Raw genomic sequence first — 144,179 nt, 5'->3', positions numbered from 1 at the left:
ATTCGGTCGGGTGGTACGAAATTCCATACAAATCAGTTGTTTCCGATACCAGGAGAGCATGTTTTTCAAGAGGTGACACCTAGTACCAGCTGAAAAAAAAATCATGAAACATTTCATGAAATATTTCTTGAAACATTTCATGACACATTTCTTGAAACATTTCATGAAAGATATCATAAAACATTTCATGAAAGATTTCATGAAACATTTCATGGCACATGAAAATTAATAAAGGGTTACCTCCACGCGTGTTCTTCGCTCCTGTTACTTTTTCGATTTTCGGGACAAAATTTCCGTCCGATCGAAGTGTCCGATCGCGGGTGATAAACATACTGAAGTTGGCTGGAAAACTAATGAAATGTTACCTCCACGCGTGTTCTTCGCTCCTGTTACTTTTTCGATTTCCGGGATAAAATTTCCGTCCGATCGAAGTGTCCGATCGCGGGTGATAAACATACTGAAGTTGGCTGGAAAACTAATGAAATGGTGTTACCTCCACGCGTGTTCTTCGCTCCTGTTACTTTTTCGATTTTCGGGACAAAATTTCCGTCCGATCGAAGTGTCCGATCGCGGGTGATAAACATACTGAAGTTGGCTGGAAAACTAATGAAATGTTACCTCCACGCGTGTTCTTCGCTCCTGTTAGGCGCTGTCAGTCCTCGAACAAGACAAAACAGACCACACGACATGAACAAACCTGTGTAATCATATGAAGGTGCACTGTCACCTTGTATCGAACATCCCACACAAACAACACACAAAACAAACCAGTTTGGTTTTGTCTGGGATGTTTTTGTCATACCCTGAGGCATGGAACAGGCACAGTGGGCGAAGCCTTTACAAGCTTTAATGGGATCGTTCGCAAAATGGTTTTATATCATAGAAAAACTAATATAAACGTTTATATAAACGTCATTGAGGAGGCTTTTGATTATTTTTCGTGTCGATCGAGACAGAAAACACGCCCAAACTGACCAGTTTTTCAAGCTCCTGATACCAGGAGAGCATCCAACGCAGGAGGATGCTTTTTCCGTGTCAATCGAGACCAGTAGAGGATCAATCCCCTTGGAGGCCCAGGGCGGAATTATAGTTGGAGCCTCTAATTTTAAAAACGATGCGGGAGTGAAGGGGGACAATGAGGGTACTTGAAATGAGACAAGGCCGAAAGTGCAGTAAGAAGGGGCCTACTCCGCCTACCGTTTGATCCGCCGCTGGGCCGCCCCTAATCATCTTCTTCAAATGGTCCGCCAGGGCCATCACCATCTTCGAATACAATATCGGAACCGGCTATATCAGCACCAACTCCAGTTACCACTGTATCTGAACTCTGACGTCATCAATGAGAATGATCCCCAGATGGAGCCGAATGCAGAGGAAAATTCATCCAATCAAATTACTCCACGTAAATATGCCGCGTATATATTGCATATCCTGGCGGGAGATCGCTCATTCTCTGATGCATTGTGAGGGGTAATCACCTGTCGTACATTTAGCAATACAGAATGAGCAAGTTACTAAGTTGTGAATTTCGATTTTTTGTTTATTTATTATTTAGTGGATTGTTTAACATTGTGTATCCCATTAAACAAACAACGCAAATTGTATATAATAATAATAATTTGTGTTATGCAAAGTCGGTTAGATTTGCATAGCTTTTAGCATTTGAAAACTTTTTTTTCAAGTCAAGTTTTTGTTTTGAAAGACTACCTCCATGATCATTCGCTCACGTCGATATTTTCCGTGGTGGGCTTCTACTTATTAAACTATTTCAACAATTGATTATGTTTTATAGCATTCTTTGATCCATTAGGTGCAGAGCCACGAGAGTTGACAAAATGCTGACAAATTTGTCCAATGACCAAATCAGTTGGTCAACTGTGAAAACCACTATACCATTGCCACGCACACAATTGTTTTCAGATTTACGATACCAGGAGCGCATGTTTTTCCAGAAGTGATATCTGCAGCTTGGGACAAATTTGCCCATCACAATTGCTATTGCATAATATCAAACACGTGAGCACGATCGCGAATAAGTAATATCAATAAAACGGAAAGCAACCTTCATCTCGCTCAAACTTTCCGTCGGTTGGTACGAAATTCCATTCTAAACCAGCTGTTTTCCGATTTCCGATACCAGGAAAGCATCCACGGAAGAGGTAGCACCTTGTACAGCAATTTTGTCGAAAACCGCCGAAAGGTATGCAATATTTAAACACTAACTTTCTCGTTGATCGACTAAAACTATGCAGCAATTTTGCTCGAAAACCGCCGAAAGGTATGCATTGTTTAAACACTAACTTTCCCGTTAGTCGTGAAAAATTTCTTCGAAAACTACCAGTTTCCGATTGTATAGTACCAGGAGAGCATGCACGGAAGAGGTAGCTCCTGGTACTGCGCCGTAAGGTATGCAATGTTTATACAGTAACTGTGCAACCAATTTTCCGCCTAAAGGTATGCAATGTTTATACACTAACTTTGCAACCAACTTGCAATGCAATGCGCCGTAAGGTATGCAATGTTTATACACTAACTTTTCATACAAACCAGCTGTTTTCAGATTTCCGATACCAGGAGAGCATGTTGTTCAAGAGGTAGCATCTTCCATCCCCCTCCCCCCTTCCCCCACCAAGATGGCGGACAAGATGGCGGCCAAGATGGCGGACCAAGATGGCGGACCAAGAAAGCGGACAAGATGGCAGCCAAGATGGCGGACCAAGATGGCGGCCAAGATGGCGGAAAGATGGCGGACAAGATGGCGGAAGAGATGGCGGACCAAGATGGCGGCCAAGATGGCGGACAAGATGGCGGGCCAAGATAGCGGACCAAGATGGCGGCCAAGATGGCGGACCAAGATGGCGGCCAAGATGGCGGCCAAGATGGCGGCCAAGATGGCGGCCAAGATGGCGGCCAAGATGGCGGACCAAAATGGCGGACCAAGATGGCGGACAAGATGGCGGCCAAGATGGCGGACCAAGATGGCGGACAAGATGGCGGTCAAGATGGCGGACAAGATGGCGGACAAGATGGCGGACAAGATGGCGGACAAGATGGCGGACAAGATGGCGGACCAAGATGGCGGCCAAGATGGTGGAACAAGATGGCGAACAAGATGGCGGCCAAGATGGCGGACCAAGACGGCGGACAAGATGGCGGCCAAGATGGCGGCCAAGATGGCGGACCAAGATGGCGGACCAAGATGGCGGACAAGATGGCGGCCAAGATGGCGGACCAAGATGGCGGACAAGATGGCGGTCAAGATGGCGGACAAGATGGCGGACAAGATGGCGGACAAGATGGCGGACAAGATGGCGGACCAAGATGGCGGCCAAGATGGCGGACCAAGATGGCGAACAAGATGGCGGCCAAGATGGCGGACCAAGACGGCGGACAAGATGGCGGCCAAGATGGCGGCCAAGATGGCGGACAAGATGGCGGACAAGATGGCGGCCAAGATGGCAGACCAAGATGGCGGCCAAGATGGCGGACAAGATGGCGGCCAGGATGGCGGGCAAGATGGCGGCCAATATGGCGGACAAGATGGCGGACAAGATGGCGGCCAAGATGGCGGCCTAGATGGCGGACAAGATGGCGGCCAGAATGACGTACAAGATGGCGGTCAAGATGGCGGACAAGATGGTGGCCAAGAAGGCGGACAAGATGGCGGACAAGATGGCGGACAAGATGGTGGCCACGATAGCGGACAAGATGGCGACCAAGATGGCGGACAAGATGGCGGACCAAGATGGCGGACCAGATGGCGGACCAAGATGGCGGAAAAGATGGCGGACCAAGATATCGGCCACGATGGCGGCCAAGATGGCGGCCAAGATGGCGGCCAAGATGGCGGACAAGATGGCGGCAAGATGGCGGACAAGATGGCGAACAAGATGGCGGACAAGATGGCGGACAAGATGGCGGACCAAGATGGCGGCCAAGATGGCGGACAAGATGGCGGACAAGATGGCGGCCAAGATGGCGGACAAGATGGCGGACCAAGATGGTGGACAAGATGGCGGCCAAGATGGCGGACAAGATGGCGAACCAAGATGGTGGACAAGATGGCGGACAAGATGGCGGACAAGATGGCGGACAAGATGGCGGACAAGATGGCGGACCACGATGGCGTACAAGATGGCGGCCAAGATGGCGGACAAGATGGCGGACCAAGATGGCGGACAAGTTGGCGGACCAAGATGGCGGCCAAGATGGCGGACAAGATGGCGGAAAAGATGGCGGACCAAAATGGCGAACAAGATGGCGGACAAGATGGCGGCCAAGATGGCAGCCAAGCTGGCGGACAAGATGGCGGACAAGATGGCGGCCAAGATGGCGGACAAGATGGCGGACCAAGATGGTGGACAAGATGGCGGACAAGATGGCGAACAAGATGGCGAACCAAGATGGTGGACAAGATGGCGGACAAGATGGCGGACCAAGATGGCGAACAAGATGGCGAACAAGATGGTGGACAAGATGGCGGACTAGATGGCGGCCAAGATGGCGGCCAAGATGGCGGACAAGATGGCGGCCAAGATGGCGGATAAGATGGCGGACAAGATGGCGGACAAGATGGCGGACAAGATGGCGGCCAAGATGGCGGACAAGATGGTGGACAAGATGGCGGCCAAGAAGGCGGACAAGATGGCGGCCAAGATGGCGGACAAGATGGCGGCCAAGATGGCGGCCAAGATGGCGGACAAGATGGCGGACAAGATGGCAGCTAAGATGGCGGCCAAGATGGCGGACAAGATGGCAGACAAGATGGCGGAAAAGATGGCGGACCAAGATGGCGGCCAAGATGGCGGACAAGATGGCGGCCAAGATGGCAGCCAAGATGGCGGACAAGTTGGCGGACCAAGATGGCGGCCAAGATGGCGGACAAGATGGCGGACAAGATGGCGGCCAAGATGGCGGCCAAGATGGCGGACAAGATGGCGGACAAGATGGCGGCCAAGATGGCAGCCAAGATGGCGGACAAGTTGGCGGACCAAGATGGCGGCCAAGATGGCGGACAAGATGGCGGAAAAGATGGCGGACCAAAATGGCGGACAAGATGGCGGACAAGATGGCGGCCAAGATGGCAGCCAAGCTGGCGGACAAGATGGCGGACAAGATGGCGGAAAAGATGGCGGACCAAAATGGCGGACAAGATGGCGGACAAGATGGCGGCCAAGATGGCGGCCAAGATGGCGGACAAGATGGCGGACCAAGACGGCGGACAAGATGGCAGCCAAGATGGCGGACAAGTTGGCGGACCAAGATGGCGGCCAAGATGGCGGACAAGATGGCGGAAAAGATGCCGGACCAAAATGGCGGACAAGATGGCGGACAAGATGGCGGCCAAGATGGCAGCCAAGCTGGCGGACAAGATGGCGGACAAGATGGCGTCCAAGATGGCGGACAAGATGGCGGACAAGATGGCGGACAAGATGGCAGCCAAGATGGCGGCCAAGATGGCGGATAAGATGGCGGACAAGATGGCGGCCAAGATGGCGGATCAAGATGGCGGCAAAGATGTTGGACAAGATGGTGGACAAGATGGCGGCAAAGATGGCGGCCAAGATGGCGGCCAAGATGGCGGACAAGATGGCGGCAAAGATGGCGGCCAAGATGGCGGCCAAGATGGCGGACAAGATGGCGGACCAAGATGGCAGCAAAGATGGCGGCCAAGATGGCGGACAAGATGGCGGACAAGTTGGCGGACAAGATGGCGGACAAGTTGGCGGACAAGATGGCGGAAAAGATGGCGGACCAAAATGGCGGACAAGATGGCGGACAAGATGGTGGACAAGATGACGGACAAGATGGCGGACCAAGATGGCGGACCAAGATGGCGGACAAGATGGCGGACAAGATGGCGGACCAAGATGGCAGCCAAGATGGCGGCCAAGATGGCGGACAAGATGGCGGACAAGATGGCAGCCAAGATGGCGGCCAAGATGGCGGACAAGATGGCGGACCAAGATGGCGGCCAAGATGGCAGCCAAGATGGCGGATCACGATGGCGGACAAGATGGCAGCCAAGATGGCGGCCAAGATGGCGGACAAGATGGCGGCCAAGATGGCGGCCAAGATGGCGGCCAAGATAGCGGATCAAGATGGCGGACAAGATGGCGGTCAAGATGGCGGACAAGATGGCGGACCAAGATGGCGGACAAGATGGCGGCCAAGATGGCGGACAAGATGGCGGACAAGATGGCGGACAAGATGGCGGATAAGATGGCGGACAAGCTGGCAGCCAAGATGGCGGACAAGATGGCGGCCAAGATGGCGGACAAGATGGCGGACTTGTCCGCCAGCTTTTCCGCAAAATTGGCCGCCATCTTGGCCGCCATCTTATCCGCCATTGACGTAAATTAGAAATAGAAACTATTTTAGGTTGTAACTTGATTTATTTGCATCAAAATTAAGCAACCCTTCTATTGCGGAACCACCAAATAATGGCACGATTAATTTCCCTTATACCTATATATAGCTTTCTTGGCCCTGCGATCCGCCATCCCTGCATATCGCTCGTTGACCTTACGGAGTATTTTCGAGTATTTAATCGGCTACGTTAACGACGCATTGTTTACTTTCTTCCCTTATTCGGATTATTTGTGCGCGATCAGTGCTGTCACTTTTGTTTGTAACAGCCATCTTGACCGCCATCTAGTCCGCCATCTTGGCCGCCATCTTGGTCCGCCATCTTGTCCGCCATCTTGTCCGCCATCTTGTTCGCCATCTTGTCCGCCATCTTGCCGCCATCTTGTCCGCCATCTTGGCCGCCATCTTGGCCGCCATCTTGGCCGCCATCGTGGCCGATATCTTGGTCCGCCATCTTTTCCGCCATCTTGGTCCGCCATCTGGTCCGCCATCTTGGTCCGCCATCTTGGCCGCCATCTTGGTCGCCATCTTGTCCGCTATCGTGGCCACCATCTTGTCCGCCATCTTGTCCGCCATCTTGTCCGCCTTCTTGGCCACCATCTTGTCCGCCATCTTGACCGCCATCTTGTACGTCATTCTGGCCGCCATCTTGTCCGCCATCTAGGCCGCCATCTTGGCCGCCATCTTGTCCGCCATCTTGTCCGCCATCTTGGCCGCCATCTTGCCCGCCATCCTGGCCGCCATCTTGTCCGCCATCTTGGCCGCCATCTTGGTCTGCCATCTTGGCCGCCATCTTGTCCGCCATCTTGTCCGCCATCTTGTACGCCATCTTAGTCAGCCATCTTGGCCGCCAGCTTGTCCGCCATCTTGGCCGCCATCTTGTCCACTATCTTGTCCGCCATCTTGTCCGCCATCTTGGCCGCCATCTTGTTCGCCATCTTGTCCGCTATCTTGTCCGCCATCTTGGCCGCCATCTTGGCCGCCATCTTGTTTGCCATCTTTTCCGCCATCTTGTTCACCATCGTGGCCGCCATTTTGTCCGCCATCTTGGCCGCCATCTTGTCCGCCATCTTGGCCGTCATCTTGTCCGCCATCTTGTCCGCCATCTTACCCGCCACCTTAGTCCGCCATCTTGTCCGCCAGCTTGTCCGCCATCTTGGCTGCCATCCTGGTCAGCCATCTTGTCCGCCATCTTGTCCGCCATCATGGCCGCCATTTTGGCCGCCATCTTGGTCCGCCATCTTGGCCGCCATCTTGTCCGCCATCTTGGCCGCTATATTGTCCGCCATCATGGCCGCCATCTTGTCCGCCATCTTGGTCCGCCATCTTGGTCCGCCATCTTGTCCGCCATCTTTTCCGCCATCTTGTTCACCATCGTGGCCGCCATCTTGTCCGCCATCTTGTCCGCCTTCTTGTCCGCCATCTTGAACGTCATCTTGTCCGCCATCTTGTCCGCCATCTTGTCCGCCATCTTGCCCGCCACCTTAGTCCGCCATCTTGTCCGCCAGCTTGTCCGCCATCTTGTCCGCCAACTTGTCAACTATCTTGTCCGTCATCTTGTCCGCCATCTTGGCCGTCATCTTGGTCCGCCATCTTGGCCGCCATCTGGGCCGCCATCTTGTCCGCCATCTTGTCCGCCATCTTGGCCGCCATCTTGGCCGCAATTTTGGCCGCCATCTTGTTTGCCATCTTTTCCGCCATCTTGTCCGCCATCTTGGTCCGCCATCTTGTCCGCCATATTGGCCGCCATCTTGTCCGCCATCTTGGCTGCCATCTTGGTCCGCCATCTTGGCTGCCATCTTGGTCCGCCATCTTGTCCGCCATCTTGGTCCGCCATCTTGTCCGTCATCTTGGTCCGCCATCTTGTCCGCCATTTTGGCCGCCATCTTGGCCGCCATCTGGGCCGCCATCTTGTCCGCCATCTTGGCCGCCATCTTGGCCGCCCTCTTGGCCGCAATTTTGGCCGCCATCTTGTTTGCCATCTTTTCCGCCATCTTGTCCGCCATCTTGTCCACCATCTTGGCCGCCATCTTGGTCCGCCATCTTGGCTGCCATCTTGGTCCGCCATTTTGGCCGCCATTTTGGTCCGCCATCTTGGCCGCCATCTTGTCCGCCATCTTGGCCGCTATGTTGTCCGCCATCTTGTCCGCCATCTTGTCCGCCATCTTGGCCGCCATCTTGGCCGCCATCTTGGTCCGCCATCTTGTCCGCCATCTTGGCCGCCATCTTGGCTGCCATCTTTTCCGCCATCTTGTCCGCCATCTTGGCCGCCATCTTGTCCGCCATCTTGTCCGCCATCTTGGTCCACCATCTTTTCCGCCATCTTGGCCGCCATCTTGGCCGCCATATTGGTTGCCACCTTGGTCCGCCATCTTTTCCGCCATCTTGTCCGCCATCTTGGCCGCCATGTTGTCTGCCATCTTTTCAGCCATCTTGTCCGCCATCTTGTCCGCCATCTTGGCTGCCATCTTGGCCGCCATCTTGTCCGCCATCTTGTCCGCCATCTTGTCCGCCATCTTGACCGCCATCTTGTCCGCCATCTTGGTCCGCCATCTTTTCCACCATCTTGTCCGCCATCTTGGTCCGCCATCTTGGTCCGCCATCTTGTCCGCCATCTTGGCCGCCATCTTGGCCGCCATCTTGTCCGCCATCTTGTCCGCCATCTTGTCCGCCATCTTGTCCGCCATCTTGACCGCCATCTTGTCCGCCATCTTGGTCCGCCATCTTGGCCGCCATCTTGTCCGCCATCTTGTCCGCTATCTTGGCCGCCATCTTGTCCGCCATCTTGGTCCGCCATCTTGGCCGCCATCTTGGTCCGCCATCTTGTCCGCCATCTTGGCCGCCATCTTGGTCTGCCATCTTGGCCGCCATCTTGTCCGCCATCTTGTCCGCCATCTTGTACGCCATCTTAGTCAGCCATCTTGGCCGCCAGCTTGTCCGCCATCTTGGCCGCCATCTTGTCCACTATCTTGTCCGCCATCTTGTCCGCCATCTTGGCCGCCATCTTGTTCGCCATCTTGTCCGCTATCTTGTCCGCCATCTTGGCCGCCATCTTGGCCGCCATCTTGTTTGCCATCTTTTCCGCCATCTTGTCCGCCATCTTGTCCGCCATCTTGGCCGCCATCTTGGCCGCAATTTTGGCCGCCATCTTGTTTGCCAGCTTTTCCGCCATCTTGTCCGCCATCTTACCCGCCACCTTAGTCCGCCATCTTGTCCGCCAGCTTGTCCGCCATCTTGTCCGCCAACTTGTCAACTATCTTGTCCGTCATCTTGTCCGCCATCTTGTCCGTCATCTTGGTCCGCCATCTTGTCCGCCATTTTGGCCGCCATCTTGGCCGAAATCTGGGCCGCCATCTTGTCCGCCATCTTGGCCGCCATCTTGGCCGCCCTCTTGGCCGCAATTTTGGCCGCCATCTTGTTTGCCATCTTTTCCGCCATCTTGTCCGCCATCTTGTCCGCCATCTTGGCCGCCATCTTGTCCGCCATCTTGGCTGCCATCTTGGTCCGCCATCTTGGCTGCCATCCTGGTCAGCCATCTTGTCCGCCATCTTGTCCGCCATCATGGCCGCCATTTTGGCCGCCATCTTGGTCCGCCATCTTGGCCGCCATCTTGTCCGCCATCTTGGCCGCTATATTGTCCGCCATCATGGCCGCCATCTTGTCCGCCATCTTGGTCCGCCATCTTGGTCCGCCATCTTGTCCGCCATCTTTTCCGCCATCTTGTTCACCATCGTGGCCGCCATCTTGTCCGCCATCTTGTCCGCCTTCTTGTCCGCCATCTTGAACGTCATCTTGTCCGCCATCTTGTCCGCCATCTTGTCCGCCATCTTGCCCGCCACCTTAGTCCGCCATCTTGCCCGCCAGCTTGTCCGCCATCTTGTCCGCCAACTTGTCAACTATCTTGTCCGTCATCTTGTCCGCCATCTTGGCCGTCATCTTGGTCCGCCATCTTGGCCGCCATCTGGGCCGCCATCTTGTCCGCCATCTTGTCCGCCATCTTGGCCGCCATCTTGGCCGCAATTTTGGCCGCCATCTTGTTTGCCAGCTTTTCCGCCATCTTGTCCGCCATCTTGGTCCGCCATCTTGTCCGCCATATTGGCCGCCATCTTGTCCGCCATCTTGGCTGCCATCTTGGTCCGCCATCTTGGCTGCCATCTTGGTCCGCCATCTTGTCCGCCATCTTGGTCCGCCATCTTGTCCGTCATCTTGGTCCGCCATCTTGTCCGCCATTTTGGCCGCCATCTTGGCCGCCATCTGGGCCGCCATCTTGTCCGCCATCTTGGCCGCCCTCTTGGCCGCAATTTTGGCCGCCATCTTGTTTGCCATCTTTTCCGCCATCTTGTCCGCCATCTTGTCCGCCATCTTGTCCGCCATCTTGGCCGCCATCTTGTCCGCCATCTTGGCTGCCATCTTGGTCCGCCATTTTGGTCCGCCATCTTGGCCGCCATCTTGTCCGCCATCTTGGCCGCTATGTTGTCCGCCATCTTGTCCGCCATCTTGTCCGCCATCTTGGCCGCCATCTTGGCCGCCATCTTGGTCCGCCATCTTGTCCGCCATCTTGGCCGCCATCTTGGCTGCCATCTTTTCCGCCATCTTGTCCGCCATCTTGGCCGCCATCTTGTCCGCCATCTTGTCCGCCATCTTGTCCGCCATCTTGGTCCACCATCTTTTCCGCCATCTTGGCCGCCATCTTGGCCGCCATATTGGTTGCCACCTTGGTCCGCCATCTTTTCCGCCATCTTGTCCGCCATCTTGGCCGCCATGTTGTCTGCCATCTTTTCAGCCATCTTGTCCGCCATCTTGTCTGCCATCTTTTCAGCCATCTTGTCCGCCATCTTGGCTGCCATCTTGGCCGCCATCTTGTCCGCCATCTTGTCCGCCATCTTGTCCGCCATCTTGTCCGCCATCTTGGTCCGCCATCTTTTCCACCATCTTGTCCGCCATCTTGGTCCGCCATCTTGGTCCGCCATCTTGTCCGCCATCTTGGCCGCCATCTTGGCCGCCATCTTGTCCGCCATCTTGTCCGCCATCTTGTCCGCCATCTTGTCCGCCATCTTGACCGCCATCTTGTCCGCCATCTTGGTCCGCCATCTTGGCCGCCATCTTGTCCGCCATCTTGTCCGCTATCTTGGCCGCCATCTTGTCCGCCATCTTGGTCCGCCATCTTGGCCGCCATCTTGGTCCGCCATCTTGGCCGCCATCTTTGCCGCCATCTTGTCCGCCATCTTGGCCGCCATCTTGTCCGCCATCTTGGCCGCCTTCTTGTACGCCATCTTGGCCGCCATCTTGGCTGCCATCTTGGTCCGCCATCTTGGCTGCCATCTTGGTCCGCCATCTTGGTCCGCCATCTTTTCCGCCATCTTGGTCCGCCATCTTGTCCGCCATCTTGGCCGCCATCTTGGTCCGCCATCTTGTCCACCATCTTCTCCGCCATCTTGGCCGCCATGTTGTCCGCCATCTTGGCCGCCATCTTGTCCGCCATCTTGGCCGCCATCTTGGCCGCCATCTTGGCCGCCATCTTGGCCGCCATCTTGGCCGCCATCTTGTCCGCCATCTTGGTCCGCCATCTTGGCCGCCATCTTGGCCGCCATTTTGGCCGCCATCTTGACTGCCATCTTGTCCGCCATCTTGTCCGCCATCTTGGCCGCCATCTTGTCCGCCATCTTGGCCGCCATCTTGTCCGCCATCTTGTCCGCCATCTTGGTCCGCCATCTTGTCCGCCATCTTGGTCCGCCATCTGGTCCGCCATCTTGGTCCGCCATCTTGGCCGCCATCTTTTCCGCCATCTGGTCCGCCATCTTGGTCCGCCATCTTGGCCGCCATCTTTTCCGCCATCTTGTCCGCCATCTTGTCCACCATCTTGGCCGCCATCTTGTCCGCCATCTTGTCCGCCATCTTGTCCGCCATCTTGTCCGCCATCTTGGCCGCCATCTTGGTCGCCATCTTGGCCGCCATCTTGTCTGCCATTTTGGCCGCCATCTTGACTGCCATCTTGTCCGCCATCTTGGCCGCCATCTTGTCCGCCATCTTGTCCGCCATCTTGGCCGCCATCTTGCCCGCCATCTTGGTCCGCCATCTTGTCCGCCATCTTCTCCGCCATCTTGGCCGCCATGTTGTCCGCCATCTTGTCCGCCATCTTGGCCGCCATCTTGGTCCGCCATCTTTTCCGCCATCTTGTCCGCCATCTTGTCCGCCATCTTGGTCCGCCATCTTTTCCGCCATCTTGGCCGCCATCTTGGCCGCCATCTTGTCCGCCATCTTGTCCGCCATCTTGTCCGCCATCTTGTCCGCCATCTTGGTCCGCCATCTTTTCCGCCATCTTGTCCGCCATCTTGTCCGCCATCTTGTCCGCCATCTTGTCCGCCATCTTGTCCGCCATCTTGGTCCGCCATCTTTTCCGCCATCTTGTCCGCCATCTTGTCCGCCATCTTGGCCGCCATCTTGGCCGCCATCTTGTCCGCCATCTTGGTCCGCCATCTTTTCCGCCATCTTGGCCGCCATCTTGTCCGCCATCTTGTCCGCCATCTTGTCCGCCATCTTGTCCGCCATGTTGTCCGCCATCTTGGCCGCCATGTTGTCCGCCATCTTGTCAGCCATCTTGTCCGCCATCTTGGCCGCCATCTTGGCCGCCATATTGGCCGCCATCTTGGCCGCCATCTTGTCCGCCATCTTTTCCGCCATCTTGTCCGCCATCTTGGTCCGCCATCTTTTCCGCCATCTTGTCCGCCATCTTTTCCGCCATCTTGGTCCGCCATCTTTTCCGCCATCTTGTCTGCCATTTTGTCCGCCATCTTGGCTGCCATCTTGGCCGCCATGTTGTCCGCCATCTTGGCGGCCATCTTGGCCGCCATCTTGTCCGCCATCTTGTCCGCCATTTTGGTCTGCCATCTGTTCCGCCATCTTGTCCGCCATCTTGGCCGCCATCTTGTCCGCCATCTTGTCCGCCATCTTGGTCCACCATCTTTTCCGCCATCTTGGCCGCCATCTTGGCCGCCATATTGGTTGCCACCTTGGTCCGCCATCTTGTCCGCCATCTTGTCCGCCATCTTGTCCGCCATCTTGGCCGCCATGTTGTCCGCCATCTTGTCAGCCATCTTGTCCGCCATCTTGGCTGCCATCTTGGCCGCCATCTTGTCCGCCATCTTGTCCGCCATCTTGTCCGCCATCTTGTCCGCCATCTTGGTCCGCCATCTTTTCCGCCATCTTGTCCGCCATCTTGGTCCGCCATCTTGGTCCGCCATCTTTTCCGCCATCTTGGCCGCCATCTTGGCCGCCATCTTGGTCCGCCATCTTTTCCGCCATCTTGGCCGCCATCTTTTCCGCCATCTTGTCCGCCATCTTGTCCGCCATCTTGGCTGCAATCTTGTCCGCCATCTTGTCCGCCATCTTGGCCGCCATGTTGTCCGCCATCTTGGTCCGCCATCTTTTCCGCCATCTTGGCCGCCATCTTTTCCGCCATCTTGTCCGCCATCTTGTCCGCCATCTTGTCCGCCATCTTGGTCCGCCATCTTGTCCGCCATCTTGTCCGCCATCTTGTCCGCCATCTTGTCCGCCATCTTGTCCGCCATCTTGGTCCGCCATCTTGGCCGCCATCTTTTCCGCCATCTTGTCCGCCATGTTGGCCGCCATCTTGTCCGCCATCTTGTCCGCCATCTTGTCTGCCATCTTGGTCCACCATCTTGGTCGGCCATCTTGTCCGCCATCTTGTCCACCATCTTGTCCGCCATCTTGTCCGCCATTTTGGTCCGCCATATTTTCCGCCATCTTGTCCGCCATCTTGGTCCGCCATCTTTTCCGCCATCTTTTCCGCCATCTTGGTCCGCCATCTTGGTCCGCCATCTTTTCCGCCATCTTGGCCGCCATCTTGTCCGCCATCTTGGCCGCTATATTGTCCGCCATCATGGCCGCCATCTTGTCCGCCATCTTGGTCCGCCATCTTGGTCCGCCATCTTGTCCGCCATCTTTTCCGCCATCTTGTTCACCATCGTGGCCGCCATCTTGTCCGCCATCTTGTCCGCCTTCTTGTCCGCCATCTTGAACGTCATCTTGTCCGCCATCTTGTCCGCCATCTTGTCCGCCATCTTGCCCGCCACCTTAGTCCGCCATCTTGCCCGCCAGCTTGTCCGCCATCTTGTCCGCCAACTTGTCAACTATCTTGTCCGTCATCTTGTCCGCCATCTTGGCCGTCATCTTGGTCCGCCATCTTGGCCGCCATCTGGGCCGCCATCTTGTCCGCCATCTTGTCCGCCATCTTGGCCGCCATCTTGGCCGCAATTTTGGCCGCCATCTTGTTTGCCAGCTTTTCCGCCATCTTGTCCGCCATCTTGGTCCGCCATCTTGTCCGCCATATTGGCCGCCATCTTGTCCGCCATCTTGGCTGCCATCTTGGTCCGCCATCTTGGCTGCCATCTTGGTCCGCCATCTTGTCCGCCATCTTGGTCCGCCATCTTGTCCGTCATCTTGGTCCGCCATCTTGTCCGCCATTTTGGCCGCCATCTTGGCCGCCATCTGGGCCGCCATCTTGTCCGCCATCTTGGCCGCCCTCTTGGCCGCAATTTTGGCCGCCATCTTGTTTGCCATCTTTTCCGCCATCTTGTCCGCCATCTTGTCCGCCATCTTGTCCGCCATCTTGGCCGCCATCTTGTCCGCCATCTTGGCTGCCATCTTGGTCCGCCATTTTGGTCCGCCATCTTGGCCGCCATCTTGTCCGCCATCTTGGCCGCTATGTTGTCCGCCATCTTGTCCGCCATCTTGTCCGCCATCTTGGCCGCCATCTTGGCCGCCATCTTGGTCCGCCATCTTGTCCGCCATCTTGGCCGCCATCTTGGCTGCCATCTTTTCCGCCATCTTGTCCGCCATCTTGGCCGCCATCTTGTCCGCCATCTTGTCCGCCATCTTGTCCGCCATCTTGTCCGCCATCTTGGTCCACCATCTTTTCCGCCATCTTGGCCGCCATCTTGGCCGCCATATTGGTTGCCACCTTGGTCCGCCATCTTTTCCGCCATCTTGTCCGCCATCTTGGCCGCCATGTTGTCTGCCATCTTTTCAGCCATCTTGTCCGCCATCTTGTCTGCCATCTTTTCAGCCATCTTGTCCGCCATCTTGTCCGCCATCTTGGCTGCCATCTTGGCCGCCATCTTGTCCGCCATCTTGTCCGCCATCTTGTCCGCCATCTTGTCCGCCATCTTGGTCCGCCATCTTTTCCACCATCTTGTCCGCCATCTTGGTCTGCCATCTTGGTCCGCCATCTTGTCCGCCATCTTGGCCGCCATCTTGGCCGCCATCTTGTCCGCCATCTTGTCCGCCATCTTGTCCGCCATCTTGTCCGCCATCTTGACCGCCATCTTGTCCGCCATCTTGGTCCGCCATCTTGGCCGCCATCTTGTCCGCCATCTTGTCCGCTATCTTGGCCGCCATCTTGTCCGCCATCTTGGTCCGCCATCTTGGCCGCCATCTTGGTCCGCCATCTTGGCCGCCATCTTTGCCGCCATCTTGTCCGCCATCTTGGCCGCCATCTTGTCCGCCATCTTGGCCGCCTTCTTGTACGCCATCTTGGCCGCCATCTTGGCTGCCATCTTGGTCCGCCATCTTGGCTGCCATCTTGGTCCGCCATCTTGGTCCGCCATCTTTTCCGCCATCTTGGTCCGCCATCTTGTCCGCCATCTTGGCCGCCATCTTGGTCCGCCATCTTGTCCACCATCTTCTCCGCCATCTTGGCCGCCATGTTGTCCGCCATCTTGGCCGCCATCTTGTCCGCCATCTTGGCCGCCATCTTGGCCGCCATCTTGGCCGCCATCTTGGCCGCCATCTTGGCCGCCATCTTGTCCGCCATCTTGGTCCGCCATCTTGGCCGCCATCTTGGCCGCCATTTTGGCCGCCATCTTGACTGCCATCTTGTCCGCCATCTTGTCCGCCATCTTGGCCGCCATCTTGTCCGCCATCTTGGCCGCCATCTTGTCCGCCATCTTGTCCGCCATCTTGGTCCGCCATCTTGTCCGCCATCTTGGTCCGCCATCTGGTCCGCCATCTTGGTCCGCCATCTTGGCCGCCATCTTTTCCGCCATCTGGTCCGCCATCTTGGTCCGCCATCTTGGCCGCCATCTTTTCCGCCATCTTGTCCGCCATCTTGTCCACCATCTTGGCCGCCATCTTGTCCGCCATCTTGTCCGCCATCTTGTCCGCCATCTTGTCCGCCATCTTGGCCGCCATCTTGGTCGCCATCTTGGCCGCCATCTTGTCTGCCATTTTGGCCGCCATCTTGACTGCCATCTTGTCCGCCATCTTGGCCGCCATCTTGTCCGCCATCTTGTCCGCCATCTTGGCCGCCATCTTGCCCGCCATCTTGGTCCGCCATCTTTTCCGCCATCTTCTCCGCCATCTTGGCCGCCATGTTGTCCGCCATCTTGTCCGCCATCTTGGCCGCCATCTTGGTCCGCCATCTTTTCCGCCATCTTGTCCGCCATCTTGTCCGCCATCTTGGTCCGCCATCTTTTCCGCCATCTTGGCCGCCATCTTGGCCGCCATCTTGTCCGCCATCTTGTCCGCCATCTTGTCCGCCATCTTGGTCCGCCATCTTTTCCGCCATCTTGTCCGCCATCTTGTCCGCCATCTTGTCCGCCATCTTGTCCGCCATCTTGTCCGCCATCTTGGTCCGCCATCTTTTCCGCCATCTTGTCCGCCATCTTGTCCGCCATCTTGGCCGCCATCTTGGCCGCCATCTTGTCCGCCATCTTGGTCCGCCATCTTTTCCGCCATCTTGGCCGCCATCTTGTCCGCCATCTTGTCCGCCATCTTGTCCGCCATCTTGGTCCGCCATCTTGTCCGCCATCTTGTCCGCCATCTTGTCCGCCATCTTGTCCACCATCTTGTCCGCCATCTTGGCCGCCATCTTGGCCGCCATATTGGCCGCCATCTTGGCCGCCATCTTGTCCGCCATCTTTTCCGCCATCTTGTCCGCCATCTTGGTCCGCCATCTTTTCCGCCATCTTGTCCGCCATCTTTTCCGCCATCTTGGTCCGCCATCTTTTCCGCCATCTTGTCTGCCATTTTGTCCGCCATCTTGGCTGCCATCTTGGCCGCCATGTTGTCCGCCATCTTGGCGGCCATCTTGGCCGCCATCTTGTCCGCCATCTTGTCCGCCATTTTGGTCTGCCATCTGTTCCGCCATCTTGTCCGCCATCTTGGCCGCCATCTTGTCCGCCATCTTGTCCGCCATCTTGGTCCACCATCTTTTCCGCCATCTTGGCCGCCATCTTGGCCGCCATATTGGTTGCCACCTTGGTCCGCCATCTTGTCCGCCATCTTGTCCGCCATCTTGTCCGCCATCTTGGCCGCCATGTTGTCCGCCATCTTGTCAGCCATCTTGTCCGCCATCTTGGCTGCCATCTTGGCCGCCATCTTGTCCGCCATCTTGTCCGCCATCTTGTCCGCCATCTTGTCCGCCATCTTGGTCCGCCATCTTTTCCGCCATCTTGTCCGCCATCTTGGTCCGCCATCTTGGTCCGCCATCTTTTCCGCCATCTTGGCCGCCATCTTGGCCGCCATCTTGGTCCGCCATCTTTTCCGCCATCTTGGCCGCCATCTTTTCCGCCATCTTGTCCGCCATCTTGTCCGCCATCTTGGCTGCAATCTTGTCCGCCATCTTGTCCGCCATCTTGGCCGCCATGTTGTCCGCCATCTTGGTCCGCCATCTTTTCCGCCATCTTGGCCGCCATCTTTTCCGCCATCTTGTCCGCCATCTTGTCCGCCATCTTGTCCGCCATCTTGGTCCGCCATCTTGTCCGCCATCTTGTCCGCCATCTTGTCCGCCATCTTGTCCGCCATCTTGTCCGCCATCTTGTCCGCCATCTTGGTCCGCCATCTTGGCCGCCATCTTTTCCGCCATCTTGTCCGCCATGTTGGCCGCCATCTTGTCCGCCATCTTGTCCGCCATCTTGTCTGCCATCTTGGTCCACCATCTTGGTCGGCCATCTTGTCCGCCATCTTGTCCACCATCTTGTCCGCCATCTTGTCCGCCATTTTGGTCCGCCATCTTTTCCGCCATCTTGTCCGCCATCTTGGTCCGCCATCTTTTCCGCCATCTTTTCCGCCATCTTTTCCGCCATCTTGTCCGCCATCTTGGTCCGCCATCTTTTCCGCCATCTTGTCCGCCATCTTGTCCGCCATCTTGGTCCGCCATCTTGTCCGCCATCTTGGCCGCCATCTTGTCCGCCATCTTGGTCTGCCATCTTGTCCGCCATCTTGTCCGCCATCTTGGCCGCCATCTTGTCCGCCATCTTGTCCGCCATCTTGGTCCGCCAACTTGTCCGCCATCTTGTCCGCCATTTTGGTCCGCCATCTTTTCCGCCATCTTTTCCGCCATCTTGGCCGCCATCTTGGCCGCCATCTTGTCCGCCATCTTGTCCGCCATCTTGGTCCGCCATCTTGTCCGCCATCTTGTCCGCCATCTTGTCCGCCATCTTGGCTGCCATCTTGGCCGCCATCTTGTCCGCCATCTTGTCCGCCATCTTGTCCGCCATCTTGGTCCGCCATCTTGTCCGCCATCTTGGCCGCCATCTTGTCCGCCATCTTGTCCGCCATCTTGTCCGCCATCTTGGTCCGCCATCTTGTCCGCCATCTTGGTCCGCCATCTTGGCTGCCATCTTGTCCGCCATCTTGTCCGCCATCTTGGCCGCCATCTTGGCCGCCATCTTGTCCGCCATCTTGTCCGCCATCTTGGTCTGCCATCTTGTCCGCCATCTTGTCCGCCATCTTGGCCGCCATCTTGTCCGCCATCTTGTCCGCCATCTTGGTCCGCCATCTTTTCCGCCATCTTGTCCGCCATCTTGGCCGCCATCTTGTCCGCCATCTTGATCCGCCATCTTGTCCGCCATCTTGTCCGCCAGCTTGGCTGCCATCTTGGCCGCCATCTTGTCCGCCATCTTGTCCGCCATTTTGGTCCGCCATCTTTTCCGCCATCTTGGCCGCCATCTTGTCCGCCATCTTGTCCGCCATCTTGTCCGCCATCTTGTCCGCCATCTTGGCCGCCATCTTGGCCGCCATCTTGGCCGCCATCTTGGCCGCCATCTTGGCCGCCATCTTGGCCGCCATCTTGTCCGCCATCTTGGCCGCCATCTTGGCCGCCATCTTGTGTCCGCCATCTTGTCCGCCATCTTGTCCGCCATCTTGACCGCCATCTTGTCCGCCATCTTGTCCGCCATCTTGTCCGCCATCTTGGACGCCATTTTGGTGGGGGAAGGGGGGAGGGGGATGGAAGATGTTACCTCTTGAGCAACATGCTCTCCTGGTATCGGAAATATGAAAACAGCTGGTTTGTATGAAAAGTTAGTGTATAAACATTGCATACCTTACGGCGCATTGCATTGCAAGTTGGTTGCAAAGTTAGTGTATAAACATTGCATACCTTTAGGCGGGCAAAATTACCAGGTGCTACCTCTTCCGTGGATGCTGTCCTGGTACAATAAATTCGAAAACTGGTAGTTTTCGAAGAAAGTTTTCACGACCAACGGAAAAGTTAGTGTTTAAACATTGCATAACTTTCGGCTGTTTTTGAGCAAAATTGCTGCAAAATTATACTCGACCAACGGGAAAGTTAGTGTTTAAATATTGCATACCTTTCGGCGGTTTTCGACCAAAATTGCTGTACAAGGTGCTACCTCTTCCGTTGATGCTTTCCTGGTATCGGAAATCGGAAAACAGCTGGTTTAGAATGGAATTTCGTACCAACCGACGGAAAGTTTGAGCGAGATGGAGGATGCTTTCCGTTTTATTGATCTTACTTATTAGCGATCGTTCTCACGTGTTTGATAGTATGCAATAGCAATTGTGATGGGCAAATTTGTCCCAAGCTGCAGATGTCACCTCTGGAAAAACATGCTCTCCTGGTATCGGAAATCTGAAAACAATTGTGTGTGCGGCGACGGTATAGTGGTTTTCACAGTTGACCAACTGATTTGGTCATTGGACAAATTTGTCAGCATTTTGTCAACTCTCGTGGCCCTACACATATTAATGTGAATTTCGATCGTTTGCTTGATTTTCGCGTATTAAGTTTGATGGTCCAACTTTAGGTCGGTTGTCCGTGCGTCAAGAAATCCAAGACTTTCTGGGCCGCTCTCTTCGGTCATTGTGAAGACAATTGCGATCATTTCGTTACATTTACATCAGTATGAAATACACTACGTGCTCCTCAGGCACAATTTGATAGTCAGTAGCGAATTATAGGGATACAACACCACAAAGCACTTACTAATTTTTCTCAAACAAACTGAGTTTTCAATGCAAAAAACGAGACCGCTTTCAGCACGCACGATATCGCCATCAATATTTTAGCAAGACTACTATGATAGGTTCTTCACTGAATAAATTGTTTTTACATCAATGCATACTTGATTTCTTCAAGTATCTTTTTTCGTGTTCTTTTTTTAATTTAGATCAACGATTTCGCGGTGATGATCTTTAACCGATGGATTTAGAATTGGAAATTTTAGAACAATTCCATTCTAACGACGATGCAAATGTTACCGAGATTACAACAATGTAGTTTGAACAGTATTCTACAAGGGGATATGATGAAGTGTTTGGACAGTTTGGGATGGGTGGACATAAGCTGAACCTACAATCCAGCTTCGAATAAGTAATAATCAAGAAAGACAGAAATGGTATTCCAAGAACCATGAGGTATGAAATATCAAACGGAAAAGAGAGTTCTAATGAATGCAATATGATTTTGTTCATATTCTATGACAATGCTAGCTATTTCGTAGTACACTGACAGACACGGTTCAATCGGTGAGAGAAAACAATACCACACCACGAGTATCGCAATGGCAATAGCTGGCAAATATTACGTAAGTGAAAATAAGCATGGTTTCTATTATAGCATCTAACGGTAGGATCATTTACGAACAGATGAAAAAATCCCGTTCAAGAAATAGAATACATGAATAGGTTGAAGTAAAAGGGCATATAAGGGTTCACGGGGCGGCCACATGGTGTATTGGTAGCGCAGTCGGTCTGTACAAGACAGGACCACGGAAAAATTTCATTTGGACCACCAAACCTCCGTACGCAGCACTGACTATCCTACGGGTAAATAAATTTGAAAAAATAAGAAGTGGTAGGCTTAAGCATCCTAAAGATGTCGTACCGATAAAGAAGAAGGAGTTTGAATACACTGCATACTTCTCTTGCGTAGCCGTGTAACCGGGCCGATATAGCAAGTCACATAAAAAAAATTATCTAACCTATCTAACCTAATATTAATTATCTAAGGATATATAAAATATAAGGATATTTTCGATCAATTACCTACCTTTTTAATTGAATTTTGTGCAGTAAATTAAGTCTGCTGCTAAATTTCTAAAAATCGCACAATCGGCACAAGTTGTTTGGGGCCCCCAATACGGCGAGGCCCTAGGCAACCGTCTACTCCGCGTAACGTTTGGTCCGCCGCTGATAGAGACAGAAAACACGCCAAAACTGACCAGTTTTTAAGCTCCTGATACCAGGAGAGCATCCAACGCAGGAGGATGCTTTTTCCGTGTCAATCGAGACAGAAATCACGCCAATAATGGCCAGTTTTTCAAGCTCCTGATACCAGGAGAGCATCCAACGCAGGAGGATGCTTTTTCCGTGTCAATCGAGACAGAAAACACGCCAAAAATGACCAGTTTTTCAAGCTCCTGATACCAGGAGAGCATCCAACGCAGGAGGATGCTTTTTCCGTGTCAATCGAGACAGAAAACACGCCAAAAATGACCAGTTTTTCAAGCTCCTGATACCAGGAGAGCATCCAACGCAGGAGGATGCTTTTTCCGTGTCAATCGAGACAGAAAACACGCCAAAACTGACCAGTTTTTCAAGCTGCTGATACCAGGAGAGCATCCAACGCAGGAGGATGCTTTTTCCGTGTCAATCGAGACAGAAAACACGCCAAAAATGACCAGTTTTTCAAGCTCCTGATACCAGGAGAGCATCCAACGCAGGAGGATGCTTTTTCCGTGTCAATCGAGACAGAAAACACGCCAAAAATGACCAGTTTTTCAAGCTGCTGATACCAGGAGAGCATCCAACGCAGGTGGATGCTTTTTCCGTGTCAATCGACTCACGGAACTCATCCAATCGACTCATCCAACTCAGGAGGATGCTTTTTCCGTGTCAATCAAGACAGAAAACACGCCAAAAATGACCAGGTTTTCAAGCTCCTGATACCAGGAGAGCATCCAACGCAGGAGGATGCTTTTTCCGTGTCAATTGAGACCGAAAACACGCCAAAAATGACCAGTTTTTCAAGCTCCTGATACCAGGAGAGCATCCAACGCAGGAGGATGCTTTTTCCGTGTCAATCGAGACAGAAAACACGCCAAAAATGACCAGGTTTTCAAGCTCCTGATACCAGGAGAGCATCCAACGCAGGAGGATGCTTTTTCCGTGTCGATTGAGGCAGAAAACACGCCAAAAATGACCAGTTTTTCAAGCTCCTGATACCAGGAGAGCATCCAACGCAGGAGGATGCTTTTTCCGTGTCAATCGAGACAGAAAACACGCCAAAAATGACCAGTTTTTCAAGCTCCTGATACCAGGAGAGCATCCAACGCAGGAGGATGCTTTTTCCGTGTCAATCAAGACAGAAAACACGCCAAAAATGACCAGTTTTTCAAGCTCCTGATACCAGGAGAGCATCCAACGCAGGAGGATGCTTTTTCCGTGTCAATCGAGACAGAAAACACGCCAAAAATGACCAGTTTTTCAAGCTCCTGATACCAGGAGAGCATCCAACGCAGGAGGATGCTTTTTCCGTGTCGATCGAGACAGAAAACACGCCAAAACTGACCAGTTTTTCAAGCTCCTGATACCAGGAGAGCATCCAACGCAGGAGGATGCTTTTTCCGTGTCAATCGAGACAAAGAACACGCCAAAAATGACCAGTTTTTCAAGCTCCTGATACCAGGAAAGCATCCAACGCAGGAGGATGCTTTTTCCGTGTCAATCGAGACAGAAAACACGCCAAAAATGACCAGGTTTTTCAAGCTGCCGATACCAGGAGAGCATCCAACGCAGGAGGATGCTTTTTCCGTGTCAATCGAGACAGAAAACACGCCAAAAATGACCAGTTTTTCAAGCTGCTGATACCAGGAGAGCATCCAACGCAGGATGATGCTTTTTCCGTGTCAATCGAGACAGAAAACACGCCAAAACTGACCAGTTTTTCAAGCTGCTGATACCAGGAGAGCATCCAACGCAGGTGGATGCTTTTTTCGTGTCAATCGAGACAGAAAACACGCCAAAAATGACCAGTTTTTCAAGCTCCTGATACCAGGAGAGCATCCAACGCAGGAGGATGCTTTTTCCGAGTCGATCGAGACAGAAAACACGCCAAAACTGACCAGTTTTTCAAGCTGCTGATACCAGGAGAGCATCCAACGCAGGAGGATGCTTTTTTCGTGTCAATCGAGACAGAAAACACGCCAAAACTGACCAGGTTTTCAAGCTGCTGATTTCAGGAGAGCATCCAACGCAGGAGGATGCTTTTTCCGTGTCAATCAAGACAGAAAATACGCCAAAAATGACCAGTTTTTCAAGCTCCTGATGCCAGGAGAGCATCCAACGCAGGAGGATGCTTTTTCCGTGTCAATCGAGACAGAAAACACGCCAAAAATGACCAGGTTTTCAAGCTCCTGATACCAGGAGAGCATCCAACGCAGGAGGATGCTTTTTTCGTGTCAATCAAGACAGAAAACACGCCAAAAATGACCAGTTTTTCAAGCTGCTGATACCAGGAGAGCATCCAACGTAGGAGGATGCTTTTTCCGTGTCAATCGAGACAGAAAACACGCCAAAACTGACCAGTTTTTCAAGCTCCTGATACCAGGAGAGCATCCAACGCAGGTGGATGCTTTTTCCGTGTCGATCGAGACAGAAAACACGCCAAAAATGACCAGGTTTTCAAGCTCCTGATACCAGGAGAGCATCCAACGCAGGAGGATGCTTTTTCCGTGTCAATCCAGACAGAATACACGCCAAAAATGACCAGGTTTTTAAGCTCCTGATACCAGGAGAGCATCCAACGCAGGAGGATGCTTTTTCGTGTCAATCAAGACAGAAAACACGCCAAAAATGACCAGTTTTTCAAACTGCTGATACCAGGAGAGCATCCAACGTAGGAGGATGCTTTTTCCGTGTCAATCGAGACAGAAAACACGCCAAAAATGACCAGTTTTTCAAGCTCCTGATACCAGGAGAGCATCCAACGCAGGATGATGCTTTTTCCGTGTCGATCGAGACAGAAAACACGCCAAAACTGACCAGTTTTTCAAGCTCCTGATACCAGGAGAGCATCCAACGCAGGTGGATGCTTTTTCCGTTTCGATCGAGACAGAAAACAAGCCAAAAATGACCAGGTTTTCAAGCTCCTGATACCAGGAGAGCATCCAACGCAGGAAGATGCTTTTTCCGTGTCAATCGAGACAGAAAACACGCCAAAACTGACCAGTTTTTCAAGCTGCTGATACCAGGAGAGCATCCAACGCAGGAGGATGCTTTTTCCGTGTCAATCGAGACAGAAAACACGCCAAAAATGACCAGTTTTTCAAGCTCCTGATACCAGGAGAGCATCCAACGCAGGATGATGCTTTTTCCGTGTCGATCGAGACAGAAAACACGCCAAAACTGACCAGTTTTTCAAGCTCCTGATACCAGGAGAGCATCCAACGAAGGATGATGCTTTTTCCGTGTCAATCGAGACAGAAAACACGCCAAAAATGACCAGGTTTTCAAGCTCCTGATACCAGGAGAGCATCCAACGCAGGAGGATGCTTTTTCCGTGTCAATCAAGACAGAAAACACGCCAAAAATGACCAGGTTTTCAAGCTCCTGATACCAGGAGAGCATCCAACGCAGGAGGATGCTTTTTCCGTGTCAATCGAGACAGAAAACACGCCAAAACTGACCAGTTTTTTTAAGCTCCTGATACCAGGAGAGCATCCAACGCAGGAGGATGCTTTTTCCGTGTCAATCGAGACAGAATACACGCCAAAAATGACCAGTTTTTCAAGCTCCTGATGCCAGGAGAGCATCCAACGCAGGAGGATGCTTTTTTCGTGTCAATCAAGACAGAAAACACGCCAAAAATGACCAGTTTTTCAAGCTGCTGATACCAGGAGAGCATCCAACGTAGGTGGATGCTTTTTCCGTGTCAATCAAGACAGAAAACACGCCAAAAATGACCAGTTTTTCAAGCTCCTGATACCAGGAGAGCATCCAACGCAGGATGATGCTTTTTCCGTGTCGATTAAGGCAGAAAACACGCTAAAACTGACCAGTTTTTCAAGCTGCTGATACCAGGAGAGCATCCAAAGCAGGAGGATGCTTTTTCCGTGTCAATCGAGACAGAAAACACGCCAAAAATGACCAGGTTTTCAAGCTGCTGATACCAGGAGAGCATCCAACGCAGGATGATGCTTTTTCCGTGTCAATCGAGACAGAAAACACGCCAAAAATGACCAGTTTTTCAAGCTGCTGATACCAGGAGCGCATCCAACGCAGGTGGATGCTTTTTTCGTGTCAATCAAGACAGAAAACACGCCAAAACTGACCAGTTTTTCAAGCTCCTGATACCAGGAGAGCATCCAACGCAGGAGGATGCTTTTTCCGTGTCGATCGAGACAGAAAACACGCCAAAACTGACCAGTTTTTCAAGCTGCTGATACCAGGAGAGCATCCAACGCAGGAGGATGCTTTTTTCGTGTCAATCAAGACAGAAAACACGCCAAAAATGACCAGTTTTTCAAGCTGCTGATACCAGGAGAGCATCCAACGCAGGAGGATGCTTTTTCCGTGTCAATCGAGACAGAAAACACGCCAAAACTGACAAGGTTTTCAAGCTGCTGATACCAGGAGAGCATCCAACGCAGGAGGATGCTTTTCCGTGTCAATCAAGACAGAAAACACGCCAAAAATGACCAGTTTTTCAAGCTGCTGATACCAGGAGAGCATCTAACGTAGGAGGATGCTTTTTCCGTGTCAATCGAGACAGAAAACACGCCAAAAATGACCAGTTTTTCAAGCTCCTGATACCAGGAGAGCATCCAACGCAGGTGGATGCTTTTTCCGTGTCGATCGAGACAGAAAACACGCCAAAAATGACCAGTTTTTCAAGCTCCTGATACCAGGAGAGCATCCAACGCATGAGGATGCTTTTTTCGTGTCAATCAAGACAGAAAACACGCCAAAAATGACCAGTTTTTCAAACTGCTGATACCAGGAGAGCATCCAACGTAGGAGGATGCTTTTTCCGTGTCAATCGAGACAGAAAACACGCCAAAAATGACCAGTTTTTCAAGCTCCTGATACCAGGAGAGCATCCAACGCAGGATGATGCTTTTTCCGTGTCGATCGAGACAGAAAACACGCCAAAAATTACCAGTTTTTCAAGCTCCTGATACCAGGAGAGCATCCTATGTAGGAGGATGCTTTTTCCGTGTCAATCGAGACAGAAAACACGCCAAAAATGACCAGTTTTTCAAGCTCCTGATACCAGGAGAGCATCCAACGCAGGTGGATGCTTTTTCCGTGTCGATCGAGACAGAAAACACGCCAAAACTGACCAGTTTTCAAGCTGCTGATACCAGGAGAGCATCCTACGCAGGATGATGCTTTTTCCGTGTCAATCGAGACAGAAAACACGCCAAAAATGACCAGGTTTTCAAGCTCCTGATACCAGGAGAGCATCCAACGCAGGAGGATGCTTTTTTCGTGTCAATCAAGACAGAAAACACGCCAAAAATGACCAGTTTTTCAAGCTGCTGATACCAGGCGAGCATCCAACGTAGGAGGATGCTTTTTCCGTGTCAATCGAGACAGAAAACACGCCAAAACTGACCAGTTTTTCAAGCTCCTGATACCAGGAGAGCATCCAACGCAGGAGGATGCTTTTTCCGTGTCGAACGAGACAGAAAACACGCCAAAAATGACCAGTTTTTCAAGCTCCTGATACCAGGAGAGCATCCAACGCAGGAGGATGCTTTTTCCGTGTCAATCGAGACAGAAAACACGCCAAAAATGACCAGTTTTTCAAGCTCCTGATACCAGGAGAGCATCCAACGCAGGAGGATGCTTTTTCCGTGTCGATCGAGACAGAAAACACGCCAAAAATGACCAGTTTTTCAAGCTCCTGATACCAGGAAAGCATCCAACGCAGGAGGATGCTTTTTCCGTGTCAATCGAGACAGAAAACACGCCAAAAATGACCAGGTTTTTCAAGCTGCCGATACCAGGAGAGCATCCAACGCAGGAGGATGCTTTTTCCGTGTCAATCGAGACAGAAAACACGCCAAAAATGACCAGTTTTTCAAGCTGCTGATACCAGGAGAGCATCCAACGCAGGATGATGCTTTTTCCGTGTCAATCGAGACAGAAAACACGCCAAAACTGACCAGTTTTTCAAGCTGCTGATACCAGGAGAGCATCCAACGCAGGTGGATGCTTTTTTCGTGTCAATCAAGACAGAAAACACGCCAAAAATGACCAGGTTTTCAAGCTCCTGATACCAGGAGAGCATCCAACGCAGGAGGATGCTTTTTCCGAGTCGATCGAGACAGAAAACACGCCAAAATTGACCAGTTTTTCAAGCTGCTGATACCAGGAGAGCATCCAACGTAGGAGGATGCTTTTTCCGTGTCAATCGAGACAGAAAACACGCCAAAAATGACCAGTTTTTCAAACTGCTGATACCAGGAGAGCATCCAACGCAGGAGGATGCTTTTTTCGTGTCAATCAAGACAGAAAACACGCCAAAAATGACCAGTTTTTCAAGCTGCTGATACCAGGCGAGCATCCAACGTAGGAGGATGCTTTTTCCGTGTCAATCGAGACAGAAAACACGCCAAAACTGACCAGTTTTTCAAGCTCCTGATGCCAGGAGAGCATCAAACGCAGGAGGATGCTTTTTTCGTGTCAATCAAGACAGAAAACACGCCAAAAATGACCAGGTTTTCAAGCTCCTGATACCAGGAGAGCATCCAACGCAGGAGGATGCTTTTTCCGTGTCAATCAAGACAGAAAACACGCCAAAAATGACCAGTTTTTCAAGCTGCTGCTACCAGGAGAGCATCCAACGTAGGAGGATGCTTTTTCCGTGTCAATCGAGACAGAAAACACGCCAAAAATGACCAGTTTTTCAAGCTCCTGATACCAGGAGAGCATCCAACGCAGGTGGATGCTTTTTCCGTGTCGATCGAGACAGAAAACACGCCAAAAATGACCAGTTTTTCAAACTGCTGATACCAGGAGAGCATCCAACGTAGGAGGATGCTTTTTCCGTGTCAATCGAGACAGAAAACACGCCAAAAATGACCAGGTTTTCAAGCTCCTGATACCAGGAGAGCATCCAACGCAGGAGGATGCTTTTTTCGTGTCAATCAAGACAGAAAACACGCCAAAAATGACCAGTTTTTCAAACTGCTGATACCAGGAGAGCATCCAACGCAGGAGGATGCTTTTTTCGTGTCAATCAAGACAGAAAACACGCCAAAAATGACCAGTTTTTCAAGCTGCTGATACCAGGCGAGCATCCAACGTAGGAGGATGCTTTTTCCGTGTCAATCGAGACAGAAAACACGCCAAAACTGACCAGTTTTTCAAGCTCCTGATGCCAGGAGAGCATCAAACGCAGGAGGATGCTTTTTCCGTGTCAATCAAGACAGAAAACACGCCAAAAATGACCAGGTTTTCAAGCTCCTGATACCAGGAGAGCATCCAACGCAGGAGGATGCTTTTCCGTGTCAATCAAGACAGAAAACACGCCAAAAATGACCAGTTTTTCAAGCTGCTGATACCAGGAGAGCATCCAACGTAGGAGGATGCTTTTTCCGTGTCAATCGAGACAGAAAACACGCCAAAAATGACCAGTTTTTCAAGCTCCTGATACCAGGAGAGCATCCAACGCAGGTGGATGCTTTTTCCGTGTCGATCGAGACAGAAAACACGCCAAAAATGACCAGTTTTTCAAACTGCTGATACCAGGAGAGCATCCAACGTAGGAGGATGCTTTTTCCGTGTCAATCGAGACAGAAAACACGCCAAAACTGACCAGTTTTTCAAGCTCCTGATACCAGGAGAGCATCCAACGCAGGTGGATGCTTTTTCCGTGTCAATCGAGACAGAAAACACGCCAAAACTGACCAGTTTTTCAAGCTGCTGATACCAGGAGAGCATCCTACGCAGGATGATGCTTTTTCCGTGTCAATCGAGACAGAAAACACGCCAAAAATGACCAGGTTTTCAAGCTCCTGATACCAGGAGAGCATCCAACGCAGGAGGATGCTTTTTTCGTGTCAATCAAGACAGAAAACACGCCAAAAATGACCAGTTTTTCAAGCTGCTGATACCAGGCGAGCATCCAACGTAGGAGGATGCTTTTTCCGTGTCAATCGAGACAGAAAACACGCCAAAACTGACCAGTTTTTCAAGCTCCTGATACCAGGAGAGCATCCAACGCAGGTGGATGCTTTTTCCGTGTCGATCGAGACAGAAAACACGCCAAAAATGACCAGGTTTTCCAAGCTGCTGATACCAGGAGAGCATCCAACGCAGGAGGATGCTTTTTCCGTGTCAATCGAGACAGAAAACACGCCAAAACTGACCAGTTTTTCAAGCTCCTGATACCAGGAGAGCATCCAACGCAGGATGATGCTTTTTCCGTGTCGATCGAGACAGAAAACACGCCAAAAATGACCAGGTTTTCAAGCTGCTGATACCAGGAGAGCATCCAACGCAGGAGGATGCTTTTCCGTGTCAATCAAGACAGAAAACACGCCAAAAATGACCAGTTTTTCAAGCTGCTGATACCAGGAGAGCATCCAACGTAGGAGGATGCTTTTTCCGTGTCAATCGAGACAGAAAACACGCCAAAAATGACCAGTTTTTCAAACTGCTGATACCAGGAGAGCATCCAACGCAGGAGGATGCTTTTTTCGTGTCAATCAAGACAGAAAACACGCCAAAAATGACCAGTTTTTCAAGCTGCTGATACCAGGCGAGCATCCAACGTAGGAGGATGCTTTTTCCGTGTCAATCGAGACAGAAAACACGCCAAAACTGACCAGTTTTTCAAGCTCCTGATACCAGGAGAGCATCCAACGCAGGTGGATGCTTTTTCCGTGTCGATCGAGACAGAAAACACGCCAAAAATGACCAGGTTTTCCAAGCTGCTGATACCAGGAGAGCATCCAACGCAGGAGGATGCTTTTTCCGTGTCAATCGAGACAGAAAACACGCCAAAACTGACCAGTTTTTCAAGCTCCTGATACCAGGAGAGCATCCAACGCAGGTGGATGCTTTTTCCGTGTCGATCGAGACAGAAAACACGCCAAAAATGACCAGGTTTTCAAGCTGCTGATACCAGGAGAGCATCCAACGCAGGAGGATGCTTTTCCGTGTCAATCAAGACAGAAAACACGCCAAAAATGACCAGTTTTTCAAGCTGCTGATACCAGGAGAGCATCCAACGTAGGAGGATGCTTTTTCCGTGTCAATCGAGACAGAAAACACGCCAAAAATGACCAGTTTTTCAAACTGCTGATACCAGGAGAGCATCCAACGCAGGAGGATGCTTTTTTCGTGTCAATCAAGACAGAAAACACGCCAAAAATGACCAGTTTTTCAAGCTGCTGATACCAGGCGAGCATCCAACGTAGGAGGATGCTTTTTCCGTGTCAATCGAGACAGAAAACACGCCAAAACTGACCAGGTTTTCAAGCTCCTGATGCCAGGAGAGCATCAAACGCAGGAGGATGCTTTTTTCGTGTCAATCAAGACAGAAAACACGCCAAAAATGACCAGGTTTTCAAGCTCCTGATACCAGGAGAGCATCCAACGCAGGAGGATGCTTTTCCGTGTCAATCAAGACAGAAAACACGCCAAAAATGACCAGTTTTTCAAGCTGCTGATACCAGGAGAGCATCCAACGTAGGAGGATGCTTTTTCCGTGTCAATCGAGACAGAAAACACGCCAAAAATGACCAGTTTTTCAAGCTCCTGATACCAGGAGAGCATCCAACGCAGGTGGATGCTTTTTCCGTGTCGATCGAGACAGAAAACACGCCAAAACTGACCAGTTTTTCAAGCTCCTGATACCAGGAGAGCATCCAACGTAGGAGGATGCTTTTTCCGTGTCAATCGAGACAGAAAACACGCCAAAAATGACCAGTTTTTCAAGCTCCTGATACCAGGAGAGCATCCAACGCAGGTGGATGCTTTTTCCGTGTCGATCGAGACAGAAAACACGCCAAAACTGACCAGTTTTTCATGCTGCTGATACCAGGAGAGCATCCTACGCAGGATGATGCTTTTTCCGTGTCAATCGAGACAGAAAACACGCCAAAAATGACCAGGTTTTCAAGCTCCTGATACCAGGAGAGCATCCAACGCAGGAGGATGCTTTTTTCGTGTCAATCAAGACAGAAAACACGCCAAAAATGACCAGTTTTTCAAGCTGCTGATACCAGGCGAGCATCCAACGTAGGAGGATGCTTTTTCCGTGTCAATCGAGACAGAAAACTCGCCAAAACTGACCAGTTTTTCAAGCTCCTGATACCAGGAGAGCATCCAACGCAGGTGGATGCTTTTTCCGTGTCGATCGAGACAGAAAACACGCCAAAAATGACCAGGTTTTCCAAGCTGCTGATACCAGGAGAGCATCCAACGCAGGAGGATGCTTTTTCCGTGTCAATCGAGACAGAAAACACGCCAAAACTGACCAGTTTTTCAAGCTCCTGATACCAGGAGAGCATCCAACGCAGGATGATGCTTTTTCCGTGTCGATCGAGACAGAAAACACGCCAAAAATGACCAGGTTTTCAAGCTGCTGATACCAGGAGAGCATCCAACGCAGGAGGATGCTTTTCCGTGTCAATCAAGACAGAAAACACGCCAAAAATGACCAGTTTTTCAAGCTGCTGATACCAGGAGAGCATCCAACGTAGGAGGATGCTTTTTCCGTGTCAATCGAGACAGAAAACACGCCAAAACTGACCAGTTTTTCAAGCTCCTGATACCAGGAGAGCATCCAACGCAGGTGGATGCTTTTTCCGTGTCGATCGAGACAGAAAACACGCCAAAACTGACCAGTTTTTCAAGCTGCTGATACCAGGAGAGCATCCTACGCAGGATGATGCTTTTTCCGTGTCAATCGAGACAGAAAACACGCCAAAAATGACCAGGTTTTCAAGCTCCTGATACCAGGAGAGCATCCAACGCAGGAGGATGCTTTTTTCGTGTCAATCAAGACAGAAAACACGCCAAAAATGACCAGTTTTTCAAGCTGCTGATACCAGGCGAGCATCCAACGTAGGAGGATGCTTTTTCCGTGTCAATCGAGACAGAAAACACGCCAAAACTGACCAGTTTTTCAAGCTCCTGATACCAGGAGAGCATCCAACGCAGGTGGATGCTTTTTCCGTGTCGATCGAGACAGAAAACACGCCAAAAATGACCAGGTTTTCAAGCTGCTGATACCAGGAGAGCATCCAACGCAGGAGGATGCTTTTTCCGTGTCAATCGAGACAGAAAACACGCCAAAACTGACCAGTTTTTCAAGCTCCTGATACCAGGAGAGCATCCAACGCAGGATGATGCTTTTTCCGTGTCGATCGAGACAGAAAACACGCCAAAAATGACCAGGTTTTCAAGCTGCTGATACCAGGAGAGCATCCAACGCAGGAGGATGCTTTTCCGTGTCAATCAAGACAGAAAACACGCCAAAAATGACCAGTTTTTCAAGCTGCTGATACCAGGAGAGCATCCAACGTAGGAGGATGCTTTTTCCGTGTCAATCGAGACAGAAAACACGCCAAAAATGACCAGTTTTTCAAACTGCTGATACCAGGAGAGCATCCAACGCAGGAGGATGCTTTTTTCGTGTCAATCAAGACAGAAAACACGCCAAAAATGACCAGTTTTTCAAGCTGCTGATACCAGGCGAGCATCCAACGTAGGAGGATGCTTTTTCCGTGTCAATCGAGACAGAAAACACGCCAAAACTGACCAGTTTTTCAAGCTCCTGATGCCAGGAGAGCATCAAACGCAGGAGGATGCTTTTTTCGTGTCAATCAAGACAGAAAACACGCCAAAAATGACCAGGTTTTCAAGCTCCTGATACCAGGAGAGCATCCAACGCAGGAGGATGCTTTTCCGTGTCAATCAAGACAGAAAACACGCCAAAAATGACCAGTTTTTCAAGCTGCTGATACCAGGAGAGCATCCAACGTAGGAGGATGCTTTTTCCGTGTCAATCGAGACAGAAAACACGCCAAAAATGACCAGTTTTTCAAGCTCCTGATACCAGGAGAGCATCCAACGCAGGTGGATGCTTTTTCCGTGTCGATCGAGACAGAAAACACGCCAAAAATGACCAGTTTTTCAAACTGCTGATACCAGGAGAGCATCCAACGTAGGAGGATGCTTTTTCCGTGTCAATCGAGACAGAAAACACGCCAAAACTGACCAGTTTTTCAAGCTCCTGATACCAGGAGAGCATCCAACGCAGGTGGATGCTTTTTCCGTGTCGATCGAGACAGAAAACACGCCAAAACTGACCAGTTTTTCAAGCTGCTGATACCAGGAGAGCATCCTACGCAGGATGATGCTTTTTCCGTGTCAATCGAGACAGAAAACACGCCAAAAATGACCAGGTTTTCAAGCTCCTGATACCAGGAGAGCATCCAACGCAGGAGGATGCTTTTTTCGTGTCAATCAAGACAGAAAACACGCCAAAAATGACCAGTTTTTCAAGCTGCTGATACCAGGCGAGCATCCAACGTAGGAGGATGCTTTTTCCGTGTCAATCAAGACAGAAAACACGCCAAAAATGACCAGTTTTTCAAGCTGCTGATACCAGGCGAGCATCCAACGTAGGAGGATGCTTTTTCCGTGTCAATCGAGACAGAAAACACGCCAAAACTGACCAGTTTTTCAAGCTCCTGATACCAGGAGAGCATCCAACGCAGGTGGATGCTTTTTCCGTGTCGATCGAGACAGAAAACACGCCAAAAATGACCAGGTTTTCCAAGCTGCTGATACCAGGAGAGCATCCAACGCAGGAGGATGCTTTTTCCGTGTCAATCGAGACAGAAAACACGCCAAAACTGACCAGTTTTTCAAGCTCCTGATACCAGGAGAGCATCCAACGCAGGATGATGCTTTTTCCGTGTCGATCGAGACAGAAAACACGCCAAAAATGACCAGGTTTTCAAGCTGCTGATACCAGGAGAGCATCCAACGCAGGAGGATGCTTTTCCGTGTCAATCAAGACAGAAAACACGCCAAAAATGACCAGTTTTTCAAGCTGCTGATACCAGGAGAGCATCCAACGTAGGAGGATGCTTTTTCCGTGTCAATCGAGACAGAAAACACGCCAAAAATGACCAGTTTTTCAAACTGCTGATACCAGGAGAGCATCCAACGCAGGAGGATGCTTTTTTCGTGTCAATCAAGACAGAAAACACGCCAAAAATGACCAGTTTTTCAAGCTGCTGATACCAGGCGAGCATCCAACGTAGGAGGATGCTTTTTCCGTGTCAATCGAGACAGAAAACACGCCAAAACTGACCAGTTTTTCAAGCTCCTGATACCAGGAGAGCATCCAACGCAGGTGGATGCTTTTTCCGTGTCGATCGAGACAGAAAACACGCCAAAAATGACCAGGTTTTCCAAGCTGCTGATACCAGGAGAGCATCCAACGCAGGAGGATGCTTTTTCCGTGTTAATCGAGACAGAAAACACGCCAAAACTGACCAGTTTTTCAAGCTCCTGATACCAGGAGAGCATCCAACGCAGGATGATGCTTTTTCCGTGTCGATCGAGACAGAAAACACGCCAAAAATGACCAGGTTTTCAAGCTGCTGATACCAGGAGAGCATCCAACGCAGGAGGATGCTTTTCCGTGTCAATCAAGACAGAAAACACGCCAAAAATGACCAGTTTTTCAAGCTGCTGATACCAGGAGAGCATCCAACGCAGGAGGATGCTTTTTCCGTGTCGATCGAGACAGAAAACACGCCAAAAATGACCAGTTTTTCAAGCTCCTGATACCAGGAGAGCATCCAACGCAGGTGGATGCTTTTTCCGTGTCGATCGAGACAGAAAACACGCCAAAAATGACCAGTTTTTCAAGCTGCTGATACCAGGAGAGCATCCAACGTAGGTGGATGCTTTTTCCGTGTCGATCGAGACAGAAAACACGCCAAAACTGACCAGTTTTTCAAGCTCCTGATACCAGGAGAGCATCCAACGCAGGAGGATGCTTTTTCCGTGTCGATCGAGACAGAAAACACGCCAAAAATGACCAGGTTTTCCAAGCTGCTGATACCAGGAGAGCATCCAACGCAGGAGGATGCTTTTTCCGTATCAATCGAGACAGAAAACACGCCAAAAATGACCAGGTTTTCAAGCTCCTGATGCCAGGAGAGCATCAAACGCAGGAGGATGCTTTTTTCGTGTCAATCAAGACAGAAAACACGCCAAAAATGACCAGGTTTTCAAGCTCCTGATACCAGGAGAGCATCCAACGTAGGAGGATGCTTTTCCGTGTCAATCAAGACAGAAAACACGCCAAAAATGACCAGTTTTTCAAGCTGCTGATACCAGGAGAGCATCCAACGTAGGAGGATGCTTTTTCCGTGTCAATCGAGACAGAAAACACGCCAAAAATGACCAGTTTTTCAAGCTCCTGATACCAGGAGAGCATCCAACGCAGGTGGATGCTTTTTCCGTGTCGATCGAGACAGAAAACACGCCAAAAATGACCAGTTTTTCAAACTGCTGATACCAGGAGAGCATCCAACGTAGGAGGATGCTTTTTCCGTGTCAATCGAGACAGAAAACACGCCAAAACTGACCAGTTTTTCAAGCTCCTGATACCAGGAGAGCATCCAACGCAGGTGGATGCTTTTTCCGTGTCGATCGAGACAGAAAACACGCCAAAACTGACCAGTTTTTCAAGCTGCTGATACCAGGAGAGCATCCTACGCAGGATGATGCTTTTTCCGTGTCAATCGAGACAGAAAACACGCCAAAAATGACCAGGTTTTCAAGCTCCTGATACCAGGAGAGCATCCAACGCAGGAGGATGCTTTTTTCGTGTCAATCAAGACAGAAAACACGCCAAAAATGACCAGTTTTTCAAGCTGCTGATACCAGGCGAGCATCCAACGTAGGAGGATGCTTTTTCCGTGTCAATCGAGACAGAAAACACGCCAAAACTGACCAGTTTTTCAAGCTCCTGATACCAGGAGAGCATCCAACGCAGGTGGATGCTTTTTCCGTGTCGATCGAGACAGAAAACACGCCAAAAATGACCAGGTTTTCCAAGCTGCTGATACCAGGAGAGCATCCAACGCAGGAGGATGCTTTTGCCGTGTCAATCGAGACAGAAAACACGCCAAAACTGACCAGTTTTTCAAGCTCCTGATACCAGGAGAGCATCCAACGCAGGATGATGCTTTTTCCGTGTCGATCGAGACAGAAAACACGCCAAAAATGACCAGGTTTTCAAGCTGCTGATACCAGGAGAGCATCCAACGCAGGAGGATGCTTTTCCGTGTCAATCAAGACAGAAAACACGCCAAAAATGACCAGTTTTTCAAGCTGCTGATACCAGGAGAGCATCCAACGTAGGAGGATGCTTTTTCCGTGTCAATCGAGACAGAAAACACGCCAAAAATGACCAGTTTTTCAAACTGCTGATACCAGGAGAGCATCCAACGCAGGAGGATGCTTTTTTCGTGTCAATCGAGACAGAAAACACGCCAAAAATGACCAGTTTTTCAAGCTGCTGATACCAGGAGAGCATCCAACGTAGGAGGATGCTTTTTCCGTGTCGATCGAGACAGAAAACACGCCAAAAATGACCAGGTTTTCAAGCTCCTGATACCAGGAGAGCATCCAACGCAGGAGGATGCTTTTTCCGTGTCAATCGAGACAGAAAACACGCCAAACATGACCAGTTTTTCAAGCTCCTGATACCAGGAGAGCATCCAACGCAGGTGGATGCTTTTTCCGTGTCGATCGAGACAGAAAACACGCCAAAAATGACCAGGTTTTCAAGCTGCTGATACCAGGAGAGCATCCAACGCAGGAGGATGCTTTTCCGTGTCAATCAAGACAGAAAACACGCCAAAAATGACCAGTTTTTCAAGCTGCTGATACCAGGAGAGCATCCAACGTAGGAGGATGCTTTTTCCGTGTCAATCGAGACAGAAAACACGCCAAAAATGACCAGTTTTTCAAACTGCTGATACCAGGAGAGCATCCAACGCAGGAGGATGCTTTTTTCGTGTCAATCGAGACAGAAAACACGCCAAAAATGACCAGTTTTTCAAGCTGCTGATACCAGGAGAGCATCCAACGCAGGAGGATGCTTTTCCGTGTCAATCAAGACAGAAAACACGCCAAAAATGACCAGTTTTTCAAGCTGCTGATACCAGGAGAGCATCCAACGTAGGAGGATGCTTTTTCCGTGTCAATCGAGACAGAAAACACGCCAAACATGACCAGTTTTTCAAGCTCCTGATACCAGGAGAGCATCCAACGCAGGTGGATGCTTTTTCCGTGTCGATCGAGACAGAAAACACGCCAAAAATGACCAGGTTTTCAAGCTGCTGATACCAGGAGAGCATCCAACGCAGGAGGATGCTTTTCCGTGTCAATCAAGACAGAAAACACGCCAAAAATGACCAGTTTTTCAAGCTGCTGATACCAGGAGAGCATCCAACGTAGGAGGATGCTTTTTCCGTGTCAATCGAGACAGAAAACACGCCAAAAATGACCAGTTTTTCAAACTGCTGATACCAGGAGAGCATCCAACGCAGGAGGATGCTTTTTTCGTGTCAATCAAGACAGAAAACACGCCAAAAATGACCAGTTTTTCAAGCTGCTGATACCAGGCGAGCATCCAACGTAGGAGGATGCTTTTTCCGTGTCAATCGAGACAGAAAACACGCCAAAACTGACCAGTTTTTCAAGCTCCTGATACCAGGAGAGCATCCAACGCAGGTGGATGCTTTTTCCGTGTCGATCGAGACAGAAAACACGCCAAAAATGACCAGGTTTTCAAGCTCCTGATACCAGGAGAGCATCCAACGCAGGAGGATGCTTTTCCGTGTCAATCAAGACAGAAAACACGCCAAAAATGACCAGTTTTTCAAGCTGCTGATACCAGGAGAGCATCCAACGTAGGAGGATGCTTTTTCCGTGTCAATCGAGACAGAAAACACGCCAAACATGACCAGTTTTTCAAGCTCCTGATACCAGGAGAGCATCCAACGCAGGTGGATGCTTTTTCCGTGTCGATCGAGACAGAAAACACGCCAAAAATGACCAGGTTTTCAAGCTGCTGATACCAGGAGAGCATCCAACGCAGGAGGATGCTTTTCCGTGTCAATCAAGACAGAAAACACGCCAAAAATGACCAGTTTTTCAAGCTGCTGATACCAGGAGAGCATCCAACGTAGGAGGATGCTTTTTCCGTGTCAATCGAGACAGAAAACACGCCAAAAATGACCAGTTTTTCAAACTGCTGATACCAGGAGAGCATCCAACGCAGGAGGATGCTTTTTTCGTGTCAATCAAGACAGAAAACACGCCAAAAATGACCAGTTTTTCAAGCTGCTGATACCAGGCGAGCATCCAACGTAGGAGGATGCTTTTTCCGTGTCAATCGAGACAGAAAACACGCCAAAACTGACCAGTTTTTCAAGCTCCTGATACCAGGAGAGCATCCAACGCAGGTGGATGCTTTTTCCGTGTCGATCGAGACAGAAAACACGCCAAAAATGACCAGGTTTTCAAGCTCCTGATACCAGGAGAGCATCCAACGCAGGAGGATGCTTTTCCGTGTCAATCAAGACAGAAAACACGCCAAAAATGACCAGTTTTTCAAGCTGCTGATACCAGGAGAGCATCCAACGTAGGAGGATGCTTTTTCCGTGTCAATCGAGACAGAAAACACGCCAAAAATGACCAGTTTTTCAAGCTCCTGATACCAGGAGAGCATCCAACGCAGGTGGATGCTTTTTCCGTGTCGATCGAGACAGAAAACACGCCAAAAATGACCAGTTTTTCAAACTGCTGATACCAGGAGAGCATCCAACGTAGGAGGATGCTTTTTCCGTGTCAATCGAGACAGAAAACACGCCAAAACTGACCAGTTTTTCAAGCTCCTGATACCAGGAGAGCATCCAACGCAGGTGGATGCTTTTTCCGTGTCGATCGAGACAGAAAACACGCCAAAAATGACCAGGTTTTCCAAGCTGCTGATACCAGGAGAGCATCCAACGCAGGAGGATGCTTTTTCCGTGTCAATCGAGACAGAAAACACGCCAAAAATGACCAGGTTTTCAAGCTCCTGATGCCAGGAGAGCATCCAACGCAGGAGGATGCTTTTTCCGTGTCAATCGAGACAGAAAACACGCCAAAAATGACCAGGTTTTCAAGCTCCTGATGCCAGGAGAGCATCCAACGCAGGAGGATGCTTTTTCCGTGTCAATCGAGACAGAAAACACGCCAAAAATGACCAGTTTTTCAAGCTCCTGATACCAGGAGAGCATCCAACGCAGGATGATGCTTTTTCCGTGTCGATCGAGACAGAAAACACGCCAAAACTGACCAGTTTTTCAAGCTCCTGATACCAGGAGAGCATCCAACGCAGGTGGATGCTTTTTCCGTGTCGATCGAGACAGAAAACACGCCAAAAATGACCAGTTTTTCAAGCTGCTGATACCAGGAGAGCATCCAACGTAGGAGGATGCTTTTTCCGTGTCAATCGAGACAGAAAACACGCCAAAAATGACCAGTTTTTCAAACTGCTGATACCAGGAGAGCATCCAACGCAGGAGGATGCTTTTTTCGTGTCAATCAAGACAGAAAACACGCCAAAAATGACCAGTTTTTCAAGCTGCTGATACCAGGCGAGCATCCAACGTAGGAGGATGCTTTTTCCGTGTCAATCGAGACAGAAAACACGCCAAAACTGACCAGTTTTTCAAGCTCCTGATACCAGGAGAGCATCCAACGCAGGTGGATGCTTTTTCCGTGTCGATCGAGACAGAAAACACGCCAAAAATGACCAGGTTTTCAAGCTCCTGATACCAGGAGAGCATCCAACGCAGGAGGATGCTTTTCCGTGTCAATCAAGACAGAAAACACGCCAAAAATGACCAGTTTTTCAAGCTGCTGATACCAGGAGAGCATCCAACGTAGGAGGATGCTTTTTCCGTGTCAATCGAGACAGAAAACACGCCAAAAATGACCAGTTTTTCAAGCTCCTGATACCAGGAGAGCATCCAACGCAGGTGGATGCTTTTTCCGTGTCGATCGAGACAGAAAACACGCCAAAAATGACCAGGTTTTCAAGCTGCTGATACCAGGAGAGCATCCAACGCAGGAGGATGCTTTTCCGTGTCAATCAAGACAGAAAACACGCCAAAAATGACCAGTTTTTCAGCTGCTGATACCAGGAGAGCATCCAACGTAGGAGGATGCTTTTTCCGTGTCAATCGAGACAGAAAACACGCCAAAAATGACCAGTTTTTCAAACTGCTGATACCAGGAGAGCATCCAACGCAGGAGGATGCTTTTTTCGTGTCAATCAAGACAGAAAACACGCCAAAAATGACCAGTTTTTCAAGCTGCTGATACCAGGCGAGCATCCAACGTAGGAGGATGCTTTTTCCGTGTCAATCGAGACAGAAAACACGCCAAAACTGACCAGTTTTTCAAGCTCTGATACCAGGAGAGCATCCAACGCAGGTGGATGCTTTTTCCGTGTCGATCGAGACAGAAAACACGCCAAAAATGACCAGGTTTTCAAGCTCCTGATACCAGGAGAGCATCCAACGCAGGAGGATGCTTTTCCGTGTCAATCAAGACAGAAAACACGCCAAAAATGACCAGTTTTTCAAGCTGCTGATACCAGGAGAGCATCCAACGTAGGAGGATGCTTTTTCCGTGTCAATCGAGACAGAAAACACGCCAAAAATGACCAGTTTTTCAAGCTCCTGATACCAGGAGAGCATCCAACGCAGGTGGATGCTTTTTCCGTGTCGATCGAGACAGAAAACACGCCAAAAATGACCAGTTTTTCAAACTGCTGATACCAGGAGAGCATCCAACGTAGGAGGATGCTTTTTCCGTGTCAATCGAGACAGAAAACACGCCAAAACTGACCAGTTTTTCAAGCTCCTGATACCAGGAGAGCATCCAACGCAGGTGGATGCTTTTTCCGTGTCGATCGAGACAGAAAACACGCCAAAAATGACCAGGTTTTCCAAGCTGCTGATACCAGGAGAGCATCCAACGCAGGAGGATGCTTTTTCCGTGTCAATCGAGACAGAAAACACGCCAAAAATGACCAGGTTTTCAAGCTCCTGATGCCAGGAGAGCATCCAACGCAGGAGGATGCTTTTTCCGTGTCAATCGAGACAGAAAACACGCCAAAAATGACCAGGTTTTCAAGCTCCTGATGCCAGGAGAGCATCCAACGCAGGAGGATGCTTTTTCCGTGTCAATCGAGACAGAAAACACGCCAAAAATGACCAGTTTTTCAAGCTCCTGATACCAGGAGAGCATCCAACGCAGGATGATGCTTTTTCCGTGTCGATCGAGACAGAAAACACGCCAAAACTGACCAGTTTTTCAAGCTCCTGATACCAGGAGAGCATCCAACGCAGGTGGATGCTTTTTCCGTGTCGATCGAGACAGAAAACACGCCAAAAATGACCAGTTTTTCAAGCTGCTGATACCAGGAGAGCATCCAACGTAGGAGGATGCTTTTTCCGTGTCAATCGAGACAGAAAACACGCCAAAAATGACCAGTTTTTCAAACTGCTGATACCAGGAGAGCATCCAACGCAGGAGGATGCTTTTTTCGTGTCAATCAAGACAGAAAACACGCCAAAAATGACCAGTTTTTCAAGCTGCTGATACCAGGCGAGCATCCAACGTAGGAGGATGCTTTTTCCGTGTCAATCGAGACAGAAAACACACCAAAACTGACCAGTTTTTCAAGCTCCTGATACCAGGAGAGCATCCAACGCAGGTGGATGCTTTTTTCCGTGTCGATCGAGACAGAAAACACGCCAAAAATGACCAGGTTTTCAAGCTCCTGATACCAGGAGAGCATCCAACGCAGGAGGATGCTTTTCCGTGTCAATCAAGACAGAAAACACGCCAAAAATGACCAGTTTTTCAAGCTGCTGATACCAGGAGAGCATCCAACGTAGGAGGATGCTTTTTCCGTGTCAATCGAGACAGAAAACACGCCAAAAATGACCAGTTTTTCAAGCTCCTGATACCAGGAGAGCATCCAACGCAGGTGGATGCTTTTTCCGTGTCGATCGAGACAGAAAACACGCCAAAAATGACCAGTTTTTCAAACTGCTGATACCAGGAGAGCATCCAACGTAGGAGGATGCTTTTTCCGTGTCAATCGAGACAGAAAACACGCCAAAACTGACCAGTTTTTCAAGCTCCTGATACCAGGAGAGCATCCAACGCAGGTGGATGCTTTTTCCGTGTCGATCGAGACAGAAAACACGCCAAAAATGACCAGGTTTTCCAAGCTGCTGATACCAGGAGAGCATCCAACGCAGGAGGATGCTTTTTCCGTGTCAATCGAGACAGAAAACACGCCAAAAATGACCAGGTTTTCAAGCTCCTGATGCCAGGAGAGCATCCAACGCAGGAGGATGCTTTTTCCGTGTCAATCGAGACAGAAAACACGCCAAAAATGACCAGTTTTTCAAGCTCCTGATACCAGGAGAGCATCCAACGCAGGATGATGCTTTTTCCGTGTCGATCGAGACAGAAAACACGCCAAAACTGACCAGTTTTTCAAGCTCCTGATACCAGGAGAGCATCCAACGCATGAGGATGCTTTTTTCGTGTCAATCAAGACAGAAAACACGCCAAAAATGACCAGGTTTTCAAGCTCCTGATACCAGGAGAGCATCCAACGCAGGAGGATGCTTTTCCGTGTCAATCAAGACAGAAAACACGCCAAAAATGACCAGTTTTTCAAGCTCCTGATACCAGGAGAGCATCCAACGCAGGATGATGCTTTTTCCGTGTCGATCGAGACAGAAAACACGCCAAAACTGACCAGTTTTTCAAGCTCCTGATACCAGGAGAGCATCCTATGTAGGAGGATGCTTTTTCCGTGTCAATCGAGACAGAAAACACGCCAAAAATGACCAGTTTTTCAAGCTCCTGATACCAGGAGAGCATCCAACGTAGGTGGATGCTTTTTCCGTGTCGATCGAGACAGAAAACACGCCAAAACTGACCAGTTTTTCAAGCTCCTGATACCAGGAGAGCATCCTATGTAGGAGGATGCTTTTTCCGTGTCAATCGAGACAGAAAACACGCCAAAAATGACCAGTTTTTCAAGCTCCTGATACCAGGAGAGCATCCAACGTAGGAGGATGCTTTTTCCGTGTCAATCGAGACAGAAAACACGCCAAAACTGACCAGTTTTTCAAGCTCCTGATACCAGGAGAGCATCCAACGCAGGTGGATGCTTTTTCCGTGTCGATCGAGACAGAAAACACGCCAAAAATGACCAGGTTTTCCAAGCTGCTGATACCAGGAGAGCATCCAACGCAGGAGGATGCTTTTCCGTGTCAATCAAGACAGAAAACACGCCAAAAATGACCAGTTTTTCAAGCTGCTGATACCAGGAGAGCATCCAACGTAGGAGGATGCTTTTTCCGTGTCAATCGAGACAGAAAACACGCCAAAAATGACCAGTTTTTCAAACTGCTGATACCAGGAGAGCATCCAACGCAGGAGGATGCTTTTTTCGTGTCAATCAAGACAGAAAACACGCCAAAAATGACCAGTTTTTCAAGCTGCTGATACCAGGCGAGCATCCAACGTAGGAGGATGCTTTTTCCGTGTCAATCAAGACAGAAAACACGCCAAAACTGACCAGTTTTTCAAGCTCCTGATACCAGGAGAGCATCCAACGCAGGTGGATGCTTTTTCCGTGTCGATCGAGACAGAAAACACGCCAAAAATGACCAGGTTTTCAAGCTCCTGATACCAGGAGAGCATCCAACGCAGGAGGATGCTTTTCCGTGTCAATCAAGACAGAAAACACGCCAAAAATGACCAGTTTTTCAAGCTGCTGATACCAGGAGAGCATCCAACGTAGGAGGATGCTTTTTCCGTGTCAATCGAGACAGAAAACACGCCAAAAATGACCAGTTTTTCAAGCTGCTGATACCAGGAGAGCATCCAACGCAGGTGGATGCTTTTTCCGTGTCGATCGAGACAGAAAACACGCCAAAAATGACCAGTTTTTCAAACTGCTGATACCAGGAGAGCATCCAACGTAGGAGGATGCTTTTTCCGTGTCAATCGAGACAGAAAACACGCCAAAACTGACCAGTTTTTCAAGCTCCTGATACCAGGAGAGCATCCAACGCAGGTGGATGCTTTTTCCGTGTCGATCGAGACAGAAAACACGCCAAAAATGACCAGGTTTTCCAAGCTGCTGATACCAGGAGAGCATCCAACGCAGGAGGATGCTTTTTCCGTGTCAATCGAGACAGAAAACACGCCAAAAATGACCAGGTTTTCAAGCTCCTGATGCCAGGAGAGCATCCAACGCAGGAGGATGCTTTTTCCGTGTCAATCGAGACAGAAAACACGCTAAAAATGACCAGTTTTTCAAGCTCCTGATACCAGGAGAGCATCCAACGCAGGATGATGCTTTTTCCGTGTCGATCGAGACAGAAAACACGCCAAAACTGACCAGTTTTTCAAGCTCCTGATACCAGGAGAGCATCCAACGCATGAGGATGCTTTTTTCGTGTCAATCAAGACAGAAAACACGCCAAAAATGACCAGGTTTTCAAGCTCCTGATACCAGGAGAGCATCCAACGCAGGAGGATGCTTTTCCGTGTCAATCAAGACAGAAAACACGCCAAAAATGACCAGTTTTTCAAGCTCCTGATACCAGGAGAGCATCCAACGCAGGATGATGCTTTTTCCGTGTCGATCGAGACAGAAAACACGCCAAAACTGACCAGTTTTTCAAGCTCCTGATACCAGGAGAGCATCCTATGTAGGAGGATGCTTTTTCCGTGTCAATCGAGACAGAAAACACGCCAAAAATGACCAGTTTTTCAAGCTCCTGATACCAGGAGAGCATCCAACGTAGGAGGATGCTTTTTCCGTGTCGATCGAGACAGAAAACACGCCAAAACTGACCAGTTTTTCAAGCTGCTGATACCAGGAGAGCATCCTACGCAGGATGATGCTTTTTCCGTGTCAATCGAGACAGAAAACACGCCAAAAATGACCAGGTTTTCAAGCTCCTGATACCAGGAGAGCATCCAACGCAGGAGGATGCTTTTTTCGTGTCAATCAAGACAGAAAACACGCCAAAAATGACCAGTTTTTCAAGCTGCTGATACCAGGCGAGCATCCAACGTAGGAGGATGCTTTTTCCGTGTCAATCGAGACAGAAAACACGCCAAAACTGACCAGTTTTTCAAGCTCCTGATACCAGGAGAGCATCCAACGCAGGTGGATGCTTTTTCCGTGTCGATCGAGACAGAAAACACGCCAAAAATGACCAGGTTTTCCAAGCTGCTGATACCAGGAGAGCATCCAACGCAGGAGGATGCTTTTTCCGTGTCAATCGAGACAGAAAACACGCCAAAAATGACCAGGTTTTCAAGCTCCTGATGCCAGGAGAGCATCCAACGCAGGAGGATGCTTTTTCCGTGTCAATCGAGACAGAAAACACGCCAAAAATGACCAGTTTTTCAAGCTCCTGATACCAGGAGAGCATCCAACGCAGGAGGATGCTTTTTCCGTGTCAATCGAGACAGAAAACACGCCAAAAATGACCAGGTTTTCAAGCTCCTGATACCAGGAGAGCATCCAACGCATGAGGATGCTTTTTTCGTGTCAATCAAGACAGAAAACACGCCAAAAATGACCAGTTTTTCAAACTGCTGATACCAGGAGAGCATCCAACGTAGGAGGATGCTTTTTCCGTGTCAATCGAGACAGAAAACACGCCAAAAATGACCAGTTTTTCAAGCTCCTGATACCAGGAGAGCATCCAACGCAGGATGATGCTTTTTCCGTGTCAATCGAGACAGAAAACACGCCAAAACTGACCAGTTTTTCAAGCTCCTGATACCAGGAGAGCATCCTATGTAGGAGGATGCTTTTTCCGTGTCAATCGAGACAGAAAACACGCCAAAAATGACCAGTTTTTCAAGCTCCTGATACCAGGAGAGCATCCAACGTAGGTGGATGCTTTTTCCGTGTCGATCGAGACAGAAAACACGCCAAAACTGACCAGTTTTTCAAGCTGCTGATACCAGGAGAGCATCCTACGCAGGATGATGCTTTTTCCGTGTCAATCGAGACAGAAAACACGCCAAAAATGACCAGGTTTTCAAGCTCCTGATACCAGGAGAGCATCCAACGCAGGAGGATGCTTTTTTCGTGTCAATCAAGACAGAAAACACGCCAAAAATGACCAGTTTTTCAAGCTGCTGATACCAGGCGAGCATCCAACGTAGGAGGATGCTTTTTTCCGTGTCAATCGAGACAGAAAACACGCCAAAACTGACCAGTTTTTCAAGCTCCTGATACCAGGAGAGCATCCAACGCAGGTGGATGCTTTTTCCGTGTCAATCGAGACAGAAAACACGCCAAAAATGACCAGGTTTTCCAAGCTGCTGATACCAGGAGAGCATCCAACGCAGGAGGATGCTTTTCCGTGTCAATCAAGACAGAAAACACGCCAAAAATGACCAGTTTTTCAAGCTGCTGATACCAGGAGAGCATCCAACGTAGGAGGATGCTTTTTCCGTGTCAATCGAGACAGAAAACACTCCAAAAATGACCAGTTTTTCAAGCTCCTGATACCAGGAGAGCATCCAACGCAGGTGGATGCTTTTTCCGTGTCGATCGAGACAGAAAACACGCCAAAAATGACCAGTTTTTCAAACTGCTGATACCAGGAGAGCATCCAACGTAGGAGGATGCTTTTTCCGTGTCAATCGAGACAGAAAACACGCCAAAACTGACCAGTTTTTCAAGCTCCTGATACCAGGAGAGCATCCAACGCAGGTGGATGCTTTTTCCGTGTCGATCGAGACAGAAAACACGCCAAAAATGACCAGGTTTTCCAAGCTGCTGATACCAGGAGAGCATCCAACGCAGGAGGATGCTTTTTCCGTGTCAATCGAGACAGAAAACACGCCAAAAATGACCAGGTTTTCAAGCTCCTGATGCCAGGAGAGCATCCAACGCAGGTGGATGCTTTTTTCGTGTCGATCGAGACAGAAAAACACGCCAAAAATGACCAGTTTTTCAAGCTCCTGATACCAGGAGAGCATCCAACGTAGGTGGATGCTTTTTCCGTGTCGATCGAGACAGAAAACACGCCAAAACTGACCAGTTTTTCAAGCTGCTGATACCAGGAGAGCATCCTACGCAGGATGATGCTTTTTCCGTGTCAATCGAGACAGAAAACACGCCAAAAATGACCAGGTTTTCAAGCTCCTGATACCAGGAGAGCATCCAACGCAGGAGGATGCTTTTTTCGTGTCAATCAAGACAGAAAACACGCCAAAAATGACCAGTTTTTCAGGCTGCTGATACCAGGCGAGCATCCAACGTAGGAGGATGCTTTTTTCCGTGTCAATCGAGACAGAAAACACGCCAAAACTGACCAGTTTTTCAAGCTCCTGATACCAGGAGAGCATCCAACGCAGGTGGATGCTTTTTCCGTGTCGATCGAGACAGAAAACACGCCAAAAATGACCAGGTTTTCCAAGCTGCTGATACCAGGAGAGCATCCAACGCAGGAGGATGCTTTTCCGTGTCAATCAAGACAGAAAACACGCCAAAACTGACCAGTTTTTCAAGCTGCTGATACCAGGAGAGCATCCAACGTAGGAGGATGCTTTTTCCGTGTCAATCGAGACAGAAAACACGCCAAAAATGACCAGTTTTTCAAACTGCTGATACCAGGAGAGCATCCAACGCAGGAGGATGCTTTTTTCGTGTCAATCAAGACAGAAAACACGCCAAAAATGACCAGTTTTTCAAGCTGCTGATACCAGGCGAGCATCCAACGTAGGTGGATGCTTTTTCCGTGTCAATCGAGACAGAAAACACGCCAAAACTGACCAGTTTTTCAAGCTCCTGATACCAGGAGAGCATCCAACGCAGGTGGATGCTTTTTCCGTGTCGATCGAGACAGAAAACACGCCAAAAATGACCAGGTTTTCAAGCTCCTGATACCAGGAGAGCATCCAACGCAGGAGGATGCTTTTCCGTGTCAATCAAGACAGGAAACACGCCAAAAATGACCAGTTTTTCAAGCTGCTGATACCAGGAGAGCATCCAACGTAGGAGGATGCTTTTTCCGTGTCAATCGAGACAGAAAACACGCCAAAACTGACCAGTTTTTCAAGCTCCTGATACCAGGAGAGCATCCAACGCAGGTGGATGCTTTTTCCGTGTCGATCGAGACAGAAAACACGCCAAAAATGACCAGTTTTTCAAACTGCTGATACCAGGAGAGCATCCAACGTAGGAGGATGCTTTTTCCGTGTCAATCGAGACAGAAAACACGCCAAAACTGACCAGTTTTTCAAGCTCCTGATACCAGGAGAGCATCCAACGCAGGTGGATGCTTTTTCCGTGTCGATCGAGACAGAAAACACGCCAAAAATGACCAGGTTTTCCAAGCTGCTGATACCAGGAGAGCATCCAACGCAGGAGGATGCTTTTTCCGTGTCAATCGAGACAGAAAACACGCCAAAAATGACCAGGTTTTCAAGCTCCTGATGCCAGGAGAGCATCCAACGCAGGAGGATGCTTTTTCCGTGTCAATCGAGACAGAAAACACGCCAAAAATGACCAGGTTTTCAAGCTCCTGATGCCAGGAGAGCATCCAACGCAGGAGGATGCTTTTTCCGTGTCAATCGAGACAGAAAACACGCCAAAAATGACCAGTTTTTCAAGCTCCTGATACCAGGAGAGCATCCAACGCAGGATGATGCTTTTTCCGTGTCGATCGAGACAGAAAACACGCCAAAACTGACCAGTTTTTCAAGCTCCTGATACCAGGAGAGCATCCAACGCAGGTGGATGCTTTTTCCGTGTCGATCGAGACAGAAAACACGCCAAAAATGACCAGTTTTTCAAGCTCCTGATACCAGGAGAGCATCCAACGCAGGTGGATGCTTTTTCCGTGTCGATCGAGACAGAAAACACGCCAAAAATGACCAGGTTTTCCAAGCTGCTGATACCAGGAGAGCATCCAACGCAGGAGGATGCTTTTTCCGTGTCAATCGAGACAGAAAACACGCCAAAAATGACCAGGTTTTCAAGCTCCTGATGCCAGGAGAGCATCCAACGCAGGAGGATGCTTTTTCCGTGTCAATCGAGACAGAAAACACGCCAAAAATGACCAGTTTTTCAAGCTCCTGATACCAGGAGAGCATCCAACGCAGGATGATGCTTTTTCCGTGTCGATCGAGACAGAAAACACGCCAAAACTGACCAGTTTTTCAAGCTGCTGATACCAGGAGAGCATCCAACGCATGAGGATGCTTTTTTCGTGTCAATCAAGACAGAAAACACGCCAAAAATGACCAGGTTTTCAAGCTCCTGATACCAGGAGAGCATCCAACGCAGGAGGATGCTTTTCCGTGTCAATCAAGACAGAAAACACGCCAAAAATGACCAGTTTTTCAAGCTCCTGATACCAGGAGAGCATCCAACGCAGGATGATGCTTTTTCCGTGTCGATCGAGACAGAAAACACGCCAAAACTGACCAGTTTTTCAAGCTCCTGATACCAGGAGAGCATCCTTTGTAGGAGGATGCTTTTTCCGTGTCAATCGAGACAGAAAACACGCCAAAAATGACCAGTTTTTCAAGCTCCTGATACCAGGAGAGCATCCAACGTAGGTGGATGCTTTTTCCGTGTCGATCGAGACAGAAAACACGCCAAAACTGACCAGTTTTTCAAGCTGCTGATACCAGGAGAGCATCCTACGCAGGATGATGCTTTTTCCGTGTCAATCGAGACAGAAAACACGCCAAAAATGACCAGGTTTTCAAGCTCCTGATACCAGGAGAGCATCCAACGCAGGAGGATGCTTTTTCCGTGTCAATCAAGACAGAAAACACGCCAAAAATGACCAGTTTTTCAAGCTGCTGATACCAGGCGAGCATCCAACGTAGGAGGATGCTTTTTCCGTGTCAATCGAGACAGAAAACACGCCAAAACTGACCAGTTTTTCAAGCTCCTGATACCAGGAGAGCATCCAACGCAGGTGGATGCTTTTTCCGTGTCGATCGAGACAGAAAACACGCCAAAAATGACCAGGTTTTCCAAGCTGCTGATACCAGGAGAGCATCCAACGCAGGAGGATGCTTTTTCCGTGTCAATCGAGACAGAAAACACGCCAAAAATGACCAGGTTTTCAAGCTCCTGATGCCAGGAGAGCATCCAACGCAGGAGGATGCTTTTTCCGTGTCAATCGAGACAGAAAACACGCCAAAAATGACCAGTTTTTCAAGCTCCTGATACCAGGAGAGCATCCAACGCAGGAGGATGCTTTTTCCGTGTCAATCGAGACAGAAAACACGCCAGAAATGACCAGGTTTTCAAGCTCCTGATACCAGGAGAGCATCCAACGCATGAGGATGCTTTTTTCGTGTCAATCAAGACAGAAAACACGCCAAAAATGACCAGTTTTTCAAACTGCTGATACCAGGAGAGCATCCAACGTAGGAGGATGCTTTTTCCGTGTCAATCGAGACAGAAAACACGCCAAAAATGACCAGTTTTTCAAGCTCCTGATACCAGGAGAGCATCCAACGCAGGATGATGCTTTTTCCGTGTCGATCGAGACAGAAAACACGCCAAAACTGACCAGTTTTTCAAGCTCCTGATACCAGGAGAGCATCCTATGTAGGAGGATGCTTTTTCCGTGTCAATCGAGACAGAAAACACGCCAAAAATGACCAGTTTTTCAAGCTCCTGATACCAGGAGAGCATCCAACGTAGGTGGATGCTTTTTCCGTGTCGATCGAGACAGAAAACACGCCAAAACTGACCAGTTTTTCAAGCTGCTGATACCAGGAGAGCATCCTACGCAGGATGATGCTTTTTCCGTGTCAATCGAGACAGAAAACACGCCAAAAATGACCAGGTTTTCAAGCTCCTGATACCAGGAGAGCATCCAACGCAGGAGGATGCTTTTTTCGTGTCAATCAAGACAGAAAACACGCCAAAAATGACCAGTTTTTCAAGCTCCTGATACCAGGCGAGCATCCAACGTAGGAGGATGCTTTTTCCGTGTCAATCGAGACAGAAAACACGCCAAAACTGACCAGTTTTTCAAGCTCCTGATACCAGGAGAGCATCCAACGCAGGTGGATGCTTTTTCCGTGTCGATCGAGACAGAAAACACGCCAAAAATGACCAGGTTTTCCAAGCTGCTGATACCAGGAGAGCATCCAACGCAGGATGATGCTTTTTCCGTGTCAATCGAGACAGAAAACACGCCAAAACTGACCAGTTTTTCAAGCTGCTGATACCAGGAGAGCATCCAACGCAGGTGGATGCTTTTTTCGTGTCAATCAAGACAGAAAACACGCCAAAAATGACCAGGTTTTCAAGCTCCTGATACCAGGAGAGCATCCAACGCAGGAGGATGCTTTTTCCGAGTCGATCGAGACAGAAAACACGCCAAAACTGACCAGTTTTTCAAGCTGCTGATACCAGGAGAGCATCCAACGCAGGAGGATGCTTTTTTCGTGTCAATCGAGACAGAAAACACGCCAAAACTGACCAGGTTTTCAAGCTGCTGATTTCAGGAGAGCATCCAACGCAGGAGGATGCTTTTTCCGTGTCAATCAAGACAGAAAATACGCCAAAAATGACCAGTTTTTCAAGCTCCTGATGCCAGGAGAGCATTCAACGCAGGATGATGCTTTTTCCGTGTCAATCGAGACAGAAAACACGCCAAAAATGACCAGGTTTTCAAGCTCCTGATACCAGGAGAGCATCCAACGCAGGAGGATGCTTTTTTCGTGTCAATCAAGACAGAAAACACGCCAAAAATGACCAGTTTTTCAAGCTGCTGATACCAGGAGAGCATCCAACGTAGGAGGATGCTTTTTCCGTGTCAATCGAGACAGAAAACACGCCAAAACTGACCAGTTTTTCAAGCTCCTGATACCAGGAGAGCATCCAACGCAGGTGGATGCTTTTTCCGTGTCGATCGAGACAGAAAACACGCCAAAACTGACCAGTTTTTCAAGCTGCTGATACCAGGAGAACATCCAACGCAGGAGGATGCTTTTTCCGTGTCAATCCAGACAGAATACACGCCAAAAATGACCAGGTTTTTAAGCTCCTGATACCAGGAGAGCATCCAACGCAGGATGATGCTTTTTCCGTGTCAATCAAGACAGAAAACACGCCAAAAATGACCAGTTTTTCAAACTGCTGATACCAGGAGAGCATCCAACGTAGGAGGATGCTTTTTCCGTGTCAATCGAGACAGAAAACACGCCAAAAATGACCAGTTTTTCAAGCTCCTGATACCAGGAGAGCATCCAACGCAGGATGATGCTTTTTCCGTGTCGATCGAGACAGAAAACACGCCAAAAATTACCAGTTTTTCAAGCTGCTGATACCAGGAGAGCATCCAACGCAGGAGGATGCTTTTCCGTGTCAATCGAGACAGAAAACACGCCAAAAATGACCAGGTTTTCAAGCTCCTGATACCAGGAGAGCATCCAACGCAGGTGGATGCTTTTTCCGTTTCGATCGAGACAGAAAACAAGCCAAAACTGACCAGGTTTTCAAGCTCCTGATACCAGGAGAGCATCCAACGCAGGAAGATGCTTTTTCCGTGTCAATCGAGACAGAAAACACGCCAAAACTGACCAGTTTTTCAAGCTGCTGATACCAGGAGAGCATCCAACGCAGGAGGATGCTTTTTCCGTGTCAATCGAGACAGAAAACACGCCAAAAATGACCAGTTTTTCAAGCTCCTGATACCAGGAGAGCATCCAACGTAGGAGGATGCTTTTTCCGTGTCAATCGAGACAGAAAACACGCCAAAAATGACCAGGTTTTCAAGCTCCTGATACCAGGAGAGCATCCAACGCAGGAGGTTGCTTTTTCCGTGTCAATCAAGACAGAAAACACGCCAAAAATGACCAGGTTTTCAAGCTCCTGATACCAGGAGAGCATCCAACGCAGGAGGATGCTTTTTCCGTGTCAATCGAGACAGAAAACACGCCAAAACTGACCAGTTTTTTTAAGCTCCTGATACCAGGAGAGCATCCAACGCAGGATGATGCTTTTTCCGTGTCAATCGAGACAGAATACACGCCAAAAATGACCAGTTTTTCAAGCTCCTGATACCAGGAGAGCATCCAACGCAGGAAGATGCTTTTTCCGTGTCAATCGAGACAGAATACACGCCAAAAATGACCAGTTTTTCAAGTTCCTGATGCCAGGAGAGCATCCAACGTAGGTGGATGCTTTTTCCGTGTCAATCAAGACAGAAAACACGCCAAAAATGACCAGTTTTTCAAGCTCCTGATACCAGGAGAGCATCCAACGCAGGATGATGCTTTTTCCGTGTCGATTAAGGCAGAAAACACGCTAAAACTGATTAGTTTTTCAAGCTGCTGATACCAGGAGAGCATCCAAAGCAGGAGGATGCTTTTCCGTGTCAATCGAGACAGAAAACACGCCAAAAATGACCAGGTTTTCAAGCTGCTGATACCAGGAGAGCATCCAACGCAGGATGATGCTTTTTCCGTGTCAATCGAGACAGAAAACACGCCAAAAATGACCAGTTTTTCAAGCTGCTGATACCAGGAGCGCATCCAACGCAGGTGGATGCTTTTTTCGTGTCAATCAAGACAGAAAACACGCCAAAACTGACCAGTTTTTCAAGCTCCTGATACCAGGAGAGCATCCAACGCAGGAGGATGCTTTTTCCGTGTCGATCGAGACAGAAAACACGCCAAAACTGACCAGTTTTTCAAGCTGCTGATACCAGGAGAGCATCCAACGCAGGAGGATGCTTTTTTCGTGTCAATCAAGACAGAAAACACGCCAAAAATGACCAGTTTTTCAAGCTGCTGATACCAGGAGAGCATCCAACGTAGGTGGATGCTTTTTCCATGTCAATCGAGACAGAAAACACGCCAAAAATGACCAGTTTTTCAAGCTCCTGATACCAGGAGAGCATCCAACGAAGGATGATGCTTTTTCCGTGTCAATCAAGACAGAAAACACGCCAAAAATGACCAGTTTTTCAAGCTCCTGATGCCAGGAGAGCATCAAACGCAGGAGGATGCTTTTTTCGTGTCAATCAAGACAGAAAACACGCCAAAAATGACCAGGTTTTCAAGCTCCTGATACCAGGAGAGCATCCAACGCAGGAGGATGCTTTTCCGTGTCAATCAAGACAGAAAACACGCCAAAAATGACCAGTTTTTCAAACTGCTGATACCAGGAGAGCATCCAACGTAGGAGGATGCTTTTTCCGTGTCAATCGAGACAGAAAACACGCCAAAAATGACCAGTTTTTCAAGCTCCTGATACCAGGAGAGCATCCAACGCAGGTGGATGCTTTTTCCGTGTCGATCGAGACAGAAAACACGCCAAAAATGACCAGTTTTTCAAACTGCTGATACCAGGAGAGCATCCAACGTAGGAGGATGCTTTTTCCGTGTCAATCGAGACAGAAAACACGCCAAAACTGACCAGTTTTTCAAGCTCCTGATACCAGGAGAGCATCCAACGCAGGTGGATGCTTTTTCCGTGTCGATCGAGACAGAAAACACGCCAAAAATGACCAGGTTTTCCAAGCTGCTGATACCAGGAGAGCATCCAACGCAGGAGGATGCTTTTTCCGTGTCAATCGAGACAGAAAACACGCCAAAAATGACCAGGTTTTCAAGCTCCTGATGCCAGGAGAGCATCCAACGCAGGAGGATGCTTTTTCCGTGTCAATCGAGACAGAAAACACGCCAAAAATGACCAGTTTTTCAAGCTCCTGATACCAGGAGAGCATCCAACGCAGGAGGATGCTTTTTCCGTGTCAATCGAGACAGAAAACACGCCAAAAATGACCAGGTTTTCAAGCTCCTGATACCAGGAGAGCATCCAACGCATGAGGATGCTTTTTTCGTGTCAATCAAGACAGAAAACACGCCAAAAATGACCAGTTTTTCAAACTGCTGATACCAGGAGAGCATCCAACGTAGGAGGATGCTTTTTCCGTGTCAATCGAGACAGAAAACACGCCAAAAATGACCAGTTTTTCAAGCTCCTGATACCAGGAGAGCATCCAACGCAGGATGATGCTTTTTCCGTGTCGATCGAGACAGAAAACACGCCAAAACTGACCAGTTTTTCAAGCTCCTGATACCAGGAGAGCATCCAACGCATGAGGATGCTTTTTTCGTGTCAATCAAGACAGAAAACACGCCAAAAATGACCAGGTTTTCAAGCTCCTGATACCAGGAGAGCATCCAACGCAGGAGGATGCTTTTCCGTGTCAATCAAGACAGAAAACACGCCAAAAATGACCAGTTTTTCAAGCTCCTGATACCAGGAGAGCATCCAACGCAGGATGATGCTTTTTCCGTGTCGATCGAGACAGAAAACACGCCAAAACTGACCAGTTTTTCAAGCTCCTGATACCAGGAGAGCATCCTATGTAGGAGGATGCTTTTTCCGTGTCAATCGAGACAGAAAACACGCCAAAAATGACCAGTTTTTCAAGCTCCTGATACCAGGAGAGCATCCAACGTAGGTGGATGCTTTTTCCGTGTCGATCGAGACAGAAAACACGCCAAAACTGACCAGTTTTTCAAGCTGCTGATACCAGGAGAGCATCCTACGCAGGATGATGCTTTTTCCGTGTCAATCGAGACAGAAAACACGCCAAAAATGACCAGGTTTTCAAGCTCCTGATACCAGGAGAGCATCCAACGCAGGAGGATGCTTTTTTCGTGTCAATCAAGACAGAAAACACGCCAAAAATGACCAGTTTTTCAAGCTGCTGATACCAGGCGAGCATCCAACGTAGGAGGATGCTTTTTCCGTGTCAATCGAGACAGAAAACACGCCAAAACTGACCAGTTTTTCAAGCTGCTGATACCAGGAGAGCATCCAACGCAGGTGGATGCTTTTTCCGTGTCGATCGAGACAGAAAACACGCCAAAAATGACCAGGTTTTCCAAGCTGCTGATACCAGGAGAGCATCCAACGCAGGAGGATGCTTTTTCCGTGTCAATCGAGACAGAAAACACGCCAAAAATGACCAGGTTTTCAAGCTCCTGATGCCAGGAGAGCATCCAACGCAGGAGGATGCTTTTTCCGTGTCGATCGAGACAGAAAACACGCCAAAAATTACCAGTTTTTCAAACTGCTGATACCAGGAGAGCATCCAACGTAGGAGGATGCTTTTTCCGTGTCAATCGAGACAGAAAACACGCCAAAACTGACCAGTTTTTCAAGCTGCTGATACCAGGAGAGCATCCAACGCAGGATGATGCTTTTTCCGTGTCAATCGAGACAGAAAACACGCCAAAAATGACCAGGTTTTCAAGCTCCTGATACCAGGAGAGCATCCAACGCAGGAGGATGCTTTTCCGTGTCAATCAAGACAGAAAACACGCCAAAAATGACCAGTTTTTCAAGCTGCTGATACCAGGAGAGCATCCAACGTAGGAGGATGCTTTTTCCGTGTCAATCGAGACAGAAAACACGCCAAAAATGACCAGTTTTTCAAGCTCCTGATACCAGGAGAGCATCCAACGCAGGTGGATGCTTTTTCCGTGTCGATCGAGACAGAAAACACGCCAAAAATGACCAGTTTTTCAAACTGCTGATACCAGGAGAGCATCCAACGTAGGAGGATGCTTTTTCCGTGTCAATCGAGACAGAAAACACGCCAAAACTGACCAGTTTTTCAAGCTCCTGATACCAGGAGAGCATCCAACGCAGGTGGATGCTTTTTCCGTGTCGATCGAGACAGAAAACACGCCAAAAATGACCAGGTTTTCCAAGCTGCTGATACCAGGAGAGCATCCAACGCAGGAGGATGCTTTTTCCGTGTCAATCGAGACAGAAAACACGCCAAAAATGACCAGGTTTTCAAGCTCCTGATGCCAGGAGAGCATCCAACGCAGGAGGATGCTTTTTCCGTGTCAATCGAGACAGAAAACACGCCAAAAATGACCAGTTTTTCAAGCTCCTGATACCAGGAGAGCATCCAACGCAGGAGGATGCTTTTTCCGTGTCAATCGAGACAGAAAACACGCCAAAAATGACCAGGTTTTCAAGCTCCTGATACCAGGAGAGCATCCAACGCATGAGGATGCTTTTTTCGTGTCAATCAAGACAGAAAACACGCCAAAAATGACCAGTTTTTAAACTGCTGATACCAGGAGAGCATCCAACGTAGGAGGATGCTTTTTCCGTGTCAATCGAGACAGAAAACACGCCAAAAATGACCAGTTTTTCAAGCTCCTGATACCAGGAGAGCATCCAACGCAGGATGATGCTTTTTCCGTGTCGATCGAGACAGAAAACACGCCAAAACTGACCAGTTTTTCAAGCTCCTGATACCAGGAGAGCATCCAACGCATGAGGATGCTTTTTTCGTGTCAATCAAGACAGAAAACACGCCAAAAATGACCAGGTTTTCAAGCTCCTGATACCAGGAGAGCATCCAACGCAGGAGGATGCTTTTCCGTGTCAATCAAGACAGAAAACACGCCAAAAATGACCAGTTTTTCAAGCTCCTGATACCAGGAGAGCATCCAACGCAGGATGATGCTTTTTCCGTGTCGATCAAGACAGAAAACACGCCAAAACTGACCAGTTTTTCAAGCTCCTGATACCAGGAGAGCATCCTATGTAGGAGGATGCTTTTTCCGTGTCAATCGAGACAGAAAACACGCCAAAAATGACCAGTTTTTCAAGCTCCTGATACCAGGAGAGCATCCAACGTAGGTGGATGCTTTTTCCGTGTCGATCGAGACAGAAAACACGCCAAAACTGACCAGTTTTTCAAGCTGCTGATACCAGGAGAGCATCCTACGCAGGATGATGCTTTTTCCGTGTCAATCGAGACAGAAAACACGCCAAAAATGACCAGGTTTTCAAGCTCCTGATACCAGGAGAGCATCCAACGCAGGAGGATGCTTTTTTCGTGTCAATCAAGACAGAAAACACGCCAAAAATGACCAGTTTTTCAAGCTGCTGATACCAGGCGAGCATCCAACGTAGGAGGATGCTTTTTCCGTGTCAATCGAGACAGAAAACACGCCAAAACTGACCAGTTTTTCAAGCTCCTGATACCAGGAGAGCATCCAACGCAGGTGGATGCTTTTTCCGTGTCGATCGAGACAGAAAACACGCCAAAAATGACCAGGTTTTCCAAGCTGCTGATACAGGAGAGCATCCAACGCAGGAGGATGCTTTTTCCGTGTCAATCGAGACAGAAAACACGCCAAAAATGACCAGGTTTTCAAGCTCCTGATGCCAGGAGAGCATCCAACGCAGGAGGATGCTTTTTCCGTGTCAATCGAGACAGAAAACACGCCAAAAATGACCAGTTTTTCAAGCTCCTGATACCAGGAGAGCATCCAACGCAGGAGGATGCTTTTTCCGTGTCAATCGAGACAGAAAACACGCCAAAAATGACCAGGTTTTCAAGCTCCTGATACCAGGAGAGCATCCAACGCAGGAGGATGCTTTTTCCGTGTCAATCGAGACAGAAAACACGCCAAAAATGACCAGGTTTTCAAGCTCCTGATACCAGGAGAGCATCCAACGCAGGTGGATGCTTTTTCCGTGTCGATCGAGACAGAAAACACGCCAAAAATGACCAGGTTTTCCAAGCTGCTGATACCAGGAGAGCATCCAACGCAGGAGGATGCTTTTTCCGTGTCAATCGAGACAGAAAACACGCCAAAAATGACCAGGTTTTCAAGCTCCTGATGCCAGGAGAGCATCCAACGCAGGAGGATGCTTTTTCCGTGTCGATCGAGACAGAAAACACGCCAAAAATGACCAGTTTTTCAAACTGCTGATACCAGGAGAGCATCCAACGTAGGAGGATGCTTTTTCCGTGTCAATCGAGACAGAAACACGCCAAAACTGACCAGTTTTTCAAGCTGCTGATACCAGGAGAGCATCCAACGCAGGATGATGCTTTTTCCGTGTCAATCGAGACAGAAAACACGCCAAAAATGACCAGGTTTTCAAGCTCCTGATACCAGGAGAGCATCCAACGCAGGAGGATGCTTTTCCGTGTCAATCAAGACAGAAAACACGCCAAAAATGACCAGTTTTTCAAGCTGCTGATACCAGGAGAGCATCCAACGTAGGAGGATGCTTTTTCCGTGTCAATCGAGACAGAAAACACGCCAAAAATGACCAGTTTTTCAAGCTCCTGATACCAGGAGAGCATCCAACGCAGGTGGATGCTTTTTCCGTGTCGATCGAGACAGAAAACACGCCAAAAATGACCAGTTTTTCAAACTGCTGATACCAGGAGAGCATCCAACGTAGGAGGATGCTTTTTCCGTGTCAATCGAGACAGAAAACACGCCAAAACTGACCAGTTTTTCAAGCTGCTGATACCAGGAGAGCATCCAACGCAGGTGGATGCTTTTTCCGTGTCGATCGAGACAGAAAACACGCCAAAAATGACCAGGTTTTCCAAGCTGCTGATACCAGGAGAGCATCCAACGCAGGAGGATGCTTTTTCCGTGTCAATCGAGACAGAAAACACGCCAAAAATGACCAGGTTTTCAAGCTCCTGATGCCAGGAGAGCATCCAACGCAGGAGGATGCTTTTTCCGTGTCAATCGAGACAGAAAACACGCCAAAAATGACCAGTTTTTCAAGCTCCTGATACCAGGAGAGCATCCAACGCAGGAGGATGCTTTTTCCGTGTCAATCGAGACAGAAAACACGCCAAAAATGACCAGGTTTTCAAGCTCCTGATACCAGGAGAGCATCCAACGCATGAGGATGCTTTTTTCGTGTCAATCAAGACAGAAAACACGCCAAAAATGACCAGTTTTTAAACTGCTGATACCAGGAGAGCATCCAACGTAGGAGGATGCTTTTTCCGTGTCAATCGAGACAGAAAACACGCCAAAAATGACCAGTTTTTCAAGCTCCTGATACCAGGAGAGCATCCAACGCAGGATGATGCTTTTTCCGTGTCGATCGAGACAGAAAACACGCCAAAACTGACCAGGTTTTCAAGCTCCTGATACCAGGAGAGCATCCAACGCATGAGGATGCTTTTTTCGTGTCAATCAAGACAGAAAACACGCCAAAAATGACCAGGTTTTCAAGCTCCTGATACCAGGAGAGCATCCAACGCAGGAGGATGCTTTTCCGTGTCAATCAAGACAGAAAACACGCCAAAAATGACCAGTTTTTCAAGCTCCTGATACCAGGAGAGCATCCAACGCAGGATGATGCTTTTTCCGTGTCGATCAAGACAGAAAACACGCCAAAACTGACCAGTTTTTCAAGCTCCTGATACCAGGAGAGCATCCTATGTAGGAGGATGCTTTTTCCGTGTCAATCGAGACAGAAAACACGCCAAAAATGACCAGTTTTTCAAGCTCCTGATACCAGGAGAGCATCCAACGTAGGTGGATGCTTTTTCCGTGTCGATCGAGACAGAAAACACGCCAAAACTGACCAGTTTTTCAAGCTGCTGATACCAGGAGAGCATCCTACGCAGGATGATGCTTTTTCCGTGTCAATCGAGACAGAAAACACGCCAAAAATGACCAGGTTTTCAAGCTCCTGATACCAGGAGAGCATCCAACGCAGGAGGATGCTTTTTTCGTGTCAATCAAGACAGAAAACACGCCAAAAATGACCAGTTTTTCAAGCTGCTGATACCAGGCGAGCATCCAACGTAGGAGGATGCTTTTTCCGTGTCAATCGAGACAGAAAACACGCCAAAACTGACCAGTTTTTCAAGCTCCTGATACCAGGAGAGCATCCAACGCAGGTGGATGCTTTTTCCGTGTCGATCGAGACAGAAAACACGCCAAAAATGACCAGGTTTTCCAAGCTGCTGATACCAGGAGAGCATCCAACGCAGGAGGATGCTTTTCCGTGTCAATCGAGACAGAAAACACGCCAAAAATGACCAGGTTTTCAAGCTCCTGATGCCAGGAGAGCATCCAACGCAGGAGGATGCTTTTTCCGTGTCAATCGAGACAGAAAACACGCCAAAAATGACCAGTTTTTCAAGCTCCTGATACCAGGAGAGCATCCAACGCAGGAGGATGCTTTTTCCGTGTCAATCGAGACAGAAAACACGCCAAAAATGACCAGGTTTTCAAGCTCCTGATACCAGGAGAGCATCCAACGCATGAGGATGCTTTTTTCGTGTCAATCAAGACAGAAAACACGCCAAAAATGACCAGTTTTTCAAACTGCTGATACCAGGAGAGCATCCAACGTAGGAGGATGCTTTTTCCGTGTCAATCGAGACAGAAAACACGCCAAAAATGACCAGTTTTTCAAGCTCCTGATACCAGGAGAGCATCCAACGCAGGATGATGCTTTTTCCGTGTCGATCGAGACAGAAAACACGCCAAAACTGACCAGGTTTTCAAGCTCCTGATACCAGGAGAGCATCCTATGTAGGAGGATGCTTTTTCCGTGTCAATCGAGACAGAAAACACGCCAAAAATGACCAGTTTTTCAAGCTCCTGATACCAGGAGAGCATCCAACGTAGGTGGATGCTTTTTCCGTGTCGATCGAGACAGAAAACACGCCAAAACTGACCAGTTTTTCAAGCTGCTGATACCAGGAGAGCATCCTACGCAGGATGATGCTTTTTCCGTGTCAATCGAGACAGAAAACACGCCAAAAATGACCAGGTTTTCAAGCTCCTGATACCAGGAGAGCATCCACCGCAGGAGGATGCTTTTTTCGTGTCAATCAAGACAGAAAACACGCCAAAAATGACCAGTTTTTCAAGCTGCTGATACCAGGCGAGCATCCAACGTAGGAGGATGCTTTTTCCGTGTCAATCGAGACAGAAAACACGCCAAAACTGACCAGTTTTTCAAGCTCCTGATACCAGGAGAGCATCCAACGCAGGTGGATGCTTTTTTCGTGTCGATCGAGACAGAAAACACGCCAAAAATGACCAGGTTTTCCAAGCTGCTGATACCAGGAGAGCATCCAACGCAGGAGGATGCTTTTTCCGTGTCAATCGAGACAGAAAACACGCCAAAAATGACCAGGTTTTCAAGCTCCTGATGCCAGGAGAGCATCCAACGCAGGAGGATGCTTTTTCCGTGTCAATCGAGACAGAAAACACGCCAAAAATGACCAGTTTTTCAAGCTCCTGATACCAGGAGAGCATCCAACGCAGGAGGATGCTTTTTCCGTGTCAATCGAGACAGAAAACACGCCAAAAATGACCAGGTTTTCAAGCTCCTGATACCAGGAGAGCATCCAACGCAGGTGGATGCTTTTTCTGTGTCAATCGAGACAGAAAACACGCCAAAAATGACCAGGTTTTCAAGCTCCTGATACCAGGAGAGCATCCAACGCAGGAGGATGCTTTTTTCGTGTCGATCGAGACAGAAAACACGCCAAAACTGACCAGTTTTTCAAGCTCCTGATACCAGGAGAGCATCCAACGCAGGAGGATGCTTTTTCCGTGTCGATCGAGACAGAAAACACGCCAAAACTGACCAGTTTTTCAAGCTCCTGATACCAGGAGAGCATCCAACGCAGGAGGATGCTTTTTCCGTGTCAATCAAGACAGAAAACACGCCAAAAATGACCAGTTTTTCAAGCTCCTGATACCTGGAGAGCATCCAACGGAGGAGGATGCTTTTTTCGTTTCAATCAAGACAGAATACACGCCAAAAATGACCAGGTTTTCAAGCTCCTGATGCCAGGAGAGCATCCAACGTAGGAGGATGCTTTTTCCGTGTCAATCGAGACAGAAAACACGCCAAAAATGACCAGTTTTTCAAGCTGCTGATACCAGGAGAGCATCCAACGCAGGTGGATGCTTTTTCCGTGTCAATCGAGACAGAAAACACGCCAAAAATGACCAGTTTTTCAAGCTGCTGATACCAGGAGAGCATCCAACGCAGGTGGATGCTTTTTTCGTTTCAATCGAGACAGAAAACACGCCAAAAATGACCAGTTTTCAAGCTCCTGATACCAGGAGAGCATCCAATGTAGGAGGATGCTTTTTCCGTGTCAATCGAGACAGAAAACACGCCAAAAATGACCTGATTTTCAAGCTCCTGATACCAGGAGAGCATCCAACGCAGGAGGATGCTTTTTCCGTGTCAATCGAGACAGAAAACACGCCAAAACTGACCAGTTTTTTTAAGCTCCTGATACCAGGAGAGCATCCAACGCAGGAGGATGCTTTTTCCGTGTCAATCGAGACAAAGAACACGCCAAAAATGACCAGTTTTTCAAGCTCCTGATACCAGGAGAGCATCCAACGCAGGAGGATGCTTTTTCCGTGTCAATCGAGACAGAAAACACGCCAAAAATGACCAGTTTTTCAAGCTCCTGATACCAGGAGAGCATCCAACGAAGGAGGATGCAGTTTCCGTGTTAATCAAGACAGAATACACGCCAAAAATGACCTGATTTTCAAGCTCCTGATACCAGGAGAGCATCCAACGCAGGTGGATGCTTTTTCCGTGTCAATCGAGACAGAATACACGACAAAAATGACCAGTTTTTCAAGCTCCTGATACCAGGAGAGCATCCAACGCAGGTGGATGCTTTTTCCGTGTCAATCGAGACAGAATACACGCCAAAAATGACCAGTTTTTCAAGCTCCTGATACCAGGAGAGCATCCAACGCAGGAGGATGCTTTTTCCGTGTCAATCGAGACAGAAAACACGCCAAAACTGACCAGTTTTTCAAGCTCCTGATACCAGGAGAGCATCCAACGCAGGAGGATGCTTTTTCCGTGTCAATCAAGACAGAAAACACGCCAAAAATGACCAGTTTTTCAAGCTGCTGATACCAGGAGAGCATCCAACGCAGGTGGATGCAGTTTCCGTGTCAATCAAGACAGAATACACGCCAAAAATTACCAGGTTTTCAAGCTCCTGATGCCAGGAGAGCATCCAACACAGGAGGATGCTTTTTCCGTGTCAATCGAGACAGAAAACACGCCAAAAATGACCAGGTTTTCAAGCTCCTGATACCAGGAGAGCATCCAACGCAGGAGGATGCTTTTTCCGTGTCAATCGAGACAGAAAACACGCCAAAAATGACCAGTTTTTCAAGCTCCTGATACCAGGAGAGCATCCAACGCAGGAGGATGCTTTTTCCGTGTCAATCGAGACAGAATACACGCCAAAAATGACCAGTTTTTCAAGCTCCTGATACCAGGAGAGCATCCAACGAAGGAGGATGCAGTTTCCGTGTTAATCAAGACAGAATACACGCCAAAAATGACCAGGTTTTCAAGCTCCTGATGCCAGGAGAGCATCCAACACAGGAGGATGCTTTTTCCGTGTCAATCGAGACAGAAAACACGCCAAAACTGACCAGTTTTTTTAAGCTCCTGATACCAGGAGAGCATCCAACGCAGGAGGATGCTTTTTCCGTGTCAATCAAGACAGAATACACGCCAAAAATGACCAGGTTTTCAAACTCCTGATGCCAGGAGAGCATCCAACGTAGGAGGATGCTTTTTCCGTGTCAATCGAGACAGAAAACACACCAAAAATGACCAGTTTTTCAAGCTCCTGATACCAGGAGAGCATCCAACGAAGGAGGATGCAGTTTCCGTGTTAATCGAGACAGAAAACACGCCAAAAATGACCAGTTTTTCAAGCTCCTGATACCAGGAGAGCATCCAACGCAGGAGGATGCTTTTTCCGTGTCAATCGAGACAGAAAACACGCCAAAAATGACCTGATTTTCAAGCTCCTGATACCAGGAGAGCATCCAACGCAGGAGGATGCTTTTTTCGTGTCAATCAAGACAGAAAACACGCCAAAAATGACCAGTTTTTCAAGCTGCTGATACCAGGCGAGCATCCAACGTAGGAGGATGCTTTTTCCGTGTCAATCGAGACAGAAAACACGCCAAAAATGACCAGTTTTTCAAGCTCCTGATACCAGGAGAGCATCCAACGAAGGAGGATGCAGTTTCCGTGTCGATCGAGACAGAAAACACGCCAAAAATGACCAGGTTTTCAAGCTCCTGATACCAGGAGAGCATCCAACGCAGGAGGATGCTTTTCCGTGTCAATCAAGACAGAATACACGCCAAAAATGACCAGGTTTTCAAGCTCCTGATGCCAGGAGAGCATCCAACACAGGAGGATGCTTTTTCCGTGTCAATCGAGACAGAAAACACGCCAAAAATGACCAGGTTTTCAAGCTCCTGATACCAGGAGAGCATCCAACGCAGGAGGATGCTTTTTCCGTGTCAATCAAGACAGAATACACGCCAAAAATGACCAGGTTTTCAAACTCCTGATGCCAGGAGAGCATCCAACGTAGGAGGATGCTTTTTCCGTGTCAATCGAGACAGAAAACACGCCAAAAATGACCAGTTTTTCAAGCTCCTGATACCAGGAGAGCATCCAACGAAGGAGGATGCAGTTTCCGTGTTAATCGAGACAGAAAACACGCCAAAAATGACCAGTTTTTCAAGCTCCTGATACCAGGAGAGCATCCAACGAAGGAGGATGCAGTTTCCGTGTTAATCGAGACAGAAAACACGCCAAAAATGACCAGGTTTTCAAGCTCCTGATACCAGGAGAGCATCCAACGCAGGAGGATGCTTTTTCCGTGTCAATCGAGACAGAAAACACGCCAAAAATGACCAGGTTTTCAAGCTCCTGATACCAGGAGAGCATCCAACGCAGGAGGATGCTTTTTCCGTGTCAATCGAGACAGAAAACACGCCAAAAATGACCAGTTTTTCAAGCTCCTGATACCAGGAGAGCATCCAACGAAGGAGGATGCAGTTTCCGTGTTAATCAAGACAGAATACACGCCAAAAATGACCAGGTTTTCAAGCTCCTGATGCCAGGAGAGCATCCAACACAGGAGGATGCTTTTTCCGTGTCAATCGAGACAGAAAACACGCCAAAACTGATCAGTTTTTTTAAGCTCCTGATACCAGGAGAGCATCCAACGCAGGAGGATGCTTTTTCCGTGTCAATCAAGACAGAATACACGCCAAAAATGACCAGGTTTTCAAACTCCTGATGCCAGGAGAGCATCCAACGTAGGAGGATGCTTTTTCCGTGTCAATCGAGACAGAAAACACGCCAAAAATGACCAATTTTTCAAGCTCCTGATACCAGGAGAGCATCCAACGAAGGAGGATGCAGTTTCCGTGTTAATCGAGACAGAAAACACGCCAAAAATGACCAGTTTTTCAAGCTCCTGATACCAGGAGAGCATCCAACGCAGGAGGATGCTTTTTCCGTGTCAATCGAGACAGAAAACACGCCAAATATGACCTGATTTTCAAGCTCCTGATACCAGGAGAGCATCCAACGCAGGAGGATGCTTTTTCCGTGTCAATCGAGACAGAAAACACGCCAAAAATGACCTGATTTTCAAGCTCCTGATGCCCGGAGAGCATCCAACACAGGAGGATGCTTTTTCCGTGTCAATCGAGACAGAAAACACGCCAAAAATGACCAGTTTTTCAAGCTCCTGATACCAGGAGAGCATCCAACGAAGGAGGATGCAGTTTCCGTGTTAATCGAGACAGAAAACACGCCAAAAATGACCAGTTTTTCAAGCTCCTGATACCAGGAGAGCATCCAACGCAGGAGGATGCTTTTTCCGTGTCAATCAAGACAGAATACACGCCAAAAATGACCAGGTTTTCAAGCTCCTGATGCCAGGAGAGCATCCAACACAGGAGGATGCTTTTTCCGTGTCAATCGAGACAGAAAACACGCCAAAAATGACCAGTTTTTCAAGCTCCTGATACCAGGAGAGCATCCAACGCAGGAGGATGCTTTTTCCGTGTCAATCGAGACAGAAAACACGCCAAAAATGACCAGTTTTTCAAGCTCCTGATACCAGGAGAGCATCCAACGCAGGAGGATGCTTTTTCCGTGTCAATCGAGACAGAAAACACGCCAAAAATGACCTGATTTTCAAGCTCCTGATACCAGGAGAGCATCCAACGCAGGAGGATGCTTTTTCCGTGTCAATCGAGACAGAAAACACGCCAAAACTGACCAGTTTTTTAAAGCTCCTGATACCAGGAGAGCATCCAACGCAGGAGGATGCTTTTTCCGTGTCAATCGAGACAAAGAACACGCCAAAAATGACCAGTTTTTCAAGCTCCTGATACCAGGAGAGCATCCAACGCAGGAGGATGCTTTTTCCGTGTCAATCGAGACAGAAAACACGCCAAAAATGACCAGTTTTTCAAGCTCCTGATACCAGGAGAGCATCCAACGAAGGAGGATGCAGTTTCCGTGTTAATCAAGACAGAATACACGGCAAAAATGACCAGGTTTTCAAGCTCCTGATGCCAGGAGAGCATCCAACACAGGAGGATGCTTTTTCCGTGTCAATCGAGACAGAAAACACGCCAAAAATGATCAGTTTTTCAAGCTCCTGATACCAGGAGAGCATCCAACGCAGGTGGATGCTTTTTCCGTGTCAATCGAGACAGAATACACGCCAAAAATGACCAGTTTTTCAAGCTCCTGATACCAGGAGAGCATCCAACGCAGGTGGATGCTTTTTCCGTGTCAATCGAGACAGAATACACGCCAAAAATGACCAGTTTTTCAAGCTCCTGATACCAGGAGAGCATCCAACGCAGGAGGATGCTTTTTCCGTGTCAATCGAGACAGAATACACGCCAAAAATGACCAGGTTTTCAAGCTCCTGATGCCAGGAGAGCATCCAACACAGGAGGATGCTTTTTCCGTGTCAATCGAGACAGAAAACACGCCAAAAATGACCAGGTTTTCAAGCTCCTGATACCAGGAGAGCATCCAACGCAGGAGGATGCTTTTTCCGTGTCAATCGAGACAGAAAACACGCCAAAAATGACCAGTTTTTCAAGCTCCTGATACCAGGAGAGCATCCAACGCAGGAGGATGCTTTTTCCGTGTCAATCGAGACAGAAAACACGCCAAAACTGACCAGTTTTTCAAGCTGCTGATACCAGGAGAGCATCCAACGCAGGAGGATGCTTTTTCCGTGTCAATCAAGACAGAATACACGCCAAAAATGACCAGGTTTTCAAGCTCCTGATGCCAGGAGAGCATCCAACACAGGAGGATGCTTTTTCCGTGTCAATCGAGACAGAAAACACGCCAAAAATGACCAGGTTTTCAAGCTCCTGATACCAGGAGAGCATCCAACGCAGGAGGATGCTTTTTCCGTGTCAATCGAGACAGAAAACACGCCAAAAATGACCAGTTTTTCAAGCTCCTGATACCAGGAGAGCATCCAACGAAGGAGGATGCAGTTTCCGTGTTAATCAAGACAGAATACACGCCAAAAATGACCAGGTTTTCAAGCTCCTGATACCAGGAGAGCATCCAACGCAGGAGGATGCTTTTTCCGTGTCAATCGAGACAGAAAACACGCCAAAACTGACCAGTTTTTCAAGCTGCTGATACCAGGAGAGCATCCAACGCAGGAGGATGCTTTTTCCGTGTCAATCAAGACAGAATACACGCCAAAAATGACCAGGTTTTCAAGCTCCTGATGCCAGGAGAGCATCCAACACAGGAGGATGCTTTTTCCGTGTCAATCGAGACAGAAAACACGCCAAAAATGACCAGGTTTTCAAGCTCCTGATACCAGGAGAGCATCCAACGCAGGAGGATGCTTTTTCCGTGTCAATCGAGACAGAAAACACGCCAAAAATGACCAGGTTTTCAAACTCCTGATGCCAGGAGAGCATCCAACGTAGGAGGATGCTTTTTCCGTGTCAATCGAGACAGAAAACACGCCAAAAATGACCAGTTTTTCAAGCTCCTGATACCAGGAGAGCATCCAACGAAGGAGGATGCAGTTTCCGTGTCAATCAAGACAGAATACACGCCAAAAATGACCAGGTTTTCAAGCTCCTGATGCCAGGAGAGCATCCAACACAGGAGGATGCTTTTTCCGTGTCAATCGAGACAGAAAACACGCCAAAAATGACCAGGTTTTCAAGCTCCTGATACCAGGAGAGCATCCAACGCAGGAGGATGCTTTTTCCGTGTCAATCGAGACAGAAAACACGCCAAAAATGACCAGGTTTTCAAACTCCTGATGCCAGGAGAGCATCCAACGTAGGAGGATGCTTTTTCCGTGTCAATCGAGACAGAAAACACGCCAAAAATGACCAGTTTTTCAAGCTCCTGATACCAGGAGAGCATCCAACGAAGGAGGATGCAGTTTCCGTGTTAATCAAGACAGAATACACGCCAAAAATGACCAGGTTTTCAAGCTCCTGATGCCAGGAGAGCATCCAACACAGGAGGATGCTTTTTCCGTGTCAATCGAGACAGAAAACACGCCAAAACTGACCAGTTTTTTTAAGCTCCTGATACCAGGAGAGCATCCAACGCAGGAGGATGCTTTTTCCGTGTCAATCAAGACAGAATACACGCCAAAAATGACCAGGTTTTCAAACTCCTGATGCCAGGAGAGCATCCAACGTAGGAGGATGCTTTTTCCGTGTCAATCGAGACAGAAAACACGCCAAAACTGACCAGTTTTTCAAGCTCCTGATACCAGGAGAGCATCCAACGAAGGAGGATGCAGTTTCCGTGTTAATCAAGACAGAATACACGCCAAAAATGACCAGGTTTTCAAGCTCCTGATGCCAGGAGAGCATCCAACACAGGAGGATGCTTTTTCCGTGTCAATCGAGACAGAAAACACGCCAAAAATGACCAGTTTTTTTAAGCTCCTGATACCAGGAGAGCATCCAACGCAGGAGGATGCTTTTTCCGTGTCAATCGAGACAGAAAACACGCCAAAAATGACCAGTTTTTCAAGCTCCTGATACCAGGAGAGCATCCAACGCAGGAGGATGCTTTTTCCGTGTCAATCGAGACAGAAAACACGCCAAAAATGACCAGTTTTTCAAGCTCCTGATACCAGGAGAGCATCCAACGCAGGAGGATGCTTTTTCCGTGTCAATCGAGACAGAAAACACGCCAAAACTGACCAGTTTTTTTAAGCTCCTGATACCAGGAGAGCATCCAACGCAGGAGGATGCTTTTTCCGTGTCAATCGAGACAAAGAACACGCCAAAAATGACCAGTTTTTCAAGCTCCTGATACCAGGAGAGCATCCAACGAAGGAGGATGCAGTTTCCGTGTTAATCAAGACAGAATACACGCCAAAAATGACCAGGTTTTCAAGCTCCTGATGCCAGGAGAGCATCCAACACAGGAGGATGCAGTTTCCGTGTCAATCGAGACAGAAAACACGCCAAAAATGACCAGTTTTTCAAGCTCCTGATACCAGGAGAGCATCCAACGCAGGTGGATGCTTTTTCCGTGTCAATCGAGACAGAAAACACGCCAAAAATGACCAGTTTTTCAAGCTCCTGATACCAGGAGAGCATTCAACGCAGGTGGATGCTTTTTCCGTGTCAATCGAGACAGAAAACACGCCAAAAATGACCAGTTTTTCAAGCTCCTGATACCAGGAGAGCATCCAACGCAGGAGGATGCTTTTTCCGTGTCAATCAAGACAGAATACACGCCAAAAATGACCAGGTTTTCAAGCTCCTGATGCCAGGAGAGCATCCAACACAGGAGGATGCTTTTTCCGTGTCAATCGAGACAGAAAACACGCCAAAAATGACCAGGTTTTCAAGCTCCTGATACCAGGAGAGCATCCAACGCAGGAGGATGCTTTTTCCGTGTCAATCGAGACAGAAAACACGCCAAAAATGACCAGGTTTTCAAACTCCTGATGCCAGGAGAGCATCCAACGTAGGAGGATGCTTTTTCCGTGTCAATCGAGACAGAAAACACGCCAAAAATGACCAGTTTTTCAAGCTCCTGATACCAGGAGAGCATCCAACGAAGGAGGATGCAGTTTCCGTGTTAATCAAGACAGAATACACGCCAAAAATGACCAGGTTTTCAAGCTCCTGATGCCAGGAGAGCATCCAACACAGGAGGATGCTTTTTCCGTGTCAATCGAGACAGAATACACGCCAAAAATGACCAGTTTTTCAAGCTCCTGATACCAGGAGAGCATCCAACGCAGGTGGATGCTTTTTCCGTGTCAATCGAGACAGAATACACGCCAAAAATGACCAGTTTTTCAAGCTCCTGATACCAGGAGAGCATCCAACGCAGGTGGATGCTTTTTCCGTGTCAATCGAGACAGAAAACACGCCAAAAATGACCAGTTTTTCAAGCTGCTGATACCAGGAGAGCATCCAACGCAGGAGGATGCTTTTTCCGTGTCAATCGAGACAGAATACACGCCAAAAATGACCAGGTTTTCAAGCTCCTGATGCCAGGAGAGCATCCAACACAGGAGGATGCTTTTTCCTTGTCAATCGAGACAGAAAACACGCCAAAAATGACCAGGTTTTCAAGCTCCTGATACCAGGAGAGCATCCAACGCAGGAGGATGCTTTTTCCGTGTCAATCGAGACAGAAAACACGCCAAAAATGACCAGGTTTTCAAGCTCCTGATGCCAGGAGAGCATCCAACGTAGGAGGATGCTTTTTCCGTGTCAATCGAGACAGAATACACGCCAAAAATGACCAGTTTTTCAAGCTCCTGATACCAGGAGAGCATCCAACGAAGGAGGATGCAGTTTCCGTGTTAATCAAGACAGAAAACACGCCAAAAATGACCAGGTTTTCAAGCTCCTGATGCCAGGAGAGCATCCAACACAGGAGGATGCTTTTTCCGTGTCAATCGAGACAGAAAACACGCCAAAAATGACCAGGTTTTCAAGCTCCTGATACCAGGAGAGCATCCAACGCAGGAGGATGCTTTTTCCGTGTCAATCGAGACAGAAAACACGCCAAAAATGACCAGGTTTTCAAACTCCTGATGCCAGGAGAGCATCCAACGTAGGAGGATGCTTTTTCCGTGTCAATCGAGACAGAAAACACGCCAAAAATGATCAGTTTTTTAAGCTCCTGATACCAGGAGAGCATCCAACGAAGGAGGATGCAGTTTCCGTGTTAATCAAGACAGAAAACACGCCAAAACTGACCAGTTTTTTTAAGCTCCTGATACCAGGAGAGCATCCAACGCAGGAGGATGCTTTTTCCGTGTCAATCGAGACAAAGAACACGCCAAAAATGACCAGTTTTTCAAGCTCCTGATACCAGGAGAGCATCCAACGCAGGAGGATGCTTTTTCCGTGTCAATCGAGACAGAAAACACGCCAAAAATGACCAGTTTTTCAAGCTCCTGATACCAGGAGAGCATCCAACGAAGGAGGATGCAGTTTCCGTGTTAATCAAGACAGAATACACGCCAAAAATGACCAGGTTTTCAAGCTCCTGATGCCAGGAGAGCATCCAACACAGGAGGATGCTTTTTCCGTGTCAATCGAGACAGAAAACACGCCAAAAATGACCAGTTTTTCAAGCTCCTGATACCAGGAGAGCATCCAACGCAGGTGGATGCTTTTCCGTGTCAATCGAGACAGAATACACGCCAAAAATGACCAGTTTTTCAAGCTCCTGATACCAGGAGAGCATCCAACGCAGGAGGATGCTTTTCCGTGTCAATCGAGACAGAAAACACGCCACAACTGACCAGTTTTTCAAGCTCCTGATACCAGGAGAGCATCCAACGTAGGAGGATGCTTTTTCCGTGTCAATCGAGACAGAATACACGCCAAAAATGACCAGTTTTTCAAGCTCCTGATACCAGGAGAGCATCCAACGAAGGAGGATGCAGTTTCCGTGTTAATCAAGACAGAATACACGCCAAAAATGACCAGGTTTTCAAGCTCCTGATGCCAGGAGAGCATCCAACACAGGAGGATGCTTTTTCCGTGTCAATCGAGACAGAAAACACGCCAAAAATGACCAGGTTTTCAAGCTCCTGATACCAGGAGAGCATCCAACGCAGGAGGATGCTTTTTCCGTGTCAATCGAGACAGAATACACGCCAAAAATGACCAGTTTTTCAAGCTCCTGATACCAGGAGAGCATCCAACGCAGGAGGATGCTTTTTCCGTGTCAATCGAGACAGAAAACACGCCAAAAATGACCAGTTTTTCAAGCTCCTGATACCAGGAGAGCATCCAACGAAGGAGGATGCAGTTTCCGTGTTAATCAAGACAGAATACACGCCAAAAATGACCAGGTTTTCAAGCTCCTGATGCCAGGAGAGCATCCAACACAGGAGGATGCTTTTTCCGTGTCAATCGAGACAGAAAACACGCCAAAACTGACCAGTTTTTTTAAGCTCCTGATACCAGGAGAGCATCCAACGCAGGAGGATGCTTTTTCCGTGTCAATCAAGACAGAATACACGCCAAAAATGACCAGGTTTTCAAACTCCTGATGCCAGGAGAGCATCCAACGTAGGAGGATGCTTTTTCCGTGTCAATCGAGACAGAAAACACGCCAAAAATGACCAGTTTTTCAAGCTCCTGATACCAGGAGAGCATCCAACGAAGGAGGATGCAGTTTCCGTGTTAATCAAGACAGAATACACGCCAAAAATGACCAGGTTTTCAAGCTCCTGATGCCAGGAGAGCATCCAACACAGGAGGATGCTTTTTCCGTGTCAATCGAGACAGAAAACACGCCAAAAATGACCAGGTTTTCAAGCTCCTGATACCAGGAGAGCATCCAACGCAGGAGGATGCTTTTTCCGTGTCAATCGAGACAGAAAACACGCCAAAAATGACCAGTTTTTCAAGCTCCTGATACCAGGAGAGCATCCAACGCAGGAGGATGCTTTTCCGTGTCAATCGAGACAGAAAACACGCCAAAAATGACCAGTTTTTCAAGCTCCTGATACCAGGAGAGCATCCAACGCAGGAGGATGCTTTTCCGTGTCAATCGAGACAGAAAACACGCCAAAACTGACCAGGTTTTCAAGCTCCTGATGCCAGGAGAGCATCCAACGCAGGAGGATGCTTTTTCCGTGTCAATCGAGACAGAAAACACGCCAAAAATGACCAGTTTTTTTAAGCTCCTGATACCAGGAGAGCATCCAACGCAGGAGGATGCTTTTTCCGTGTCAATCAAGACAGAATACACGCCAAAAATGACCAGGTTTTCAAACTCCTGATGCCAGGAGAGCATCCAACGTAGGAGGATGCTTTTTCCGTGTCAATCGAGACAGAAAACACGCCAAAAATGACCAGTTTTTCAAGCTCCTGATACCAGGAGAGCATCCAACGAAGGAGGATGCAGTTTCCGTGTTAATCGAGACAGAATACACGCCAAAAATGACCAGTTTTTCAAGCTCCTGATACCAGGAGAGCATCCAACGCAGGAGGATGCTTTTTCCGTGTCAATCGAGACAGAAAACACGCCAAAACTGACCAGTTTTTCAAGCTGCTGATACCAGGAGAGCATCCAACGCAGGAGGATGCTTTTTCCGTGTCGATCGAGCCAGAAAACGCGCCAAAAATAACCAGTTTTTCAAGCTGCTGATACCAGGAGAGCATCCAACGCAGGAGGATGCTTTTTCCGTGTCAATCGAGACAGAAAACACGCCAAAAATGACCAGGTTTTCAAGCTCCCGATACCAGGAGAGCACCCTGGTAGCATTCCTGTTTACAGGGCTATGCAACAAAACTCTGAGGTGTAAGCAAGGGAGCATTTTTCCGAGACTTTGCTGGTGTTGTTTAATCATGTTTGAAGTACACCTCCCTAACACCGGTAATGCCGTAGCAAAATTATAGGCCCCCCGTTAAAAATTCCGCTCTGGACTTCCAAGGGGATTGATCCTCCACTGTCCGAGCCCATTGCCACCGTCTGATAGCACGGTTACAGGACTAGAAAACTCGTGCACGTGCAGAAATATTTCACGAGAATTGTTCTTCGATTGCTGGGTGCCTCTATTATGTCTTTCTGCCACCATATCTCATACTATTATTTATTTAAGTAAGGTTATGTTATAAAGCAACTATTTCTTCTTGTCTATTTTTCTTTCTTGCGGTAGTGAAACAAAACAACGACAAATGTGTATGGTTTGATATTTCTCTTGTATATTTATTATTTTGCATGCTGTTCTTTTTCGACTTTCAATTTTTCGCCCACTGAAGCATATCTCTTTTCCTCCGGTGGCGCTCTGGTATCGCCGAAGCATGCTTCGATCGATACTTCTACCACCAGAAACATAATTTATAACGCTGTGTCACTACATCTACTGCTTACATTCAATGCTATATTATACAATCATTCGCTCTATGCGTTTCTCTGCTAGAAAGCATGTGATACTATTTATTTTTTTGCAAACATTATTTATCTACTATCCTGCGTCCGTAGTTCATACCCGCTTTGTCTTGTGTGTGTGTGTGTTTTTTATGTTTGTTTTTATTTTTCTTTTTGTGTTGTCGAAAACACACCACCTTACGATGTTATAAAACACATTTCATTAACAACTATTAGACTCGTTTTGTCGTTTCGCTTGTTTTTGTTTTCATCGCTTTTCTGTTTCCTCTAGTATTCCTCGTGTACATGGCCTAGACAGCTAAATGTCGAACACGAAAACGAGTGAAAACGAAAAGTAAAACACAAAGCTTTAAATAATTTAAAAATAGCAAAAACCTTCCCTAAAGCGAGTTTTGGCTGTCTTTAAAACACACTACGGAAACGGAAATACATTTCTCTTCAAATGAAAATAAATAAGTTGTTCTATCTTCCTTACAACTAGTCCCACACAAATTTTCCTTCCTCCTCTTTCTCTCTCTTTCTTTTCGTATTGTATTAAGCCAAGAGAAAAATAAGAAAGAGCTTCACGTTTGCTGTTTTGTATTTAAACCATTCTAAGCAGTGCTATTTGATTCTCAAGCCCATACATGACACGCAACTCGAACAGTGATTGCTTTGTTCCAAAAGAAAAGGCATCACCGTTACGTAACAACAAGGACACGTTTTGTTTCCTTTTATTGCAATGTAACCTGCCGCTTCCGTTTTGTCATTCTCTCTCTCTCTCTCTCTCTCTCTCTCTCTTTCTCTCTCTCTTTCTCTCTCTCTCTCTCTCTCTTTCTCTCTCTCCCTCTTTCCACCTTATGGTAACCCTGCGTTAAATTTAGTATTTTCAAATTCCATTCTTACTACCTTTCCCACCTTTCGTAACTGCTTACATGCACTTCCTTTTTTTGTATTCTATTTTACAATTTCCTTACCTAAATTTACCATATTGTTAAATTTGCATCAAAACCAGGTGGGATGTGTTTAAACTTTACTCGCTAGTTACTGTACCAAGCGCATTTATGTGTGTGTTTTGCGTTTTTGTGTTGTTCAGCTTTTATGTTACTGTCGTTTGCATAAAACACGTCTCCTTTTCCTTTTTTTCGTTACTGTTTGTTTTCTCTTTCTTCTTTCTCTGTTACAGCATCGTTGGGAGTGTTTCATTTTTTCCTTTCGTTGTCTTCTTCGTTTCCGTCCGTTTCAGTTTCTCTTAAAATCGGTTTGGCTTGTGTCTTTGATACTTTTGCGGTATACATGAATGTGTGTGTGAGTGTGTTTAACAATGAACGTGTTTTTGTATTTGAATGTGTATGTGAGGTTTCTTCACTATTTCTGAATAAAAACAAAAATAAAACACTAGTCTAAACGATTTTTTCCGTCCAGGCAGTTTCTTCATCTCCTTAGCTTCTTAGCATTAGCTCCCCTTACCTAACGCAAATTACTACACATTTAAGTACTGATTGGTTTCATTCTGACTTTGAGTGATTTTATATTTTTTTTCTCTTTCCTTCTTCTTTTTTTATCCTTTTCTCTATCTTTGCAATACACTTTTAATAGCCCCATTATTCGTTTGTTTTGTTACACATTTTGTTTTCCACTTATAGACAATAGAATGACGCTTGCTAGCAATATGTTTAATCCTGGGAAATACTATTTACACAGCATCCTTACTGTAAGTGACACAGTTCAGTGTATGAGTGAAATGTAAGAGAGATGCGATAGTGTCGTTCTCCCTCTCACACACATTCTTCCTCTCTCTCGCGCTCTCTTTGCGAATTAATTGTCAATGCATACTAGGACAAACTCCATGTCATGTTGGTGCACTGCACTACGCGCACACTACGATAATACTTGCTGTCTATCTGTCTGCTTGTCACTTGGTTCCCTCCTCAAAAAAAAGCTAATGAAATTGTTCTTCACCATCGATGGAGAAAATTAATTAACGTGTGTGTTTCGCGTGCGCGGGGGGAGTGTTGGGAAAAATAAATAATGATTGTCTTCTTCTCTTTATATAGAAAAACTTCTCTCCTTATGCTATTTACACACCTCTCTTTTGCCGCCAGTAGGAGATGGATTGATGGGGGAAGCAAGGTAAATGGTGGTGGGATGAAATGAAATTGTTCTTATAATGAATTTTATCTGTTTCTATTACGATGCTAAGCGAAAATGCTCTAAGGGGCTCTCTCGAATGGTTTTGATTTGATGTGTGAATTGGTTCGTTCGATTGGTTAGAGATTGGTCTAGTTTTCTTGCCACTACCACTCGGCGTTTGCCGTTTTCTACACGCTTATATTATGCTACAGGTATAGTATTCGTTGGTGCATTACTCCTATCCCGACACTCGCGTTCATTCCCACACCTCAGTCTGAGAGTTGTTAGCTGCTAGCACTACCGGAACTTCCCGTACTGCTCGTAGTACTACCGGTGCTACTCGCATTACTGCTGGTACTGCTGGCCGTCGTGTGCATCATCCTGGCGCCACGACCCGGCGTTACCAGCTCCACCTTGATGTTGGCCGTCGCCGTTACCTTGGTGTTTTGGTGTTCGCCACCATGATGGTGCGTCTCGACCGTCACTTCCGGCTGCAACACAATGCTCTGCAGTTCCGGTGCCTGCTGGTGATGGTGGTGATGGTAATGGTGCGCATGTGGATGACTATACACACCACCGACACCGCTAAGATTACCATCACTCATTATGCTACCCCCGAGAGAAGTCCCGGACGGCACTCCACCACCAACTCCACCCACCAAACCAACCGACGGTCTATGATGTCCGACCGATCCACCGGTAGTCTTTTCATGAATGGAAGGAATGGATGAAGCGGAACTCTTCCACGACTGGGGCTCTTCGGTGATGGTCGTTAGCGATGGTTCGTTGCTCAGGTTAACATTGTTGTGCTTGTGATGGTGATGCGGTTTCGAGCAGCTGCGCGAACACGATGATCGTTTGTTGTTCAACACGATCGGCTTCCCGCTCGATAGTTTGTTGATGCGCTTCGGTGGTGGCGACGGTGTCGAGATACGGTTGGCATACTGGAGCGGTATAATTTCTGCACCCGGACCGACTAAGCTTAGCAGGATGGGGAAGAAGAACAGTCCGTTGAGGGCTCCAATGACGTTCGCCGAGAGAAGCAACCAGAAGAAGTGTCGCACGACAAACTCAAACGAGGATGTGGAGAGCATAAATATAGCTAGTGCGGACGTTACCACACCATGTACGATCGGAGCGAACGAATGCTCCAAGGCTAGCTTGACGCGTCTATCCCGGTTTCCGATCGATGTGATAAAACCCTATTGAAAGCAAACGAAATACGAAAAAAGACGTTAGCAAAGACGTTCAGCAAAACAATTTCAGCTGCATCTCGCCTTATACTCACCAGCGACACATGCACGGTTATTCCCACGCCTAATCCAATACTTGCGATCAGTATGACGGCGGGTATTGCCGACAGCTTGATGCCAAGCAGAATCATCACACCGAGCAGCTGTATCAGCATCATCACCACATTAAACACGATCAATAGGGCGGCCCAGACTGATAGCAGCAATAGCGAGACGGAAACAAACACCGCCAGCAGGGCACACCCGATAGCTTTCAGTAGTCCCGGTCGTAGATTCATGTACTGTTCCCAGAAGATGAATGGAATGCCTGCAGGTGGAAAAAGGGAAGGTGTCTTAAAAACCGAGGCTAAAGGAAAAACGAGCGTCTGTAACCCTACCTGAGGGATAGTTTGGCAGACCGCGTGCTTCGAACTTGGAGCACAGTTCGCGTATCTGGCTGATCATCGTCTTGATATCGGCCGTATCGCTCAGCCCGTGCAGATAGAAGGGTAGCTGCGTGTAGGTTAACGGTGCACTCTTCGGAATTTTCAGCTCAAAATCGGACGGTGTGTGGAACCATTCGCGGGGCTCCGGTCGCAGATTACCCTGTGTGGGGGGTGGGGGGGGGGAAAGCATAGCAAAGAGTTGTTACAGACATTTCGACGAACAGGCCGGATGCTTCCAGAAAACGATCATCTTACCTGTGATGCACCGTAAGCAAGCACATCGTTCCAAGCCCAAGCGGAAAGATAGTTGTAGAACGCTTCCGGATTGATCACACCCTCCGAATCGACCAGCCGCACCTGCGTCACAAGGCTCTTGTCGATCGGGTTATCGACGTGCCCCGTCTGCACGAGCAGCTTGTACGCCAGGATCGCATCATTGCTTGCATTCGTATACCACCGTTCCTGGGTGATGCGACCCTCGCGATAATCCCGATCGAAAGCACGCTGCAGATTAATCAACCAATCCCGGAACAGGCTGAGCCAAAAGTCTGGCAGGCCACCATTATCGTTCTTGATCACGTGCGAAACCCGTACGTACGCTTCGTGATATTCGTGCAACAGTTTCTGATTGTTCGGATATTCGAAGTCACCCTGCGTGACCGCGAACATGCTGTAGAACCCGAACAGCTTACCCTGCACGCTCAGGAACCGATGCTCGTTCGTGTTTTGCGGGACCAGATCCGTCAGTTCCAGCCCATCCGGTAGCTTCATCGAGGCAAACAGTGACACACCGAGAATGCCGGACAGCAGCAACATGGCGAACACCTTCACCGAGCTGCGCGTTAGAAAGGGTGCGTAATGTTTCATCGCAAACCGGGACAGCGAAAAGCTGAGGCATGCCTTCGACTGACACTCAATCAGTGAGTCTTCCTCCTGTCGCTGTGCTTCGGCAGCGTTCTGCGATTGGGCCGGTGTTTGCTGCTGCTGCTGCTGCGACTGCGGCTGTTGCGTTTGCTGGTGGTAATGGTAGCGTTGTTTGTTCAGGTCGTGCGTAGTGTTTGGAAGCGCCGGCAGACAGCAGCACAGCACATCCGCACGCCCGGAACGTCGACGGCGCAGATCGAGTGAGATCATGGCCGGAAATACTAGCAGCACTGCGGCCAGATTGAACACCGTCAGGATGGCGCCCTGAAAGCAGAACACACGCAATGCCGGCACCGGGATGAGGGTGGCCGCGAAGAATGATCCAGCGGTGGAGGCACCGGCAAACAGTACACTCAAGCCCGCCTTCTTCAGCACCTGACCAGTTTGTTCGCTCGTGTCCCGCTCGGCGTACGCATGCGTCAGCACGAAGATGTGATCGACACCGAGCCCGAGCGCTAGGAATGGTATCACCTGCGTGGTGGCGGCATTGAACGCAATACCGAGCAATGCACAGAAGCCCAACCCGGCGGCCGTTGTAACCGTGATCAGCAGCACACCCGCCACACCGACGCCACTCTGTCCATTAATCCCATCCTTCCAGCGCAAAAGCGTACAGGCGGTGTAGAGCAAGATGATCGCAATACCGATACCGAGGCTGATCGGGTTCGGGTTCGAATGTTTCCCCAGGATATCGTCCAGCGTTGCCGACGAGAACGCGTACACGCCATAGTACGACAGTGGCTTCACTTCCGTTTGCATGATTTTGTTGACCTCAGCGGAAAACTTCTTCTGCCACGCATTCAACACCTCCGCCGCCTTCTCCGGGTTCCACCCGATATGGTGCACCTTGTAATGGTTGTTCCAGTAATCGTACAGCTCCCGTTCGCCCATCAGCTGGATCACGGTCTGCAACGCTTTGGCCGACTTTAGATGATGGGTTCGATTGCGCACCGCCCCACCAACCACCAGCTCTTCCGGCCAGTGCATATACTTCGCCGCGAATCCGTAGCAACCACCGGTTAAACTCGCACCAATGTCCGGCACCTGGCCGGACTTTTTGTTCGGTGCCGTTTCCGGACACTGTTTATCCTTCGGGTTGAGGCAAGGTTTTTCCGTGTAGCCCGTACTGATACCGGCCCGCTTCATGTACTGTTCCAGCGTTTCGAACGGAAACTGATAGTTCTGTGCCTTGATGTCTTTCAGCAACGTTTGCGGATTCAGTGACGTCCACTGCACTTTGTTCGTTTGTCCACTAAAAGCAGAAAATACCAAATGTGTGATTAGTACGTCCAACAAAAAACGGTTGAAGACCTTCCAATAACAAATAACTTACGGTATATGCACGGGATACTTGGGGCCAAGCAGTTTGCTACCCTCCCAGAAGCAGTCGAGGGGCGTTATGATCGCACACGGAATAATATTCTCGAAGATCTGCTCGATGAAGTGCGTATCGAAGCTAGGTATGCTCGGTGAGTAGCACATATCCTTCAAGCTCCACGTTATGTCGTACATGTGCACCGTCACCGATATCGCCTTCTTCACCACGTCCAGGTGCGTTAGTAACGCGTTCGGGTGCAGTATCGACGCGTCCATATCCTTTGGTGTCTGTATCAGCAGCTGGTGCGTCGACGAGTCCATCTCGCCGAGCGATTTCTGCGTGTAGGCGAGCTCATGCTCGAGCGATCCACCCTCCTGTATCCATAGCTGGTGCACCTTCGAGTGTACCGTTGCCGATTTCAACCCGACGCAGAACGTGCTGAGCACCAGTATCGCCACGAATAACACCTTGCCGGCGTGCTTCTGTATCGAACAGCCTAGGTTGTAAAGATATTGCTGGAACAGGGAACGCATGTACACCGAGGACCTTCTCCCCCGAGCTTTACCCTGTTGTGGAAGATAGATAAAAAAAAAGGGAATTGAGGTTAGAAGAGTGCTCTTAACGGTCGTTTCAAAAATAATTGAACAGATTAAATCAAGTAATATTACAAAAGTTCGACGTTGATCACCTCTTTCCCACCGAAGAAAACCTCCATTTTTTCTACGCCCAGGAACACCCAGACAACGGATGTCATTAAAGGGGCGCCTTGCAGGTCGTGCAGGTTAATTGACTCCTCACGTACCCACACACACACACACATATGAGCGAGAAGTGTAATTGAGCGTTAAAACTGAACTACCGCACATGATGATCATATGCCACCGCGGTGAGCCGTAAAACCGCAAAAGCTTGAGGGTTTCCTAACCTCACTTCTTAACCCCACAGTTCCAGTAGCAATTCCACCATAAGGCAGCTGGGTTGGAACCCGGGGCTAAAGAAGGTTTATGGTAAACCAAGGGATCCACCTTTTGTTTTACTTCTTGTTGGCCATTCGTCTGTCCGGTCCGGTTTCGGGTTCCATCAACCGTACCGTGATTTTGGTTACTCGACTGGAAAATCATACCACAACTGACCATCCATCTTAATGCCCCAGCGTAGAGCGGCACCCATCTCTACCCTCGGGGGTACAATATCAAGTTTCCCAACAAACAAACCCTCCAAACAATCGTGGGGGGGAGGGAGGGATAGTGTCCTCCCTGTGTAATGGCAGGATTAAAGGTGAAGAAGATCTTCCTCGTCCGGACCAAAAATACTTCTACCAGCACCACCCGCAGGGTGATCATCTTCCCTCGATTCGGTGTATAGAAGTTCGAAGTTGGGAACACCCGCGGGCAAACAAACGAACGGGACGACCGACGGATGAGGAAGGTGCGGATCTCCGTATTGGATTACGACGACTACGGGAATTTTTTGCGACCACCCCGGAGCCTTTCGCACTGTGACAGGCTGTGACAGGCTGTGTACCTTTACGCCAGGAAGCCCTGGAACATCTGGAAGGCGTACACGGTTTATGCGACGTCATGGATGGGAGAGATCAATCGATTCGCTACATTATCTCCCTGCTGTTGTTTTTTTTTTCGCAAACAGCTTCCGTAAATTTTGCACCAAATGCTTCTGTACGATTCGCAAGTCATCGTTTTTTTTTGTTGTGTGGCAGCAGGTCGGCGTGGTTGTCCGGTGCGAGACCCCCGGTGCGTAATTCGGTTGTCGGTAGAGAATGACAGAATTTATAATCGCGCACACCATATTGGGGACGCTTGTGCGAGAGCGTTTGGGATGAACTTTGTGCGCTACAGAAAAAAAAGATCATATTTCGGGGTACGGTAAAGAAAGAAACCAATGAAGGCTCTACCGATGAAGGATGCCTGGAATGTCCCGACACTGCTCCACATACCGTGGATACCTTTTGTTCGCTCTATACGAATAAAGTTTCACACGGTTAACCAATCCCTCTTGAGGGGCGCGCGCTAGGGCATCTCCAAAATGAAGTGATTTCGCATCGATCGTTACGCCAACGTGTCTGTGCGCTTCTTTCCCACTTCTTTGCTATTAAAATCCAATCGCAACAACCAATTCCCTTGGGCCTGCGATGCGCTACGGTTCGTCTCTATTCTCCTTCTTTCCCATCGAAACGGCACGGATAGGGCAACACACCCTCGAGAGATTTCCCGCGAGACCAGGCAACCTGGGAACATCTTAATTAAAACAAATGTTTACGTCTTAATCTTGCTGCGGTGTGGCGCTGTGGTTTTCTGTGTGCCATGCTTGCCGCGTGTCCCAAACGATCAATCAAGGCACGGGCTGCTGCTACTCGTGCACGAACCCCCTTGGGGAAAAGAAAAACACACCGCGAAATCGCATCGCAGTAGGTGAAATGAATCACCGAAGAGTGGAACTAGCATTCCATGGGTGGGGATTGACAACTATAGTGGCCAAAATTTATACACCCGCCGTACGGGAAAGATTAATCAAACCAACAGTGGAGTGGAGATGTCGCGTTGGCTTTTCTGGAGAAAGCAAGTGAATGGAATAGATAAGGGGAGCATGGGGTGAAAAAGACCTCGCTTGTAGAAAGGAAACATGGTACGGAGGGGGCCTTGGTACAAGCGAAAGGAAAGCGCACGTCCGAGAAGGGTACGATGATCTAACCTACGCTGGCAATGCTAGGCAATGGAAAGCCATGTGCCAGGAGGTCTATGCTGAGGGTTCGTTTCGTCCGAGTCGCCCACTGAGATCCATTCGTGTGGTGGAGACCCATTTTAGACCCTCACAAAACATCCAACGACAGATCTCCGGGAATCGATATCGCACACACTCGCCTACTGAGGTAGATTTGTAGCAAAAGCCCTACGCGGGATTATCGGGTGATCCGATACACAAACCCCGAAACTCCTATTGTAGAAATCCAGTCACTGTTGTCTCACCTGGGACGTGAGATGCCTGCGGATTTCAGCTCCATTTCAGGGTTTCTGTGTGTCGTGCCGTGTGAGCCCTTTTTTGTTACCAGGATCGGATGTCACCGCTTACGCATTTCCGCTGTATACGGCAACGTTCAACAGCTCGCGGCACTGAGCAGCAGCGTTTCGATATAAATCAAAGATTATCACCCAGCTCGCGCTAGGGGCCCCGTATCACGCCCCACAGCAAACAGCACGTTCGGGGTGGAACTAGCATTTCTTGTCCATTGCCTTCGCAAACTAGGGCCACAGGAAAAGCGAAACGGTACTGGTTTTTTTAACGAGTATCGGAGTGTACGATTCGGTCGCAACTATGAATGGTTCCTGGTTGTTTTCTTTCTTTCATTTCCGTTCCCATGGAATGCTCGCTGGGTTGGAACCGGTGTGACAACGGCCGGAGAGGGGGGGAGGTTTGGAGCAGCACCCCAACAGCATTCCGTAAGTGATGGATGTGTAAATGCTGTTTATTTGTGTATGCAAACACATAATTGCTGTTAAGTCCCGATTCCCGATGTTACCCCCGAGAGGGACGAGTTTGGGTTGGGTTTGGCGTGACTGCTGCTGCGCCCGGGTCTACTCGGTGCCATTGAAGAAAATGGACATTAATTACCAACAATGTAGTGTGTACTCAGGGCTCATTAACATTGTCTTTTATGCGTTTTACGCTCAGCTCCAGATGTATTCAACCATGAACTTTGTGGATGCGTTCGTAAGATTTCTTCCAATCTCGAATGCGCACGTCCCTTTCGACCGAGAGATCCAATTCTTTACCGTGCAAGATGTCAAAGATCTCTTGGATCTCTTGGATCTTTCGATCCGATTTTATTGGAGCTTCAACTCGTATCGAATGAATTCAATGTCTTTGCTACACAAATATACCGGATACATCAGCAAACAAGATCCTTTAGATGTCTAACATCTCGCAGACTAACGTAAAGTGATGATCTTCCGGCGCAACCTTCGTGTCAATGTAGTCGTCTTCCTGCGACACAAGGCCACGGCCGGTTTTACCAGACACGGGCACATCTGCACACCAGCCCTTAGAATTGTACCGTTTGCCACAGCGCGTGTGTGAAGTTTCCCCTCATTTGAATGTGAATATTCAAAGAATTCGTAAAACTAACATCCGTTTTCATTTCCACATGAAAAGCCGTAATGCTTGGCATTGCCCTTTCCCCGTGCGTCTGTTGACGGCCGTCTTTTTCCCGGGGCCCCGGGTAGAGTTGTGGGTCATAAATCGTCGTATCGTTACACCATGTTTTACGCTTTCAACACGGCGTTCCGGATGATTGGATGTGACGAGGCGCGGCTTCCTCCACGGTCCCTGTCCTCCCGATGTGATTGCGGCCACTTCACAGACGTACATAAAACACCACTGACGCATTGGTTCATAAAATGGCATACAATCTTCACCACCGCCGCTGCTTCGCCGAAGGGTACCGATGACTCTGACGATGCGCACTAGACATCATTCGCTCCCGCTCGATCTTTCGTGTGCCATGTGTTCGCGCATTTAGTTTTGCAGCAAAAATACTAACCACGAGACGTACACAACCCCCGCGTGTAACGGAGTGAGAGCGTTTCGTTTGATGTCTGTACAGGCGAAATCTTCGACAACGAATGCAACGGCGTAACATTGTACGTTTATGGCAGAGTGCCGTCAGAAAACAACGGGGATCTCCGACGACTTCGTAGCTAATCCAAACTCCCAAAAAGAAACACGACGATCTGCTGTTTCTGCAGTGTAATCCGAGAAGGGTTTTTTTGTCGCTGGGTGTGTGTGTGATTCTTCGTTTCCTTTTTAATGACTTCCTTCCTTCCAGGAAGCTGTGCCATCCTAACTGGCTACGGTGCCTTCAGCAATAGCCCGCTTCGCTCTGAGCCCGTTAGCTCCCGTGGTTAGAGCGTATAACCGAGCGCTTGTGCTTCTATATGTGACCAGCGTGTGATGGATCTCTAATTTTCCGCTCGAAGCTTGTCGAATTCCAAAAAAAAACCCGATCTTCAGCATCGTTTCGTAATGCCCAGACACATTCCAGCCGCGTTTTGCTGCTTCTGAATGCGAGAATAGCAATCGGCAGAACGGCAGCGACCCTGCTGTGATAATAAATGATCTTTGCAATATTTTTTCTTCTCCTGTTCGTTTGCGCACCACAACCGCAAAGATCATCATCATCATCGTTGGCCAGAGCTCAGGAGACGGTGGTGAAGGCACCAGGTAAATAGAGACATTGAAACCGATGATCCACAGATGGCCGGTAGGAATCGGGTCGAAAGCCGCGCTTCTCGCGGGACCACCCGAATGAAGCGGGCCGTGTGGCCTTTTGTTCCACAAAGAGCACCGAGAGGAGCCTTGGCTAGTTATGCTGCTCTTTATGCGCGGTCTCTAAAAAAAACCCAAGGAAACGATCCATCGCCTCCGTCCCGCTTTAGCTTTATCACTCTCCTCCATTTAGCTCGCTATCAGAGAGGCTGCGATAAAAGCTAAATAAAACCCTACCCCGAGCCGATGAGCCGAAACTTGTTAGGTCTATAATAATGCTCGCTGGTCTTCAATGTTTTTATGCCTCGGTTGGTGCTCGCTTCTCCTTACCTTGCGCCTTCACGCGAGCGACCCTCGTGGGCCACCAAAGAGGAGCCATAAGCTCGAACCGCTTGCAACTCTTTTATGAGCATCAGCGGGAGGTCTAGTGACTCTCCGATACCTGGGGAACCAGAAATGGGTGAGTGAACTAGACCAAGGTGGACGGGAGGGAGCTCCGATGACTTCCCCGCAATCTACACACACTCTCTCTCTCTCAGCATCATGCACAAACGACCTTCACCGAGCTCTGGGGTCGGGTGAAGGATACTATAGTGACCACCCCACAGTCAAAGTGAAAGACAGAAACTCTCCGCCCAAAAAACCCACCAGACCCACCACCAGGTGAGATAAGCGGCAAGGTTTGACCATTGGGTACCCTTTCGTGTGCATGTAAAGCCATTAGCTTTCGGGCCCAACCTAACGAAAACATGGCCAGAATGACAGATTTACCCGGATGGATATACATCCGGATCTGAATATCTTCATGAGGCTCTTTCGAGTGAGCTTAAGATATCCGCCGCCCGAACAGAATGGTAATGAGCACGGTTCGAGTCGAACTTGAACGAGGGTCTCACACCATTCTACGTCTGCGGAAGATGTCTGCGACGTTAACTCGCGTCTTGCAACTTCCTGCCCATTAGAGATAGGCCCAACCATTACCTCAATAACGTACAATCCCGGCTGGAGCTGGCTATTACCTTTATGGTTATTGCACTCTTCCAGGTTCCACAGGTTCCTCTCCAGGAGGACCACAACACCGTAGACATCGTACATTTGTGCATGTTTATATTGCAATACACGGCTGGTGTGCAAATGTGCAATTGCAGCCCCTATCATCACCACCAACGGTGTGTGGGAGAGGTAGATTCTTTCTGTGGAATCAGAATCACTGGATCGCTGAAAGTATTTTACCATCACGTCCAGGGATAGTGGAGGTATTGTAAATCTCTCCTTTGCCCTTTCCTTGTTTTACAACCATCCCTCGGACATGTGTCCTACATATACGAGCATTCGAAGGATGCACATTCCTTCCCGGTTGGTGGCACAGTTCGTTCGTACATGGTACGTCATTCTCGGCCGAAAAAGGAATTCCACATGAGCATGCTTTACTGTCCGTAGCATGCACACAGTTTATTGACATACTTTCGCCATTCGCCGGGCGAGCCACTTATAAAATGGTTACTGTTTTGATTGCACTCTCCACTCTCGGGCCAAACCCCGCCGGGTTGTGACCTTGCGGAATGGAAGTAAAATGTACATGGTGGCCTCGGTTGGCCATCAGAACCCTCGGACGCTTTTGTTTGAGGAACGAGCAGCAGTTTATGAGGGATACACAAATATGCGCGCTCTAACCTGTTGAAGCTGGACAGCAACGGAAAACAAAACCACCGGGAAAAGGTGTGCGAGTGATCCGCAACGCTTGTGACATGGGTGTCCTTGGGATAAGATTGTGCACCGAAATCCCATCATAAATCCGATTATACCTTCGCTTTATTCTTGGTAGCGCATGAAAGGTAGTCCCTCACCCGGAGGACCTGCAGAAGATCCCAAAAGAAAAACAACAAGCTTGTTCGTTAATCATATTCGCACAAACGAATATGTCCGGAATGCACTCCAGAGGGTGCAGTAAAACGAGCATGTGTATTCAGCCTTGAAACAGCATCAGGGACACTACCCCGTTGCCATCTAAACGGAACCCTCGTTTTACAGCTCTCTGCAGCATGTGCAGAATGTTTTCGTTACCTTAAACATCCGGACCTTCAGGCGTGCATCAAGCACCAACAACTGCTACCGGGGCTATGGGCGAATCTCGCACCGATTGACTTCTAGAGCCGTTCGGGTTTACAAAATCGACCCTAATCGAAGAAGGCCCTCACAAGATATTACCAATCTTTTACTGCTAATTAATGCGGCCCGTCCGTCGGTAAGAGGATCGTGAAACTGCAAACCGAACGCGCCGAAATAAATCGAAACGGGCCGCAAAAATTGTTTTGCCCGCAAGCTTCACACAAATCATCCACTTTCAGCCCCGGCCTGTGTTTGGTCGTATAATTTAGGTGTATCATTCGATCGTGCCAACGCAAAACATAATCCCCACGTGCGTGAGGGACTGATGGTGGTGGGCAAGTCCGGTCCCCCGGTCCGGTTGGATGATTTATTGCAAAATTATTGGAAACCCAAAACCGAGTGGAAATCCAATCGTGCAGACGGGCGAAAAATTCTACCTTCGGTAAAGGCAAATAATCATCAAAAGGTGTATCTCAAAAATAAGGCCACGATGATCCTCGCGCAGGTCTTGAGGGGTTCTCGCTGCTGTTGGAGCATACCATCCCAATGGTATGCTTAGAATTAGCCCCTCTAGAGGACCAGCTGTTTGTGTTTGTGTGTGGGATTTGATTTTCGTTCTTTTTTTTTCGCGTTCGGGGCGATTTTTCCACGAAATTTCGCTCAATTAAGAGAGCAGATGTCTAAAGGCCCGGAGGAGGTTTAATTTTTCCTGTTGCTAACCTCACAGCAAACTGATTAGTGAGTAAAACTTCCATAAGATTATTGTATGGTAAACGGCAAATTCCAATCATTCTAACTCGGAAGACATCCCTGGTAGCAAAGTTTGAAGAATTGTTGATCTTTTCCATCAGATCAACTATTAGGGAGCTATAAAATCTAACAACCGTATTCCATGCTGGATGAATCCATCTAAACGATCGCATTCTAAGTTTATTCTGAAAACAGTAAGCCCTAACGAAGTCCCCCACACGAAGATCAGGTAGAGTCCCTTATGTACGTCTTCATTAATGGATGTTCCAATGGTTCAGGGGACCCACCAAGAACGGAGTCATACTAAATTATGCCCGCTCCAAACGCCCGCCAGAGCAAGTGGACAAACATTTTTATGTTAATTGATTAAGCATGTTAATATTTACGATCGTGAAGCTCTCGATTTCATCGCGGCTCACGCGGTTCGGACAGCCGCTGGGAAAAGGTAAATCTGATACTCCACCATTCAAACCCGGAACGATTTCCGATAGTGACGATCTTCGGAATGATCTTACTATTTCGTTTCATGCTAAATTAAGAAAGGTGATTCCAAGTATTCAACCCGAAGCAGTGTCGTCCACAATAGGAGAAAGAATGCCACCCAGTCCGGTCTGGATATCCACTCTACTCAGATAAGGCTAGAGCTCGGGTGCGGAATTCGGAACTCGTACTGCCTAGCGAAGGAGATTCTGCAGTTCCCCGCGAGCATGGCGAACGCATGCGTAACGGATTTATTTCACTCTCGCACGTTCCGAACACAAGCGACGAGTTGCCGATCGTACGCACCTCGATCGCAGTTGAGTCGTTTCGTTGCCGTTGCCTTTTATTCTCCAACAAACCCATTCGGACCCAACGGCCAGCGAAGATGGACCACGAGCGGGTGTGCTTGTGTATGTATGTCTGCTGTGTCCCTTGAACACCTCCCCTCTGTATTCTCGCTTCACCAAGCGCTGGACAACTTCATCAACCATCAACTCCGCTGCTTTCGTGAGCTCCCATCCCTACCCCGACCCATAATATACCGGTGGCCTTTCGTGGTTCCATCTTTCGCCCGTCATCTTCGCCGGTGGCGGTCGAGGTTTTGTGAAGGAAAGTTGATTTGGTTTGGGAAAATTATAGCGAACCGGTTGTTAAGCCCTCCCCCTCCTCCCGAGTCGCTTTACCCTCCTGCATGCCTTCTTCATTATGCTTTGCGCTTTGTGTGTGCCCGCTAGCGTCCACAGCACGGTGGGATCCGAGGCGAGGTAAATAAGACGTCGTCAGGTGTGCCGTCGACTTTGGGCTTTGGCGTAAGTTGCCATCAACATACCGACAACAACGGCGCAGCTCTCTCAGGGATGGTTGATGGGTGGTTCGTTTTTTTCATTTCCTTCTCACTGTACGTGCGTGCCCGGCGTGTGGCAGTGGGTTGTGGTCTCGTTTTTTTTTATATATTTTCGTTCCGTATACTTCTTTACTGCATCTTTCCTTCGTTCCTTACGGGAATCAATTGCTCCATAGAAGGCGAGCTACGCGGAGGATAACCTGTCTGCCTCCCGGTTCCTGGAAATTGTGTCAAATTCTAGGAAATTAAGGAAATTTATGCTTCTTACCTAGCAATTAGCCATTCCGAGGCAATCCCTTTACCACCCTGAACGTGCGTTCTACCTTTTTTTCCGTGGAGTTTCTCGCGGAGTGCGCTGAGGTTTCGAGAAGAGATCGGTTACCGTACATATTTTATCTTGCCGGGCACGCAACGATCTTATCTCCAGTACGGGTGTGTGTTCAGGCACTCGCACGCACCCGGGTTTGTCTAAAGTTCTGAGTTTATCTATGGTAATGTTATGCATCTTGAAGTCGGCCATAGCACTGCTTACAGTTTCAAATACGCTTTACAAAGCTACTTTTTGCTTGAAAACATGCTCATCAAGAACAACATTCTGAGATCATGCTTTGCCGACCAACAAGAAGGACAATAGAATCCTTCGGTCAAAAAGCATTGGTATTCGTGACAAGCGATGAAGACCTTCAAGTTTAATGAAAATTCAACCATTATTCTAGGAAAAAGGAAAAGGAACCCTTGCGCTTGAACCTGCGTACAGGCAAGGTCAAGAAGACTCGTCCAAAAAGGACCTCCCCAGGGGGTTTACAAACATTACGACGAATTCTGATGAAAACAGAAAGAAAAACATAACCAAGGCGTGCTAAACTGTTGTTCCCGTCTACGACCTGCTCGGCATCCTACTGTCCTTCTAGGGATTTTCGAGAGAACCTACCGGAATGAAACAGAAACAGTGCTGAATGCATATGCTATTCTCGGTAACATCACTTCGAAGGGATCTGTGGACGTATGTGTTTTCGTCCTTACTGCTAAACACGCACACATGTTGCATCGTCCTTCTCTTTCTAAGAAGACCGCCAGAGAAGTCACAAAACCCGAAGTAAAACACATTCTACTTTGCTCTAATTCTGAACAACACAAAAAACGACCCACATCAAATACATGACGCGGAGCTCAGGCAGCAGCTGTTTCCAAAGGAATCGGAAGCCTTCAAAAAACCCAAAGTCTTCTAACATCTACATTCCCAATGAATTGCTGCGAATCGTTTTGCTCAATGATGTCTACACTACTCACCAATATCTGATCGCACGAACAAGATGAGAATGATGATGATGATGGTGATGAGAAGGAAGAAGTCTGGATGATGTAATCCTGAAGCCACCCAGATAAAACTTCAACATAGACATTAGAAGCTGTTGCGACTCAATACGCCCCGACGACGCCCTAATCGATCGGGGTTAGCCCTCTCCGCCCACAGAGGGCCCCGGTGTCTTTCATGCCCTCTGCAGGATCCACAGAGATCTGATGTCTTAACCGCCGCCGTGCCGGGTGATCTTCCTCTGATCTTTCCTATTCTACTGCGCGCTCGCGCGCACACACAACGCCAGCGAGACGGAGCGATCATCATAACGAATGCGCATGGGAAAAACGTGGAAGCCGCAATGGCAAAAGGACGGCACTGAGAGGAGTATTATGTTGGTGCTTTTTTTTTTATTTGGTTTCTACCAACTTCATCTTCCTTTGGCGCCTTTGCGGTCGCGGCACCGGGCTAAACCCCGGACACAGGGGCGGATCTGGACAGGGGGTCCGTTGAGCCGCACTCAGCCGCCTTTAAATTATGTTCCGATAATTTCTTAATATAATTTTCTCATTCCCTGCCATGCCTACGGTTTCGGGCCTTGCGGTTGGTCCTGTTGGGGGATTTGTGTATGGTTTTTTTTGTTGGCCTTTTGCTCATTGGTTCGGAGAAACCCGCACCTCAAAAGCCGTAGCCGTACGCATCATAACTTTGGCATTTCACTGAACCAAACGTGCATCCGAGCGGACCGGTGCGTGGCCCGTTTTGCGTGTGCGTGCCGTCGTGCTGGAATACCGAAATAAAAAAAAAAAACACCCAACTTCAGCGCGCTACAGCAGCCAACGCCAACCCTGTCCAGACGGACATCATTCATCCTGGCGTCTCATAATTTTCGGACCACGATAATTATGCGGCCGTGCTCAAATTTGGGTCTGCCGGAGCAGTGGTGTTCTGCCAGGCGTGTGGATGTGTTGAATTCGTACAGCATCGGCAAGGGGCACCAAACAACCCAACCACAAATGAAGAAACAAATGTCTCTATTAGGGGTTTTTCCCGGGGGTCTGGGTTATGTGGAAAACAAACTTTTGCCGTTGCATGTGCCGCTCATTTAGAATTATTGTTCATTTTAAAACCAAAACTCCTAGCAACTAAATGGTGCACCAAATGATTTCAATTATCTTGATTATATACGTTCTTTGCGGTAATGATGTTGGAATTTAAACACTATGATTAGCAAACTGGAACATACTCTTACACTTTTGTAAATGTAAATACATATAATAAGCCTTGTGCTGGCGGAAAAACGCGACAGGATAGGTTGAGATACTAATTAGTTGGAAATAAAAACTGAAGTTCCATGTTTCCGTTTCCGGTCATCAACATTGTAAGAGCCTTGGTCTATTGGTGGATACTACGCGAAGATCTTTCAAGTTTAGTTACTTGTGGACATCCATGACTCGACTTCAATTGCGAGTCACGTTCAGTGAGCTATAGCGAACTTCAATCGGAGTTGTATGGAGTTTCCAGTATTCCAAGCAATCCAATCTATAGAATAAGAAAAACTTTGCTATGTTCATCACGTCCACTAGTAGTGGAGTTTCAATTTGGCAGCTCCAATTCCTAAGAGTAAGTTCAAAATATGTGCATCTTTGAACTCTCGTCCAAGTTAATGCAACTCTTTTCAAGTTGCTTATATAGCTCCACAATTCTAAGAGTTCCAATTTTACTATACTCATATTTCAATGCTTCAGAATTCTAATAGTTCAGGGTCTAAGATTTATATCTTATAGTGTGTAACGTATAAAAAGGAAGTTTATTTGATGGACTGGTCGCACTGGGGATACATTCACCTCTGTTTTCCCGATGTTTGATGGCGACCAGCCGACCATCACAATCTGATTGGGTTGAGAGAAGAACCTGCTTCCTGCCTTTAACAGGCAACTGTATCGTAAGTGGGTGGATGCTGGTGAAATTAGACTCGTTTCTCTGCTACACGACACAAACAGAGTGTAAAATACACAAAAACCCCACCGAGAAGCAACCGTTTGTTATGAAGATCCATCCGCGAACTGACACTCGGATGCATGTTATCTGTCAAACATTGTCAAACGTCACCGCCTACTGGATGTATTTGAGAGCATCGCGCACCAAATGAAATCAAATTCGGAAATGTTTCATTGCCATAGTAACGCTCCACCAATTGCCGTCTCACATAGCCGGATGTGATTATGAAAGTAAATATCGATCAATGTCCATGCATCCGCAGCCCGACACTGACGGCATGTTAATGATGTTCAACACCAGCAGCAGCAGCAGCAGCACATCAATTGGCACACGGTGGGTTGTTTTTGTTTTCGAATAACAAAATAACAACACGCTTCTTCCGGTTGCAAAGCTGCACGAAAAACACATGAAAACATCGTTCGGCGGGGAAAGATTTCAGACTTCCTTTTTCCGCTATTGTGTATAAATAGATGGGTTCTTTTCATCCCATTTTCCACCGCTTTAGCAGGCAGCAAAAACCGGGGAAAATGCACCTAATTAATGTGTCATCGTGAAATGATGAAGATTCTCACATTTCTCGCGGTGAGTAGTAATGATGAAATCAATAGCCAGTAGCTCGTACGAAACACTTTTCGACCGTGATCGTCTCGCTTCCTTCCCGTGTGGGGTTTTTTTTCGGTGTAGACACAGGCGCTGCTCACAAAGGAAACACGTGGTTAGGATAAAATAAAGCGTCGGTGTTGATTTCATGTGCGGGCACACTGTTACGCGCGTGTTGTTTTTCTATCGCATGCTTCCTGTGCAATGTTTTCGATCGTAATTATGCTGCAGAGCCTTTCGTTGAAAGGAAATGCTTCGGCCCGTTTGTTTTTTTTTTTGTTGTGCTTTGTGGGGAACTCGCCAGCGTCAGTTTCGGGGCGTGTTTCATCATTAAAGGATGAGCATGCGAATTGTTACAAAGTAACGTGGCCGTGCACGAAACGAATCCGTCGTCACCAGCACCACCACCACCACCATTGTCGCTTGAGGCCCCAAAACCCGACAGAACCCGTCAGTCAAACGTGCATATGGTTTTGCCTTTCTTTGGTGGTGGTGATGGGGGGTTTTCCCCCCCTTAACCCGTTCAAAAAGGGTTTGGCGAATGTAGCAAACCACCGTAGAACCAGTCCTACACAGCAACACCAGTGCTTAACAAGGGGCAAAATGGGCATTTAGAACCTGGTTCTCTCGGCCTGTCGCCCGGAGAGAACAAGCCCGACCCAAGCGAAGTGATCAAGCGAAGAAGGAAAGGAACGTATACCTATGATAAACCGTACATCCAATATAGCTGGAGGATCGCGTGCGTGTGGGCTGGCCAAACATGCGCCACACGACAATGTTAGCATACATTTTCCATTCCCTTTACCGTTGCTTCCCTCCCCTACTACCCCTGACCCGGCCGAAAAAAAAACGAAGGGGTGGGATTGGTGGGATTATGTTTTTTGGGATCATTTTTCTTTCTTTCCAATCTCTCTTTTTGGGAAAGATTTATCGACCACAGGCGGAGCAGGGGTGCACAACATCCCCGATCCCCATCGCGCCTGCAAGGGGTTTTAGGTGTCGTCTAAGCGCGATGACTTACTTCAATTTATATTCGTTTCGAATGTGTCGTGCGTGTGTGTGTGTGTGTGTGTGTTTCTCCTCCTCTTTCCCCTACAGCCCCACCGCCGAACCGAACGGACGAGGTGGGGGGATTAGAAAATTGGAATATACATTTTATTAGATCAAACAACACTGAAAAGCCCACGGGAACCGGAATATATCAAACACAATTGGACAGGACGTTGGACAGTGTCGAGATATAAGCATGAAACACGGTCACAAAAATGTTGCGATCCGTCGCTATACATTGTATGGTGATCTTAGGATGGGGGCAGAAAGATGAAGAAAGGATGAAAAAAAAGGCACAAACCTCACCAGAACCATACTTTACGGTCACCACCCATGAACCCGATCGATCTTCCGCGATCGGATGACAAACGGCAAACGTGTGTGTGGGAGGGGGGGGGGGGGGCGGCTCTGGGTGGGGGAAACAGTGAAAAGCAGGGCACTCAAACATAAAGCCGCGGTAGGTATAAAGTTTCGTCAGCACCCCAAAAAGAACATCGAAGCTCACCCATTTACGGCCCACACTTGGCCCGGCCCGGTTAAATGGGCGCGGATTATCGTGTGTGCGCGCGCGAGGGGAAAAAAGAATTTTCATTCCAATTTCCGGTTCCAGTCGGCCTGGGGACCGGAGGTGAATCGCTGCACCAGGAAATGGTTTCTCGGTCGGGCTGGCGGCCGGGCAACGCTACCGCGACCATAAATTATGACACAATTTAATCTTTTACCCATCGGTGAGCAGTTATTTATTGCGGGGTTGGCTGCGATCCCTGCAATCGTGGTGGGTCTTTGAGCTTTTTTTCTCCCCCCCCTCAGATAGTGTGTTTTCCCTCCCGTAAAACGCTGGCACACACAGATAAGCTGAGCAGGGAGGGAACATATTTAGCCAGATTACCCGTTTTGGATGTGCGCATTGCGCTATCACACAGCTACGAATGGACGATAAAATTTATGGCTAAGACATGCCACAGATTAAACGCCTTGCCAACCATTCCGCCGTCGTTGCTAAATAGACAAATGCTAAACGTAAAGCTATTAAAGTGCTGTTTGCAAACTGCATTTTTAATTAACAACTTACGCCCATACGTGGTGCAAACAAATCGAATGACAACCGATCACGATCATCATTCCACCCTCTCCCATTCAGTTGTTGCTTTAATTGAATTAATTCCATAAAGATAGGAATTTACATATTTGTTTGTTTGTTGTTATTTGTACCACCAGTGTGGTTGTGACGGGGCGCCAGACAGACGGCTTTGCGTTCAAAAGGCACGCAAACGAGCGCAAATAATGCAATAAATTCGTGCAATAAACGATCAAATCCCGCCCGACAAAAAAAACACCCAACTCCCACCCATCTTTACAGCAGCCACACGTTGTTACGCTTCGGCTTGTTCTCCGGTCGCCGCGCCGCGTTGCGGGGGGGGGGGGGGGGGGGGGGATATTTATTTTGTCCACCAGCGAAGATGATCGGCCGTTTCGTGGCATACTCGTCTGCAGGCAGTTGGAATTCGTTCCCATTTCTGACGTTTGTGTGACAGTTTTGATGGGCAAAGCAAAGCAAAGTTTGATGGAGTAGAGGTGGGAGTGCAGCCATCACACAACGTGAAGATGTCTCCGCGGGAGTTTTGCAAATAAAAGCCAATCGATCGAGATTGTGGTCTGTCAACAGCGGGCCGAAACGACCGCTAAATGCCGCAACCGATGATGAAGATGCTGATGATGGTCACTTATTATAAAACAATAAAAAAAAACAGGGAAGGATTGGTTGGCGGTCATGAGTGAAACACTTTATTGTTTCTTTCTTTTTATTTGTTTTGGGTTTGCGAGATTTGTTTTTATTTTCTTAAATGCAAAATATATGCAAATCTTTCAGCGCGTAGCGCCATCCTTCTCCCTTTTTTTTTCTTTAAATCTCCAACGATTGTGTGTTTTTGCCACAACCATTTACAATTTTTATTTTGCTCCCCGCACTGCTCGCGTTTTTCCTCCACCCTGTCAGACTGTGTCGGCGAGCAGGGCGACTTTCGTAACTTGCCCGGCACCACCGCTGTCACAGTTTATAATTTATGAATCGCTAATGAGTGCGCTTTTGACGGAATGCGATTCTGGGGGGTTTCTCCCCGCCGGGTGCGTGCATGTGGGAGGTGAACAGTTGACATGTTACAAACGAAATCTAAAAACAAAAAATCAACGAGTGTGGATTTGGGCCGTTGCGGAGTTGTGATCGGGTCGTGTCACCGTTGTCTTATTTTTGCACAAGGTTCAACCTCAATTCACACTCCTTACGTACGTCGAGTTACGTGATCGAATCCAATCTTTGTCAGAGCATCCCCAATGATGACAAAATCTCGACAAAGCCGTTCCATCAATGAACGATAGACTCGGCAGTGACAGCTTCAGTTTGCCATTACAGGGTTCTTGAGACGAAATAAGTTATGCAAGAATTTAGATTCTATTCAACAAACTCTATATAGTATACAGGTCGATGCATATTAAATAAATTGACAAGTAGCCGCCGTGGGAACTTTTTTGACAGTTATATGAAAAATTGTTTACGTTTATCTTCTACACAAAAGTGTTGCTACGCAGAGGCGAATTTTCCGAAGAACGGACTAATCGGACATTTCAAACTAATACTCCTTTCCTTTAAGAATGTATTTATAACCCCTTGAGGTAAACAAAATAAACATAATAATAATAATAATTTAGGGGTCGAAGTTCAAGTGACGAAGTTTAAACTAGTAATTATAATGGCAGATACTACGGCATTCGATGAAGAGCCACTTAAAGCCCCGTCGTCAATGGGGGCTCCGAAGCAAGCTAGAGTGTAAAAAGGAGGACCCAAAGGTCGGCTAACATCCCTCTACTGCTGGGCGCCAACAACCATGCCGCTCATGGCCTTCAAGTAGTTGAATCCGCCACAGTAGCAATGTATTGTGCGTATTTTGTTAGTTAGTTTTTGTAAACACTTTTTCATCTAAATGTCAAACCTCAAAATAGCGTACTAGATCTGGACTATGCTACTCAGGTTGGAGTTGGAACTTTTCCGTCATTACAGGGGTTTTAAGCTAAAATGGTGCAGATTTAACAATAAATTGATAACATTGAGTAGAAAGTGAATATATTTCTCTCAAAACAGTAGTTTTTTGAGAAATTGTCATAGTTTTAAGTCTTTTAAAGATCCTTTTCAAGTAAAGGTAAAATATATAAAGGAATCGAACATTTCCCATTTTGTTGATTTTGTTTCAATTAATTCAAAACTAACTCAACTAAAAAACATTCGAAAAGAATTCTGACAAAATACAGAAACTTATCGAAATTGCAATCCAAGTTCGAAGAGAACCCAATAATCTATACAACTTTCCCACTTCTATTGAAAACCCCTGTAAGTAGACACACGCCCTAGTGGGGATCTTTTTTTTCGCAACTGATTGAACTGTCACTCTCTGGTGGCAAAGTGTGATGAACGCTTCCCACACCAGTAACCGATCCAATCTAAATCGCCAATGAAACATTCGATACGACTAAGTTGTGTTGAAACGCAACAGATTGAATCGAACATCGAACAAGCGGTCCAACAACAGCACACACACACACACAAATATCCCACAGTTCAACAAAACAGAACTCATTTTATTTTTCCATTTTCCTCCAAGCACAGAAGATACTACCCCCGGACCCGTCATCCAAGCGTGTATCGGGGAAATTGTGATGGTGCAAAAGGAAAAGCAATCAAAACGGCAGACCAGCGTCTTGACCACACACTGTCACGCCACTGTCTCACGGTATTCTCGGTCTGTAGCAGATGGTTTCGGCCGGTCGATTGATTGAAGCTTGCGTACAATTTGTGCCGGATTCCCTCCACGGACACGGAGCGAGTAACCGGCCAGCTGACGCCAGCCAGCATCCGGCATTACTGCGGACGGCGCTGGACCGACGGATGAAGGCCAAACGTCCAAACTCGCGAGCTTGATTTGATTCGCTGAGTTCCCTTCAGTTGGCATTTTAGCCACGGTAGCTACCAACCAACTTCAAACGAACTCGGGACAAATACAAACAGCGGAAAGGAAACGCTGCAAGAGTGAGTGAAAAGGAAACACAAAACACACACACACACAGAGCAAGATCGTAACGTAATGATCTTGCGCGGTTTTTCTTGCTTACTTTCTTTAACGACGAAGGCGCAACTGTGGCGCGACGATGAAAAATCGTCCAACCCTTGTATTGGCCGCCGCCACGTCGCTACCGCCCGACCGTATGTCTCGGGGGCAGCTGTTGTGCCGACTGTGGAAAATAAAAACAACTTCATCAACTCGCGCCACAACTCGCTTGAAGGAGGAACAGGGGGGAGGACAGGAGAAGGAAGGAGAGGAAAGAAAAAAAAACGGTGGTCACAGTTTGCCGCGGATTGAATTGAGACATTAAAATCGCGGCTGGAGCCGGCTTGCAGGCAGCAGGCGCAACGGCAAAAAGGGCAATCACAGCCCGCGCGCAACACGCCACAAAGCGGTCGGTGGTCCGGTCCGTTCGTCCAGGGCCCGCCCGCCCGGGTGTGTGTGTGTGCCGGAAAAGCGAAAGAAAAATTACGACCAGCACGAGAAGCGGCGAAAGGTAACGAACGGTGCCGCCGCCGTACACAAGCGGGCTCCAACAGTGGGTGACCCTTTTCTACCCTTTTTTTTCCCATTTTTGAGCTGTTTTTTGTTCCCATCCCCAGAAGATAATGGTGGTGCTGCTGCTGCTGCCAAGGGTTGGTTGGTGTTTCAACATTTCCTTCTTTTGCTCCGAGCTGCTCCCATGTACGCGGTGGAAGAAGAGGAAACCACCCAAAGGGATAGTTCCCTCCCTTGCCAGTGCCCGTATTTGCATAAATACCCAACCCGGCCGTTCGGGATCACAAACACACGCGTTCGTGCAGCGTTGATTGCACTCGAGTCGACGTGGGTCCCCCTCGAACGGAGTACACAAGGCACAAATGAAAGAGAAAAGATGCAAACAAATCGCCCCGTACTTACAGAAGACGCTGAACGATGCAACGGGCCCGAAGTTCGTGCGGTCCAAATCTCCCTGAAGTTGGGTGTTTGGGGAGGGAGAACGGGGAGTTTGAACGAGATCAAGGGATGGTTAATTTTCTGTTTTGACACTAATGACAGTTTTATATGTATTCGGTGTAACATTTCGGAGTACGTTTTGTAAGCGGGATTTGGATATATTTGGGTTGTTCTACTGTCAAGACAGCGCTGCTTCTTCCTGATGAGCATAACTTCAGCGAGTTGAAGAATTTATCGACAGCAATATACAAAAGTCTATCAGCAATGTCCAAATGCTCCAAAATTCTTATATTTTATTGAGATTCTTTTCACGAGATGTTATACAAATTGAAGAGTACAGCCTTTTTCCAAATGATTGAAGTATTTGAACAACATCAGTAAATAGCTTGAAGGTATTCAACATCATCAAGCTAATATTTTCTCAGGGTTTTAGGGAGTTCTTCGGGTCCCGAACTACAAAGCAATCTGTATAGAACTGACATTCGGGCATCTTTTCGCCTAGGAATGAGTTTATTTCTTGAGATAAGTTTTCTTTATTACTAAGACCTTGGAGCTTCTGGAAGTTCCAGACATTCGCGCCCTTCTGAATTCGATTCGTCTTCGTAATTGGAGCTTTGACGTTAGTTTGTATTTTTTTTTCCTTCAACGCTTTTCAACAAAAGCTCAATCTACCCACCGTCCCGATCTGGTACGCGAAAGCATCATCCGATCGCATCATGAAAAAAACCCTGGGAGTCTTCCAGGCAGTCCACCATCACCCCAGACGATGGCGACCGCCAGACAACGGGAAATGGCGTAAATAACGAAAGTCAACCCGCAAAGATCCAAACCGACCGTACCGGGCACCCCCCCTATTGCCAGTGCGATCTACCAAGCAGATGCGGACGGAATGCGGATCACGAACATGGGGAAGAATGCAATCGGCTACAGTTCCTGCAGTGTGTTGCACATTCCTTGCGTCTTCTAGCCCGGACGGGAGGACGAGAGCGGGCGAGATAGTATGGGGTTACGATAAAAGAACTCCACCAACCCAACCACACACACCGAGGGAACGTCATTTCTGCAAAACGCGCGCGCAATTGCTCGCTCTTTTGAACCCCCCCTTTCAAGTGGAGCAAAGTTGGAAATACGATACGGTGTGTGTTGGTGGCTATGTACCTCAAGCCTCCACCCCACTCCAATCCACACACACACAAAAGAAGAAGAAACACAAGCCAAAACAACTACGACAGAAATTATTGCTCCTCTGACCGACTGCTGATCGATCCGTCGAGTCCTTCCTTCTTTTTTTATATTATTGCAGGCGACGAGCGCTTACCAACTGTTTGGGGGGATGATTTTAAACCATTCCATGTGCATCAGGCTCGTTTTCCCGATCATAAGGATAAAGTGAATAATATTTTATAATTGAGGAAATGAAAGGAAAATCATGAATTTACTATTTTTGACTCATTACTAAGCATAAAAGAAATAGGAAATTAAAAACAAACAGTTATAACAGGTATAAAACTAAACTAAACTAAAGAATCATACCAAAAATCAGGCCAAATTGGCTTTTGCTTACATACTCAAGGGTTAGTTTTCCGTTTACTTTTATTTCCTGCTCGTTTCAGTATCGTGAGATCGTGCAGCATCCGCAAAGTATCTTATTCTCTTTCTCGCTGTCCCGCCAAAGTTAAGTACCAGCTGACCGGCACCGGCAACCCCTATGTCTCAATCGAAAAGCATAAACTATCCGTCAGACACAGACACATCCCCGCACGCGGTGGGTGTTGTTGTTCGTTTCTGTTCTTCCCGGCGGCCACCCACCAGCGGTCTTTCAAAAAAGCTAAATGAAACCATTACCGACGACCACCAATACAGTGTGCCGGTCCGCGAGAGCCGTAACGAGCGATTCGCGGGAATTTTCTTCGATTGTTCAAACCGTTCAAGCCGTCGACAGGCAAAGCCCAGGTCGTAAATTGAGATATTACAATGAGTATCTGCAATCTACCACAAGACGACAGTGTAACTCCTTTCCTCGACGAGTTGTAGTTGTGTGGAAGAATACAATCTTCCGCGCGTTGTACAAACCATGTTTTATAGCGGCCAAGAATGATCTTTTATAGCTCTTATTGCTAATTTAAGGGCATGATTGTTGGAGCAGCTGAATGGCGCTGTGCCACTGCGTTCGAACTGATACACCGAAGGCGGCGGAACAAATCTCGACTAGACCACGGATTTTCTAAGCAAATTACTTTATATATAAAGACGACTAGACAAGTAGGAGAAGAAGAAGAAGAAAATGATGAGGTGCGTGTGTGCGTGTGTGTGTTCTCTCTAATTTCCAATTAATACAAAAGTAACTTAATAATTTTTAAAAAATTACATTCATGTAAAAATAATTTATTCTCCGAACACTTTACAAACGAAGTATTTGCTGCGATTTTAAAGCATTTTACAAGATTATTAAATGATCAACAATGGATGGAATCTTCAAAATTAGAACGAAAAAATTAGATAATAGAAAACAATAACGATAAAAAGAAATGCAAACAAATACTCATTGTTTCCAATCGAATGGGGAATCAAAAAGGCAAACAAAATGTGCCCCTAATCGCGAAGGGAAGAACAGCCAAAAATAATCGTACGTAAAAATGCAAAAACAAAAGGAAAACGGACCCGAATAAATCGATCGTAAAACATTAATCGATTTTTGATTTCGTAAATTCCTCAACGCACAACGCATACGTGTGTGTTCGTATTTCTCCTCTAGCGAAATTGCGATCGTCCAATGCGTTACAGATTCCGCATGCAGCTGCTGCTGCTGCCGAGACGAAAAACGATGACGAATTCACTCCAAACTACCCCAAAACCCCAGGCCGAATACCAAAAAAAAAACCTCACTCACACATACACACACACATCCAGCTCCGCAATCGTCGTCGGTCGTGTCTCGCGATCAACCCGCGACTCACTGGCGACGATCGTGCGCGCACCAGGCAACCACCAGAGCCGAAGCGGGTTTGATGGCGGCCAATTGATCAGAAATTGAGCTTGATCTCTTCCGTTCGCGTATTCCACCGTAGCGCCACACACCGGTACATATAGTAAAAGCCCCGGGTTTAAACAAAAAGCCCAACATTACGTTCATTCTCTTTCGTTCGTTCGCGGTGCGTCGTCTCTTTCTGTGTCGTTTGTTTTACACGCCGTTTTTCCCTGTTGGTACGATGCACAGAATGGTTTGGGCTGTGTGTGAGTGTTTGAGCATTTTTTTTTCAACCACTGATTTTTTTTTCGTTTCCTCTGTCTATTACCTCTCAATCTTGGAAGGGTTGAAAAGAAAAATGAAAGAGTAAAGAAAGGAGAAAAAAACAACAAACTCATTCCCGCCCGCCCGCGATCGAACGGTTCCGGTCGATGAAGAAATAAAATGTAATTAAGACGTTTATTCAGCGCGCCCTCGCCAACCCCGGGACGCGGATGCCCTTTTGGTTTGGCTCCTCAGACACACAAACACACACACTTCACACTGGTGGCATTTTGAGGATTCACGTTCTTCCTCTCTCATGCGCACATCTCCATTGATGGTTGGGCGGCCCCATTAAACCGTCCTACTCGGGTATGGGGGCATCATTACACTACCGTAACCGAAGGGATAATTACGGTAGTGTGGTATGAATAGTAGTCATGCAAAAGCGATGAAAACGGGGTGTAAAAAAGTGCAAAAAATCCCCCCCCCACACACACACACACACACACATTCGCTCTTAAAAGCATGAATAGCAATAAGTGTTGGCTGGGGGTTACTATTACTACCCGGCGCTCGACCGCCCAAGCAGCAAAACGGAGTGATCGCTAGGTGAGAGATGGTGTGTGTGTGAGAGCGAGAGAGAGTTCACTAGTGAGATCCCCGCGAGAAAATCCTTCGCGCGTTGGTCGAAAAAAAAAACGGTGATGCTGTGACTGAATGGATGGAGAGAAACCATCATGATCCGACGAACCCCGCGGGGATGAAAGGAAAAGAGATCCCAAAAAAGCAACAGGCAAGCGCGTGGAGAATGAAAGCTTATTTTTTCCCCTTCATCCACGGTGAAGCTTTGAACGGGGAAGAAGAAAAAAAATACAACAACAACAACAACAGGGAGATTCGTTCACTTGCATTGAGCAATCATAGGCTGCTGCTGCTCTTTGCGTTCTTCATTCGCCCCACCGAAGAGTGGGCCCACCGCAAACAGCCCTGTTCGGGGTGGTATGGCTCTTTATTTTGAAGCTTGTTCCGTTCCCCCACTTTCCCGCCGGCAAGTGGAAAGGAAAGAAGCGAAATCACCACGTTGGAGCGTCCTCCACGGACGCTTCTCGCTGGTAACCGGTCCGGGATCGCCGCGCTGTGCGACCCACTCCGGGAACGGTGAATCGGTAATGACTTATTTAGTAGAACAACAGCACCGTCGACCGTCGCGTGGAGTCCACATCGCGTGGAGTCACACGCCGGCAAGATGAAGCCATCACAAGCCCCGGCCGGGGCATAGTAATAGTCCGCACGGAATTGCTCGCTATTTACCAACCACCGACGGAGATAAGTGTTGGTGGGGTGTTGTTTTTTTGTTGCTTTTGCCTCCGCTCGCTGCATTTCCCATCAATTCGTGATCGTGGTAGCCTCGCAGGGTGGCTAATTGTGGCATTTTGACAGGTTGTTGTTTTTCCCGTCCGGTGCATTGTACTTTGGTGTGTTTATATTTATATGGACGCTTCCATCATTACAGGAGCAATTAATTAAAGAGTTATAATAATATTATTATGTTGTAATCAGTTAAAGCATTTTTTAATAACCTTAATTTTTGCTACTTTCCATTGTGTTGCTACAATGGAAAACATGAACTTTAATGTTTGATAAACTCTTTACGAAACTTGCAATAAATAGATGTCCTAAAGACATAATCTATAGCCCATTTTTTTGTTATTGTTTCATGTCGTTTTAAGCAACTTTTTTACAATTCACAAAAAAAAACTTAACTAACACAACCACACACGCACACAGCGCCCAAACGGATGCTATTTACCTTTCACACTTTCCCGGTGGCGATAAATTGAGCAGAACTGTAAATTGGTCGTTAATTGAAGAATGAACCGTGAGAGCACGGGAACGAAACCGGCCGTATTTCTTCATACCGTATGAGAAGGTGGAATTTGTTGTGCTCACAATAGTGCAAACACAACATTCCTTCCATCCTTTTTTGAGGTTCTTTGTGGTAAAGGACGATATGAGGACCTTGGGTGATGAAGCCGCGTGTGTCCTTCCAACTCATTCGCGCTGTTTGTTCCTCCGTCCTCCAAAAGGTGTGAACAGGAAAAGAATTTTGAATGCGAGCTTTACTAACGTAGCGAACGATTCAGGGCGCGATTGGAAGTCGAAAAAAAATGGGTTAAAAATAAATTAAAAAACAACACACAACTTAACGTTCAATTTTAACGACAACGGTTCCACATTCCACCCAAGCACCCCACAAAGCAAAACGGTATCATTTCCGGGACCGGAACCGGACGGCAAAAAAAGGGTAAAAAAACATCGCAATTATCGTTGTATTTTTTTGTGTTTTTTGCTGTTTCTCATCTTCTTGTTCGGCTTGATTTCCGCTTAATTTCAGCTTGATTTCGCCGCGGCTAAGAAACCGGCACGCGAAAGAGAGACGCGAACAAAAAAGTACACAAATTAAACGTTGAATGAAATCTCCCCCCTTTGAGGATGACACGCACTGGCGAAGGGGGGGGATTGGAAAGGGGAGGGGTAGTTGGGTGGGGTGGAGAAAAAAAAATACACGCACCGAGAGAATCGGGCCGCACGGTGGTACGATCGCACGACAGAGCACGACGATGTCGACGATGACGACAAAAACATGGTACGCGCGATTCGAAAAATGCGGTCCACGGCTTTCAAGAAAGCAACCCCGGGGGAGGGGAACACCTCCCGGCGTCTTCTGCCGCGCCTCCCGTCACCCGTCCCGGAGGGAATGGGAACTACCAGGGATGGCAGGCTGGGCAGGACGGGAAGGCATGGAGGGGGGGAATTGTTTAATCTGATATTTGGACCTACCGCATCGGTGGTCCCGTCGCGCACACCGCACCATTCATTGTACAACCGCCATGCCCATCTCGTCCGACGGGCTCCATATTTACGATACCCAACAACAACACACACTCACACACGCATCGTGAGACGCAAGCATCCGTGGAAAGGTCGCGATCATCACTGGTGACGATCTGGTTGGAAGGGATTGGAGGGGGAGGGGGAGGGGGGGGCGGTGGCAGGGACGAAACTGAAATGAAAACATACGCAACGCACTACAACATCGCGACTCTGACAGTGTGTGGCTCTCTCTTTCTCTATCCTTGTATTCCCTCTCTTTTCCGCCCAGGGCTCCAACTGTTTTTTTGTTGTCGTCCGGATTGTCCCTGCCACAAGAAACCGCGCCAGTAATTGATCGTGCCGTAGTGGCGGCAAACGATGCGGACTGGTATCACACATTAAAAGACGCTCGAGATGAACGCACGGACGGTGTATTACATCAGACGGATGCGTGCTGCACGCTTGCAGCTGTCGCCACTTGAGAGCAGACGATTCGACTAAGTTCATTCGACTTCTGGTAGAAAAGCAGCAAGAAGCGGCCTTTCCAACTGCATTATCTTGAATAAAACTTCTATAACAACTCACAACCAGGGAAGGAACACTAGACAAATAATTATTAGTGTCAAAGTAGGCAAAGGAAGAGAACAAGCTCAACCGAATGTCCCAAACCAATCGGAAATAAATCGAATGACGGCTAATAAAATCACAATTAACTACCGTATTGCGGGATGTGCTTTGCTCCATTTTGCAATGCGACTGGCTGACGCTCATCGTTGGACATTTTTGCAGAACAAAAAATACACCACCGAATCAAGAGGGATCGATGCCTTGTTCTTCGGCTTGTTCTCCGGTGTACGAAGAAACAAGAGAAAATTAACAATCAAAACACAACACCGGGACCGAAAACAACTGGGTGCACACGCAGCAATTGGGTTGCCGCCACAATGCACACATACATAAACACACATACACACACACATCGACAACAACGGATACAACCGATCGAATTTGCCCGCGGGTCGCCACCGTTTTGTGAGTTGCTTTTTTGCAAAAAAAGGGGAGCGCAACAAAATGTGTGTAAAGCGTCCGAAAAGGACGGTTTGCCGATCGGATTGTTTTCCGTTTCATTCACGGCTGCGTAGCGAAAGGGTGGCATCGTACCGGGTGGTCTCGCACGCCCGCCACCAATACACAATAATATCCACCAACAGCGCAATACGAACAGCATTCATCCAACCAAACAGTGATCCATTCAGGCCGGGGCTTTGGGCTGGAGAGGTGCTTTGAAGGGGTATGTGGGGGGCCGCCACCACCACCAGTGCCGTCATGCGCCAAATATGGGTTCCAAAAAACGGTGCGCGGCCACAGCACCGTCACGCATGTTTTGGAACGTCATCATCAAAAAATCGGTTCGGTACCTTGGGGAGTTTTTGTTTTTCCTTTTTCGATAGTCTCGGTAGGGATCTTCAAACCTCGCTGGCACCGCTCTGGATGGGGTGGGAGTGTCTCATCCCCCTTTCGGTTGGGATGCAAAACCGCCTGGATGCAATGACGTCTTCTTTTGCTTGCATGCGCGAATTAAGGATTCATTATTCCGCATCGAGAAACGGCCCTCCCTGTCCTGTTCACTCCCGGGTAGGAATGCGTAGGAATACAAAAACCGGGGCCCCCCCGCGTGTGTGTGAATGGGAAATCGCGAACCATCATCACGCATTTCACTTCGATTACTCTCGCGCGCGCACACCACGAGTGCAATGCGCTTTGATTCCTGTATCTGCTTTCTCTGTGTGTTTGCGGCTCAACTATGATCATTCGTTCGTAACTGACCTACGGGAGTGTTTGAAGTTGACGGCACAGTAATCGTAAACCTCGCCCATAATCACTGCGGGCAGTATCAGCATCAAGGTATCAAATGCACTTGGAGAGACTTGTAAAGAGGACCTCGTTTCTATTTGAAAAACCAACCTTCTCAGCTTATTTTTACAAAACTGCTTCTACTAAAAAACCTTTTTTTCCAATGTATTCTTGAAAGATCTTCAACCGCATCGCGCTCAAAGTCTAAATCCCGTTCTATTGCACCCACAAATAAACTGCCGGATATTCGGTCCGTTTAATAAGATTTAAATTTCATCACCTCAAAGCGACAAAGCGACTTCCCTTCCCTTCCCTGCATCCACCAAGTGACGCACTTGCCATGCCAATTCCAAGCCTCATTAAGCAGTGCAAATTATCTATGGAAATAGAAATTTTCTTCTCACTTCAACACACGGGCCCATCGCAATCAAGGCGCCATCATTATCGGACGGCAAATGCATAACTGTCGCCCTTCTCTACTTTAAGACGCTTCGCTTTGCACCCCGCGGGTGTACACGGTACAGGGTTTATGCATATAAAATCAAATGACAACCATTCCCATACCCGCTGACACGTTGGGCTCGAATTGGAATGAGGGAAGTAGGGGGAGCATGTTGATTATTAGATGGTGAACATTTAACAGATAAAATATGTCCCTTGTCATTACTGGTTAATCTTTGCAATGCCATTCCACGTCCGTCGTAACCATTATTTTGTAACGTCGATGTAAAGTATTATACAAATGTAAGCAGAAAGTCATTCCAAATGAGCAAGGGATAGATATTCAATTAGTATAACCTATTTGCGTTATAGCAGTAGGACATTTTTAGTTATGATCACCTGTCTGGAAATCGCAATTGTCCTATTCAAAACTGATGTTAATTTCTCATCCCCTCCTCAAATGTCAGCGTATTCCGGGATATTGAAAGTGGAGGCGATCTTCACCCGACAGGACCGGGACTAGATCTCATGTGGAATATTCTCTTCCATGTACAACTTCTGACCTAATTATCAATATCAAACGTTTAACAATATCTGAGGAAGATCTGGAGATCTTCTGAGGTTGTAGCACCAAAAATAAGTAGATTTGAGAACTTTTAGATATTGTGGCACTCACTCAACTCACTTGTACAGAGATGTTCACTTCACAAGTTATTGCATATTACTACGGAGTGTTCACGTATTCAAGATGCCAACAGGAAGAGAAAGTCACGCCGAAAAATTAAAAGACAAATTTGACACTCATCTGTAACCGCTGATCTTCACCCGGCAAAAGCAAGATCACCCAAAGACATGTTTACTGTCTAATTGCTCTTGATGTTTCACGGAACCTTTTGCAGCATTGCAGCAGAAGCAAGTAGTGTGATGACGAGAAAAAAAAATGCTGCAAAGGCGTGGAATTACGCCAAATTGCATCTTCTGTGAGCACGCGCGTTACAAATTTTTCTGGGTTTCCTTTTTAATTGCGATCTTCCCCATCTCCGCCGGCTTCCACTCGGTGGTCCTGTGCAGAGCGGTTACGCGAGCACTTGGGATTTAATTTTGCGAGGCACAATGCGCTGACGATTAATTATTTCGCTCAATTAACGTTTTACCCATCGCAACTAGAAGGCGAGGAGATCAGGAACGCTTTTTATCGCTTTTGCATCGCGCATCAGAAATTGTTGGTAGCTTTAGTTTTTTGCTGTTTGGGTGTTTTGGGTGACGCGGATAAGAACAAAACAGCAGCAGACGGTGAGAGGAGTTACTTTATAGTCGCTCACCCATCATCATACCGCTTCTGAATGTGATATTAAATTCTACACTCACAGCAAAGTGAAGATCTAAACTGAAGAGCACGAAAGAAAGAACGAAACATCAAGAACGTACAGATGTGGATGAGTTTCTTTCTGCTTTCATAAACAGTAGCACACATTCCACCAGGGAGTGTAAGGTAGCGAATAATGCTAAATATTTAAAATATAATAATTGCCGCAAACGAACAACAGCAAATCTGCGCCACCAAATGGCGTTGCTATACGTTTTCCGGTTGCTTGTACTGCTGAAGGGAAGCCATGCCGTCAACGACGATGGTAGCCGAAGAAGTACACAATCAAAACATATCATCGCACGCTAATGTAAACATAAATATCCGCAATGCGTCAGTTGTTTACTTCTGCACATTTCCTGAGCTCAATGAATGGAGTTGGTTGCTCCGTTTTTTTTTACATGAAATCTCCGTACCGTCTGAAATCCCTATAAGGAGTTGGAGGAATAGTTGGAGTTGGTGTATCCACTACTCAACAAAAGGCGCGACTCGAATTCCTTAATTCCTTAACCGAATGCGTTTTATAACGTTTACTATTCGGCTGTGGATAATTCATTAGGTCACAGAGAGCCCTTAGACATTATTGGGCTCAAGAAAGGGAAAAAACAGGTTGAAGTTTCAAATAAGCGCTCTGTCCATCGAATATTCCAATCCCCAAGGAAAATAAAGGAATTCTAACCTTTATCTTGAAACCTTCTTCGTAGCTAGAGAAACTCGTTTCTTTGCAGACATAACTCTTGATCCTTACCGAGAAGCTCGATTAAGACGTCAAGAGGTCATACCCAACACCTTGGGATGAGAAATCCTATGGAATGAGTCATGGTCAACCCGGTTGGAGTTGGTTCGAGACAAGATCTGCTCAATTTAAACAACCTCGAATATAGGAACCATGAAGATCATTGAAAATCTTGTGCGTAGTTAAACGGCAACATGTTATTTAACCACGAAAAAATTTATTTGTGAGCACCCAGAGTGATTCCAGACTTGCTGTTAGCGAAGAACTGTCCGATCGCAAACGATCGTGCCTCGTTTGGTGCGCACGCCATTCGCTAACCTGACAGTACGCGTACGAAAAACGATTAATAATCCCGCATGTCCTGCTAATCGTGACGGTTTTGGCTTGCGTAAATCGCACGACTGGGCCCAACTGACCGGTCCAAGTAAGAACAAGAGATCAAGCAATAAACACTAAACTAAACTAAAAGCACAAATCACCAATCCGGTGAGGTGAAAAATTCATCCCTAATGCATATCTTGTGTAGCTATCCATAAGTTCACTCGGGTCCAGTGGGTTGTGGTGCTGTACAGTGATCAACCAACGCATGGAGCTTGCTATATGGTATCATGTCTCACTTTTGACGCCTAGAAAAGTGGACCAGAGCAACAACAAACATAATTCAAATGTAGTTTACCTAACGTGCTCTGGTTTGTGCACTTTCGTACTCCACCAAAGACGAAGATGGATAACAACACCTTCACGTACTGTGCAGACCAGAATCGATTACTTCATGGAGTTCGCTAGAATGCGCATTAGTTGAGGACCACCAGAGCTCCCACCATCGAAACAGTGCGCCAAAACCGATGGCGAATGATTTATAACGAGGGCATCATGTCGCCATCGAAGATCCGACGTGATCTCTAGCCGTTCCAATGCCCACCACTATCCCCTATCCCAGCGCATTGTCTGGAAGTCTCCACCGACCACCCCAAGCAACGTGGACATCGCAGACAGGGGAATTGCGGCACGTTTGCACCACCCGTTTGCCGACGGTGTCTAGCTGATGATGGACGATGTCAAACAGGGTGGCGCAGTACGGAGCTGCTTCGGCCCATTCCCAATTCATAACTAACTCCAGGCACGTACGGCACTGTGGACAGCATATGGTAGTCCCACCCGCCCTAGACAAACTAAATCGGATCGAATTGTTTATAAATTCAAAGGCTTTGCTTTGATGAGTTACGGCGACGCTTATCGCCGCGCTGCCAGGGTAGGGGCGAGATGCAACAGTCACAGTCAAGGAACCTATTACGATTCCAAAGTGTACCGAGGTCGGTTTCATTCAATTGTGTTGTTCATTCACCGATTTGCAACCACACAACTCCCCGCGTACTACAACACTTTCTACGCGGCTTCTTCTGTCCCTGAGCACGGTCAAACAGATCGTTCCGAGCGTACTGATGATGTACGCACATTTGGAGTTCCAACAAACAGGCAAAAAAGACACCACAACACATGTGTGACGTGTCGCCGACATACCAAAGTGATTCGACTCGTGACCAAAAAAAAAGCAACATTTAAGAAAGATCGGTCTTTCGGCCCGATCAGGAACCATTTCTGGAGGACCATAAATTCTCTAATCCTCTAAGATAGGGTCCGGGGTTCCACCGTTCCTTTGCTCCTCACGTGTCCGTGCCGTGCATTCCCCTCCCAAAAAAGGTATTCGGTGCCCGAAAGGGAACTGTCGCAGTCGATCATGATTGAGACCTCCTCAAAACTTCCTGCCTTTCACCGTGGCCGCTACAAGCGCTGTTCAAAGTTCACAGGCGTCGGCACGCTAGGGGTCGGTACAATCAACTCGCTTCAGCATCCGAACACCGAAAAACCCAAAAACCCACACTGGCCCTTTTATTTTCCCTCCGGCACCGAGATCACACACCGTGCGGGGCTCTGGCTGTGTGAGTAGAGTTACCACGGCGACGTATTACGGGATCGATCGTGAAGCACGAGGTGAAGCACGGGATGAAAACGCCGGGAAACGCCGAGAGGCTGGGATAGATTATTTCTTTTAATGTCTTATTTTTCCCTTCATTCCGTTCGCATTCCCCTTCGATGGCGGGCGGCCCGCGTTGGGTTATGTTGTGTCGTTCCTTTTTTTTTTGCTTTTTGCTGCCTTTTTTTTTTCGTTGTTGTTGTTGTTTCCCTTCGACACGGCTGTCCTTCATCTCTTGGGGTGCCTTCGCGATCGAGGAGAACCACCTTCGGATGCGGACAAAGTTTCGACAACCGTACACCGCCACCAGGCAAGGCAGCAGCAGCATAACTGTTGGTGGAATGAAAGAGCACACAACAGAGCGGGTGCGCGCGCGCCTGTATGTGTGGTGTAGAGTAGGGAGGAGACCCAACCCTGAACATGATCAGAAAGACCGTATCAACCGAACGGTAGAGCTTATGGGGGGGTCCGCTGTCGAAACGCGACCCTACACTGCAGCAGACATGCGTTGAATTCTTCGACCCTTGTCCGTGGCCGTTTTGCAGCGGTTCGAAGATTGAGTTGTAATGGTTAATGGAATAATATCGGCCGTTGGCCACTACAAACTAACCCGGGCTCTTTAGGTTGCTGAGCCCATCAGCGGCTAACTCGGTGAGTTGGCTCAGTTTTCAGGGTGCATTGTTTATCAGCTTTGGTGACAACTGCAGAACTTGGGAAGTGTTGCACGTTAGAGTTCTGACAACTAGGTCTCTCAAGGATTCGGAGATCTTGCGGTTAAAAGTTATCTCAGTTTATAATACACATTGTTTAAAGGTTTTGGCGAAAACGTCAGAACTCTGGAATAAATAGCGTCAAAGTTCTTATAACTAATTTTCTTGAGAATTCTGAGTCGATATGAACATACGAGTTCTCAAGTTGCACTGCTTGTAAGTTATAATAACAACTTCAGAACTCTGGAATGTTGAACGATAGAGTTCGAACAACTTACATATTGAAGAATTAAAGTCAGTATAGGATCACGTATCCCGTATCCTGACCCAGAGCTACCGATAAAGTCAAACCCATTTTTGTGAGCAAAGTTGCTGATCACTTACCTTTTCTATTTGATCGAGTGCTATCGTTGCATCGAACCAGCTGGTTCGGATGTACAGGTCGGAAAATACTTTCTCGTCCACGGTGTCACCGTGGGTGTCCGGCACCCTCGGTAGGCTATCCATCGTTGGTACCACCATTGTTTGTTTTAGACGCTTATCACTGGATGATGCGCACTAACTATTTTTTTTCTCTTCTCCTCTCGCACCACCCCAACAAGAAGTTATTCCCCGGGCAGAGGAATTATTTTGTTGAAGACTTTTCGTTCACTTTCTTTCGAAATTTTCTTTCGTTTCTTCAACCGCACTGACTCACACTCACTGCCACGATCAGCTTCACCGACACACACCCAGGGAGTGCAAGGAGTCGTCGATTGATCGTCGGAACGCCACTGTTGTTGCCACACAACAAAACCCGCACTGGACTGGCTCACAGCACTCTCGCGGATGGAGAGAAATTTAAATCGAACGCATAGATCACCACACGTGCCGTGATGGTTGAGTGACACATCTTCCGATGGTCTGCCGGAATACTACCATCACGCGGTTGTTCGATGCCTGTTGGACATTCACACTTCACACTTCAAGGTTGATACGATTCGGTTGCCTAGGGCTGCGGCAGAACCACCTTTCCCAACAATTGCAACCACCTGCTTAGCCTACTGCTGCTAATTCACACCAAACGGCAGCACACGATTTCCATAGATGACACTTTTGCACATCAGCACTCCACAGCACGGTAACGGATATGCACCACCGCAGACACTGCAACACACACGCGCCCCCGGGGAAGATGCGTTTCGCTCAGCACAGCACCAGCGACAGCACCACTCGCGATCGACGACGACACGGCCCTTTCTGAACCTGAACGCGGGGGAATCTGGCGGCGGTATCGGAGTCTTTCGGGCGTTCGAGGTGGTCCCGAAAAAAAAAGCGATCAAGGAAAACTCACTCACACACGCTCAAGAAGCACCACCACATACGCACCGTTTAGGGTCGCTTATTTCCCGAATACAGGGAAAAAAAACACACACAACACAACTCCATACACTTTGTTTTCTTCGAAAAACGGAAAGATCTCGGTATGTTCGCCCTTCCGCCTTTTCGCTGCTGGTGGTTAGTTTTTTTTTCTCGTTCTCTCTTTCGTTTCTTCTTCGCCCTTTTCGTCACTGTTTCATCTTCCTTTCCCAATTTCTGCTTGCCCTTCCTCCTTCTGCTTGCGTTGTTCCAAGCTCTTCGTTTCACTTTGCCTCCTGCACTCTTGTTCGTTCCTTCCACCGTTTGCCGATGGCTTTCTTTCGACTCCACACGCGTGTTTTCTACTTCTTCGCCGACTATTTCGGTAAGGTCGAAGTTGACGTTCTCCCTTTCTGCTCACTTGTTTTCGGTAGTTATGTTATTTATGTCTTACTTGTCTCTCTCGCATGCTCGCCATGGGAGTGCATAAGCCCTGAAGCATAAACATAAACGTTCGGAAGGACGCAAAAGAGCACACATGGGCGATCCATGCATGCATCTATGTATGTCGTGTAGACTGTTTTTAAATCCTAAAGGCTGGCTGTCGGACACTACCTGCCGGAGATTTTCTACCGAACTCGAACTGCAATAGTGATCATTCCATGTACCGCGAGTTGTCCTCAGCAACAGTTACTAACTCTTGGCGTACATCCGAAGACACGGACCATTCTTCAGTGCCACCTGCAATCAATCCAGAGTTCGAAACGAGTGGTACCGTCGGTGAAACAGTAACATGCGTTGTTAACGATCAATGGCTTACGGGGGTGACGTATGCTTCACGCACAACGTGATCTTTGTTTATCTTCAAACGATCCGCTTTGACTGTTGCCGCCGGACACGTTGATTATATTCCGACGCCGCCAAACAACCTTAATCTCCGCACGATGTGTGTTTTACACCGACGCACTTTTTTGCTTGTAAATGCGCCCACTAGTGTTATGACAGGCTAGACAGGGCCAGCTCTTTGACGTTTCCCCGTTCTCGATCCGTGCACGATCTTCACCAGATTTCAACACCAGTGTTATCGTACCAGTTAATTAATGGAAACGAATCGCACGCACCGCACCAACACATAGAGAAAACGCCCGTAAGTTCCTTTCTAAACAATGCGCGCGCGCTCTCGCACGCACTATTGTACGCGATATCTGTGGGGTGTTTTGTTTTGCGGCCTATCGCGACACTGTGTCAACTTCGCTTACTTTTTCGGAGGAGGTTATCGCACGATCGTTCCACACTTTTGTTTTTTGTTTTGTTTGTTCGTACACAACAAATCGTTTTAATTTGCTGCCAAGCCGATGCCGATCCGTCTGCGGAACAGTACAAACTGTTCGTCGTACTTACGCAGGTCGCCTAAAGTCTTCTCACATCTCTCACAGCACCGGGAGCAGCGATCAAGTTTGCGTCCGCTCTGCGCGATTGTTTTCGATCAAATAAAAGTCGGCCATCTTACCTACACCGTTGCGCACCGGGAATGAACAGTGGGCTTGCTCGTGCGGCGCTTAGGCCATGCTCTTGCAAAGTTTCCGTTAATTCAACCACACTGATACGAATTTGAAGTATGTGGTGAATTAAACGAATACTACTACTACTACTACTGAGCAAAAAAAATATTTTATTTTCAATAATATAATTTAATATTTAATCGGTTAACATATTGTAAAATTTGTTAAAACGTAGCCTCATTGAAATCCGGACGAACCACCCTTACCGAGATGGTGTGAGTGCGAAAGCGTTTCGCAGTGGTGTGTGTATTAGCGATCGTCGGTAGGACTTGTTGCCTGTGCGTACGCATATGCGAAGCATGGTCCAGAAGGTGTTGCTGTAAGTTCGTTGATAATTGGTCAACAAGCGCAATATTTTATTTTATTTTAAATTTTGTATTATGTTATTCTGCACAAGTAAGTTTTACAAAAAATATAAAGAAGCGATAAAAAATCAACATGTTCACAATAATAAGAACATTGATTTCGAGTTTTCTCAAAACTTAAATCTCAAAATTCAAACTTGTTTTTCTCAAAAGTTAAAATTCAAACTTGTTTTTCTCTCTCTCATCGTACAATTTCCAAGAAACTGTCATAGGGTTTTAAGTGCGAACAATTCTGTATTTTTTTTTTATGTAAGAATGACAAATTTTTGGTCAAAAACTTCTCACTTAACATAGCATAGCAATATTTTAAACACGCTTCCATTCAAACCGCCGAATAAAAATTTCTCGACCAAAACTGACAGATTAAGCTCAATGTGTGCCGCACCAACACCTGCACGCGCAGCATCCGTGCTCAGAGGTGTGTGTGTGTGATCGCATTTCTGGATCATTACTTCGGTTGACAGCATCAGGCACGGTGGTGGTGCACACGGTAGGGGTTGATGTTTCCATTTCTTTACCCCTCGATTGGAGCACGTCGTGTGCGATCCCTCCAGCAAGGGTGTGCGTGCGGCTAGGGTTGTGGAACGAGGAAGGAAGCGGGTGGAAAGGAGCAACACGAGATTAAGATGCATGAGGAAGGCAAGCAGACCGAGAGCAACACCAATAACAACAAAATCCAGCATAAGAAAAGGGCCTGGCAAGTGGGTGCGGCAATGGAACCGGCCCGGCAGGGTGCGGAAGAGAATAAAACGACGACCGGCCAAGGAGAGAGAGAGAGAGGAAAAGAGAATGGTGAAGCGAACAAACGAACGAAAAGGAGCGACTGTTGACTTCTACATTATATGGGACCACCCGCATGCTTCCGCCAAGATCACTGTCATTGATCGATGATGATGAACGTACACGTACACATACACGCACAGGGCGGCCGGGGTGACGCACAAGCACATGCACGGTGAGCATATAGTTCGCATGCAACTGCCGTGCCGATTTGGCATAAATGATTGTCAGCAGTGCTAAGGGTTGATTCCTTTTAGGATGAGCCACTTCACTTTTGCGGAAATTTATTAATTGATTTATGAAACGATTTTAAATAATTGTTTTTAAAAAGTGTTTAAATTAAAAATAATTTATCAATTTCATGTATTTTTTCCCCTTTTCTCCTTTGTTGCTTGGTAAAACTAAAAACTTGATAAATAATCATAAATCAAAATAAGTCTATTATTACAAACTATTTGTATGACAATTTTTTATTTTATACCCTCAATAAATATGTCGATAAAGAGTTATCGATAGTGTAATCTGAAAATGAAATAAAAAAATTAGAATAAACAGCTTAGAATATTTTTTTTCTAATTATGATCGTGAGACGTTGCCAAAAATTGAACCGCACTGTAATGGCTTCCGTGCGCAGGAACCGGCAAACGGAAGCACAAATGTGCGATTGTTTAACGTGTGTGCGAACGAATGATGCTTGCGTTGTCGCGTGCTCCTTCCCCCACTCTCATCCCCCACCACCGCATCCCCACCAACACTTCCCTTCCGTGGTGCACTTTTCCACCCCCTTTAGCCGGATGTTTCCTTTCACCCCAAAAGCTTCCCCAATCGCCCAAGTGCAGTGCAGTGCGTGTGTGTGTGTTTATTGAAACCTTTTCTGTCCACTGGTTCGGTGCATTGTCGATCGCAGGCAATGCACCACGCACTTACGGCCCCGTTTCGTGTAGTGCAGCAATTTTGATGACGTGTGGAAATTTTCGATTGCCCAATACCACCACCAAATTGTGACGTGTATCGGTTTGGGGAATTGGGCAGGAATACAATTTTTATGCGAAATTCGAACGCTATCCTTCCCTTTGCTTTGCTTTGCCTTGCTCCCACCGTACATTCGAATCCTACTAAATCCGATCGTTCGTTTTTATGCCTCCGACTGTCATCTCCCTTGGCGCAACCCAACCCGTGTTTTGTTTTGCGGCCCATGTTTCGTTCGTATTATTTTCCACTACTTCCCCACTCTCCCCGTCCGATGCCACCGACTCCGGGTCCCCATTTTACCATTAACTGCTCCGCGACGTGTGTGGTCCGATTTGGATCGGTGCCCGTCCTTTGCCCGTGTGCGCCTGGCAACATAAATATATGCCCACACGCACATGTCTCGGTTGAATCGTCTGGCACGACCTTATCTAACGCACGTTCATGAAACGTGCTCAAGGGGTGCGTATGGGGTGGGTGCACGTTGCCCGGGAAGCAGGAAAACCCATCCCGTACACATCTGTATATATTTTTGTGCAAATTTATTCAAACGGTCTCGATCACGTATCCTGGCGTGCTCGAGAGGAATCCTTTTTTTTCTTTCGGAGAGGGAAAAGCCTTCAAACATGCAGCATTTAATCCCTGCTCGGTTCATGGAAGATGCGGGTTATGGTTAAAAATTGGTTCATTTCATGGTGCTTGGTTTAGCGATATGTTCAGAGATAACTTATATAGAAGGAAATAAATATTGTAATGCATTTATTAGCTCATGCTCGAGGCTCGTAAATCATTTTAAAAATAATATTTTACGCTTGCCGGAAGCCCCCTAAAATGGTTTTCATAAACATTTTTTCTCATTTCTACCACACTTTTTACCACCACTATTGCCTTTCAAGGTGTAAGTTTTTTTTTTTTGGTTTAATGTTCCGAAGAATCAATTTTTATCTTAATTGCATAATTATGTTCCCACAGAAACGCTCACGAAACTCCGCGCAGTGGAGTCGAATGCAACGCTTTGGCATTTATTTTTTTGCTTTGCTATATCCTTCTTAAATCATTTTTGCACAGCACTCCATAATAGGCTTCATAATAGCATAAAAGCTTTCAATCTGCATTTCCTTCCAGCTACCGCCAGCAGCCCCGCAGCTGTTATCTTGCCGGGCGAATGCGAATGATTGATGATAGACAAATTAATTGCGGGCTCTTTGCAGCGAGCCCTGATGGCTTCAGCAAGCGCAAATTAATTGATATAAATAACAATCATCTCCCGAATGCCCCTGCTGGCTTCTAGCTGCGGTATCAGCCCATTATAATTCCAGTTTTGTTTTTTGTTGTCGTTCCTGTCCTGCCCCACGATACACAGGAGATGCACAGTGGTTCTAGCTGATGGAGACCACGCAGAATCGAAAGTAAGGTTTTATGCTTTGCACTGGCGGCTCGGCAGCAGTCCTTTGGGTGGATCATTGAAGCAAAAAATACAATTCATTGCTAACCTTGAAAAAAATATTTTATTTTTTCTTTTATTTTAAGTGGTTTAATACTGTTTGGCTGCCGAATACATCTTATGCGACGAATTAAGGAATATTACACATTAATTACATTACACATTAGGAACATTACACATTGCCAAGTTATACGTATACGTTTACGTATCTATACGTATTTCGTAAATAGATTTCAATTGTCAAATTGACAAATTTCGAAATTTTTTTAAATTATGTTACATTTTAGCATTATAGCAAGTAATTTCGTTCGTATTTTACCCTGATTGTCGAATTAAACGTAGAAATTTAAATTTCAAGATGGCTTCATAACTTGAAAATAAGTATTCGTTTAATACGAAATATAAGCAATGTCATAAAGTTAACTAACGTGAAAAACTCTTTTAATAATTTTATCTATAAGAAAGATAAATTTAATAAAAACAACAAAATAAAGAGATAATCCATATATTTTAGCTGAAGCTTCCGGTGGTGCATAAACTCTGCCACCGACTGTGTATTTTCGCACCGCCAAAACAGAAAATAACCTCCCAAGCTGCTTTGTGGCGGTGTGGCGCTTCGGTAAGATCATTTTGTTTGTTTACCAACCCTCCCCACTCTATCATTTTCTAGCAGTTTCGTGTGATTTTTTGGGCTTTTTTTGTTGGTTCTTGTGTTTTTTCAATCGGCCTGCCGTTTGGCCAGATTTATTTTTTGGTTTTCGTTTTTGGTTTTGTTTCAAATCTTCCCCTTATTGCCTTTCTCTTTCCCACTCTGTTATCTCGTGCCCGTTTGCTTGTCTGCTTGTTTTATGAGTATAGTTTATTTTTTCTTTTCTTGTTTCTACTTCTGTTTTCGTGCTTCTTTTTCTTCTTCTTCTTTCATTTATACCCGCTTTTCCCACCCTAGCGTTTCACATTGGGCTGTAATTTTCTTCCCCATCGAGCTAAGAAGTGAGCGGCTTCAGCGTCGGAGGTTTGTGAGACGAGGCGAAGGGAAGGTTTCAACCTGGCACGCTGCCGCCGTTACGTTTTTTGGCCCATTTGGTGACCGAATCGCAGGCTCCCGATGGCTTTATACTCCCGGTACGTGTGTGTGTGTATGTGTGCAGAGCAATTCAACACTCGGTCGGCATAACTCCTTTGATCTTTGAGGCCGAGAAAGTGAGTGCGCCATGCCCCAGCGAACCAGCGGCGGGCTGTATAGTAGCCTGCCGCTAGCTGTTTGGCTGCCGTTTTCTGCCAAACGGGACGAATCGACTACCCGCCCGGCGCAGCCAGGGTTTGCTGGCGGTGTTCGATCCAAATGACCGTTTGAAAATGTCCATTTTCCGTGTGTTTATTTTCGTCCCGCACCGGAATCGGTGTGCCGCTAGTGACGTGCTTTGCGCCATATTCTACGAAGGAAATTATTTATCCATTTGAACAGAATAGCTTGATAATTTCATCACCATGATGTCGGTGTGTGTGTGTGTTTTTATTTCAAAACGAAATTGTACCATAAAACTTTAATCACACTAAATCACGCTCAGTTGTGGTTTCACACGGGTTCTTAAATTTTAATTGTCCATGGTTGCACTGCATCGAATGGAGGGAAAACTGACCAGAAATGATTTATTGGAAGTGATAGAAAGCTTTAACGCAACCTAAAACCCCCCGAAACCGTACCCGGTGAGGTGAGAAATTCGGTCAGAATGCGGACAGTTTCCTGTCACCAAGTGGTGCATCATAAATCAATTTTAGATTTCACGGTACAATTCGGATCGATTGTATGATTTATTTTTATTTTGTGTATTTTGTTGTACTATTTTATTAGGAAAGTTATGAAGTGTTGTGTAAAAGTTGTAATAGTAACATTAATAATTATAATTGTTAATAATTATTGTTATAATTGTAGAATTTGTAATATAATTTTTAAAATTTCACTTAAACTGTAGTACGACATTAAATTAATTTAAATCATCATCATAGCTTTATGAAAACATCAAAAAAGCTCAAAAGAGAGGCATAAAAAAGAGGACATAGACGAAGAAAATAATTAAGTTGTTACACTGCACCGCTCTGCCCGCCAGATTGCTCAATCGAATAAAATGTAATAATTACGACTTGTCAGGCATAATGGCGTGCGCAGCCTGAGCGATATACACACACAAAACCCATGTACCGCCCGAAACCCATTGCCAACCGTTACAAATCGGGGCAAGCTTAACGTAAAAGGAAATAAACCGCTCGTAGGATGAGAAAAAGCAGCAACTATAAAAAAAACCACTCTGACGCAGAAACAAATTGTGGAAAAAAAAGGCCGAGAGAAAAGCCGGGCCCTTTGACGATACCATTCGGCGTCCGCTGTAAAGATGTAACTTGTGGACCGTGTCCAATCTGCATTATATGGTGGCCATGTGAGCATATTTTGTGTAAGTTTTGTTTCATTTTTTTGATAATGTTTCGTTCTATTGGAGTTTTCATGGAAAAGTTCCGAAAAAAAAGATACTGTCCCCTGTCAATAGAAGGGATGTGTGAGTTTTTTTGTCTTCGGGAAGATTTTGAACAATTTTACTTGCATCTGGTTCATTAGGTTTTGTTCTTTGATGAGAAAAACTTGAACTCCGATGATCATGTCCGGGTTTTAAAAGATAGGAAGCAGGGACATTCGAATTGTATAATTATTACTAGGGCAATGATCTCCAAATTTAAAATTTTCAATGAATTACTTTCATCAAAAGTAATGCACCACCATAAAACTACAGAAAAGAATTTTTAGAGCTCGTCTTTGTTAGTTTCAACCAAAGCGGTCTACGGGGTTGAAAAGTTTGGAGACTCCTTTGCCTATATCACTGTTCTATGACTTTGTATTGGAGGTGCTTTATGAAACCCGACATCTCTTAATCTCAGAAGAGTGTATTTTCTAGAATTTTAGTATTCTAGAATAGTAGAACAGAATAGAAGATTGGCTTTATCTCTTTTTCATCCTTCAATTTCTGCATATTAATCATTGTGCGAGGTATTCTAATTCAGATATTTCATGAAACAAGTCGTTCTGTTCGCATGTATAGAGCAAAAGTATCCTTCAGCAATCATTCGGAAAGATTGTCTAAGCTACGCCTGCATTATCGAAGTATTGCTACAACATAAACAACAGAACTGCAACTGAGAGTGTGTATTGATGAGCAATAATTACCTTAGCAACCTCTTTAAGTAGCGCAACTGCACATCAAACTCTTAAGATATTGAAGAATTCACTAAAATGTAATAACTCTTAAGAGACACGAATATGCCAGACGGAAGACGCTCTTGCTCTCTCTAATCTTTCCGAAAGGACTCGCACCAAACTCCATCTGAGTCACACTCTGGTAGCAGTACTGACTTGTCAACTACGGGTAAACAATACCACAGAAATTCAGAAGATGTTTAGGTTGAGAGAGATGAGGTTTAGAATAAAAAAAAGGTGGCTCGGAAGATTTTCTGAAGGTAACGTATGCGACGAATGATACGAGGTTTTAATCTCCAGATGAAGATGCAGGACCTTTGCTGTGGGACAGGGAGCTCGTTGGACAGACCTAGCGGAAAATATAGGTACGATGATCTAACAAACTCACAGGAGACCCAGCTCCAATAAATAGACAATAATTAAATTTCCCGATAACGTATTTTAAATATCATAAAGATAAATTCGTTCCTCTCAAGCCATTTTCGGGATAAGAGGAGGAGCACTTCAACATCACCATAAAGAAAAGCGTCAATCGGACGTGCTCTGAAGATACTCTGCAATCTTGGTTTACTATTCTCAGCAATGTCAACCGTTGACTATTATTAGCCGTAGCAGAGTGATCTGTCCTGTGTATGAGAGATCCAAAATCTATTTTAAATTTACAAAAAAATTTAGCACACTCGGTCTAATTGCCTCGATAATAAACAGACAATTTTTAGGCTTACAAAGTGAAGACTATTAATAGATTTGTTAGAAATAATTCTAAATTGTATAAGATATTCCTTCATTTTTGAAATCGAATAATGAAGGCCTTGTAATGTCCTGGATGTAATAACACCTACCAATGCTGTCTCATGTGTCATTTCCATTTCTCACACTCTCCACACCATTTTGCACCATTTCCATTATACGATCTATTCGTCATTGTTGGGACCTCCCGGAAGGGCTATACATTCCATCAAAGTGTCTGTGTACGCGTTTGATACGATACCAAACCCCCCATTCAACCACAGCCAAAACCGATCCATCAATGAATCGCGACTTTTCCGCTCCAGCCCCGGCAACAAATCCAAATCGATACAAATCGCCGATCGTTACCACGTACCTCCACGCTGATCCGGTGTGTTGATGGTGCGATCACGAAATGACGTTAATCACCTGATTCGATACGGACGACTAGGCCAACCCGGCACGAGAGCAGGGTGTTGGATACGAGCGTACATTAGAATTCCACGCCGGTGGCCCAATGGTAATGGTTGACCGGAATGGTTGACGAATGAATTTAAAAAAAAAAACCGTCCCGTGTGGCACACCAAAATCGGTGGGGTAATGAAAGCACGCAGCACGTACCCGACGACACTCCCTGGCGCAGAGAGAACGATCGATCGAACGATCGAACGATCGCGCAATCTAAGGACGGCAATCGAATTAAAGTTCGGGGTGAAATTCTTAAATCACACTTAAAATTAAATTCAAATTATTTATTACACATTATCCCGCCCGTTACACGATCTTCATCGGGGCATATTGCGCTAGAGGGTGCACTGGGCAGGTCCGCAGTGACCTGTGGTTGCTCTTCGCTTTGCTCATTTTATGATTGGCCATAAAATATGCCATACTCTGCTCGTACGCTACAATTTACCCCCTCGGAAGGGGAAATTTAAAAACGGACCTTCGACCAAACAAACGGGCGACACGTTCTTATAAATGTAATCTCAATTTAATGAGACTTTTATTTGTGACGCGATTCGCGATCGCTGATGGTCTGAAAATTAAACCCCGTCTCGTCGTAAAACTCGTCATTAAAACCGAGTGAGGACTTTGTGTGTGCGTGTTTTTATTTTGTTTCGTTTTTGGGTGATATCAATTTTCGTTCGGCAAGAAAAAAAAATATTCAGAGGAAGGTAAGCATGTGCTGGGACGAACGTGGAAGTGGATAACCTTTTTGTACGCGGGAGTTGATAATTTTGTTTTACAAAAAAGAAAAATGTTTCCCAAAATTCCCACTCCCTCCCGAACGGTGCCAAAAACCGGTGAACGGGTTCGCTAAAGTCGGCACCGTTTCGAATCGCGGAAGCGTACTTCGCATGCAAATAAAAGGAAAGCATATAAAAGGTACATAAAACCACTAAAATTAACAATCTTCTTAGGCGCACGGGTTTTGCATCGGAACGAAACAAACACGAAACTCGGCAATATAAGCGAACGTCGGCCAAGCCTGCCGGGAATCGTATGAGCGGTCTTCTTTCACCTCCGGATTTTTTGTTGTTTTTTTTGGTTGCCTCATGCCTTTTCTCATGTTGATTTGCTCGTTTCCTACTCCGGGGTCCTACTCCGCTTTAATGTGAAAAGAGATTCTCCACCAGAGCTCCCGGTATTTGTTGGTTTTAATTAATATATTCCAAACCAAATTATCTCCCGATGCTCCGATGCTCGATAATCGTCATCATCAACAAGAAGAACAACATCATCATCGTCGTCGTCGTCGTCGTTGTTATCATCATAAAACAAACGGGAACGATTCGACCGCAAGCATAAAGTGACTTTGGAAGAAATCCTGAGCCAATCGGGGGGAGGAGGAAGAAAAGTACAAAAAAAAAACATTTAAAGAAATAAATCCAGCAAGCGTTAGAAGGGGTTGGAAAGAAGCGACCCGAGTTTGGGGGGAGGTTTTTTTCGGTTGTTTGATTTTTTAGGTCCTGAATCCGAGGCCGGGGTCGTAATGGTTGAAAGATTATGGGAATTAATTAATGTATTTTGTTTCCGCCCGTGGTGAGCCCCACTTCTACAAGGCCCTTCTTCTTCGGCCGTCTGTCGGAAGGCGATGGCTTTCAGCTAGTAACAATCGACTTCTGATGGTGGCTTAGCATGTACGGTCCATCTATTTGCCTAAGAACATGGATGATTTGAACAGGTTCATGTTAGTTCTTTTCATCTTGAGATATTATCGTCTGAACAAATGTTAAAAACCGGTAGCGCGGCATACAGTAGTGAGCGGTTTCGGAAATGAAAGCAAATATTACATGTTTCCTATTTATACGTTCAGCTATCAAAAGTTGTGAAGGATCACTCAACCGTGAAGGTAAGGATCTCTGGTCTAGAAAGAAATTTAAGAGTGGAATGATCCTTGCAAAGCGGTAGTAATGATGTTAACCCTTTGATGATGATGCCTCATGAAGTTTGCTTGTTGGGAAACAAATGATCGGCGCTTAATGGACAAATTAAAAAAAAAAGATTGAGCTTATAATAGATTCAATTTTGCCTTCAATTTTTACAATTATAATGCATTATTATAATTATAGGAATTATAAATTAGAGGATTGATGGTAGCGGTCTTCACACGAACGGATCGGAAAAAACCCCATCCGGGCCAATCCCCCGTAGCAAGGACTTGACTATCTGGCTACTTGGTAAAATAATTCGATACGATCTGGCCGTTGTAACGTTAAAAAAATATAGAATTATTAGAGAATTAATATTGTTGTTTAATTGAGGTTAATAGGAAATCAACTTAAAGACTTACAATGTCGAGAATGTTGTTGTTTTTTTTAATTTTTAAAGAAATTTTGTACCACTCGGGCACCTTTAATCTCTTGGGAAAAAAGATAATGGTTAGGGATAATAGGGAAAGGGCTACTAAGAGTAAGAATACTTAAAGGTATGCGAATTGTTAAAGATAACTCAAACTATTCAACTCTACAATAGAACGAGAGTCCCTCGTAAAAGACCTCGGTGCATGGGTTGATCTTTGTCTTCACAATGTTCTGGAACTACGTCGTCTTTCAATGGATATTCGTGACACTCTCTGTGCTGCGAATTATAGATGTCCCATTTTTATTATCTTCATTAAACCTATGTGATCCTTGTCGTCGCCTCCGATCCCATCCTCCTCTGCTCATTCCAGACCGCGTTACCTCTTACGGTCAAAAATGTCCCTCGGTGAGTTGTATGATAACTCGAACCTTCTTACCGTGAAAGTCAGTAGACCATCTATAAAATAGTAAAATTCGATAAGGTCGATAATATTGCATTAATTCTATTGTGATCTTTTCGAGTCGAAGTTTGTGTATTTTACTTCCTAATTCGAAATCCCAATTCCTGGGAAGAAAAAATCTTCTATCGCATAGTTATGTATTGTGTTCTAAACGCCTAACAGTATGCAAAGTCTGTTCCACATAATCCATATCTACAGTCTGTCAGAAATGTCAATTTTTACTATGCGTTAGTGTTAGTTAGTCAACTAAAAATATTAAAAAAAATGCATGCTTCCAGGCGCTATAAACCTCTAATGTGACTAACGTGAATAGATACATAGCATTACTTTTCTCCAAAATTAAATCAATACTCCCCTAAGGGTTAATTATGCAACATTTAAAAAACATACACACACACACACACTTTACCATCCCGACGATCAGGTAAGACCGGTAGCTAATGTTTTATTTTTCGAGACCTGCAAAGAACCGGTAGCTCAAGTGTGGCCCGGTTTGCAGGACATTAGCACATTCATTACGAATGGGAAAGGAACACACACAAGTGATCGAAGCAGAAAAAAGAATCAAGAAAGGAACAGCCACACCGTGCAGCTGATTGACCGCGCACCGGGAAACTCCGGTAGCGCTGAGGAATAAAAAAAAGGCAACCCTAAGCAAACAGCTCCATCAAGCTATTTCCAATGTAGTGTTGTTTTTTTTTCTGCCCCACGCCTCAGGTTCTTTCCTATGCCAACCGCCTGCAATAATCCTTCCACACCGCACGGTGGAAGGATTTTTCAGTTTTACGAGTGTTTATTTTATTGCACCTGCGGCCACCGGTGAAGGGTCTCCTAAAGTACCTCTTCTGGGACTTCGCTTCCAACGCACGGTTAGCGTTCGGTTTGTTGGCGGGCACAATAAATTCATTCGAGCGTTACATTTCGGTAGCTGTCAGGTGTTGCAGTTAGCCTAAAGCTACAGAGAGCGAGAGAGGGTGTAAGACGGGAATTAGTCTGAGACTGGTGGCAAATAATGCACGCCGCATTGGAACGGTACGCCTCGGCACTTGCATCTGCATGCGGGAATACTAATTTACATTGCAACCGTGTGGTACAGCCGGTGCCGCTTTGCTGTACGTTCGACGATCGTCTCAGCCGAACGAAAGCGAATTGCAGTCACTAACGATAATCTGACGGTTTATTGATTTGTGCCGAGAGTGGAGCGAAAATTTACGACCCAATCAGTGCACTATCGTTGCGAGATAAGATTAGTGTCGGACGTGACGTATATTGAAACACCTGAGTTTCTAACGATCCGGGACCATTGCGTTCGAGGTGGTCACGAATACCCGACCATGGGTGGCTTAATGATCCGACAATTTGTAGACAGTGGGTAGTAAATCAGTCTATGTTTTTTGTAACATAATTTTGAACACTCGTTAAATGTACGAGGATAATTTTAAGTGTATGACGAGAAATTTATTCAACTACCAGGAAAAGAGATCACAACACTAAAAATGACTTCTGTCATTGAATCTTATTTCACGCGATATAATCAAGCTAGTAATCTTCATTTTGTTTCTGAAGAGTTTGTAACGAATTTTGAAACTTTCAAGAATTTATAGCTTGATTAATCTCCTAACGCTAGTATCCAAGTCTAGAACAAAATTAATTTGTCCCAGTGATGAATCAGATTCCCCAGGGAGCACATTCTGGAAGATGACAACTCCGCTTTAGAATAAAAGATTACCAGGGTTGTAAGAATAACGATGATCTACATGGCGTTAGGAATTTTAGGAATGTTAGGAAAAGGGGATGTCAAACTACTGTCAAAGATTAGCACCTGGAGGGTGGACTCGCCTGTTAATCTTCCAATGATTAATCAGACCCATCAGGCACAAAACTACCAACTCCTCTTCAGTTGATTCTCCGACGTTACAAATATGATGGTAACAATTGCCGAAGCCCTCTGCAATAGTTGAAGACTCCACTTACTTCGGGTCATGTGCTCATGATATCTGAGTTACTGCAGGATGAGTAGACTACTTCTCTTAAATTCGTCGTAGTGGATAGTTGAAGACATGAGTTCATTATATTCAAACATCACTACCAAACTCCAGAAGACTCTTTGAGCTATCCTCATGGAACGACTTCCAAGAGAGTAGAGTCCAAGAAGATGTCCAACTTTAAGCTAAGTGCAACAGATCTCTACGAACAGAAACTCTTCGAGCCTATACAAATGCTTAAAAAAATTCAATAAGAAAGTCTTCATAGTTGTAAATCTAGAGCGTGCGTTATTTAGCAACACAAATAATGTACTGCCAAATAGTTTGTCAGCAGATTTGATCCCTCCTGGTAAGTGTCCAATCCCCTCCAAAAACCCCCATTACCATAAATTTCTACCACTAAAAATGGCCCCGTGAGTATGGGGCAATAAAAAAAAACACAACAAAACCACATTGCCGCTTGGGGGGCACGTTTGCACGAAGAATAATAAACTTGTCATCTCGGTGTACTCGCGATCGCGTTGCGTTTGTGAAGTCTCTGCGTGCGATCGTGTACTGGCACCGGAAAAAAAAACGCCCAGACAATATAGAAGGAAGAAGGAAGTGGCACAAGACATGCTACACACACACAGACACACCCATTCGAATCGTGTTGGACGAACGGAGTGAGCTCGTTGACAACCGTGTATTCCAATCCGCGCAACTTAGCCTTCGCGGGTAGGGTCCTGTTTGGGGCGAGCAGAAAACGAGCGCTGACAGTGCCCAATTGCCTACCGGATTTACGCCCAGTTGCCAACTCCTGTTGCTGCGCCCCCGGTTGCCTGCAGTTGCCGGTGGATTAACTTCACCATTATGATTGTTTTTGTAGCAGTGTTTTCTTTTTTCAGCTTTGCTTCGTTTTAAAACCGTTCGCAACTGCATGATCCAGGACACATGTAGCTGAGACGGTATACGGAGCTGTGTCCGTACTTCACATTCAGTTGTCCCTTTTTTCAACGGATGTTTATGCGAGAGCTTAGCTTTTGTTTGGGTTTTTGGCCTCCTGGTGGAGAGGGCAACCACCTGCAGGGTGCAGGGTGGACAGACCCCACACACGTCCGGTACAGCCAGGCGGCCGATGACTTGAAGCGATCCCGCAGGAAGCAACCCACCCCGAACGAACCAGACAATAATAATCCCTTTATTTATCGTTCGGATACGCAATTAATTAGTTTACGTTAATTAATATGCACAATTTATCCCTCGAGGGGAAACCGGCCGGTGGTGGCCGCAAAACCGGTCGGAGGAGCCGGAGGTCCCGAATGAACGTGCTGACAGCGGCTAATAAAGACCCCGGGCTCAACGTCCCTGCCGCGGTTGGAACACTCTTCAACGGCTGGAGTGTGTTTGTCTGCTTCAGGTTGGAAGGCTCCCCTTCGCCAAAGATCGATCGAACTGTCATTCGTGTTGCCACCGCGGGATCTACGGGTGTTCTTCCACTTCGCTCCACACACACACACACACGGATTTGTGCGTCGCGGATGCTGAAAACGTCCCCGAGACGTACCAGGGAACCCGGGGACCGGGCGCCCCATATGTAGGTTATAATTCACCTTCGCCGACCGGGCGCATCCCTGATGCACCCGGGAGGTAAATTTGAAGGGCAAATGTACGGACGAAGGCACACGGTGGATGATGCAGTAATATATGAGCTCGCGAACCGCACCCAACCGCGCCATGTCAGTGCGCTCGTACGGCACTGCGGTAGGTAGACATGCCCATCCATTAGGCGTGAGTCGCGAACAGCGTCTAGACGTGAGGACGACTCTCACCCATTCGCCACTCCGTGGTTCCGTGCGGCGTACGGCTTGATGCGCTGCCGACACGCAGCGCTGGCCGTAAGGAAATTATGATGGCACGCAGATGAGTTCGCCGGTTTAGCGCGGGTAAATAAATAGACGACGGCGGACGTCGAAGGTCGGCCCCGTGCGCGCCATGTGCGTTGCAGGGAGTCGCGATTTCACCTCAAGAAGGTCACCGCGAGCTTGGTATAAAACGAGATCGCTCTTGTGCCCCGAAGTGATTGATCCTCTCTCGCACTGTCTACGTCTCTTTGGCCAGGTTTGGAAAGTCTGGAATACACATGGTTCGTTTCTGGCCAATTCCACGCGACATTGTCGCGATCGAATGCCACCAGTGTTGGTGTTTGCTGTCAACTGTTCCTGCCTTTCCACCCCGGTCATTAAACTTCTTTCCAGTAAGAGGTTTTCCAGCCAAATATTTGCTACCGGTCGCAAACAAACTCCCGGGCATAACGCAGCGAATTATCCGACAAGTGGCTTAGAAAAATGTTTGCTTTCTACTGTTTTTTTATTTACTTTTCTCCTGTTTGCTTTCGGCAAACGCAACGTTCCGACGCTGTGGGATGGATGAGTTAATGTGGGAATATTTCTTCCGCTGCTAGCATTATTGCTCAATTTGATTCTATTTTCAACGTAAGTGCTATGGCTTATATTTGTCTTTTTTTTATAATTGAATTATAACAAATTGTTTGAGCTTTTTCATCATATTAATCAAGAATTAGTATTGCTCACACATTATGGACCGCTGGACCACTCAGGCCCGATATAGCCCCGATCCCGATATGCAAATTACTCGAGGCTATTCAAAACTCGACGCTAGCTATAAATATTCTGCAGGCTCTTTCATCAAAACTCAGCGTTTCAATCTGGTGTTTCGGCGTAATCTCAACGCCATCGGTCGTTCGTTGCGGGGACCAAACATATGGGTTCGACCTTTGAAATAACATGCGCATTTTATGCTGATACCACGAAAAGACCCCATGTATCACGATAGTGGGATTTAGGACTCCGTGTTTTTTTTTTTTTGTATTCTTCCAGGAGGCTCCAATCAGTCCGCGGGTGTTTTGTTTTACGACCATCTGCTGCACAGGCCTCAGTTTGAGGTGAGTTTTATGCACTTAAGCCGACGCGGTGGGTGAATGGATGAGGTGACGTTTTATGGCACACGACATATCGATGGCCGGTCGAATCGTGTTTCATTACTGGCTGCAAATTTTATGTTTTTCTCTCCGAAATGCATACAACACCAGACCACCAGCTGTTCTGATAGGAGCTGAGAGTGTGTTTGGTGTTCCTTGGAACATTAAAATCATGTGGAGCAAAACAGCATCTTGCAATTAAAGGTGGAGATATAAATGACATGTAATTTTAATGTTTATTGTATCGTTTCAACCCGGATGATAATTAAATTAAAAGAATAAAAAAATAAAAGAATAAAAGAATAAAAGAATAAAAGAATAAAAGAATAAAAGAATAAAAGAATAAAAGAATAAAAGAATAAAAGAATAAAAGAATAAAAGAATAAAAGAATAAAAGAATAAAAAAATAAAAGAATAAAAGAATAAAAGAATAAAAGAATAAAAGAATAAAAGAATAAAAGAATAAAAGAATAAAAGAATAAAAGAATAAAAGAATAAAAGAATAAAAGAATAAAAGAATAAAAGAATAAAAGAATAAAAGAATAAAAGAATAAAAGAATAAAAGAATAAAAGAATAAAAGAATAAAAGAATAAAAGAATAAAAGAATAAAAGAATAAAAGAATAAAAGAATAAAAGAATAAAAGAATAAAAGAATAAAAGAATAAAAGAATAAAAGAATAAAAGAATAAAAGAATAAAAGAATAAAAGAATAAAAGAATAAAAGAATAAAAGAATAAAAGAATAAAAGAATAAAATCATAAAAGAAATAAAAAGAAAAAAAGAATAAATGAATAATAGATTAATGAAATATGAATAAATAAGAAGAAAAAACATAACAAAAGAACTAATTAATTAATTTCGCCTTTCTTTAGGCAAACATACAGTGCAAATTAACATGACTGCTCAGTAGTTACACCTTCGGCATTTCACGAGTACGATCCCTTTAAACAAACCCTTTTTAAATTATTCCTTTTGCGTAAACGTATGATCGTTTCAACGAATCCATCGATCTATACGCACGAAATTCATCTCACTCACTCTTGCCTTTCATCTTTCAAAACTCCACCCCACGTTTCCGGCTCATGCAGTCATCATGGCGTGCCAATGCGTGTGGCGCTTTTACACCATTGAAACGCCTCGAGCTAAACAACAAATGGGGGAGAGAAAAAAAAATCCATCCCATCGGAACCACCCAAATGCGTCCCGAGCGTACGGGCGGCATACATCAAAGCGTTATCATTACAAAATGGCCGTTACCGTGGCCAAAACGTTACGACTTTAACGCGTGGACGGCGTACTGTGCGAGAAGCACCGACGACAATTCAGCGGCACATTCAGCATCATCATCATCATCATCGGCAGCACCATCCCGTGGTGATGTGCAGGGGATGACTACTGCCAGCGTCGTCACGGTAACGTTCGAATGTGATGTTTTTTTTTATCCCCACCCCATCATCCTTTCGTCAGGCACAGCTCATCGAACGCCATCTTATAGTTTTTGGGACGATTTCATCTTACCCGGTTTGCCCCGGCGAGACAGAACCCAGTCATGCAAAGGCGGAGTCTCTTGGTCGAGTTTCTTTTGTTCTCATAGTCAAATTTTGAGTCAAGTTTCTTTCGAGTAGACAACCGACAGGAAGACGAACTTCAACCTTCACGCACACACTCTCACCGCATGGTATATAAAGCGGCGCGTAACCACGCCCGCTTCAGTCGCCCGGCGGCTTTTGCAGCGTGTGGACCTACGCCGGATCGTAGCAAAAATATGATTCTATGCAAAAAAAAGGGGGGGTGGGGGAACTAGCACCACTCTCTGGCTCTCTCGTGAGAGCCGTTATCAGAGAATGATACTCTTTTTCCCCATATATTTGCGTGGCGATAGTGCTGTAATGAAAGAGAATATTGGATTAAGTCGGTCGAGCAGCAGCAATAGGTACATCCTTCAGGGTCGCGCGAGTAGCTTGGCTCACGTGCGTTGCTAACGGTTTATAAACAAAGCCTAACGGGAAGGATTTTTGTCATTGAAAATTTTGAAATACATTCCAATGGCTTGGCGATTGGCTGTTTTTAAATAAAACATAAAATTTAAGGCATTTTGAAATAATTTTTGCATTGAAAAATAATGAAAAAAAATTTTTGGTTTAAGTTTTAGAACTTTTCAAACACCATAGAAAGATGTATTATTTTATTCTTTACATTTTTGTAGAACATCATTTTTATCTATCTCTGCTACTTTTCTAGTTATTCTTAAAAATATGTAAAAATTGTGGAAAAATCACCACTAATATGTATAGAAAAACTACATTTCTTATTCTTAACCACTTTGTAGAACAATGTATGTATCTAACACTTAAACTTTTCCTGCTATTGTTAAATACTCCCGTGTGTTACCGATCGCCACAAAGCAATGTCTTCGAATGTATAAAATTATACCTAGTTTTGATCATTGAATTTGTGCGCTTGTCCTTCAAATATCTTAGGAAAAAGTGTTCCAATTGTTTAGTTAAAGTGTTGCCAATACTTTACAACCGATGGTTTATAAATAAATAATAATTTAACTACGATTAAATGCAGAAATCCACACACGCCAGTCAGTTGGACGCTTTAAATGAGAGGTTGAATATGTGGGCTTCGAGCCGCATATGCTGAGCTGCAAGGCGCGTAAGCTGCAAGGACAAAATTTTACTCTAGGTCGGCAGACGCGAGCACAGTACACAGGTACCTGTCGACACACGCGTTATCGGTCGGTCGCTTTGAATGTGTTCGCCTATGCGTACATAGGCGCGTAAGCTGCACGGACAAAATTTAACCCTAAGTCGGCAGACGCGAGCACAGTACACAGGTACCTGTCGACACACGCGTTGTCGGTCGGTTGCTTTGAATGTGTTGGTGCGTTGCGATATCCGTATACGCGCGATGGAGGGCGTGGATCGCGTACCGTGATTTTGCGTGTGTATCACGTGTGTGTTCGATTTTTTATCTCGCGTCGCATGTAGGCCAGAACGAGAGATCCGAATAAAAAAAAGGTAGGCGGAGTCCATTTGCTGGTTGGGAAGCTCTCGGTACGCTCAATTGCGATTGCCAATCATTTGCCATTTTTGGGGAAGGTCTTCGTGGGCTGGAAGTTTTTTTTCTTCTGCTGGGCCAACTGTTTGCTACGATCAAAACGAAACACGTTGGACGCACAGGCGAGGAGAACGACTTCGGCAGAATTTAAAAGTGTGAAGCACCGTACCACCGTTCATCGTCAAGCATATAATCAGGCGCAGGTAATAAAAGTCGACTGGTGGAGAAGAATTGAGCAGCAGGCAATCAAGCTACCACTTTTGGTAAATGTGTTTTTTTTGGTCATCCCATTCGTACCGCAACCGTTAGCACCAGCTACCGGTGTTGAATTTGGTAAAAAAGTTACATTTTTAACACCTTTATGTGAGGATAATTGTTAATTCATCATGAAAAGCTAGCTTTCATAGCTTTTCAATGGTGTGATATTTCAATGTTTACCAAATCATTCAAATTTGGTTGATTTAATTAATGAAAACTGTCTATTTAAATTTCAACAGCTAAGAATTATTATATTTTGGGTGTTTAATCCTCAAAATTAATTAATTATCACTGTTTGCATAATTTAAGCTTTTAGTTAGTAAAATCGCAATATTTTATATCGCAAGTAAAACAAAAAGTAACAAAAACGCAAAGTAACGCATCAGTCGGACCACCAACATGGACAACAGCAAACGAGATCGAAGGATTAGAGCGAATCATCATGCATCATGCATTAACAACAAGACACATACGACATACACACACAAAAAGGAACAAGCATAAAAACATATTTTCTCACAGAACGTCATGGTTTTGGCTTTATTTTTGGTGTTTTTTAGCTTTTTGTGATGCAACAGAGAGAAGAAAAAAAGAACCCATACACACAGTCGACATCATTTCTGCCATCTTTATCGGCAAGCCATTACAAATCTACCCGTCAATCGTTTGCCGAACCATTTGCTGAAGTTTTTCGGTGATGGTGCAGGAAAGTGTGAAAAAGAATCTTACCAAAATGGAGGAAGTCTAAGGGATATTTTTTTCACAGGCACAAGAGGGCACACGTGATGGTCAAGCGGACACGAAGGAAGTGATGAAGATTGCAATCTTCCCGGCCCTGCAAAACCAACGCTAAGGAAAGGACGTTGCGGGTATTACGTTTGATGAGCCAAGCGCTGGCATGCTGGCAATTTCCTTTTCTTGGATTCTGTTTTCTGCTGACCCATCATGATCGTGTTTTGCATGAGCGATCACTGTTGATGTGATGTGATAGCTCTTGAAAGGATCATGCACTGATTCGGTCGAATGAGGCTTTGAGCACTATGTCACGATGAGTTGCCTGTTTGGCAAGAGAAGCATGTCGGCCGAAGGACAATGGTTGCATCAATTGGTACGGGAAAATGGTGCATAACGAAATTCTGCGAAGGCTTTATGGGGAAGGCACAAGGTAAGAATGGAAATAGAACGATGAGTAATAAAAATCGTTCTACTGCCATTCTGTCAATTATTGCGTTGACAGTCTTAGTTCCACCATTTTCCTACTGATGGCTCTAGTGTTATTAGTCACTTGTGGTTTACCTCGCGAGATATAGTAGTTCATTTGTGATGGTTTTTGTATTAATGCGGTTTTAATACAACACAAATTTCTGAGTGACTAAGAAGTTTTTTTTTTCAAAATTTCATTCATTACGCACTGTCACAAAGCTTTTGTTCATAGGATTGTTTATTGAGCTAAAAGTTTTTTCCAACTTTCTGTCAGTTTCAGGATTGCGGAACCAAAACAAAAACTCCTAATTCAAGCTCTATATAAAATAGGATGAATTCTTGATTCGTACAAGTAATTCTAGTCCCAATTGTCAACTTTAAGGTGGGAAGGTGGGAAAGAATTCCTTCCTCTTTTTTATTTCGTTAAAACGGTCAGCTCCGTATTTACTTATTTTTACTAAGTAGCCGGACAACCAGTCCGTGTCAGTTTTCAAAAACAAATAGGAACTAACCAACTGCTAACTAGTCCGATTTTCTGAGCGCTTTTCATCAAAGCTTATTTCAAACGAATTAGTTTAGTTCGACTACGTTCCTCATTGATCTTGGAAGCATCTCGTAACACTTCCTGTAACTAAATATATCGGTTTTGTGGCGATTAAGTCTTTTCACAGGGCATATGTTTGAGGCTATCCTAAATTCTGCCTAAAAAATTTCCTGGAACAAACAATAGACCTCAACGATGTGCTGGCTCGAACGATTCCTGCTTGCAATAAAACAGTTTAACTATTAACGTATGTGGAACATTGGAACTTAACACTTTTATAAAAATTATTGTAGTCGTGTATAGCACAGAAAAAGCACTTCAATAGCAGTATATTAATTAAAAACGCTTGTTAAAAATGTTAAACTGTTGTCTACTGAAAGCGCCACGAAACAATTTGATTTTATTGTCTAAATGAAGGATTGGTGAATTGGTTGAAAGTTGATGAAAATTAAACAGAAAACATTTAGAAGCCGGATTTTGCTTATTTTTAGTTGGTTGCAGATTAAAAGTTTAACTCCATTAACTTCATCAATTATTGACAAATTTAAAACAAAACTGTAATAATTTGAAATAAAGCAGTAAAGTTAAGTGCATCTTGTTTGTTCTAATAAAAGCTACACAACCACTGATTAGCCCTTTCAAAAAAAAAAATTCCTTCCACCATTGCTGGGATCTTTACAAAGTAAGCGCCTCCGTTCATTTACATACAAGCCGATAGCTTTTTAATCGCATACATTTTTAATCCCAAAAGTTTTAGTTCATTGATTTGTCGTAAAAAAAAATATATAACCCACCACTCGATGCCTTTCGATGTAAAAGGACCGTTTCGATTCCGCCGGTGGCACGAATCGGGTTTTGATCGTTAATGTGCGTATCGGCTAATGAATGCGTCTGTTCGTCATTTTGTTCCAGGCGGGATCGTCTATCCACCGTGCCTCCACCGGTGGTGACTTCCGTCTTCACAGAAGGTTCCAACCCCCCCTCCCAACTATAATATAATGAACGGCCCGGGTGGTCTTCGCGGATCGAAACGTAACGCTGGTTCGTCGTTTTACGTGTCCATCATCAAGCAGGATGGAAAACGCGAGCACCAGTGAGTGAGTGAGTGAGTGAAGGTGGAGCACAGCACAACACAACAGTGTTCGGAGCAAGTAACGTAATCTTTACCAATCCGTTCCCGCTTCAGCGTGGCGTGGCGTTTTAATTTCTCTCCTTTTATTACGCTCTAGGACTAATGACCATCCGTGATCCGGGTTCTGAAAAGGGTGCGCTAGGGTAGGGCCGAAATGGTGCACTGTAGACAGCATCCACTGTTGGTAACAGAATGGTACAGGGTGGGCTTGTGATATCGACACCGATTAAGATACCGATACCGGGTTAAAAATGTTGAAACAGTCGTGTTTTATGTCTTCTTTACCTTTACGACAAACCAGCAATAGATTTACAGCTAATCATGCCCGTTTGCGATGGTGTTCTCTGATTTCCCATTCCTCATTTACGCATCCATCTTCAACCGGGCCGGGTAATCGGAATATGATGTTGTAAATGACAATGTCGGAATGTCGATGTAGTTCTTTTTCTTACTTCTATCTCTTGCCTTCGCTTGTCGGGTAGCTTAAAACAGCAATAAAATCTTAACCCTAATCCACGAAAAGTATGCCACAAAATCAACCAAAGCCGGGCGAATAGTTTGGCGAATACTTATGGAAAATTAATGACGGACGACGGACGGAGGCAACTTCTGTGCCATTTCGCATAGGATGTGTATCGCGAAGTGGACGGGAACACAACTGTTTGACGTTTGATGATGATTTTTGTCGTCATTAGAAAGCCGTTAAAAGATATTGCCTATCAACGCTTGCGTTTTTGCGTTTGGAGTTGCGATTTGAGAGATCTTTTCTTAATCTGTAATTCATAAATTTCGAAAGTAGCAACGATAAATGGTACCTTTCTGGGAGAAAGGTGCAATCTTCCAATGCTTCCTACGGGTGCTTTCACTAATTTTATATTCAAATTAACTTCTCCTATGAAATTAGGTAAGTTTAAACAATTTTACCGCTAACTTATCGATTTAATATAAATGTTCAAAATAAAAAAACTACCTAAACACCAAAAAAATTGTACCAACTCCCTGAAGAATGATTTAAAAATCCAACTATAATTACTGCTGCATCAATCAGGAAAAGAATCCACCCTCAGTTCCGCACATAACCATCAACATTTAACAACACATTCGTGGAAGGATGCGTAAGCAAAGGAATATTGCTTTGCAAACCGATCAAATGCCGCAACTGAAGATCACACATACCCCACACAGCCCACAATAGAGTCGTCAGCGTAGGGTTTCACAAAATAAATTACGGACCATCAATTGGACACAATAATTAGCACTGCCCTGTGCGGCAAACTACAGCTCCGATGGACAACTGATTTACGATCGGTTCGATCAGTCAAAGATCAGCCAATTTCCCACTGGCTGCGTTTCCCTTTTGTCGGTACAGGATCAAAGCCGTATCCCATTTGGCAATCATTTCACCTTTTTAATTGAATTGTACCGTACCCGGGCAACCCACGGCAAAAGAAACCCCGAAAAGGACACCCCGACACGTAAATGGAAGAAAGTTCACACAAAAGCAAGCACAATAGAAAGGGAGAGTATCCTGCACCGGTAATCCTATCACAACATTGGTAACTTTTTACGCACATCCTTACTGGGACCGGATAATTAGAGGGGTTTCGATTTGCCGGCAACCGTCTTCCCTTCGATTGTATACCGGCATTAACATTTCGGCTCCTTTTCATTCGAAAACTGCTTGATGGCTCTATCTGCCACAGTCAGTGCAGTTTCTTTTGCAAAGAACCGGACAAATTTTGAACCCAGTTTTACGAAACAATTCTGCTCGCTCGGACTATTGTGGGTGCTTCAGGGAATCAAAATGACACCTCAGGTGGGCTTGCAGTGCGTGAAATTTTCTACTTTACAGCAGATTTGTCGAACGACAATCGCCCGTGCTGGAGGGATAGCCTTCTAAAAATGCCGAATAGCTTTTTATATCTTGACGACCTCCATTGTCGCATCCCGATTGTAGAATCAAACTTCTCACTGTGCTAGATAGGTGTGTAAATGTTCGGTAACCGATTGCGGACGATGTAAATAACGACAACAGGAAGCAATAATCAATTACGATCGAAAGAAATGTGTTCCCATCTCCCATTTGGCAACAATTCATGCAATACTGGATGAAACCTTCGTAAAGCGGGTAAACGTGCGTCATCGGCATGAAAAAATAATAACAAATGAATAAAAACCGTTTTTTTAAGGCGGTCTGCTCGTATCTAATTTTGGGCATACAAAAGACTTCAACGCTGGTGAAGCAAACACACCGAAAACAAGCGACGAACCCCTTTAAAGTCAGTTTTTTAAGGTTTTAATTATGTAAGGTGTTATTATAAAATTTATGAGGCTTTATATGAATTACTTTCTCCAACTTACGTTTGTTGTTGACTATTACGTTTTATGCTTTATCTGTTTATCAAAATATTGCTTCAGCCGCGTTAAACAAACTTAAACCATTTTAATTTACAAAGTTAATTATTTTATTCAAAATTCGGAATTAGAATAAAAAGGGACGACAAACTGCAATCGAAAATTATAAAGGAAAACATACTTCATCGAAAATATCTCATTATTTGTGTAGGGGGTTCTTTTCCGCTTGTCGCGCTTGTTCCGGGTGGCCCGTCTAAACGGTCAATTGTCAATTTGTGCCATACCGGAAAGGTACCAACGGACGATGTGAGCGAACTGGGTGGATGGTTCAAACAATCCCCCCCTCCGGGGTTTGAGTTGTAAGGTGAGGTAAATTTGCATAAATCACCGTATTCCAGCACTCGAATAGCACGTAACGTTCGCGGATCCTTTCGTCAACTGTGTCAGGCACGTTTCGTTTGCGTTTTCATGTTTCGCCCAAATCGGTCGCGTTGCTCTCTGGAGAGTTTTTGCGGTGGACAATGCTGCCCGAATAGCTGCCGTGCCTTTTCGGAGAACGGAAAGTAACTGTTGTTATTGACAGAACTGCTTGTTGTCTATATCGACAGAGGTCGATCATAATGGGAGCGAATGCGAACAGTTTAGCGTGAAGTATCATGTATAAGCATTTTGCTGTCGTTCGATACGAATGCATTCGGAAAAAGTTTGCCGTTCGAAAACCTTCACAAACTAAAGTGGAGCATTGTGATACGGTTATAACACGCGAGCACCAGCCAACCGTCTCCACATTTGGCCACGGTGTGAAGTGGTAAAATTTCAACCCGATTCATTCCGATCGACCTGAAAAGCTGAATGAAATAAAACAAACATCGACCAAATACAGGAGCGACACACACACACAGTGGACGAAAGACACGGGTCGGCACCGCGTTGCCAGTACTGGTTTTAATTAGCCTGGCCTACGTCAATCGCCATAGTGAGCGGGCCACCAGTAAGCGGATCGCACGGTGTCCGTCCGGTGTCGTCTCATCCCGAACTGGGGGAGGGCGGTGAGGGTAATTAATTTGCGGAAATTGCTTTTAAAGGTGAAAAATTACGACACGCCACTTGCCATTTACCGAACACAGAATGTGGTAGTTGAAATAAAGTTGAACTCCTTTTTTTTTTTGGTATTTCGAACAGAGGCAATTCGAACAGAAAAACCGTAAAAATGGTAAGGAAAATGAACTGAAAATGAAATTGTTTCCAGAGCTTGATTTTGTATAAAATAAGATTAAATTAATGGAAAGCCAAACTAGAATGGAAAAAAAATGTTTTCGGTGGTCAAACCCGACAAGTTTTTCTCTATGTATTGTTTCCTTTTATTCATGAAGAACACAGATTTTCCCTTATATTTGAATAGAAAAAGTAATTTTTGATTTGAAAGTTTTGATTTTGTTGTGAAAGTCAAACCAAATAAAAAGTTAAACATTTTGTAAGGGTTTTTTCAAAGTATCTTTTCTCTTTCACAGTAGCACGTTTAATAAACTTAATTTAAGTATTCATATACTATTTTTATAACTAACTACTTTGTAATTTAATGTTGATAATTTGTCATAAATATTTTGTACATTAAATTTTTATTTCATTTTAATGGTTTAATGGAACAGCTTTTTGATTGAATTAAATAATTCGCCTGTTTCCTCTCCATACAGCTTCCACCCAGGGGAAGGAAACAAAGATAACAATCTAGCGAGTTGCGAAAATTGCCTGCCAGAAAAACAAACAAACATTGTCCGTACAATTATTACCGCAATTATGTCAATTTGGTTGATTTGATCATGTTGACCGAAACATTGCGTACATATTTTCAGCCCCCATTACGCTACCCTGCACCCATTCGGTCAGCATTCCAATCCCCGTCGAGCACTGTGTCCACCTGAACACGGCTTCGGCCAGGCAGTTGCTTTTCAATAAAGTACGAACCTCCACAAATGAGCCATTTCCACCTGTAACCACCTGTGCAGCCACAAGTTGTTGCTGACCGTGCCGTGGCCGAACCTTTCCCGCAAGGACCTCGGGGGAGCACTAGATCGTACCACATCACCCAAGGCAAGCTGACCAACGCAAGCTGAAGAAGAAAACAAAAACTGTAACAAATTATTTGCTTCATGGCCGCCGGGTGAATGTTGTTCGATGCTTGATTTTGTTGTAAGAATCAAAGGCAACAAAAAAAAAACGCGTCCGAAAAATACACGAAGCGATTGAGAAAAATCCCAAAAACACGAGCCAGCACGGGATGAGCAATCAGCGGGAAAGCTTACCACCAATGCTCCTGGTCCCTTCCTGAAAAGCTTACGTGATTTGGCCATCCTTCGCCTGGTGTGTCCACTTCCACCGCGTGCGTTCTGTTTGCTGGTCGTGCAGTTTTCCTTTCGCTTCATTCTTAATTTG

The 144,179-nt window shown here is 47.0% G+C and overlaps 1 protein-coding gene across 2 annotated transcripts; it reads right to left on the bottom strand.

Annotated features, from left to right (window-relative positions):
• Positions 1-76,544: 76,544 nt before the first annotated feature.
• LOC128297068 (protein patched) lies at positions 76,545-115,048 on the bottom strand. Of its 2 annotated transcripts, XM_053032631.1 has the most exons (7): positions 114,911-115,048; positions 81,895-82,445; positions 79,893-81,813; positions 79,590-79,797; positions 79,248-79,519; positions 78,649-79,161; positions 76,545-78,483 (listed from the first exon to the last, which is right to left on the bottom strand). In XM_053032631.1, exons 1-7 carry the CDS (start codon positions 115,046-115,048, stop codon positions 78,244-78,246), a joined length of 3,843 nt encoding a protein of 1,280 aa, XP_052888591.1. In that variant the 3' UTR covers positions 76,545-78,243. The 2 variants fall into 2 exon arrangements, with proteins under 2 accessions (XP_052888591.1, XP_052888589.1); XM_053032629.1 differs by having other exon boundaries at positions 76,545-79,161.
• Positions 115,049-144,179: the final 29,131 nt, after the last annotated feature.

Source organism: Anopheles moucheti, chromosome 2 (assembly GCF_943734755.1).
Source record: "Anopheles moucheti chromosome 2, idAnoMoucSN_F20_07, whole genome shotgun sequence".
Taxonomy (NCBI): domain Eukaryota; kingdom Metazoa; phylum Arthropoda; class Insecta; order Diptera; family Culicidae; genus Anopheles; species Anopheles moucheti.
This window is presented reverse-complemented; position numbering and strand designations above follow the sequence as displayed.

What these genes read in the sequence shown, in the direction of transcription:
- LOC128297068 (XM_053032629.1), bottom strand. Translation starts at nt 115,048, where the DNA reads ATGGTGGTACCAACGATGGATAGCCTACCGAGGGTGCCGGACACCCAC. An exon ending in TTGCTTACGGTGCATCACAG is followed by an intron (nt 79,798 to 79,892) that starts GTAAGATGATCG and finishes CCCCCCACACAG; the next exon opens with GGTAATCTGCGACCGGAGCC. An exon ending in TAACCGTGCATGTGTCGCTG is followed by an intron (nt 79,162 to 79,247) that starts GTGAGTATAAGG and finishes TGCTTTCAATAG; the next exon opens with GGTTTTATCACATCGATCGG.